Source organism: Ochotona princeps, chromosome 28 (genome assembly GCF_030435755.1).
Source record: "Ochotona princeps isolate mOchPri1 chromosome 28, mOchPri1.hap1, whole genome shotgun sequence".
NCBI classification, from domain to species: Eukaryota; Metazoa; Chordata; class Mammalia; order Lagomorpha; family Ochotonidae; genus Ochotona; species Ochotona princeps.
Window position 1 is genome coordinate 20,496,962 of NC_080859.1, and position 142,998 is coordinate 20,639,959.

The following is a 142,998-nucleotide window of genomic DNA, read 5'->3' on the forward strand; positions in this document are numbered from 1 at the left end:
TATACATTTTATGAGAAACTTACGTTGAATATCACAATTAAGGAAGTAACAGAAGGTTGGTAAGATTCCGCAGATTTCACAACCCATTTTGCAAAACAATGCTCAAGATTTGAACCAAGATTGAGCTTACTGACAATTCCATGAGTGAATGCAGTTCAAAGTTCATAAACAGAGAGTTATCCATATATAACCACTGGGGGCTAACAGTGTAAACTTGTTTCAACAGTCAATGGATTTTCAAGTTTCAACTTTTTTTACACACAGACACGTTACATCCTCGGGTAAGAAAATTTAGGTTGGTAGATCATAAAGGAAGTTAGGTCAGATGGGAAAACCTAACTTTCACATTCAAGAACTTGAGTATAGGATTTATATTTTCCTCAGTAAATTTAATGAGGTACCTGTAGTTTTCTAAGACATTAGAGAACAACCTTCAAATGTGATTTCAACCAGGTAATCTAATTGTTATACAGTTCTTTGTGAACTTGTTTAGAAACCTTTTATGGAGTTCACTTTTTCTGTACATAACATATACTTCCATGTACAATGTAATGCAGATGGCTATTAGGAAAATTTTAGTTCCCCTTTAAAGCTTAAATTATTCAGTTAGTAGACATCACAGAAATTAGTACATTCAAATTTTAATTCAATATCCTCTGCAACTTTTAAAGATGAGAATTTTTTCTTATGAAAAGTCAAACAGCATGACTTAGGATGTCAGTCTCTTGCTTAAACTGTGTTTGTATTTATGGTGTTTCCATTAATTGCAGATGGCAACAATAACATCTAGTCATTAATCTTACTTTTGGCAGATTACCAGAATGTTACCGTTTATAAAAAGGCTTCATGAAGGTCTTTCATTGCAGGAGTCTTGACCTAGTAACGAAATCTGTTCCTTTATCCTTAGGGGTCACCTTCCAAGGTTTGGGCACACCAGCGAACTAAAACACATCTCACTGTAAATAGGAGTTTATACTAACTCTGCACATCTGTAAACAGTACAAATTTCTCCTTGGTCCACTAGTAGCAACGTGGTGTTTCACGTAAGGTCATCGTTCATGGTTGTGATGTTACCGTTGTTAGGCTTACATTTGCATCCTTACGTTATATAAAGCTTTCTATGTACCTCACAGGATTCTCATCTGCTTCATGTTGGGTTCTAAAATAAGCAAATCTCATTTCTTCAGTATCCAGTGATTATCGGAAGTATGTTTCTTTCACCTCCAGAATTTAAGTCATTTGTACTTTTTAAATTAGTGGTAAAACAATGCTTAAAAATCTAACTGTAAAAAGAATTCAGCTTTTGCCATCAAGTGACCATATCACCCTAGGTTATCAAGGAAACTAACCTTTTATGCCTGTGTCATGAAACCTTGTCTATGGAACTTAGAAAAGATGTTACATTATTCAGAATAGCAAATCCTACTACTTTACATTTGTTTTCTTGATACGTTTTTTTAAAGGTTAAAAGTGGTAATTAAACCTATATTTTGTGATTGTTTGTTGGTCTCTTTTTGCAAATACTTTTCCTTCATTTGTCTTCACATTCACTCATGAAGCTGTGCTCTAGCTATATTAATTTTAAATATGGATTTTGTTAAAGGCACAACTATCACAGATAGTTGAACTCTGAAGACAGATTTTTAAAATAATTTAAAACCACGCGGTGATTACAAATTAATAGACATTCTGATACGTAGTTCAGATCACAAAAATGCCTTAAGTTTCAATCCTAAACAACTATATTACATAAATGAGTAAAGCTGAAATCAGATCAATTTAGTATTGGTTAGAAGGCACAGAGGAATTATCCTACATTTAGAATATGTTAAACTGCTAAAGATGTGCAAGCATTTTGTAGTTTTTTCTGCTTTTTCATGTTTCAAGTAGAAAATTTAGTTAACAACTATACTGTATGAAAAAATTTACAATATTCTTACTGTACAAAGACTGAGTTCTGAACCTTCCTTACTGTAGCGTAGTGTAAGTACACTACTTTGCAGTGTAAGTACTTTATGAATGATGAATAATACGGTGGAAGAAACTGAAGGTCTCGGACATCAAAAACATTTCCTAGCTTAGGCCCCCCCTTTGAAGTGTGAGATAACGTTTATCAAATGTCTGCAGCTTTCTCGATGCTTCTCTCCGTGAGGACAGATCTGCACGGCTAAACAGCCAGTCACTCGCACGGTCGACAGCGAGGTAGGACATCTGTCACTTACTTTTTCAATCGTTCACATTTTATGCATTTGTAAACCCTTAGCAGACCCCAAATAAAGACCAATCTGTAGAAGTGGATCTTTTTAATGTTTTTTTACAGATTAATAAATAGCTCTCTTGATGACTGTAGAGTAGGGCTGTTTGGTAGTTTGCAGAAACATCACAGGAATGACGGTGTCCCCATTTAATCTGTAGCCTTCTTTAATGATTAGAAGTTACTTATATGAGACTGCTGTCAAACAAGTAAGACTGCATTGATACATCCATCGTTTTCAGGATTGTTGGTGACCTGGGCATACTTCCCTAAGGAAAACAAATAAGGGGAGGGATATTAGCTAATAAAAATTAATTTTAAAGAATGTAACATTAGCCTTAAATGTTTCTATTAGTCCTTTTAACAGAAGCACAAAGGATGAGATTTCACCAAATTAAATAATTCTAGACCCAGCTTGAGTTCGGAATACAATTTTTTTTTTTTTTTAATATATTTATTATTTAACTTCAGTAATTACATTGTATTATGTGACACAACGGAATACAATTTTTATAATATGAGCTTGTAAACAGTGTCAGGTGTCCCCTATTGGGATATTGTCTTACAGACCTCTGCTTCCTTGCATAATTTTTACTGACAAGTGCAATGGTAATAAGCTGAAAATCAATTTAATAATCTATTTTAAAACTGGGGCCAGGCAACACAAAGCATGGAGCCAGTAATTCAATCAAATTATGGGGCCAGCACAGTGACCTAGTAGTTAAAGTCCTCACTTTGAAAGCACCGGGATCCCTTGGGTGCCGGTTCTAATCCTGGCTGCTCCACTTCCCATCCAGCTCCCCGCCTGTAGCCTGGGAAAGCAGTTGAGGACGGACCAAAGCCTTGGGACCCTGCACCCATGTGGGACACCTGGGAGAGCTCCTGGCTCCTGTGTTTGGATCGGCTGGCTCAGCACTGGCCATTGCAGCCACTTTGGGAGTGAGTCATTGGATGGAAGATCTTCCTCTCTGTCTCTCATTCTTTCTATATATCTGATTTTGCAATTAAAAACAAACAAAAAACACCTAGATAATTTAAGAGCAAAAAATGAGCAATTTGTTTTGTTACTGAAATATTATAGTAAGGTTTTACATATGTCTCCTTCTGTTTGTGGCAAATTTTCTCCCAATTTTTTTAGTTAGGATTTTGATTGTTTTTCAAAAAGCATCAAGATTTAACAACTTACAGGATTAAAACCAATGAACCAAATTTTAGTATATGTGCTGCTGAAGCGAGCATGCAATAAACCAAATTTTAAAAAGGATTATATTCATGGCTTTTGCTAACAAAACAAAGCAAAATAAACCTTCTTGCCACAATTTTACATCTGATTTACATTAAGCATTATTTATTTACTTATGTATCTGAGAGAGAGCTCCTATGTGCTGCCTGGGGCAGGAGCTGGGGGACCTTAATTTGACCAGCTCCCCCATGTCAGGGGCAAGAGCCTAACTCCTGAGCCCTCACCTGCTGCCTCTGAGGGCGTGCATTAGCGGGGAGCTGCATCAGGCACTCGGACATGGAATTTGGCATCTAAACTGCTGTATTGTATCAAATGCCTGCCCCTGACTTACATTAAGTTCTAGCTTAGCTCTTACACATTAGAGAAAGTTTTGCTGCAGATTTTCCTATGAACTTGAAGATAATTGTCAAGACTACAAAACAGCAATGGCCGCATACTGAAATAATTACTTACCCCATATAACTTTGCCTCCTTGTGTCACGAGGCCCAACTCACTCACATTCACTTCAATGACAGTGCCTTTGGTAATTACACCCAAAGTTGTATATAATGGGGACGAAGGATTCTTTTTTACACCAAGTATTGGCAGACAGAAGGTGGCTTTCAGTTCTGGATGTGTTACGTGGGCCTTCTTGAAACGTAAGCCCTAGTAAATCAAATGGAAGAATGAGTATAAAATGTCCATGATGTTAAGTTGTGATATTGTGGGCTTATCTTTTCTAATAACCTCCAGGAAAAAAACAAAACAACATGGGTGAAAAAAATGTCAAGCCTTACATAAAATACCAACAATCCCACACACTAAAAACCTGATAGTTACAGAATAAATATGTATGGGGGCAGGGAGAGGCACATGCTCTGAAATTTTACCATGTTAATAGCTACCTACCAACATACTCAAGTTTCTATTTTACTGGGCTTGCATCATTCCGGGCACAATGGTAGAGGTTTCACTGGGCTCATCAGACCCTGAGAACCCTAAACAGATCCCTGCCCAACTTTTGTTGAATGAGGAAGCAAGCATAATCAGGTTTAGATGAGTTCTTTTCCAGATTAAATGTGTGTGTCACAGAACTTAGCTGTCTTCCATGATAATGGGAGCCTACAGTCAGCTCTCTTTGTGTTGAAGAGTGGTTTTGGTCAAAGACTGGAGATAGCCCAGAGGGGTTTACGTCTCACAAACCAGGTATGGAGCCTCCTAATCATCTAGAAAGGAGGATCAACTATTCAACTGTGAATGGTGGGATGGATGTGATACCATTTACCCATGCGATAAATGGGATATCCCTGTCCAATAAAAACCTTTTTAGGAGCTATTTGCCAACATTTTAATCCATTAAGCTACCCAGGTAACAATGAGATTAACACTACTCAATGTCCCCATTTCTTTTTTCTAAAGAACTGTATTTAGTTGAAAGGGAGAGTGACATGGAGAAAGCAAGCAACAACTGCCAGGTTGGAGTCAGGCTGAAACCAGGAGGCACGTACGGCTGGCAGGGGTTCAAATGCCTGAGCCACCATTGCTGCCTTTTCAGGCACATAGAGCAAGAGGCTGGATTAGAAGCAAAGAAGCAGGAACTTCAACTCATATCCCATATGGAATGCCCTGCCACAATGCTGGCCCCGTCTCCATTTTCTAAGTAGGTTAACCATCTGGCTGGCACAGTAATTCAGTCCACTGAAAGAAATTTTTCAAATACAAATATTCACGTTTTTCTGAGGAAAACTCAGGTTGGGGCATGCCTACCATGTTATTTTGACCCCTTTAAAAAGATTGTACAGGGCCTGGCATGATGGTTCTACTGCCTAATTCTCACAAGTACCAGGATCTCATTTGGACGCTGGTTCATATCCCGGCTGCTCCACTTCCCATCACTTGTTTATGACCTGAGAAAGCAGCAGGGGATGCTCAAAGGCTTGGGACCCTGCACCTGCACAGGAGACCCAGAGGAGGCTTCTGGCTCCTAGCTCCTGATCATCTCAGCTCTGGCCACTTGGGGAGTGAACCAGTGGATGGAACATCTTTCTCTCGGTCTCTCCTCTGTAAATCTGATCTGCTTTTCTGTTACTTTAGACAAAGCACTATTCAAGTGTTTTAAAATCTGAGAGAAGTGTTTGATGCCTGACAGTGTCAGGCATGCAAGTAGACCATTTGCTATATGAGTAAATATGGCTTCGAGTTGAAAATGAAGATTCCTTTTCATTTAAAATCTCACCTGAAGCAGGAAAGAAGATTTTTGACTATGATGGGGAAGGTGCTGTGTAATCACTAGTAACAAGAAAAAGCATAAAAAAAAATCTTTCACTTTGTTTTTCGTATCAGTGTTGGAAATTTCAGGGTTCGAGTGCATTTAATTGAGTCACTGCACGCTTACAGAGGACTTACCATTGGTCTAATGAATCTCTCATATTTGGGTGGTTTTCTTGTAAAGCCATCTCCAACAAAGCAGACTTTGGTGACCATCCTCTTCCATGCCTTCTTTTTTCTTTTTCCTGTTCGAATAACTTTTAATACTTCTGTTTCTCCCTGGGCACGAACTTTAGGCAGAGGGACTTCCCATTTTCCCTAAAAACAGATGATAGTTGTAACTTACATGGTCAGTACAGAAGACTGAGGATGATAAATGTTTTAATCGTACACGATATTAATTTTTTTCCTGACCCACTCACATTCCTGCCTCGAGTGTTATTAAAAGTCTATATTCTCTCCTCTCTGATTAGGAGAGTATATAAATCTGAAGCTTGTTACGGGAAAAAATATATTTCACAGTAATTCTAGAAGCATCTTCTAGTATTTCTAGAAGCAGTACATATGCGTACTACCAGTTAAACAATTGGAAAGCTTGCCTCCCCATCTTGTATTGCTCTCTCACACAGATTCACTAGGGCAAATGCCTGGAATTCAGATTCTGTGATAAAACTAATACAACGTGAAGCAACAGAAAAACTCAACTCATGAAGTCTATCCTCTTATGGGTAGGTGATGAGGAGAGTGATGTGCACCACTCAAGTCTCTCAGTCTCATCTCTAAGACGAGGGGGGGTGAAATGCATGATTTCTAACGTTTTTTTGAGTGGTAACATGCCTTAAAAAGAAGTAAAACTTTTAAAAATGAATTTCGAGGGCCTGTCAGGACGGCTCAATTGCCTAAATTCTCACCTTGCAGGCGCCAGGATCCCATGTGGGCACCAGTTTGTGTTCCAGCTATTCCACTTCCCAGCCAGCTCCCTGCTTGTGGCCTGGGAGGGCAGTAGAGGACGGCCCAAAGCCTTGGGACCCTGCACCTGCGTGGGAGACCCAGGGCCTTGCTCCTGACTTTGGATTGGTTCAGCTCCAGCCACTGCAGCCATTTGGGAGCGAACCAGTGGATGGAGATATTTCTCTGTCTCTCCTTCTCTCCATAAATGTGATCTGCCTTCCCAATAAAAACAAATAAATCTTTAAAAAAAAATACATTTGAGACTGTAAGCTTTTAAAATATGTTATTCTTCTATCCACTTTTCTGTCAGTCAAACTAAAAGTGGTAGAACTGTTATATCATTTAGCAGAATTTACCATATTGATACAAGTACAGAGGCATTTTGAAAAAACCAAACTGCTGAACTTCGAGTTTTCTACTATTCTACTTTTAAACCAATTCTGGCACTTCAAGGCAGCAAATCCAAAATAGTTGTGTTTTTCTCCACAACTGTACTCAAGCCATTTATTTTGAATTTGAAATTCACTATTTACATAGTAACATTGTTCTTAATTTTTTGAAGATGTGTTTGAAAAAGTTAAATTCTTTCTAGTGATGAAAATGTTAAGCTTCTACACAATATACAGCCTTTAGATACATACTGGGAATGTTTAAAGTGAATATGAAGAAAAAAACCCCTCAAACTTGAATGAGTGATTTTTCTTGTTTAGCAACAGCAAACCTCCAAGAGCCAATTGGTTGCTTACCGCTTTCTCTTTACGTTTCTGTTTGATCATATTCGAAAGGACTTTAGCTCGTGACTGTCCCTCTCTGTCCAGCAGATAGGCCGGAACTGCTCCCTGGGGGGTCTTCTCATCATTCTTCTGTTTGGTGTTTCTCTTTTCATGCATCTTGATACTACCATGAAGGGAAAAAAATTCAAAATGATCTGTTTTAGTAGCTGTTACTCATGCGACATGAACTTGCTATTACACAGAAATGGGGTCACGTACGTCTTTTTCATCTGTATTTTCTCAGCGTGGCGCTGCTTGTGGTAGAGCTTAGCCTTCAGCCCAATCATCTTTTTGGCCTTCTTGGAGCGTTCATGAGCCTCCCGGCTTTCCTTTTTTCTCTTTTTCTCATGGTAATCCAAACGATACCCATAGCGTTTACGGTGTAATTCAATATATTCGTTTTGTGGCTATAAAAAAAAAATGTTCATTTTTAAAAGTACCGATAGAATATTCCTTGTACACAGCACAGAAACAAGACCATAAAACATTTACATACTCCCTCTTTTAAAATGACTATCCCCGGCTGTACACAACTTGCTAGGTTGCCTTGTATCTAGGCAAGTGTTACACCACTGGAAGAAGAGCAGCCTAAAGCCGCCTGGCATTCTGGGCTGGGTTAATACCAACTCTTTGTGCCAGCACAGTTGCCTACCTTTTTAAAAACATCTGGGGAGGCAGTGCCAACATGGGCATATGCCAGGGCTACCCCACAGCGATCAGTACTGCCACACGCACATGCCAGGGCATGGGACTGGAGCTGGGTCAGAATGGGGTCCCTCTATCCTAATCAGAGACCTACAGGGGTCTGCAAACCCCTCACTTTTGTAATAGATATTAAAAGAAAATAAATATAGCAATATGAATATTGATAAGCTTATTCACATAATGTAAATGAGTTCAGTAAATTCCGATCTTGGGTGGTATAAAACATCAAACCTTACCTCTGTAATAATCTCACTGGAGTTTGCTGTTCATTGAAGGGAGCTATTTATTTTCTTCAAGAACACCAGGTCATATTTTTTTATTTTAAAAGTCACTGTTACTGATCTTTAATTTGTAAAATTATCCACTTTAGGTGTAGGTGTATAGTCCTAACGTTCTAACTACACAGTTCTGTAACAACCAATCAAGATACAAACTACTTTCATCACCCAAAAAGGCTCCCTTTATATCACTCTGAAGCCAAAACTTCCCTTACCCTGACATCTATTCCTGTGGTATTGCCTTTCCCAGAATGAAGTGAAATCAATGGTATGTGTCTTTCTTATCTGGCTTCTTTAAGTTGCAGGTCTCTGAATGGACTCTGTTTCCTCCCAGACTATTTTCCAAAGTGGTATTATTTCACATTCCACTAGCAACGCATGGGATCTCTTTGCATTTTAAGTGACAGGTCAAAAATGGAGCCTCTGCCACGGGTGCCAATTGTGCCCTGGCTGCTCCACTTCCCACGAAGCTCCTGGCCTGTGGCCTGGGAAAGCAGAAGATGGCCTTAGTGTCTGGGCACCTGCACCCACATGGGAGACCCAGAGGGAGCTGCGTGCTTCCAACAGGCTCAGCTCCAGCTGCTGTAGTCACTTAGGGTGTGAACCAGCAGATGGAAGATCTGTCTCCCCCTAATAAACACATCTTTCAAAAAATGCAGCCTAGTCTATTTGCATTTTAAGACTTGAAAAATACCAACAGGAATTTGGTGATGGTGTTTGCCCACAGCTCGGAGCCTTCCACCGCTCTTGGCCGTGCCTGGCTTCCTCGGCCTTCTACCCCAGCTGCCTGCTAACGACCGCTCTGAGAGGCAACAATGATGGCCGGCCACATGAGACAGTCGAGTGAGTTCAGGGCTCAGTCTAACCCAGCACCGACTGCTGTTGCCATTTCATGAATGAACCAACCAGGGCAAGATCTGTCTCTTTGTGCCTCCTTTTCAAATAAACACTTGAAATTAAGAAAAAAAATTTAAAGATTCCCCAAATAAACTGATGCTACGTCAATTCCAGCACAAAGAAGAGGAACAGAAACAGGTGTTTTCAACAGCTGCCGCATAAACTCTGCAGTAACTAAAGTGCGGGAAGAATGTTCTGTAGCGAAACGTGGAACAGACACGCACCAGGGAGATAAAGTTTCTGGAAGTTAAGGTACGGGCCACCTGGCAACGGCTGTCATCAGAGTTTCCTCCATAGTTAAACCAAGTGGCAAGATCAGAGGGTTATCACAGAGTTCGGGCACCGATGGCCAACAGGTGACGAAGCCAGCACTCCCAGAAGGAAGTTTACTCCTTCCCGTCAGCACCGTCCTACCCCCCCCGCCCACCAAGCCCTGGAGCCCAGGAGGCTCGGACGCCCGGACAGCCTCCTTACCATGGTGACGGCCTCAGACCCGCCGGCCGCTGAGCCCCGGCCGCCAAACTTCCAAAGCTTCTGCCCTCAGAAAGAAGCCCACACCACGGCTTCACGCACCTCGCGACAGGAAACGGCCGGCTTCTCTCAGGGCCGGGGGAAGAGCAGAGGCACTACAGAACAGTTCCGAGCCTCTGCTCTTCCTCCTTGCTTAAAGAGGCGGAAGTTGCCGGCAGGTAACATTTCACTGTTGCGCTGCCGGAAGGGGCGGGGCGCGTTGACATAGATGGTGGAGGAAGTTCTCCAGGCGGACTTGAGGTGGCTGTGCAAGCGGGTGCAGGCGGGTGGAGGCGCGTGGCTGCTGTCGGGCGTGCCGTGTGACCGGCTCCTCGTGCAGGCCGCGTGAATCCGGCGCCGCTCGGTGTCTGAGGCCCTGGAGGGGCGCAGCCGTGGAGCACCGCGCCCTCGTGCCGGGTCGGGGCGTCTCTTCGGCGAGGGTGATTGCAGTGTGTGATGTGTGCACGGTTGAGGGAGATGCCTTGGGTTGGCTTTTTTTACATACGTGAAAGTAAACTTAGAAGAGGACAACATTCTGGGTCTTCTTGGATCCAGAACTCCTTGGAAGAATCTTGAGGGCTTTTGGTGCCGTGGACCCGGCGCCCGTTCATTTGGGCGTTGAGTAGCGGGCCTCTGATGCCGTCAAGCGAGTACCTGACTTCAAGAAATTAAATCAGCAGCATTGTCAGTTACTGCGCAGTATCAGAAGTTGCCTTCGTGCCCCCACAGCGTGGAATCGTTACGTTGTAACGAGGGTAAAAAAAATCCTACGAAAAGGAAGTGTTCAGTTAAAATAATAAACAGGCTTAAAAAAGCAAATAGCAATACTAATGAACAAATAAAATTCATAGGCTAATAAAAATTTTAAAAAGGAAATAACAGAACTAATGAATGAATAAAATTCATAGACTATTCAAAAAATTAGTGGAATACCTCGTCAGATAAAACAAGAAAGATTCATGGGGACTTAGCGACAATCACAAAATTCTTTAATGTGCAAGTAAAAATGTTGAGGATCAGATCATATCAGAAAGAAGAGTTTAAAGCAAGGAATTGAAATAGGCTGTGTTGGGTTGGGATTTGTTACTGTGTGTGGCAACTTTTGTTAGAAAAAATATTTATTTGTTTTTATTGGAAAGGCAGATATACAGAGAGGAGAAAGCTCTTCCATCACTGGTTCACTCCCCAAGTGGCTGCCATGGCCAGAGCTGAGCCAATCTGAAGCCAAAATCTAGGAGCTTCTGAAACTCCCAAACAGGTGCAGCTTCCCAGGAATGTGGGCCATCCTTTATTGCTTTCCCAGGCCATTAGCAGGGAGCTGGACGGGAACTGGAGCAGACAGGACATCAGCCAGCGCCCATATGGGATGCCGGCGCTTGCAGGTGGAGAAAAGCAGGCAGTTAAGCCATCGGATTGGTCCAATATGTGTGATAACTTCCAAATTGGGAACGTCATTTCCCAGTTGTGTTTCAACTAGGTGTTTGGGACCAGCGCTGTGGCGGGTCAAGCCCGTCTCCTGTAAGACTGGTATCCCGTATGGGCACAGGCTGTTATCCCAGCTGCTCCACTTCTAATCCAGTTCGCTGCTAATGCTCTGGAGAAATCAACAGAAGATGCTCTAAGTGCTTGGCTGGAACGTGATCAATCAGCGAACCTATGGGACATTTGCACTTGAAGTTGAAGGATCAGCCTGCTGAGCCATGGTGCCAGCCCCAAGCCAATATATTTTACTGCCTGTAAGAAGTTAATGTGTGAGTGCTAACCTTTTCTAAATGTAATTCTAGGGTTTTTTGTTTTTTTTAAAGACTTACTTGTTTGGAAGAGTTAAAGAGAGGGACAGACAGGAGGGACAGAGAGACTTAAAGATCCCCCGTCAGCTGCTTCACTCTCCAGATCGTTGCAATGGCCAGGCTAGGTCGAGCTCAAGCCAGGAGCTTCTTTGAGGTCTCCCGTGTGGGTGAGGGGCCTAAGGATGTGTGCCATCTGCTGCTGCTCTTCCAGCTAAGTTTGCAGAGCTAGATTTGAAATGGAAAGCCCTTGCCCCTATGGAATTTTGGTGTTTAACAAGATGGCTTAGCTTGTTACATCACAATGCCAGCCCCAAAAGAAGTCTCATTCTACACTATATTTACATGCTTATGAATTAAACCATGTTGAAAAAACAAGGGACAGATTTGATGCTAAGAGCATATTTCTCAAATTTAGTGAAAATTTTCATTTTCTATATGACATTTAATAGAACCATTATGCTAGGGTCCAGCATGGTGGCCTAGCACCTAAAGTCCTTGCCTTGAATGGACCGGGATCCCATATGGTTGCTGGTTCTAATCCCGGCAGCTCCACTTCCCATCCAGCTCCCTGCCTGTGGCCTGGGAAAGCAGTCGAGGACGGCCCAAAGCCTTGTGACCCTGCACCCATGTGGGAGACCTGGAGGAAGTTCCTGGCTCCTGGCTTCGGATCGGTGTAGCTCTGGCCATTGTGGTCACTTGGGGAGTGAATCATCGGATGAAAGATGTTCCTCTCTGTCTCTCCTTCTCTCTGTATATATGACTTTGCAGTAAAAATAAAATAAATCTTAAAAAAAAAAACACTGTTCTTACTTTCTAACAGCAATGTGTTTTTGCCTTATAATTGTATGCCTTACTAACATGTATTATAAACTTGGCTTTATAATTTTATATTTTTATTTTCTTACAGAAAAGCCATTTAGAAGATGAAGATGTTGATGAACTTTAAGATGTATACAGTGATTCATCAGAAAATACCCAGTTTGCACCTAAGCGTAAGATTTTCTTATAAAATGAATTGTACTTAGTGGCTTTCTTCCTAGTAAGGCTGTTAGATGTCACAGGCTTTTGATTCTAAACCCAAGTTACTTGTAACAGTTGCCTAGATTGCAAACTCGGGTGAGAGAAACTATCTAAATTTGTCAAGAAATTAATTAAAAAGTAACAGATAGTGTTCTCTGCTTGTCTCATGTGGTAGAAAAATGAGAGCTGCTTTTGAGGACGGTGGTGTAGACAGGCTTGCTGTCCTCCATAAGTATCCAGCAGGTTGAGAATCCTGTGACATGAAGTTCTTTGTAAATTGATGTCATGGTTTAACTTCTAACTGTTGTCGATTTACTAGAAGTTTTAACTTTCATCCGCAGAGCTGTTAGGAAGCAGTTTCTTTGGCTGTTGTATTTGTGTCTTGTTTCAGTAATGTTTTTTTTTATTTTATTTGTTTATTTTTATTACAAAGTCAGATATACAGAGAGGAGGAGAGACAGAGAGGAAGAACTTCCATCCGATGAATCACTCCCCAAGTGAGCCGCAACAGCCAGAGCTGTGCCGATCCGAAGCTGGGAACCAGGAACCTCTTCCAGGTCTCCCACGCAGATGCAGGGTCCCAAAGCCTTGGGCCGTCCTCGACTGCTTTCCCAGGTCACAAGCAGGGAGCTGGATGGGAAGTGGAGCTGCTGGGATTAGAACCGGCGCCCATATGAGATCCCGGCACCTTCAAGGCGAGCACCTTAGCCGCTAGGCCACGCCGCCGGGCCCTCAGTAATGTTTTCTTTAAGCTCTGGTCTGACAATATCCTTCAACACAACAGATTATTTTGTGAACTAGCGTATCTTCAGTCCACTCTAGAGACATGCCTCCAATGAAACCATGCCCTTTGCCACATACAACGTTAAAGCACAGTGAGAAACGTCTTCAAAGTTTGTCTGGATTATTTCTCTTTTTTTCCACAGTGACTTAGTGGGGAATATTGTGGTCCTGCAAGCAGAAGAACCATGTCTTCTCATTAATCTGTAAATCCGTACCTTTTCTCCTTTAAAATCACCCATGTAGCGTTTTGAAGAATCTATATTTCTGTTACCTTTTGGTGTCATAGTACCTGAGGAATAGTTTTCAAAATTTCAGGTTGCTTGCACTTTTAGACATTGTGGCCCTGAATCTTACCATGGTCAATATGCGGTACACAGTGGAAGTTTATATAGCTTTAAGGCTCTACTTTTCAAATACTTTCTTAACAGAGTAGTATAGTTTTGTCAGAAACTTAAGAATAATGTAAAAATAAGTATCTGTGTACACTGATTGCGTACTAGCATGAAAGGAGATTGTTGGAGCCCAAATCATTACCTACCTAAGTAACAGTACCAAATACAGTGGCAGGCATTGACGTGTCGTGCTGTAAGAATAAAATGGGGTGGAGGATGTTCAGCCCCTGCATGAGAACATTAGTGAAGAAATGTTGGACTAAGGATAAGGTCTCTACCTTAAGCATTCCAACTTTAAATACACCAGCTCTCTACCTGAGTCTCAATTCTAATGCTACTAAAGAGGCACCCGAGGAACTGTTTAAATGCTGCTACCCTATTCTCTCATCTTTGTTTTCTTTTCTCTATCCTGAATTTTTTTTTTAAGATTTGTTTATTTTTTTATTGAAAATTCCGATTTTTACAGAGAGAAGGTGAGACAGAAAGAAAAATCATCCACTGGTTCACTCCATTAGCCACAACAGCTGAAACTGAGCTGATCTGAAGCCAGGAGCCAGGAGCTTCTTCTGGGTCTCGCATGTGGGTGTAGGGTCTCAAGGCTTTGGGCTGCCCTTAACGGCTTTCCCAGGCCACAAGCAGGGAGTTGGAAGGGAAGTGGGGCTGCCAGGATTAGAACCGGCGCCCATATGGAATCCCGGTACATGAAAGGCAAGGATTTTTTTTTTTTAAGATTTATTTTATTTTTATTGAAAAGTCAGGTATACAGAGAGGAGGAGAGATAGAGAGGAAGATCTTCCGTCCGATGATTCACTCCCCACGTGGCCTCAATGACTGGAGCTGAGTTGATCCAGAGCCAGGAGACAGGAGCTTCTTCCGGGTCTCCCACATGGGTGCAGGGTCCCAAGGTTTTGAGCCATCTTCGACTGCTTTCCCAGGCCACAAGCAGGGAGCTGGATGGGAAGCGGGGCTGCTGGGATACGAACCGGCACCCATATGGGATCCTGGCACATTCAAGGCGAGGACTTTAGCCACTATGCTATTGCGCTGTGCCTCGAAGGTGAGGATTTATCCATTAGGCCACCGTGCTGGGCCCTTTTTAAAGAAGCATTCAGATTCTGTTGGGTAACTACTGCAATGAATCCATAGCAGTCCAATGCATATTACATGCTTGTAACAAATACGCAGAACAACTAGGCCAGTGTGTATATAAGCTTTCTGACTCCTTTATTTAATCTTTAGATTGTGGTGCTCACACTCTAGATGTTGAAATCACCTGAAGGACTTACATAGGGTTAGGCTGCTGCCCGGGGCCCCAGCATCCCGTATGGATACCCGTTTGCTTCTGCCATTTCCCATCCAGGTCCCTGCTACTGGCCTGGGCAAAGCAGCCGTGTGTGACGCAGGAGCTTAGGCGTCTGCACCCACGTGAGACCCCCAGAAGAAGCTCCTGGCTCTTGGGCTTTGGCCTGGCTCAGCCCTGGGTCACTGTGACCGTCTGGAGAATGAGCCAGCAGATGGGAAATTCATTTTGGATTTTTTTTTTTTAAGATTTATTGCTTTTTATTGGAAAGACAGGTTAACAGCAAAGACAGAACGGTCTTGCATGTGTTGGTTCACTCCCCAAGTGGCCTCAGTGGCCAGAGCTGAGCCGATCTGAAGCCATGAACCAGGAGCCTCTTCTGGGTCTCCCAAGCAGGTGCAGGGTCCCAAGGCTTTGGAACATTCTCGACTGTTTTCCCAGGCTACAAGCAGGGAACTGGATAGGAAGTGGAGCAGCTGGGACAGGAACTGGCACCATATGAGATACCGGCGCTCTCACTGCCACTAGGATTTTGCCACTAGGTGTTGCGCAGGGCCACTTATTCTCTTTGCCAAATAAAAAAATCTATATATTAAAAAAAAAATAAAAACATGATTGCTGAGTTTACAGGGAGAAATGTGCATTTCTAGCTCCACTGTCCATGCTAATACCCTTAACTCTAGGAGAAATAATTTAAGCTTAGTGCAAACAGCAGGTCAGGGTTACTTTAATCATTATATAGTATAAACTGAGATTTTTAAAGAATGGTGGTGAATGACTTGGGAAAACGTAGGTGTTTATCTTCTCAGAAAACATGTTACATAGTTCAAATTACTCTTGTCATTCATGTAAAGTAAAATTGTCTCCTTTTTATCCTTCCCAGAATATGTGCTGCTGCAAATTAACAGCAAGTTTGAAAAAGTTAAAGCCACACATGCCTGTTGGAAGACATTATAGTTCCCTACCAGGTACAAACGTTGATCTTCCCATGTTAGTCAATCTGCTGCTTCCTCTGCTTTTGCTCTTCCCTGGTTTGCAAGGAGCTCTCACTCGAGGGGTTTGCGGTCCTGTCGTACCTCTCGGCTAGTCCTCCCAGTGATTAGGGCTGAGGCGTCCTCCGTTAGTTCCCAGGAAGCCATAGCGGCAGAGTTGTGCCTCTCGGTGCTGGCTGTGCTGATGAGCTGAGCAAAGGGAAGGTCCGTGGCTTTAGTAGCTGACTCCGAAGTTTAGCATCTGAGTCCTCTCTTACAGTGCTCTTGTGGCAAAATGTGTTACAATTCACTACGGTTTTCATTCAGAAGTGTTTTCTCCCCAGTAGAGGTTTACTACATCAAAGATTCTTAATAGTTTGAAGATTTATCTGGAGTGTTTTGGATTAGAAATGTGGCTATGAAAGAGAGGAAGACTGGAATGAGCTAGTCCGTGATAGACTTGATGAAACCAGATTAGTGATGTTTCTGATCAGTTACCACATGTGTCACGTGAGAATAACAGAATACAAACACCAATTGGCTGTTGACTTAACAAGCGCACATGAAATTTAGGGCCCCATTGTAGAGGGGTTATCTAGTCTCTTTATGTAGCTTATGTGAATTTTAACTATAGCAGTGTAAATTATCTGTCAGTCTTCAAAGCACCATGAGGATTTTAAATTAAAAATTAATATAATACTTACCTGGCAGGGGAGATACCATGATCACGAAGGTGGTTTTCCCAGGGCGAGGCTTATCCATTGCACTCCGGATGTGCTGACCCCTGCGATTTCCCCAAATGTGGGAAACTCGACTGCATAATTTGTTTTTCCTCCCTCCCTGAATGTATGCTTAGTTGTTGAATATATATATTTGGGACCATTAAAACCTTTTTTGATGTAATATAACCTGAAGTTGTGCTGGTACCTGTTTTACCATGTGTAATTTTTGTTCTACATCACAGTTCTTAATTTGTTTAGAGTTTTATGAAAGATGGTATAGTTTTTATTGACAAAAAAGCAAAGTAATCTTACGACTATGTGCATACAAAAGCAATACTATTTTGTGACCAAATATTTTATATTAAAATTTACATCATCAGCTGTCTTGAGAATTCAGGGAAATAGAGTGGAATTTAAAACTTCAGTTTTGTTAAATCTAGAAACATGAAATTAGTATTCCAAAGAGATTCTGAAATTTCATATCTTGGGGAAATGACGGTACATTAAATCAAAATTGAGGATGAATGATTTAAACATAGCATTTGACTTTTTGAAATAATAAAAAGAAAAGTGAAGAGTAAAAAAAAAAAATTAATATAAAACTCTCCGTATAAACTGTGGAAGAATTAGTTTAAGTAGCAATAAGGTAGAGATTAAATTTACATTTATAACTGTATTCCTTAAAATTATGTGTTAATAAAACGTGAGTCATTTTGAATTTTTTTCTTTTAACAGTTAAGAAATCTTGCTATTTGGCTTTTTAGAAGTATTAGAATAGTATAGCTTCTGTTGAGTGATACCTTCCAAGGCCCTTCAACAGCACCGAGGCATTGCTGAGGCAAGGTAGGCTCCAAATTACACAGAAATTTCATTATTTGCCAACACAGGAGTATTCTCAGCTTTTCAAGCCCTCAATGAACAGATTTATAGTGCTGTGCATTTTCCGTTTACATTGTAGGAAGACATTTTAGATAAATTTTACTTAGCTTGGGTTTTATTTTGTTTGGAGTCGCTGTATTTTCTTAGATTATTTTACTTGCCACTTAAGGAAATCTAATCAATTCACCTGTTCAATCTGATTCTCCTATTAGGCTTGATAGGAAATGACGTCAAATCCCTTCATTCCATCATCACTCCTCCCATAGAGAAGTAAGTATTAGCGCTGATTTTTGCCATAAGAATTCAAAGAAACAAGTTTTCTCCGAAAGGCAGAGAAATGATAAATTGTAAGTGCTGCAATTTCTGTGACTGTACACCCTCCCGTTTGGGTATTTAGTTCATTTATTCGCTGTGTTGTCAGAGTAATGTAGTAGGATATATATGTTTTTGTGGTTTTGTAAGAGTAATATAATTGGATATCCTTAAGTATTTTTTTTCTGGTTTTCACAGAATTATATAAATTACTGAAATACTAAACAGATTTGAAATGTACACAGGATTGTTATTTTTCTTTTTACAATACCAATAATATCCACCTTGTGATGCCTTTTTCTTTTAAATAGAATCCGTAATATTGGAATTATGGCTCATATTGACGCTGGCAAAACTACCACTACTGAAAGAATATTGTACTTTTCTGGATATACAAGATCACTGGGAGGTCAGATGGATTCCTAGTTACTCACCCCCAATAGCAAAAGCATCGCTTGAAAATGTTTTAAGAAGTCAACCTAGAGATCATGAATATGCAGAGGCACTGATGTCTAAACCGCAACATGCAGATAAGGTAGTTGGAATTTCTGCCAAAGAGTCTTAGGGTCAGCTAAATATTTAGACTCAAACATTATCATTGACCCATTTCACACTTGTTTACTAAGACTTCACCTCAGACTGGGACCAGCACAGCAGTAGTAGATACTTCCTTCTGTAGGAATCACCCTAGCGTCAAAGACTCATGCCCTAAAGGAAGGATTATCTTTAAAAAAAAAAAAAAACCAAATCCATAGGAATAGCTTTCAGGTTCCAGGGTTGGGACTTTGCATATCCTACTCATTCTTTCCTGTTTTTTTTTTTTACACTGTATGCAGTCTTGAGTTAGCTTTCTCTAATATGTTGCTTAGCAACTTAAAAGGGGTTTTCAGAAAATTCATGGTAAGTACACATTATCAGAAAAACTGCATCGATTTCAAGATTTTTTTAATGTTAAAATTATCTTTTGATTCCACTTTCCCCTGAGCTTTTTGCAGCTCCTTGATTTGCGCACTTATATTTCGCATAGAGTTACTGTGTGTAAATAGGACTATGACAGACAACAAAATAAGGAGCAAATTTAGGCTTCCTTCTTCCCTTGTTCTGCCAGTGTGGTCATAATCTTTGCCTTAAAGCCCGAGTTTGGGTACCTGAAATGAGGGGTCCAAATGAGGCAGCCCAGACAACCTCACAGTTCTCAAAGCTTAATTCCAACATATGTGGCTTGAGAAAACCATCATATATTCTTGAGTCTTAAATGGCAAATATCAACTGTTTTTCATTTCTTATCTCATTTTGTACTGTTTATAGATTGAATCAATAGAATGCAAACTTATAGGATGTAACTGAAGAGTAATTTGAGCAAAGTTTTGGTAGGGTGATGTTTATGCATGACTTTAGGCTGTAGAAATCGTACCAAGACATTATTTGTATTGTTTTTTTTTTGGAATTTTAATAGTGAAAAGGATTTGTAAAGAATAATGTAATTCTGAAAGAAATTTTTCTCTAATGTCTTCCAGACAATTAGCAGTTATCTACTGAACCACTTACTTTATTCATAGCCTAATCTTATCTTTATAACAACAAATTTGGTTAAGTAACTGATTCAAGATCATTGAGAATAAATGGTAAAGTTTTTTTTTTTTTTTTTTTATTCATTGATTACATTGTATTATGTGATACAGTTTCGTTGGATCTGGGAATCACCTCACCCCTTCCCCCGCCCTCCCCCCATGTGGAATATTCCACCTTGTTGCATATCCACTGATCAAGTACAGTTGAGATTCCTTCTTTGCAAGCATAAACTAAACATAGAGTCCAACATCTTATAGTCCAGTCTAGTTCCTCAGCTTCCTGGGGAGACCCTGACCGGAGGGCAGAACCATCAGATTATCAACCCTATCAGTTAAAGGCGCCAATGTACCCTCAGCAACAATTAACTTCGTTGTGTAACTAATAGTTATAGTATTGAGTAACCAGTATGTTAAAAACAATTGCAATTTCTTAACCATCTTCTGTGACCACCTCATTGTCAATTCAGTTTTAGTTTATACACAACATATAACATAATATACATAAAATAACATGTTTTACGTAACATCACATCCTCTTAAATTAACGCAAACATGTGGTATCTGACCTTTTGGGATTGGCTCAATGGTAAAGTTTTAATTTAAAGCAGGTTTTGGCTTTTTCATTCCACTGCTCTGCCTCCTACCAAGGGATCTATAGGGTAAAGAAGGAATAACTGAACTATAGCTAGGAAAAGAATGGAATAGCTATATAGCTGAGTTAAGATATAAATCTTACATTGATTGGTAAAGAAAAATTAGTTCTATGGCAAGATTAATAGTCATTGAAAAAGTTTTTGTAGAATAAAAATCTACTTTAAGGTTATTCAGCCATTTATTTGTTACAAAAGATTTTGCGTAAAGGAAACTACATCAGGTAGACATCACTGTACTAATAGAATATTTATGCTGTTAATTCCAAAATCTCAAACCAAATAGAAAATAAAATGACTGTGACATTTTTTTCCCAATTAGATGTTGATGATGGAGACACAGTGACAGATTTCATGGCCCAAGAGCGAGAAAGAGGCATTACCATCCAGTCAGCTGCTGTCACCTTAGACTGGAAGGGGTACAGAATCAATCTAATTGACACACCAGGTATGGTACAGTTCTAACATTATGAACATTCTGCATGATTCTTTTTTTATTACTTGTTTGTATAGGGAAAAGCACCTCTTAATGTTACAGTTCAGTATACTTCAGTAGTGCTAGGTATATTCACATTTATATGAAAGAAGACTCTAGAACTTTTTCTTCTCTCAGAAAAGAGACTGTACCCATGAGTGGTAACCGCCCCCATCCTCTCTCTCTCTCTGCACCCCTGGTAACCAGGGTGTTGCTTTCTGTAGCTAAGAAATTGGTTACCTTATGAAATGTATGTAAGTGGACAGTACTTGGTTTATTTCACTTAGCATGAAGTTTTCATGTTTGCCCATTCTGTTGTCTTGTGACAGGATGTGGTGCAGCGCCTTCTGTTTATCCGTTCTTGCATGGACGCACACAGATATGATAGTGCTGGCATAAATGTGTGTGCACAAATATCTCTTCAATATTTTGAGATTTAGACTAAGAAGTGGGATTGTCAGATCATATGAATTTTTTAATTATTTAAATATTTTTAAAATTGTTTATGAGCATATTTCTCATCTTTTTCTTAGGTCATGTTGACTTCACTCTGGAGGTTGAGCGCTGCCTTAGAGTTTTGGATGGTGCAGTGGCTGTATTTGATGCCTCTGCTGGTGTAGAGGTAAAAAATACTGCCAAAGTAAAGTGAAAATAAGAACTCTTTAAAAGCTATAATGTATCGCATTTGGTTAGTTGTAACCCTTTATTGCATAAGTTTAAATCAAATTTTTATTGCATAAGTTTAAATCAAATTATGATTAAATAAGGTTGGAATTTAATGTTGACAAATAATAATCCATCTGTGATCTTAGATGCTTCATAGTAATAGGAAACTAGAATTTGCTTTTCTCTAGCAGATACAATAGTTTCCAGAGCTACTTTACCTTCAAGCTAACAAGTTGACCTTCCGTAGTTGTAGTTTCTTGCAGAAAACTCAGGACTTCTGGGTCAAAGATAAGGCACTTGATTAAATAGTGAGGGCTCACGCACCATCGTTTTATTATACTGTTACCCAAATCCCCATATTGTTAGGCTGATAGGAAGGGATTCAGATGACAGCCTCATGGCTGTTGGATTGAGAAGAACCCTGTGTTTACAGAATGGGATATTTTGTACTGTGCAGAAAGCACACCTGCCCTTTGTTCTGGGAGAAAACATCCTTTTCCCAGATTGTAGATGAGTTGGTCTTTTGTTCTACAAAAGATAAGAATTCATGTCATATGTCAGAAAATTGATATAAACTGATTTTGATTTTATGTGACATGTGCTGTTAGAGGAAAAGCCAAACCAAACATTCTTCTGATTAACTCTCAGCTACATCCTGTGTACCTCGATCGTCAGTACCTCAGCCCTATCTAGAACTTTCAATGTGTGTTTTCCATCACAGTCATCAACTCATTAGTGGTGTTTTCCTGATAGCAAAAGAGTAAGACGAGATAGGACAGGATTTCATTTCATGCCAGGAGAAGGCTTATGATGTTATCATAGATTCTTTGTCTGGTAACAGTAATTTTGCCCAATGAGTAGATTTTTCTTCATCTTTACTTTAGGCCCAAACTCTAACAGTATGGAGGCAAGCTGACAAACACAAGATACCTCGAATCTGCTTTTTAAACAAGATGGACAAAACTGGAGCAAGGTAATTAAGATGTATGTCTTTGCTTTTCAAAATAAGAATATAGTTTGAGCAGTTAGTGAGCTATACTTAAATTTAGACATACCTATTCCTCTGTGTTGGGTATAAGGGTTCTGTTCTGTTCTGTTCTGGAGTCCCAGTTCATTTCCATGTCAGAAGATAAATTCCAAGGCACTGATTCATAGGTTAAATAGCTGTTTGGGACACTGGCATTGTGGCACAGTGGATTAAGCCGCCTCTAGAAATCAGGTCATTCCCAGTGGCTCTGCTTTCAGTCCAGCTGCCTGCTTATGTGCCTCAGGAAGCGCTGGAAAATGGCCAACTATGTGGGCTCTTACCAGCCATATGGGGGACCCCAAAAAAATTCTGAGTGCCTGGCTCAACATTGCAGCCATTTGGGGAATGAACCAGAGATCAAAGATTGCTCTCTGCCTCTCTCTCTCTCTCTCTCTCTCTCACATTTCGTTTTTCAAATACATAATTTTTAAAGTAACAATTTGAGGATTAAGAGAGCTGATAGAAAGCAAATCATGCCCAATATCTTTTCTAGGATCTTAACAAAATGGTACCTTTTGATTCTGTTTGTCCTGTTTAGAACTATGTATTGCATTGTCCCCATGAAAATTAAGCCACATTCCTGAAAATAGAATGTCGTATCTTGTAGTTGTCTTAGGGAAAGGTATTCTTGTTTCCTGATTTTCTTTGCTAGGTAATAGGCTCTCAATAAAAGGGAACTGGAAAGGGAGAATATAGAGGTCAGAAAAAAGTTAATTGTGAAGTGCTACAGTCATGCTTAGAGATTTACAATGAATTCATTATTCTAAGAATATAATTTTAGGAATCCAGAATAGATGAAGGATTTGGAAAAAATAAGAACGTATGAAAATGTGACTATAAAGGATTCTGAGGAAACTGTGCTAGGGAGAGATCTGTTTTGTGGTGATTAAGCAGGAAAAACAAAACAAACTAGCCCTCTCCTGAAACTACACAATAGTGTAGTGTTCATGTAACTTTATAATAATTCTAGAATTGCTTTTAAAGAACTCTTATCTTGATTAATATGAGCACATCCCAACCCTTTTCTGTTTGGAGTTCCCACTGCCAGATGGAAGTCTTCGTTTGCTGTCGGTCCATGCTTAAGGGAATGGGGAGGTAAGGTTGGGAAGAGGACAGTGCATGGAAAGATGACTGGATACTAGGCTGATTCTCAGAGACGCTGGGACAAAAATGATTCACGTGTAAGTGTGAACCAGACCATCTGAAAAAGATGTGTGCCATATGGATAGTCACCCTCTGTTGGCATACCACATGACATTAAAATGTCTAATAAGTATAGAAAATCAGGTCTGGTCTGGTGGCCTAGCAGCTAAAGTCCTTGTCTTGCACGTGCTGGGATCCCATATGGGCACCAGTTCTGATCCTGGCGGCCCTGCTTCCCATCCAGTTCCCTGCCTCCCATCCAGTTCCCTGCCTGTGGCCTGGGAAAGCAGTTGTTGAGGGCCCCAAAGCCTTGGGACCCTGCACCCGTGTGGGAGACCTGAAGGAGGCTCCTGGCTCCTGGCTTCGGATCAGCACACTTCTTGAGGCCACTTGAGAAAGATTTTCCCCTCTGCCTTTCCTCCTTTCTGCATATCTGACTTTCCAATAAAAATTAACAAAATCTTTAAAAAAAATAGTACTATAGGGCCCGGCGGCGTGGCCTAGCGGCTAAAGTCCTCGCCTTGAAAGCCCTGGGATCCCATATGGGCGCCGGTTCTAATCCCAGCAGCTCCACTTCGCATCCAGCTCCCTGCTTGTGGCCTGGGAAAGCAGTCGAGGACGGCCCAAAGCCTTGGGACACTGCACCCGCGTGGGAGACCCGGAAGAGGTTCCAGGTTCCCGGCATCAGATCGGTGCGCACCGGCCCGTTGTGGCTCACTTGGGGAGTGAATCATTGGACGGAAGGTCTTCCTCTCTGTCTCTCCTCCTCTGTGTATATCTGGCTGTAATAAAAAATGAATAGATCTTTTAAAAAAAAAAATAGTACTATAGAAACTTTGTTGGACTGGTTCTTGGAAGAAACCTAGTACTTTGGTATGTTAGCATACCTAATTATAGAGGAAAAGAATCAGCGACTTGTAATTGCAAATCCTGCAGTGTAAATCCTATTTTTTTAACTTGAGTGATCTTGATGAATTTGTTTAATCTGAAGTTCAGAGTTTGGTTATCTGAAGCTTAAAATACTAATATTCTGAACTCCTTTGTGACAAGATTATGGTGCATTATCAGTTATAGTTATCTGAAATTGATACTAAATTTGATTAAAATAGTCCTGTGTAAACCTGTTAAGTGATGAACCTTAAAGAAAATGAAAAGATTATTGCAGAAAACATTCTGAAATCTGATTTAAGAGTTTTAACTCTACTATTTTTCTTTCTACAGTTTTAACTTTGCAGTTGAAAGCATCAGAGAGAAGCTGAAGGCAAAGCCGTTGCTTCTCCAGGTAAATTGGTTGAATAGTCTCAACTCCTTTTCAGTTTATCTGCTTGTGACATGCAGACTTCTGATGTTCTCTCAAGCCTCTTTTGTTTTGAAGAAGTTGTGCTATAAATAAAAATAAAGTGATGGTCATGATAATAGACATTGTGGAGAGAGTGGTATAGTACAGTTACAACAGTTTAACCACCAATTGAACTCTGTGTTACAGTTACCAATCGGTGAAGGCAAGACGTTCAAAGGCGTAGTGGATGTAGTAAGTAAAGAAAAGCTAATTTGGAGTCCCGATTCAGATGATGGAAAAGACTTTGAGAGAAAACCCCTCTTGGAAATGAGTGATCCTGAGTTGCTGAAGGAGACAACTGAAGCGAGGAATGCCCTGATTGAACAGGTAAAATAAACACTTTGAGTATAAAATTTCATGGGTACTTAGAAACTTTTAAAAAGTTTTGTTAATTAGAAAGTTTTATTTAAAATTGCATATGGAATATAATCAGTAGTGTATTGAGTGCCAGTATGTGCACTGTTCAGCTTAAGAAGTTGAGTATTAGCAATACCTTTGAATCCGTGTGGGCTACTTCTGTCTGTATCTCTCTCTTCCGTTACTCATTACCTGCTCGTATTTATCATTCATTTCCTTTTCTTTATAGTTTGCTACAGATGTGTATAGCGAGAGAAATTAGTGTTGTATGTTTTCAGCTTCACATAAATGGAATGCCACTGTTTATATTGTTCAACAGTATATTGAATATTTTTCCATGTTACTAATACAGTTATAGTTTATTCATTTTCAGTCTTGTGTTATCTTTGCTGACATTACTGTACCACAGTGCCTTGTCTATTCTCCTGTGATTAAACCTTGAGGGTACCTCTGGTTTGGGCTATTTAGAAACAGTGTTGCTATAAACATGTTTATGTCCTCTTGAACACATGTACAAGAGTTTCTTTAAATTTAGTAGAATTGTTGAACTGGATGATATAGTCATCTTGTGCTTTTCCAGATGTCAAATTACTTATTTTTAAATCAGTAGTTTTATAGTTACTGTACCTCATCCACCCTTAGAATTTTAATGGAAACTGTCACCATGCCTTACACTTACATTTGCGTATATGTAATATCTATCGGATAATAGAAAAAACATACATGACAAAACTCCATGAACCTCATGGTAGAGAAAAACATTTTGAATGTGAGCCCTTTGATTTTTTTCACTTCTTTAAACAAACAAACAAACAAACAAGGCTTTATTTTATTTATTTGAAAGAGTTACAGAGAAAGAGGGAGAGGCAGAGTTCTTCCATGCACTGGTTCACTTTCTGGAAGGCTGCAGTGGCCAGAATTGTGCCCAGCTGAAGCCAGGTGCTTCTTTCGGGTCTCCCACATTGCTGGGAGGGGCACTAGTACGAAGGCCATCTTCTATTGCTTTCCTGGGCACGTTAGCAGGGAGCTGGACCTGCGGTGGAGCAGCTGGACTTGAACCAGAACCCATATGAGGTGGCAGCACTGCAGGCAGTAAGTCAGCCTACTGTACGCTGCATGACAGTGTCAGCCCTGATTTTTCACTCCTAAATTGGATCAGTCTATGGGGGCTATGTTGTATAGTGAATTAAGTCTCCAGCACAGGCATGTCATTCTGAATCATTCCCAACTACTCTATTTTTCTGAAAATTTTTTTAAATTTATAAAATTGAATAAAGTTCATGTATTTCAGATTTAAAAGCATAATACATCCCCCCACTCACTCTCCCACCAGTGCTACCTTCATTCTTTCTTTCTCAATTTTTACAATGACATGGTTTATATTATAATCACAAGCTTAACCTTCCACCAAATAGCAACTAGTAAATAGAAAAAAAAGATCAAATCTCAAAATTTCAATTTTTCTCATAGATGTTATCTTTTTTGTACACTAAATATTATTTACTATAGATCAGAGAGACATATCTCTTGGAATGGGCTGTTTTCACTAAGTATAATTGTGTCCAGTTCCATCCATTCTGTTACACAAGAAAACATTTTTTTTTAGTGCTGAATAGTATTTCATAATATGTAAATATACCATTTTCTTTGTCCAGTAGTCAGTTGAGGAACAAATAGGTTGGTTCCATATCCTAGCTCTTGGGAATTGAACTGCTGGAAACATGGGAATACAATTAAGTCTTTCATTTGCTGATTTCCTTTCCTTTGGGTGCATTCCCAGGAGTGGCATTGCTGGGTTCTATGGCAGATCTATTTTCAGGTTTCTGACAACTCTTCCTACTCTTGCATAATGATTTCACTAGTTTACATTCTCGGTGGCGATGAAACAACTTTGTCTTCTGCAGCTGTGGGATGAAATGTTCTGTAGACATCAGTGAGGTGCATTTTGTTTATAGTATAGATTGGCTTTTTTTCTTTCTTTTTTTTTTTTAAAGATTTGTATATTTTTTATTGGAGAGGCAGATGCATAGAGAGAAGGAAAGAGAAAGATCTTCCATCTGCTGGTTCACTCCCCAAGTGGCTGCAACAGCCAGAGCTGAGCTGATCCAAAGCCAGGAGCCTCTTCCATGTCTCCCACACGGGAGCAGGGTCCCAAGCCTTTGGCCATCTTTGACTGCTTTCCCAGGCCACAGAAAGGGAGCTGGATGCAACCAGGGTATGAGCTGGCACCCGCAGAGGATCCCACATGTACAAGGCGAGGACTTTAGCCACTAGGCTACTGTGCCTTGTATTTTCTTTTTTCTTTTTTGTTTGAAAGGTAAAGTCACAGAGAGAGGGGGGAGAGAGAATCTTCCATCCAGTAGTTCACTCTCCAAATGCCTGTGATGACTCAGGCTGGGCCACATCAAAGCCTAGAGCCAGAGTCTTTTCCAGGTCTACCACATGGGTGCCAGGGCCCAGGCAATTGGGCTGTCTGCCACTGCTTTCCCAGACGTACTAGGAGGAAGCTGGATTCAAAGTAGAGCGACTAGGATTCAAATTGTTACCTATGTAGGTTGTCTGTGTTGCAGGCAATACCTCAACACAGTATGCCATAGTGCTTGCCCCCAAAACAACTCTACTTCTGACCCAGCATCTGCCGGATTGCCTTCCCATCCAGATCCCTGCTTGTGGCCTGGGAAAGCAGTCGAGGACGGCCCAAAGCCTTGGGACTCTGCACCCCTGTGGGAGACCTGGAAGAAGTTTCTGGCTCCTAGCTTTAGATCAGCTCAACTCTGGCCATTGCACTCACTTGGGGAGTGAACCATTAGACAGAAAATCTTCCTCTCTGTCTCTCCTCCTCTCTGTATATCTGACTTTGCAATAAAAATAAATAAATTTAAAAGAAAAAAAAAAAGCAAGGAAGCAGAGGTAGAATGTCAGTGAATGACATAGAAAGTATAATGTTGCAGAACTTTAATCTAAACCCAGATTTTTGTTAGAAGCTAGAGACCTTACCAGGTTGCTGTATTGCTTTAGTTCTTGGAGATAGGAGAGCAGGGACACATTAAAAAGGTACAAGTGACATAATTGGCTGCTTTTTTAAGTTGTTTTTTTTTTTTTTTGCATTGTTTTATAATACAGAAGAACTATAGGAATACACTAAAGCAGCATCTTGTAAATTTAATTCCAAGAGCCAATAAATAGCTGCAGATGTATTTCATATCTTTTCAGGATATGATGTTGTGATGGAAATTAAATCTTGAGGCTCTCAGTAATAATAAGATGTTAATTTTAAGGATTATGAAGGTGTAAAAATTAGAGATTAATACTACATCATGTCCGTGAAGATGTCTACTGTCCAAAACATAGAAAATAAATTTTAGCAAGGGTGTGGAGAAACTATAACCCTGTGTGCGGTTGCTAGGAGTGTAATTGGTGCTGGAGAATTGAAAATACAGACTTATCATGTGACCCAGCAGTTCTACATTTGAATATTATACCCAAAGGAATTGACAATAGTCTGAAGTGCTTTGCACATCCATGTTCCTAACCGCATTGTTCCTGATAGTGAAAAAGTGGAAACAACCAGGTACCCTCTGGAAGAGTAAATAAATAAAATGTGCCGTATACATATGGCATACATATCTTAAATGAAGTGTGTGCACATATGGTATACATATGTCTTAAAAAGGAAAGACATTCAGACATAGGCTACTACATAGGAAAATCTTACGTTAAATGAAATAAGTTAATCAATCACAAAGTCAAATTTTTCTTCATTCAATTTAAATAAAATGGCTATGGCAGTTAATTTCAGGAACAATGTAGAATCCTGGAGGCTGAGGAAGAGAAGAATGAGAAGTTGTTTAATGCATATAGAATATTACAGTTGTGAATACAGTGGAGTTCTGGAGATTGTATAATATTCAGCAGTACTTGCAGATTTTATGCTTTGCCTGTTTTACCACAATTTATTTTCAATTAGAGAAGATAATTGTTATAAACTGTAATCAACTTCCTGTTTTCTAAAGGCAAATGATAATAGCTGCTACTATTGCACACTGAGGTGTTCTGAAAGCGTAATTTGAGTTGTTACAAAGTCAATGCAAACAGACTGATGAGTTAGATCCAGTCTTAGCTCTGTGTGACCAGGCGTCTTTCTTGACAGATTGCAGATCTGGATGATGAATTTGCTGACTTGGTTTTAGAAGAATTTAGTGAAAATTTTGATTTGATTCCAGCTGAAAAGGTAAGTCAAAATAGACAATATTTTATTCATTGGATGTAATTTGTATTTTTTTTTTATAAAGAAACTACATTGTATTAGAAAATGCTGACTTATAAATTAGAACGGTAAGCTAAAATCACTTACTTGTACAGGCGCTTCAGCAGCTGTAGTCGTTTACTGCATTCAGCTGTACTGCACAAAACTAGAAATAATGTCCTTTTCTGCTGACATGGAGTAACTGATCTTTAGTTAATTGCCCATCATCTGCAGCCTTCTCTGATTATTTCATTAAGGACTTTTTTTAAATTCATTTTTTCATTACAAAGTCAGATATACAGAGAGGAGGAGAGATAGAGAGGAAGATCTTCTGTCCGATGATTCACTCCCCAAGTGACCACAACACCCGGTGCTGTGCTGATCCGAAGCCAGGAGCCAGGAACTTCCTCCAGGTCTCCCATGCAGGTGCAGGATCCCAAGGCTTTGGGCTGTCCTCGACTGCTTTCCCAGGCCACAAGCAGGAAGCTAAATGGGAAGCAGGCCTGCTGGGACTAGAACCAGCGCCCATATGGGATACTGGTGTGTTCAAGGCGAGGACTTTAGCCATTAGGCCACGCCGCCGGGCCCTTCATTAAGGATTTTTTAGGTAAATCACATGGAAAAGTTTGTTTTTATAACTTAGTTGTTTTCCAACCTACTATAATCATTTTTTCTAAGAGCTTTTTTTTTTTCCAAGTATGATTTCCAGTGGGTGATTATTAGTGTTTTGTCTTTCTTTTGACATGTACTAAGCCAGAGAAAAGGCAAGTAAAATTCTTATAGTAATTTAATTTTCATGAATTTGAATCTGCCAGGACCCTTCCCCACCAGTTAGGCAAATTTATTGTTTACCTTTCCATTATGAAATGTTAAAAGCTGCAAAGTAAAGTGTTTGCTAGCAGTCATTCTAAAATAGGATTGAAAGTAAGCCCAACACATTGTCTTACCTATTGAAAGAATTTTAAAAAACAAAAACTGAAGCAATTTTTCAAGCCGTGGTAGTTCAAAGGTGGAAAAAAGTAATTATGTTTTAATTTTGAATGAAGTTCTGTCATTTTTAAAACTGATGTTACACAATATGATTAATGCTTTTAAGGTATTCACCATCCAAAAGTGGAGTTGCCCCAACAATATTCTTTCTTACAGCTTCACACACACACACATACACACACACTTTTTATTGATTCTTGGAGTCTGTCTGACTTTTCTAATTTTGGGAGAATTTAGTATCTTCAAGGTAATGCTGACGTGTATTTTACATCCAGTAGACAGTAAACTAATGACTAAGTGTATAGTATTCCAGGCAGTGACTAATGGTGTAAAGAAAGATAAAACCATTCAGAGTGATGTTGTAAATGGGCATTTAGGGGAGGCTTCCAGTTCTGAGATGTTGTGGCAGAGACCAGTGTAATGTGCACAAGGTAACTGCTCATTTCTGTCTCTGCTTGTAGCTGCAGTCTGCCATCCACAGAGTCACACTGGCTCAGGCAGCAGTGCCTGTGCTTTGTGGAAGTGCTCTGAAGAACAAGGGTGTGCAGCCCTTGTTAGATGCTGTCGCCTTGTACCTGCCATCCCCTGAAGAGCGCAACTATGAATTTCTGTAAGTATGCAGTCTCACGGATTACAAGTGCTACAGTAGGGGCAGGTGCTTGACCTAGCAGTCATGATACCTGCATCTCAGTTCATGAATTTGACAGCTGGCTAGAGCTTCTGCTCTTGCGGGCCCTGGGAGGCAGTGGTGCTGGCTCAACTAATTGGGTTCCTGTCACCTCTGTGAAGGAACTGGATGGAATTCCTAGTTCTCAGCTTTGGAGTCTCAGCCCAAGCTGTTATAGGCATTTGGAGAGTGAACGAGTGGATATAAGTTCATGTGTCTGTCTATCTCTGTCTTTCTGTCTCATAGAAAACAACAACTGATAGTCTTCAAGAAAATATGTAGCCCATGTTGCATAAGACGTAATGAGCTCATAATTTTTTCAATAATAAAGGTGAAGAATATCATTATAAGTGACAAAATATAGAACCTTAGTAGTTCTCTCTTGAGGAGAGAGCTTTTTGCAGTGGAATTACTTATAAATTAAGGTAACATTTGGAATTTAATCTCTTGCTTTTAGTTTTGAAAATTAACAGCAAGATTGAATTAAATAGTTTATTCAGTGAAAGAAAAGAGGTACTTATAATGCTGCGTGGTGGGCTTGGGGAGCTTTACTGGAAGGTATGAGAGAGCTTGGGGGGCGTTAGGGTTAAGTCTCTGCGGTGTTTCTGATCAATCTATAGTTAAATGGAATGTATATTCAGTAGGCCTTTCTGGAATATCTTTGTTTTCCAGGCAGTGGTACAAGGATGGCTTATGCGCGCTGGCGTTTAAAGTCCTCCATGACAAGCAGCGAGGACCACTGGTTTTTATGCGCATTTACTCAGGCACAATAAAACCCCAGTTGGCTGTTTATAATATTAATGAAAACTGCACGTAAGTGGAAGCTGAGTCTACAATTATACTCATTTCTGTAAAAAAATACCTTTACTTATATAAATTATCATTTTACAGGGAGAGAATAAGTCGCCTGCTTTTACCCTTTGCTGACCAACATATAGAAATCCCTTCACTGACTGCTGGTAACATTGCTTTGACAGTTGGACTTAAACATGTAAGGAGCCAGATGTTTTCTTCAGGAAATAATAGTTTAAATGTTCAGTTGCAAGTAAGGTGTGTAGAAACAGAAACCCATGAACAATCTGAATGTCAGTGAGTGGTGGAATAGGCAATATTTTGTTGTGTATTCATCAGCATAAATGAATAATGTCATGTATTTGATAGAAAACAGAAATGAATTATAGACAACCACAAAGAATATATAAAGTTCAAGTCCAAGTAAAATGTTTTTTATGGATACATATTATGTATTTTATGTTTATAATATTGTTTTATTCCCATTAGGTTTCTTTTCCTGTTTTGATAATTGCAAACACTACACTCTTATAATTTATTAAGAATTACAGATATTTTCCCAATGAAAGGTTGATGAGCAGAAGGCCTTTTGTCTTTTGTTCACTACTGTATCCCCAGTGGATCTGTGCTTGTATGCGCTGTAGCAGACATCTGTAGGATGAGTGGGTGAAAGCACTTGATGCTGTGTCTACTTTTGTTTGGCTGAATGTAAGCATATTTTGTTTGTATGGATTGATTATAATTTTCTCTTTAAACGTTGGTGCATTTGACATTTAGGATAAAAATGGTTACTTTTAAAGTTTTTAGTCAACTTGTAGTTAATTGCAAGTTGCAAACTCTTTTCTGAACAAAATTCTCAGAGCTTGGATGTTCGTGGACTTCTGGTTTTGAAGCATCCCCTGTGTCTGCCCAAAAGCAGGAGCTCCTTGAACATGTTTGAGGAAGTCTACAGATTCATTAGGATCATTACTTTAGTAGGACTAGCTTTTCAGAGAAGGAAAATGGACAGAATTTCTTGTTGTAAAGTATATAAGTGTAATTTTAGTCTTAACAAGAAGTTTTTGTTTTTAATATACAGAAACTAAATTTTTGCACACTCAAGAATATTCTGGATAATTGTGTATTTTTGTTAAAAGGGAATTTTCCATAACATACTAATAAATTTTTGCTGGTTATTCACACATTATAATGGATTTCTACCTAACCTGTTTTATCATGATTGAGAACTTAGGAAGGTATATCTATTTTACTAAGTAAATTTTGGGCGTATATTGTGTTTATGTGTGTGGTAGAATTTATTACAATATTTTGGATAGAGTTCATATAGAAATTAAGTAAGCTTTGCTTATTTAGTATTGTGAAGAGCTTTATGAATTCATTTCTCATTAAAGTTCTAATGATAAGACAATACATTGAAATGTTTTTCATGTCTCGGTTTGTGGTAGATAAGTGCCCTTTAAGAGCCTGCTCTGATAGAAGTTGCTTTGTTTGCTTGCAGACCGTCACTGGGGACACCATCGTCTCCTCAAAGTCTAGTGCACTAGCAGCGGCTCGGCAGGGCAAGAGGAAGGGGGAAACGGACAGAAAAAACACAGAAGGAGAGACTCTTTTATTAGCTGGCGTGGAAATTCCTGAACCTGTTTTCTTCTGTACCATAGAGCCCCCATCAGTGGCCAAGCAGCCAGGTACAATAGTCTTGGTGTGTCAACTAATGAGTGCTTTGGTAATAGATGTGAAGTAATTGTACCCTGAAAAAAAATTTTTAAGTAATTACGTTAATTTGTATTTGAATTTGTTGGTGAGATTTTCATAAGGTTTACCTAGTTTTTTAATTAAGATGTTTTGATGTTTACAAATTCCTTGTTTTTTTTTTCCTTCTGTATCTGATTGGTTTTTCTCATATCATGGTCTTACGGTGCTAAGTAGTTGCCTTACACCTGCCTTCCTACCATTATTAGACAGTAACTGACTCATAACCTGTTCAGTCTCGTGTGCATAAAATGCTATTAAAAAATTATTTGGAAGTTAGAATGACAGAGAGTAGGAGAGACAGAGAGGGAATATCATCCACTTGCTCGCTCCCCAAATAGCTGCAGTGGCCAGAGCTGAGCCAGGATCCAAAGCCAGGAACCAGGTGCTTCTTCCAGGTCTCCCACATGGGTGTAGGGCCCAAGGATTTGGAGTATCCTCCACTACTTTCCCAGGCCACAAGCAGAGAGCCAGATCAGAAGTGGAGCAGAAATAGAATAGAATTAGAAATCGAATCAGAAGTGGGACTTGAAATAGCACTCAGGTGGGATGTCAGCACTGTAGGCCTAAAGCTTAGCTTGTTACGCCACGGCATCAGTCCCATAATCAAAATACTATTAGATCTTATTTTCTAGCTCAAATGCTAAAATCAGTGAAAATATTTGTATACTATCATTAACGTCCTTTGACCTTTGAGAACTATAAACTTATTTTTTTCTTGACATTTGTTTTTACTTATTTAAAAGAATGACAGAAAGAGAAACAGATACAGGCAATCTTCCTTCTACTGGTTCAGTTGGAGATGAGCTGAGCCAAAACCAACAGCCCGGTTTTCCTGCTTGTTTGCTTGAGACCAGGAACCTTAGCTGCCTCCCACAGTGTCCATTAATAGGAAGCTGGATCAGAAATAGAGGCAACACTCAAAGTCATGCACTCTGATGTCAAGTGTGGGACTCACAGGTGGCAGCTTAACCCACTGTGCCTCAGCACTCACGCTGTGTGCGCTTTGCTTTTTCTTCTCATCAGTTCTCTCCTGCAGTGTAGTAACAGCCCTTGAGTTTTTTGTATCTGGAAAACATTTACTTTTATTTGAGTCTCAGCTCAAGCATGACCTCTTGGTGAAGCCACATTAAATACCTGTATTAGGCTGTATCAGGATGTGGGGACAGCATCACGGCACTGTGAATTAAGGTGTCACCTGTGCCACCAGCACCCCATCCGAGGGCCAGTTCCTGTCCTAACTGCTCTACTTTTCCTGATCTAGCTGCTTCTCTACAAGGTATTTATAGCTATTCAGATTTTTTTTTTTCAGAATTTGCTTGTTAGACTATTTTCCCCATGAGGACTTAACACTAACTAATCTGAAAAATGAAGTTGAAGATAGCAGTGTTGTTTATCTCTTAGATTTGGATCATGCACTGAAATGCCTGCAACGTGAAGATCCCAGTTTGAAAGTAAGGCTAGATCCTGACTCTGGACAAGTAGGTGTATCATCCTAGCCGTAATTCCATGTGTGTCCAGTGTGTGTGTCCAGTGTGTGTGTCCAGTGTGTGTGTCCAGTTGTATGTGTCCAGTTTGTGTGTCCAGTGTGTGTGTCCAGTTGTGTGTGTTCAGTGTGTGTGTCCAGTTGTGTGTGTCCAGTGTGTGCATGCTGTGTCATTGTGTGTGACCGATCTATGATGGATCTATGCCTCCGAACAAAAGCACTTTTTTGGATTTCTCATAATATAAATTTATGATTATTTATGTTGACTCCCAATGTACACACATGAATTTCTGTGAATTCCCTAATGTAATATGCACAACATACATAAACTGCTCCCCAACATTTTCAACCTTCACTGGAGCTTTTTGGAATACTGAGGAGGTCAGGGCTGTGACAGAGAGGGGAAGCCACTGCCTGCAGTACCGGGCACCGATTTGAGCTGCAGATGCTGCACTTGTGACCCAGCTCCCTCCTGAATGCACCTGGGAAAAGCAGCAGAGGATGGGGCAGTGTCTTGGGCCCCTGTGCTCCCGTGGGAGACCTAGATGAAGCTCCTGGCTCTGGCTTCAGACTGGCCCCACTGTAGCCATTGCAGCCATTTAAGGAATGAATCAGTGGTGAAAGATCTCTGTCTTTCTCTGTCTCTCTAACTCTGCCTTTCAAATAAATAAAATTTGAAAAATTTTATAAGCTAGAGTACTGGGATAAGGTTTAACTTACGGCAAAGCTCTTACACGAAGGTTTTTTGAAGAAACGGGAGGATTGAAAGATGCTTCTGATGTCAGTAACATACCTAAAAAGGCAACAAATGGTGGATTGTGGTCTAGTAATGTGAGAGGAAGTAAAAAGTTCTAAAGCAGGTATGACAGGATGCAGCACAGAAGAACAGACATTCTTGATGCCTCAAGAAAAGATTAAATTAGCTGGCACTGTGGTATAGCAGATTGAGTTCTGTTAACTCTAGCATTCCTTGTTGTTATACCAGTTCAAGTCCTGGCTACTCCGCTTCTTATCCTCCTCTCTGTTAATACAGCTGGGAAGGTAGTGGAAGATGGTTCAAGTGCATGCATGTACCCCTGCTGTCCATGTGAGAGACCTGGGTGGAGTTCCTGGCTTCTGGTTTTAATCTGGTTCAGACCTGGCTAAAACCAGCAGATGGAAGATCTCTGTCATCAGAGATATCATCTCTGTCACTCCACCTTTCAGATAAATATATCTTTAAGAATAAAAATTCATTAATTTGTGTTGTACTTCTCTTTTTAGGAGAGTAAATAAAAAGTTTTTGTGTGAAAAATAATAGAAGTGTTAAGGTCCTTGTTTCCCTCCATCCCATTCTACAAGATTTCTATAAAAACTTGGTAAAAAAAAAAAAACCTTTCACACTTGTTCTTTTTCACAAATTTCTTTCTTATAGAGGAAGTGTGTGTGTATGTATGTGTGTGTGTATTTTCTTTGGATAAAGTTAATTTTTCACTAAACAGAAGATATATAAACAAAACAGAGCGAATGTGTCCATGTTACCCCATGTTCCTTCTCATACACAAAGATCTTGTTTAGGCATAATCATTGATGCTAAAAAGAAATTGATATTTCTTTGGTGAAAATGTGGTTCTTTTTTTTTTTTTTTTTTTTTTAAGATTTATTCATTTTTATTACAGCCAGATATACACAGAGGAGGAGAGACAGAGAGGAAGATCTTCCGTCCGATGATTCACTCCCCAAGTGAGCCGCAACGGGCCGATGCGCACCTATCCGAAGCCGGGAACCTGGAACCTCTTCCAGGTCTCCCACACGGGTGCAGTGTCCCAGTGCATTGGGCCGTCCTCGACTGCTTTCCCAGGCCACAAGCAGGGAGCTGGATGGGAAGTGGAGCTGCTGGGATTAGAACCGGCGCCCATATGGGATCCCAGGGCTTTCAGAGCGAGGACTTTAGCCGCTAGGCCATGCCGCCGGGCCCGAAAATGTGGTTCTTTCAAGGATCCAAAACAACATTGGCTCAAAGACAGTCAATGTCAAGGATCTGCCTTCCATGAAGAGACAGGTTAGTCTGAAGATGTAAAGCTGCAAGTGCCAGGATAGTTGGGAGATGTTTGTTGCTGTCCCGTTCACAAGGTGTCACCCTCTACACCTTCTTAAGAAGTTCACCATTCTATTAGGTACAACCCAGAAGTTGTTAACATCAGTTACATTCATGTTCTGTTGGCCAGAAATGTGGTCTTAGCTGCATGCTACTCAATCAGGTAATAATTTTGAACTGTCATGCAAAGAGAAAGTAGTCAAGTAAATTGTCTAATAATTGATTCACTTTTCCAGTCAGAAAAGTAAAAAAAAAAAAAAAAAAAGTAAATTTTCTTCCTCCACCAAAAAAAAAAAAAAACTTCAAAAGAAACTCAATAGTAATTAATAATTATTTTTTTAAAAAAGTAACAACACTGTACTTTTGTATGGTATTTTGTGGCAAATGTAAGTTTTTTCTTTAATCTTAGTTTTATTTTCTTTTAACCAGACTGTCCTGTGTGGAATGGGGGAGTTACATATTGAGATTATTCATGACAGAATCAAGAGAGAGTATGGACTGGAGACCTACCTGGGGCCCCTCCAGGTGGCATACAGAGAGACCATCCTGAGCTCAACTCGAGCCACAGGTAAAAGGGAAAACATTGAGCACTTTCTATTTTTGTTTCTATCTGTTTAAGTACTTAAAGTAGATGTCTTCAGTCAGAAGAGACAGTTTTGACATGATTATTTTGGTGACTATTGGAATTTTTTTTTAGTGGCAGAATGCCCTGTTCCATTCCCACCTGTAACATCTACTGGTTCAGTATAACGTATCAGGTAAATGTGATCCGCAGTGGTTAGGGTGTACGTCACGGAATAGATGTCTTAGCCCAAGCTTTACTACTAGAGCAATTAGAGGAATTTTAACTCAATCTTATTTTTACACCATAAAGTAAGTGAACATCACTTCCAGCACTTGATAAATAAAATCCTATTGTGATAGTACTCAGTTTTATCTTTCTATTTCAAAATGTGCAGACTTTTGCTTTTTTTTTTAAAAAAAAAATATGATTTCAGTTTGGTTCCCTAACAAAATAATGTGGCAACAGACACTCCTCCTTAGTGTCCAAGGAAAAAACATTGGCAAGTTTGTTAAATAGTATAGACAAAATATTGTTAAGGTAATCGGATGTTTACAAGCACCTCATTAATTTGTTAAAAAAAAAAAAAAAGTCAGCAATTTAAACACCTAGAATATAGGGACAAAGAACATGAAGGGTTCTCTTGGATTATGTATCTGGAAAAACTAGTAATTCTAGGAAAATATAAAATATTTCACATTAATGTCTGAGCTGGTGCGAATGTTACACTCATCTTGCTCCCCAGGTAAAGCTGATAGTCATTGCAAAGTTTGTGGAAAAAGCATGCGTGGGACCCTGGAGTATCCCTTCCCTATAGTCTGAAATGTTACCATTTCTTGAGAAAGACCAGGTGTTTGTATTTAGGTTAGCCGTGGACCACCTTTGACTGTGTTACAAAAGTAGTGAAGAAAAGAATGCATAGGTCTCACGGCCATCTGGAAAGGCAGATACACAGAAAGAAGGAGATATATAGAGAAAGATTTTCCATCTGATGGTTCACTGCCCAAGTAGCCGCAATGGCTGGAGCTGGACTGATCCAAAGCCTGGAGCCAGGAGCTTTTTCCAGGTCTCCCACATGGGTGCAGGGTCCCAAGGCTTTGGGCCATCCTCAACTGCTTTTCCAGGCCACAACTGAAAGCTGGATGGGAAGTGGGGCTGCTGGGGTTAGAACCAGCGCCCATATGGGATCCTGATGCATACAAGGCAAGACGACTTTAGCCACTAGACTACTGTGCCAGGCCTAGAAGCATGGTTTTCATATTTGTCTCAAGACATTTTAACACTGAAGTAGTATTAGCAGGTGATTCAGAATGGGTTTTTAACATCTGTAAACATGGAAACAGATGCTTTATTGGTAAAACTGCTTTCTCTGTTCTTACAGTGGTTTTTGATGCCATTGTTAATTTCTCCTCTGCTTTAACTTCTAGGAGATCTTGTGTTATTTGTTGGGATTCTGCCAGACTTTTCCAAAACAAGTCTCTGAGGCACTGTAAGCCTTTTGTTTGTTTTCAGATACCTTAGACAGAACCTTGGGAGACAAGCGGCATCTCGTGACTGTGGAGCTTGAAGTGAGGCCGACGAAAACATCATCTGTCACGCCGGTGATTGAGTATGCTGAGGGTGTTGGAGAAGATGTTTTGAAGACATCCCAGGAGGCCATTGAAAATGGAATTCACACTGCTTGCCTCCAAGGTACAGTCCTCAAGTGAGAGTAAGCATAGTGTCCTGCTCAGGCATTGGTCATTCCTTGCACCACAGAGCTTTTCCTTTGTTAGTGTTTTCTCCCTGTTTCTTTGCATTGCTCAGTTACCGCTCACCATGTATAGAATCATGATACATTTAATACGTTTTTCTTTTCCTCTGCGTAGGCCCATTGCTTGGATCCCCAATTCAGGATGTGACAATTACTCTGCATTCACTGGTTACTCATCCTGGTACTTCCACAACTATGATTTCTGCCTGCATCTCAAGATGTATACAAAAGGTATAGAACTATCCTAATCTCTTTTACTGAAAGTTGACTCTACTGAGTGTCATCCCTGCTACTCACACAGACAGCTGTGCTTACAGAGCCTTTCTTTGTGTCTTTTCCTCCTTAGTCTTTTAGGAGTAAGAGTAAGAGTTCTTACTGTGGAGAATCTAATTTTTGTTTTCCTGAGAGGCAGAGAGAGACTGTTCCCATGTGCTGGTTAATGCCCATAGTGCCCAGGGCTGGGCTGGGGTGAAGCCAAGAGGGAGCACTCAGTCCAGGTCTCCTGCATAGCTGGCAGTAATTCAGTTACTGGAGCCATCATCACTGCGTCTGAGGGCCTCTGTTAGCAGGAAGCTGGAATCAGGAGCTGAAGCTAGGACTCAAGACCAGGTATTCTGATGTGGCACAGAGTAGGTATTTTAACCAGCATCTTAGCTATTAGGCCAAACTCCTGGGCCCCCAGCTATGGACTAGCCCAGCTCTGGCCATTGTACCTGCTTGGGGAATGAACCGTAGAAGGAAAATCAGTCTCTTTCTCCACCCCTCTTCTCTCTCTGTCTCTAACTCTGGCTTTAAAGTAATATTTTAAAAATAAAACATTTTTTCTTAAAAAGAAGAAAAGACCGGACCAGAAAGGCAGTTACAGAGAGATAGACAGGCGGATAAGTAGTTTCTCTGTCAGCTGGTTTTTTCCCCTAGTGGCTGCAGTGGCAGGGGCTGGGCCAGGAACTGTATCCAGGTCTCTTATGCATTTGCAGGGACCCAAGGACTTGGGCCATTTGCTGTTGCTTTCCCAAGTGCATTATCAAGCAGATGCATCAGAAGTGGAACATGCCTGCCTGGGATGCTGGTATTACATGCAGCAGTTTAGTCCACCATGCCAGAGTGCTGCCCCCTTTTGTTTAAGCTCTCCCCATTTAATTGCCTCCTTGTTAGTCCTCCTTAGTATGTTGCATGAACTATAACTTAGATGTTAATAATAGCAGTATCAGGACTGGATGGGGCTCAGCAAGCCAATCTTCCACCTGCAGCATTGGCATCCCCTATGGGTACTGGTTCAAGTCTCAGCTGACCACTCCCAATCCAGCTCCCTGCTTATGGATCTGGAAAGCAGTAGAGGGTGACTCAAGTCCTTGGGCTGCTGCACCCGGGTAGGAGACCCAGAGGAAGTTCCTGGCTCCTGGCTTTGGATCAACTCAGCTCTGGCCATCACCGCCATTTGGGGAGAACCAGTGGGTGGAAGATTCTTTCTCTGTCTCTCTTTCTCTTTGTAAATCTGCCTTTCAAATGCCAAAACAAAACAAAACAAAACAAAAAACCAAACAACCAAACAACAACATGAGAGTTAAAGGTGGACTGTTTATATTACTCTTTCACATGTTCACAGGTATTGTAGTAATCAGGATTGACTAGGTTGACATGCTACTGTTGTCAGCATACAAGCAGATTTTGAAGTTCTTATAAAATGCTGTCTTGAGAAAGAGAGTTAAAGCAAGCCAGCTTGCTAGCTCCTTGGATTCAAGAGTTGGCAGGGAAGGGTGACAAATAAGTTTCTATTAATTGTTTTTAAATAGACATTTTGTTTCCTTTTTTTTTAAAGATTTATTTATTTTTATTACAAAGTCAGATATACAGAGAGGAGGAGAGATAGAGAGGAAGATCTTCCGTCCGATGATTCACTCCCCAAGTGAGCCGCAACGGGCCGATGCACGCTGATCCAAAGCCAGGAGCCAGGAACTTCCTCCAGGTCTCTCACACGGGTGCAGGGTCCCAAAGTCTTGGGCCACAAGCAGGGAGCTGGATGGGAAGCGGGGCTGCCGGGATTAGAACCGGTGCCCATATGGGATCCCAGGGTGTTCAAGGTGAGGACTTTAGCCGCTAGGCCACGCCGCCGGGCCGGACATTTGTTTCTGACTAATGAAAAGCGAGTTAACCTTCTTTAATCTCTTTAGGCTCTGAAGAAAGCAGATAAGCAAGTTTTAGAGCCTCTGATGAACCTCGAGGTGACTGTTCCTAGTGAGCACCTCAGCCCTGTCCTGGCAGACCTGGCGCAGAGAAGAGGAAACATTCAAGAAATCCAGGCTCGCCAGGACAGCAAGGTGGTTCTGGGATCCGTTCCCTTAGCAGAAATGATGGTGAGTACGTGTAACAGAGAGGCCATAAACAGCAAGCCAAACCAGGCCAGCGGAGTTCCTGAAAGAAACATCAGAGCTTTGAGATACACCAGGCATGTCTCATTTCAGGCATGAGGAAGAAAGGAGAATTCTGACTTGAAATTATTGGGAAAATCCAGGAATTATAGCACTTCAAAGATCACAGAGGTTAAGATGTGTTATACCAAATTATGGTGCCGGTCTAACTGACCGATCAGCTGCAGGCATGTATCTTACACTGCCACTGTCAGTCTAAGGCACATGTCATTCTCTTGTCCTTTGCCCCTTCTGTTTTTAGGACAGGCACCTGAGTGCCTTGAAAATAGGTGGGCAGAGCTGTCCTGTCTAATGCCAGTACCAGAGGACATGCCTGTGTCACCTTACACTGTTTGCTGCCCTAAGTAATTTTTTAAGATTTTGAAGATGTATTCATTTGGAAGGCAGAGTTCCAGAGAGAACTTTGGATATTCCATCTGCTCATTCACTCCCCAGATATTTGGCAAGGCTGGTGCTGGGCCAAGCTGCAGCCAGAAGCTTCATCTGGATCCCTCAGCTGAATGCAGGGACCCAAGTACTTGGGCCATCCCCCATGGCGTCCCCAGGTGCAGTAGCTGGGAGCTGAATCACAAGTGGAGCAGCCAGGACTTGAATCGCTACATGGTAGCGGCTTAACTTGCTGTGCTACAACACCAGCACCAAAATGTATTTGTTTGAAAGGCAGAGAGACAAAGTGAGAGAAAGAGATCTTCCAACTGCTGTCTCATTCCTAATCCAGCCCGAGACAGGCTGCAGTCAGGAGTCCAGGCTGCCATTCTAGTCTCTCATGTGAGTACACGGATCATCTTCTGCCTTCCCAGGTGCATTAGCGGGGGGCTGGAGGGGAGGCGGAGCAGCTGGGCCTCCCACTAGGGCTCCTGTATGGGATGCCGGTGTCGCAGGCAATGGCCCTGCTCACTGTACCACGACACTAGCCCATCCCAAGTATCTCCTATTATTTCCTGAAAAACTGAAGACATGATTTTAAATTCTATCACCTGCCCCTGATAGCAGTCAAAAAAAAAAAAAAATTGGTAGGAAGAGAAGCTTGAAGGCCTAAATATAATAACACTTAAATCATTTTAATTAGGGTTACTCAACTGTTCTTCGAACACTAACGTCCGGCTCAGCTACCTTTGCCTTGGAGTTATCGACTTACCAAGCCATGAATCCTCAGGATCAAGAGGCACTGCTCAGCCAGAGAAGTGGTTCAACACCCTAACTGTCTGATAACCCAAGCGATCATTAGAAATTAGCAGAAGATCAAAAGCATCTACCCACTGTCCAGAAACAATGGTTTTTGCTTTGGACAAAACAGTTACTGTTTCAACAGATGTAACCTGAAGATAACGGCCCTGCTGCTCCTTCTGATGTGTGCAGTGACGTAGGCACTTGGATGTTTGCAGGAAGTGTACCTTCATGGAGACGTTCATCCAGGCAGACCAAGCCCTTTGAGATACACTGAGTGGTGGTACTGGTCATCTTTTTGTTTTTTTAAAGTTTGTCTCACAAAAAAAAGACGTCAGTCTTCTATATGAACCTGTATCTCATTTTATATTACAATCAATAAAAAGATACGCTTTATTCAAAAGACAGTCTAGCAAATCTTGATTTATATGATTTTAAATCAGTTGATTGTAGTGGATTGCTGCAGCCTTTTCTGTCCATTTTCATATCTTCTCATGCTCACAGTATCCGGTAAAAAGGGGTTGTGCAGCAATTCCACGTCTGTTGGCAGAGAACACGAAGAGAAGCTTTAAACTGATACAATTCCTCTACTTTAAAACTTATACCTTAAAAGTTAGAAATATTTAAATAATGGAATTAGTATTTTTTTTTTAAAGGCAAATCATTTAGCCATGTTAAAGCGATTTAGGGTGGGATTACACCAAATTTCACATATCTGTAAAACACTGGTAAGTGCAAATAGGTATCTTCTTAAAGGTGTTATTCTCTTAAGTACAAGAAAAAATTTCCAGTTTTCCCTACTAATTTGGTAGCAGAGACTTCTATTTATAGTAAAAAACAAAATAAGGAGTTAACTAACACTGAACAGGAAAGTATCATAAGCTTTAAAAAAAAAAAAGTGTTTGCCATACCTGACCATTCTGCAGCGATGTCCTGTTAGTCTGTTGTAGGCATCTCCTGTGTCTTTGACCTCGGCTGGACTCCAGAGTCTTTCAGCCACAGCACTTGCTCGGGGCCTAAAATACAATCCATACATTCACATAAGCAGTTTAAATTCATGGTTTACTCCTTTTTTTTTTTTTTTTTTTTTCTGTTTTAATTTGAAAGGCAGAGTTACAGAGAGGAGATCTTCCTTCTGCTGGTTTACTTCCCAAAGAACGACCACAACTACAATGGCCATTGCTGGGCCAGGCCAAAGCTAGGAGCCTCGAACTCTTATGTAGGTCTCCCACCTGGGTGGCAAGGGGTCCAAACACCTCTGCCATTTTTTCCTGCCCTTCTAGGTACATTAGCAGGGAGCTGAATCTCGGGCAGAGCAGCTGGGACTCAAACCAGTGCTCATGGGATGACAGTAACACAGGCGATGGCTTAACCCACGCTGTCACAATACTTGCCCCTAAATTCATATTTCTCCAATAAATATATAAAACTTGATGCTGGAGGAAATCCCTAGTGCTTTCCTACTTGGATGGAGAAGGAAAGCCGGGGCATTTTAGTTCCTAATTCAAACGGTAACAATGAAATTGCCTACCATAATCTTGGAGTAAGGTTAGTTGCATCCACATACTCTCCCCATAGGCAAGCTTCTCCACCAATTACCAGGTCTTTCTGTTTCTTAGTACCTACATTCAAATCATTAAGTTGGAATAAGTTAAGCGGTTCAGGGCTTGAATACAAACACAATGCTGACTACTTTTATCTTAATTCTGTGACAACATTTTTTTCTTCAGTCAACAGTTGTGAAGCAAAATTATTGGTACATTTTATTCCCACTTCTCACTGCAGCTCACAGGACTTCTATAACATGTATAGGCTAATGTGGTTTAAAGAAAGGATACTGTTTCATTCAAAAATATTTGAACACTAGAAAACATTTTTTTCCCTCCTGGTTCCCTACTAGCAATATGCCAAGGAATACAAGTTGAAATTCTAGTTTATTTTTTATTATTTTTTCTTATGGGGTACGACCACCACACATTCTTTCAATTTGTTGCTTTAGATAGGAATGAAAAGCATTGAGTTCCTACTGCTTATTTTAATGGTAATTATAACTCTTATTACTCATAAAGCTTTTTAAACAGTTAATTCTTAATAGGCCTGTAGTTCTGAAAAAAAAGTTTTTTTACAGCAAAATCCTTTCTCAGAGTAAATTTTTTAAAATTTATTCTGAGAATAAATTTTATACTACAGCGTGGTATACAAAACTAAACAACTTAATGAAGGGGTCCAAAGTTTGAAGTTCCTTATACTTCATGTGTGATACGAAACTAGACAGCTGTGAATGAAGGGGTCCAACACTAGGCCATCTTAAAGACTGCTTGCTGTTCAGAGCCCCAGCACACACACACTGAGGTCGACCTCCACTTTGGTTAGGTATCTCTCATTGGAGAGACTGTTCAGAGATTACATGAGTAGTCCGACATCTCAAATGTAGAGAGTAGGAGGTTAGATTCTTCCAGCAAAATGGAGATAAAAAAATACAAGGGGATAAAACAAAACCTGAAAAGTACTTAGGCAAGTTTAGGCTATATCTTGACAATAAGATGCTGGACTGTCTGCCATTGTCTGTCCCTGCAATGTCAGGGGACACTTAAATAGCAGAATGATGAACTTACGACTGCTTCTGAAAGACTGCATTATTGTAATAATATGGGGGAAATCAGTGTGGGGGAGGGATTAAAGGAAATCCTAGAACCTATGGAACTGTATCATAAAATAGAAGAAAAAAATGACAAGTTTTTTCTGTTTTAAAATAATTAGGATAAAGCATAAAAGGAAGTGAATCAGGTCATCGAGTTAATTACCAGAAAATTCTAGAGGTTCCACTTGATAGTAATTTTTCCAGTCTTGTCCATAACTAATCAAATCCAAGTACCAAGGAGCAGAAAGGATTACAGGCAAACCAGAATCTGTGACTTGAGATAATTCGAGTTTGTAAAGTTCTCCTTTCCACACTTCAACTACTGTGTCTGGTGGAAGCTATTAAAATCACAAAATACATATTTTTAATTCCAGTACATACAGTAAGTGGATGGATGTCTAAGGCATTATGGGTAGGAACATCACTAAGATCCTTGAAACAAACACCCATTTTCATCTTTCCCCTTTTGTTAGGCTTAGTACTACACACAATCCATCTTGGGGGCTTAGAAGTTTCATCAACCTTCAGGTTGCATAGGTAACTCTGGTGTTTATGTGATATCATGTAGGTGTAATAAGATAGAAATTTGCATTTTAGACCCATGTCTAACACACTGGTATTTTACTTACTTTGAAACTGTGAGAATCTAAGAGAACATCAACAGTTTTACTTACTACTAAGCTACCTCAAAAGTGTTAAAGTTTCATTTGTTCATTCTGTTAATTGTGCCCTTCTGGAAAAAAACAAACTCAATTCAAACTGCTTCAATTTGTGACTAAGACTGGATGGTAAGGGATGAAGGGCAGAGATAGGGAAAAGGATTTAAGTTTCATGCTATCAGAATCACGTAGTCTTCACAGTTCTCACCTGTGCTCCATCATCGTAAACTTCTTGCCAAACAATCGATTTCTTCCTTATGCTTGAAACAATATTCAAAAGGCTAGTATTGAAATAGAATTACAAAGTTATTTCAGCTTATGATTAAACAAAATTGTCTACCACGCATTACCTGCAACACGGAGCCAGCTCAAGTCCAGTAGCGAAATAAGCAGTTTCATTAGCATATGGCAAGGCACCTAACACAGCATAGGTTAGCAGTAATTTGCCAAATTAATGAACAATGCCCCTAAGTGGAACAAGGAGATCTGAGTGTAAACTGGTAGACAACACATTGCAGTTTTCTGTCTCATAATTCTACGGGTATTTTGGAACGAAGGAAATATAATCTAGCTTGCCCAATCACCTACATAACAATGTAATGGTTGCTCACAATCAATCCACAAATAACTGGAACTGTTTAGATAATCTATTTTTTGAGGGTAATAAAGTTAGAATGTATCACCAAAAAGAAAAAAAAAAAGGCTGGCACATAGGCTTGTCAGATGGTATAGAGCAAGGGTTGGCAGACTATACGTGCAGCCTGTTTCCTTAAGACTCATAAACTAAAGAATTGTGTTTATAGGACATGTAACTGATCCATCAAGGCTATAAGATTTTTTTTAATGATTTGCTTATTGATGGGAAAAGAAGAAAAGACCAGGGGAGAGAAACAGCACAATCTTCTGTCTGCTGGTTCACTCCCCAAACGCCTGCAACAGCCAGGAGCCAGGAGCTTTTTTTGGATCTCCCACATTGTATGCAAAGGCTCAAGAGCTTGGGCCATCATTTGCTGCTTTCCCAGGCGTATTAGCAGGGAGCTGGACCTGAAATGGAGCATCAGCATCCCATGTGGGTACCTGTTGCAAGTGGCGGTTTAAGTACGCTACACCACAATTCCAGCCAGAGAGAACATGCAAAATAAAACATGACGTTGAAGAATAGCTTGAGCTTTAAAAATCATTTGTAAAAACATATAAGTAGACTTTCCAGTAACTTACTTTTGCATATAGAAAGATTCTAGTTTTGAATAATCAGTATCAAACCCCTTCTGCTTCATAAACTTTCGGATACTTGGATTTGATGCCCTGAAACAAAAATGGTAATTAATGCTCTATCTTATTTAAAGCAACTCATGTCCCTGACATCATTTCTACATACTTCAAACAGTTTGTAGGAAATAAAAGCCTAAAATCTCAATTATAAATTATCTTAATTTTCCATTATAAATCATTGTCTTCTAGTATCCGAATTCCCATTTTAAAAAAATGGTTTTCCGTATCCCTATGCCTCTCTCCTCTATTTATGGCTATTTGAAAAGAGAATTTCTATTTGAAAATTCTCTTGTTTAATCACTGTTCTCATTCACTAAAGGTGAAAATTAGTTTGTGTTTTTGACACCCCACTGCTGCATCTTGGTTCTCCTTAGGGAAGGTACATTCCAAGCACCGTTCATCTCAGGAATTATGGTGACTGCTGTAAGCCTTTTCAGAGATGTTACCCTAAGTCCCCTTTCATGCTGAGCCCTGTACATCTATTGCAAACACAGCAGTTCAGTGAGAGATTGAAAGAATCACATACCAACAGCCATGATCCACTTCATCTCCTCCCAAATGAATGAACTGGTCTGGAAACACCGTACTAATTTCTTTGAAAAATGTAGTAAGGAAGCTGTAAGTTGTATTCAGAGTAGGATTTATAGGCCCAAAAGAATTAGGCTGCCTATGGTTGCCGAAACATGGAGTCAGGAGGTTGTTCTGACCTAGATGAAAACACAGTGCTTGTCTCTCAGAGAAATATATTAATCACAACTTTGCTTGTAGCTCTACTGCCAGTATGTAACTTACAATGGGATTACATCCTAATAAAACCCATCACCAGCTGAAAATATCATAGGACAATATATCTCAGGTCAAAATATCTTAGGTCAGAATATCTTAGGTCATTTAATGCAGTGCACCTAACCTACTGAATACAAAAGTACCTCAAAAAACTTGCACTTGAATTAAAAGGTAAGGTTGGAGAGGGTATTGAGCAGTAAGACGACACTTGGATCCACATGGCACACTGGAGTACCTACTCTGCTTCTGATCCAGCTTCTTCCTAACGCCAACCTGGGGGGCAGCCGGGGATGGCTCAGACACTTGGGTCCTGCCACCATGTGGCAGGTCCACATGCAGTTCTGACTCTGGGTGTCAGCCTGATCCACGCTCTGCTGTTAGATGTATTTGGGGAATCAGATGATAGAAGATCCCCTCTCTCTTCTTAAAATAACTTACAATAGATAAATAAGTCTATTAGCATAGACAATTCTGAAATCTGTGCAAATGCAGGGTCTTCAAAAAGTGAAAGTACCATGAATAAAATGCATGGATTTTAAAACTCTTTACACTAAAATAAACTAACTTTTACACTCCATTTTTCCTCTCAAAATGTTGCAGTGCCCTTTCCTCGTCACTCAGCCACATGGCATCTTGCCAGTATCACTTGCTTCCTTTTGTATTGGGCACTGCCTGTGAGTTGCTGCTGCTACTGCCACACTCCGAAGAATTTCAAGAAAGCATCATATCACCTATCATTAGCCTGAGAAAGACGAAAATTCAAAATACATTTTCCACCTATTGTGTATTCCTTCATCCAACCATAAAGTTGAAAAATTGTAAGTCAAATTGTCCTAAGAACCATCTATATATTGTACTAACTTAAAAAAATATATTGTAAACAAAAAATAAAAAAACAAACAAAAAATATATATATTGTACTAACTTAAAAATATATACATATATATATTTTTTTTCTTTGAAAGGCTGAGAGAGATCTTCCATGTGCAGGTTCATTGCCCACAGGCTACATTATGGCTGAGCCAAGCCAATTCCAAAAGCCAAGGCCTCATGCCCCAGTCTCCTGTGTCAGTGACAGAGGGTCATGCTCTTGGGCCGCCTTCTGCTGTCTTCCCAGGCAGCCGGATCAGAAGTGGAACAGAAAACTCAAACCGGCACTCCAATTTGGGATGCTCATGTCACCAGTTGTGACTTATTGTGCACCATACAGTTGGTCCTAAAACAGATTTATTTATTTGAAAGAAATAAAGAGGTATAGACTAAGAGGTCTTCCCTCTGTTGGTTCATCTCCCACATGACTACAACATCCAGCACCGGCAAGCCCCAAAACAGTGGCCAGGAGCTTCATCTGGGTCACCCCTATTGGGGACAGGAGCTCACACACTTGGGCCATCTTCTGGGTCATTGGCAGGAGGCGGGATCAGAAGTCAAGCAGTTGGGACATGATATTGTTCTCATGTATGATGTCACTGTTACAGCAACAGCTTCATCAGCTACGCCAAAACGAAGATGATACACAAAACATTTACTTCTGGCATTCCCCAACCTATCCTAATATTTATTGAACAATTATGAGTGCCAGGTTCTAAGCTCTGTGTTTTTACACTTGGTATGTAATCCTCAACAAATTATACAGTAGCTACTTTTAATATCTCCATTTCTCCAAAACTATGTAACTAAGTATGAATCACACTTTTTTTTTTTTATGGGAGAGAGAAGAGAGACAGGGAGTGCCCAGCCACTGGTTCCCTCCTCAAGTGCCTAGAGTGTCCAGGGCTTGGTCAGGCCAAAGCTGGAGGCCAAGATCTCAGACCAGGTCTCCTACATGTGTGGCAGAGACCCAACTGCCTGAGTGATCACCTGCCACTTCCTAGAGTCTGCAGGAAGAATCAGAAGCAGAACCAGGACTTTTGGCATTTTTCAAAATATTGGTTTTCATTTCACCTGGAAGGCACAGAGACTTAGATCTTCCATTTCTTGGTACGTTTCTCAAATGCCTAAAACAGGTCTGAACCAAGAGCCCGGAACTCAATCTGGTTCTCCCCTTTGGAGAGCTGACTCTCAAGTACAGGAGTCATAACCTGCTACCTCTCGTGGTGCGCAGTAGCAGGAAGCTGCAACCAAAATGGAACAGGTGCTCGGATATGGCATGATGGCATGGCAAGCAGAGGCCTGAGCACCCCACCTAAAACCTGCCCCTAGAGCCAGAATTCCAACCCAGGCTCTCCAATACTATGTACAGACATTGTAACCAGTATCTTCGCCACTTATGTCAAACACTGGCCCCATTAACTAAGAAAATGTTTAATGGTCTGGGAGATGGAAATGCTTGACTCTGGTCTCACTAAAATCTTATCAAACATACCTTACACTTTTTGGTATTGCCTTTCCTTGTGCCATTTTTTTTGACCAGAAACATGAATATAGTCTTTGAACTCTCAAAAGTCTTTTTAAGTATTTCCTCATTCATGAAACTTTTTTTATTGATTGATCTACTTATTTGAAAGGCAAAGCTCCAAAGAGAGAAATCTTCCAGCTGCTGAATCACTCCCCAAATGGCTGCAACAGCCAGAGCTGAACCAAACCAAAGCCAGGAGACACATCCCTGTCATGCTTGTGGGATACCTCAGCTACTTTCCATTGCACTCCCCAGGCCAGTAACAGGAAGTTGCATTAGCAGTGAGGCATCCAAGACATGAACCAGTGCCCATGTGGGATGCCCGTGTCACGGGCGGTGACTTTATACCGCAACACTGACCCTTAATGGAACTTTTTCTTGAATTAACTTACTATGCTTTTTTTTTTTCTTTTCTAAGATCTGTTTACATTTATTAGAAAGGCAGATCAGATTTATGGAGAGAAGGAAAGAAAGATACTCCTCCCACACTGGTTCACTCTCCAAATGCTATAATGGTTGGACACGAGACAATCCAAAGCCAGGAGCCAGGAGCATCCTTGCACCCACGCGGGTGCAAGGTCCCAAGGCTTTGGGCCATCCTTGACTGCTTTCCCAGGCCACAGGCAGAGAGCTGGATGGGAAGCGGGGCTGCCGGGATTAGAACTGGCACCCATATGGGATCCCGTTACGTTCAAGGCGAGGGCTGTAACCACTACGCTATCGCGCTGGGCCCTAGAATTTTTTTTAGTGTTTTTATTGCTGAGTTTTGTGCGTAGGAAATAGCTAGAAATAATGACATGGTTATAGTACACACACAATAATCAAATCTCTAAATAGTAAAATCAGAAGAACAAAATGAGCAAAAACAGAGATGCAGATGTCAAACACCTTACCTTTGCCCCAGGACAGCGTGTGTCCAGGGGTATCAAATTCTGGTATGACTCGAATCCCCCGTAATCGCGCATATTCAATCACCATCCGCACATCGTTCGGGGTATAGACATGAGAAAAAGAATAGCTTCCCTGAAACAGCCACGTTTATTGAAGTTAAAATGAACAAAGGGATTGGTTCTTAAAGTCATCAACAAATTTGTTTGCACTTCCACATCTGGTCTGTTTTTCATAATTATAGTATATTCAATTGTCCCGTGTGATGTTGAATGACACGTTTAAAAACAACGTGCTACCATAGCTTCTGCAAGTGCAGACGTGCTCAGAAGCTCTCTGGGTTTCACTTAGTGTTCCAGAGAACTGAGGGCTCCTCCCAGCTCCCCTGGGCTACAGCACAGTCAGCCTGAGCAACTCCTAGGGAGACCACCACTCTTTTCCAGCAAAGAACCCATCCCTTTAAAATTCCCTAGCTAGCATCGTTTTTCAGAGAGAAAAAGAAATGCAAATTTCCAAACAATTCTGTTTAGAACAAATATACATTAGACTTCTTGATTAATATAGCTTTACTGTGGGTTATTTATGAATTATTCAGGTCTTTTAAATTGTTTTTTAAGTTTGCCTTATGCTGCTCCTAGAAATATTTACATTAATACTGTCATGACATTGATAATAACAGTTACAGTAGCACTTATAACCAAAGCAAGTTATTAGATTTAAAAAGCTAAGTCACGGACTAAAAATACAAATCAGCCATGAACACGTAACTTTTACATCTTGATTCTGTTCAGAACATATTTTCACTACAAACCGTTAGTGAAACTATTCCAAACATTCTTGGAGACAGACAACAGTAACATAGATTACTCACTTTCTCACTTAGCTGAGGAAAGGCGACACTCTGATAAGGGAAAGACTGGTCATCCACGATGTGCCAGTGGAGAACATTAAACTTATTAAAAGCCATGGCATCCTGCAGGCAAATGTGGCAAAAATTATACACTGCGTAGAAAATGTGCAATTCCTACCACAGAGGTACACATGGGATTATTGCCATGAAAAGTATGATACCTTTTAAAATGTATTTTTCTCCAATGTGAAAATGTAGAATCAATCCATGTGTATTCTCTACACAGCACATCACTACAAAAGGCTTATACAAACTTCGATTTTATTCTGGATAATGTGGAACTGCTTTGTTCTATGGAAGCAGAGCAAGCATGTAAATTCCCAAGGTTTAGGGAGCTTCTAAGATTGGAAAATAGCACCTGCTACCACTGCAACTGTGTTTAGGAATGGAGAAAAATATAGTGCATTCATTTAAGTACCACGGCTTATAAATGTCATGGTTCTGTTGGTTTTGATATTTGAGCACCAACTTCTAGCAATTCAATAAATTCACCACAAATTCAAGACAGTTCCCATCCTTTTTATTAAGTTGGTTTACTTGAAAGACGGAGTGACAGAGACAGGGAGACAGCAAAAGACCTTCCAGCTGTTGCTGACCCCCCACAGATGTCCACAACAGCTGGAATAGACCAAGCTGAAGCAAGGAGCCAGGAATTCCTTCCATGTCTCCCAGACGGGTGGAAGCTGCTGCCTCCCAGGTGCATTCGCAGGGAGCTGGATAGGAAGAGAAACAGCTGAGACTCCAGCCAGCACTCTGATGTGGGACACGGGAACCCGAAACAATGGCTTAACCCTCCGTGACAATTGCCTCCCCATCCCATCAAAGTTTGCAGAGAAATGTCTGGGCTAACAGACATACACATTTTATGCCTTCTATGGAAGAATAATGTATTATTTATATAAAATAGAGGATTTTTTTTTTTTGGTAAAAATATTTCTTTAAAAAACTAATGGTGGGAGGAGTGGTATTTGCCCTGGGAAATAATCAAGGCTTGAAGCTTCTCTTTAGGGTGCGGAAGGGATCTGTCTGAGGAAATGGGAAAACTGCTTCCAAGCAAGAGATTATGCAAGCAGACGAGTGTACTGAGGCTAACAGAACACTGTCAGGGACAGGAGTTACACGTATGCAACTGTTGGAACTGTCCAACTCAGTTAACATAATTGGAATTGAGTGGATTAGTACAAACCCATGGTTTTTTATAGGGGCCGGTGTTGCTGAAAATTTACATAAAGGGCCACTAGGAGATAGTTTGGTTTTTAGGGTCATACAGTATGAGTTTCAACTACTCTACAAGTGTAGAGAGGGACACTATGTGAACAGAAGTGTGTAGCTGTATTATAATAAAGCTATTTGCAAAAACAGGTGCAGAATGGAATCTGGCCTTTGGACTGTAGGTCGACAACCTCTGATATTAAACACCCTTAAGAGTAGGAAATGGTGGGTGTGTTCTGTGTGTTGGCAAGGCCCTACCAGCAACTGTCACTTGTGCTAATCCACCCAGTTCCTGTTAACGCCCATTTGTGTAGTTTCCTTCTCTGACAATGAAAACTGTTCTATTATCCTCAGTTGACTTACTTGCACAGTGCCCTTTTTTGTAAGCGATTTCCCAGATGTGTCAGCCTAATCTGTCTTCCTGGGGTGCTGAGCCTGGCAGCCGGAGCCCACCCACCCTGGCAGCCCGAGCCTGCCCACCCCGGCACTCGCTGCTGCCTCTCCACCTCCCTTCAATAGGAATCAACAATTCCTGGCTGCTTATGTCTCAGCGGTGATTGCAATGGCTATCCTTACAACAGAAGCAAGGATTCAATTCAATTCACTTGTGAAGGAAATCCATCTTGAAAAGCATGAATGTGGACTGCCTTCTATTCCACTCCATTAACATACTACAAACTACCCAACTACTGAATGACTTCAAATCGCTGCAAATGTGTAACATGTTTAAGTTCCCTCCAATTTTATTTGAACGGCCTCCTCACATGTTATTACGGCGAAGATGCTTCTGAGTGATACCAGGGAAATTATCTGAAGAAATTATTTTTAAGATCTCTACCTATTGTTCAGAAGACTTTAATGGAGACACCTGCTATTTTCTCATTGGTCTTCTAATTTGCTTTATTTATTAAGAGTCACATTTCCTTCAAAGTACAAGGCCTGAAAGAACAAACTGAATAAAGACTCCAGAGCTTCTAAGAAACTGCCTTCAACTCATTTTGGGGATAGAACTGGTCAACTTGCAATAGAGCCAGCAGCCCATATGAATGATGATTCTGTTCCACTTCCCATCCAGCTCCCTGCTCATGACCTGGGAAAGCAACGGAGGACAGCCCAAAGCCTTGGGACCCTACACCCATGAGGGAGACCTGGAAGAAGCTCCTGGCTGCAGATCAGCTCGACTCTGGCCACTGCAACCATTTGGGGAGTGAACCAGCAGATGGAGGATCTTTGTCTCTCATTCTCTCTGTAAATCTGTCTTTCAAATAAAAAAAAATAAATTTTAAATTAAAAAGAAGTGGTCTAATTTTGAGAGGCATTGCTTAGTTGGTTCACTCCAGCCTTTTCTCTCAGTAACACTGTTTTATTAAATGACTGTCTTTTTCCCTCATCCCCTGGCCCTCCTGCCTGAGTGGCCCAGCCTGGGATTTTCAGATACCAAGGATGTATATAGAGATGATTTTTCACCATTAAACTCTAAGTCAGGTATGGGGAAGCACTGATACCTATGTCTAATTTATACCAATCCCTGAAGCATTTTTTAAATTTTTGTTAAAATTTTTACCACATCTAAGCATAACTCTTTATATCCCTTTATAGCCTCTTCCAACCCCTATTTACATAAATGATCTTTTGTTTTGCCATTTTTAGTGCATAATGCACTTTTAGTCTCTTAAAAATTGTCTCATAAAATTAAAGGATACAAACCAGAAATATGGCGAGTCTTTGTCTTGCCTTAACAATGGGAGAAGCACAAAGAGCCACTGGTTAATATTAAAACTGGTTTTGTCTTAAGCCTAAATAATTTTGAATGTGGGAGAGAGGGAAGAAAGCCAAATCCCCCTGTCCCAACCCACACAGCAGTGTCAGGAACCAACTTACAAGAGCAACACCAAGAAGGCACAGCTTCAGAACAGATAATGAACGCAGGGGAAGTAATTACTTACCAAAGTTTTTAAAATAATTTTAACTGGCAGATAGTGTCTGGATGAATCAATTAAAATTCCTCTATACTGAAATCTTGGGGCATCAGTAATGATGGATTCATTGACGGTGAACTACAACACAAAATTCAGTCTCATTTTAGAATTTTCTCTTCATTTGAACTCAAGACTATCTCTATCTAAACAAGTGTTAGGTAAAAATGACGACAACAATAAGTGAAATTATATTTATCAGCTAAATAAATATTTGGTGAAAAGAAACCTTCAGAGAGCTCATAAACAGGCATCATTTTCATGGTAGTCATGTGTTCAATAGTTTTAAATAACAACAATCATACTTACAGTCCCATAAGAGTCTTGATAAACTAACTGGCTAAAGGTCTCTAAACCTGAGAAAAGTAAAATTTATTGCATTAAATTATAAAACAGCTAAAACTGAGACAACAAACGTTGTATTATCCATAGATTTACATTCAGATAAGGCAAGTAAACATGTCAATCAAACTCTCCCTAACACACTTTCTTAAATCAAAGCTGAATTTTTTAAAACTAAATCTCTACTACATTCTGTATTCATCTAATACATGTGCTTTACTTCATGGTATCTATTCCATGGGTTTTTATTTGCATTTTAAGCACACAAAAAGGATAATAGTTTAATAAAATACCAGTTTCCTAATAATTATATAAATTATGAGTTCTGTAACTAAATATTATAGTTACTTTAGAAGTGATTTAAATTTATCAAAAGGGGGAAAGGCTCAAAAAGCTACTTTGAAACTATAAAGACCCAATTTCTAACTTACAGTGCTTTACTATAGCTCCAAAGACTATCCCCTGGACATTTTTTATTCAAGTGGATATCATTCCTTTCATACACTAAAATACAGGCTAATTAACTAGCCTTGACTTAGTCAAAGTTCATTATCTAGACGACAGGTGTGTATCCTGGGAAATAAGAACAGCACACAGTCATTTCTGCTAAGCTTTCCTCTGTTCCTACTGTCCTCAAACATTAAAAAAGAAAATCGTGGGGAGTTTCTGTTTAGGGGACAAGAATCCTGCCCCTGCATATTGTCTGAACATCGTCATTTTAACACGGTCGGGACAAAGAACCAGTCAGGTTTGATTCAAACAGATGCCAACAGCACAAGTCTATCAAACTCATGAAAACCACTACATAAAAATGGTCCAACTGATGCTGGTTACATTTGTAACAAAGCTCTATAAATATTTTTAGATTCTATTTATAAATGGGATTACGATGAGACCATTTCATGTATAATCATTAAACATGTCTTAATTCAAGCGCTAAGTGTATTTCCTGTCAATCATTTTGAAACTGCTCAACAAAGCATTCTGTAAAGACTTCCAGCAGCAAAGTTCTGCTGTGTTGCCTTTAACGAAGCACCAGCTACAGACAGAAACAAACAGCGACACTGTGCAACTTGCCTCGTAATGCTCCCCAAATTTGGTGTGCCTTCAGTACAGCCACTGGTCCTTTCACAATTAAGGAATCTGTATTGAGTCAGAGAAAACACACTTTCATTACTCCCTTACATACACACCATATATTCGCAAACGCTATCAGGTATCCCTAGGTCACGCTTTTATCTTGAGCTGCCTCTGATTTCCGTCCTGTAGGCTCCTTAAACGCCACAGTCCCCACATAGCATTTTGTTCCTTCTTCCCCCGAGTCTACAATCTGTGTTTCTCATTTCAATGACTTTCAGAATCCCTGCCCACTCAGCTGAACTGCTCAAGTCAGGAACCTAAGCGTCATCTTCAGTTATTCTCTCCAACTTTCCCTCCGGAGAGTGACACCCGAGTTAAAGCTTTAAGTGAAATCAAACTTTCTTCAGCGCCCACAATTATCAGTCAGCTGTGAAGTGTCACTCAAATCTCCATCCCTAAGGCCAAAGCTTTTTTTCAGGGTTCCCCCCCACCACTTTCTCTGCATCCACTCTCCCTCAATGTAACCTGAAAATTGCCTTAATTCCCTGACCCCCCCTTTTCTTAGTTCAGTGCTGTCCCAATTAAATATATACATCCATCCAGAATATAGTCCTCGTTGGCTGCTTCTAGACCAGCGGGGACTAGTCATCCGAGGGTACTCTCACTCTGCCTGGGCTTGGCCCAAAAGTCACGTTAGTGTTTCTAGTGTGTTCTGGGCCAACTCAACCCCAGGGACTGGAAGCTACGGAGACTTAGCATTGGTGAAGACACCCGAGGACTGAAGGTTAGTGACTTAATACTGCAACCAGACGCTCCACTGCCACCAGCCGGGCTGTGACAGGCTGGTGCTTACCTATAGGGAAAATGAAGCTCTATCAATCAAGTGACTGTCTCATGTGACAATCTTCTGACCAGACGGCTTTTTTTTGTTGTTGTTGTTTAGAAAACCGCTGATGAGCTAAATACTTCCCTAAGGAATCATTTAAAGCCTTGTTATCTTTCAATCAGAAAATTGTGCAATCATCTTCTCTCAAGAGGTTTCCTTTTGAGAATAAAGAGGGTTACAGAATGGGTTGGAAAGTAAAATATGATTCTTTAGGTTCAACCTTGAATTCACAACATAGATTTCTTAAACTGAGAGCAAAGGTTTCCTGGCAATTAAGGCCATTTCTATCTCTACCAGGATTGCAAAACCTACTTTATGCAGTGTCTGAGTAGCCCTGAAATAACATGCTAAGTTATCCTATTTCTCCTCTGAGACCAGCTATAGAACTGAAGAGAAATGAACCTATTTTCCAAAAGGATGTATTATTACAAAAATGTCACTGCACATCAGGGGGATGAAAGCCCGGTGACAGTCTGAGGACAAGGCGGTCACTCTTTTCTATAAAATATGCTAAAATTCCATTCTCCAATCTGCTTTCCCTTGCGCGAATCATCTATTACACATGTCCTGATATAGCCTTTTTCATTCCTTGATGCAGTTTTGCTTTGTTTCCAATAGAAATAGAATAGACCCAAAAGAAAAGACTTAATTTGAGAAAAGCCAACCAAAACTTTGTATAATTAAATGCCTATTATATTATTGAAGGAAGCATCTCAACTCATCCACAACTTCCAATTTGGCATTATCATTGTTTAAAGTTAGAGTATAAGATTAGCTAACCAAGTTCATCCAGAGAGTAATGAAACATTTTTCAGTTATTAAACATGTCATAGGGGACCAGCATGAGAACAAGTGAGTGGGTACCATTCCTTTAGCTAAATGGATATCATTGGTAGGAGAATGGCTGAGTAGACAGCTTGTGAATGAGAACACTTGGTGCGATAACCAAATTGAAAGGGTTCCAAACAAAAGTATAGAAACAGTTGATGGGTTTTGTTGATAAGCTCAATACCTCCTCCCTAATCCCATATGACCCTAATAAACTTTTGACCATCAGTCAGAGTCCACGCGTGTTATTATAGGCTCCATGCACCAAGTCCATTGCTGCGAGATCAGCTAACACACTACTGGCCAGGAAGTCACCCTGGTTCCTGGCATGGACCCTAAAGCTGGCATTGAAGTCTGTTCCTGAAGAGCTCTGACCACAATGCACTCACATCCCCAGCCACTTACAAGACTCATCAGATGCCAAGGTGGGGTAGCTATCACACGCTGAGTTCGAGACAATAGTAACCTGAAGTTGCTGTAATTGCGTTCCAGCCATTAGTTTAACAGGGCGATGGTGCCACTTGTAGACACCAAAAATGTAGTCATAATATCTGTGTGAGAAACAAGTTCAAACAAATGTAAAGGCACATTAGTCAAATCTTAAACACGCGTGTTAATGGAAAGTGTCATTGACTCCTCAAATTCAAGCCACCCACTCTTAGTCCAACTACAAGCTCAAGCCCAACCACACATCTCACCACAAGTTCTATGCTGGAATCACCTGGGACCTTTATGAAAGTGTTTAGACTTTCAAAAACCAGAATCTCTTGAGACCGGGATCCAGATACGGAGATTGTAGCAGCTGCCTCCAAACAGCCAAGTGTCTTGCATGCAACCCCTGGGGAGAGCCAGGAATCCAGCTCGTCACACGTGAGGGTGAAAACCAGTTCTGAACACAAGAAAATTCTCATGAAACGGTTTCTCTGTAGGTGATTCTCAGCTCAGTGGCAGCATCCCCAGGGCTACTGTTGAGTCTCTTAACCAACAAGCTCTAGATTATGTTTCTACTTTTGGACTTCTTAATGAATCAGATCATAAATTTCCTTGTTGCTTAAACCAAACTGAGCTGGGATGGCTGCTTCCTTCCAACCAAAGTATACCAGCTGATACATAAACCTCAAAAAGATTTCTGACCCATAAAATTCTCATGAGACACTCTAAAATGAACCTACTTTGGGGTATCAGATATCAAGAAAAGGAGTACTAAATAAGATTCAAAGGTGCTACAAAATGAAAATATAACACAGGCTTCAAAGCAATTGTCTACATAATATTTTAGGGATTCTGATAAGCCCCAGGTCATATGTTCTACTTATGTATAGGAACATCTTGTGCTTTTCCGGGGAAGTAAGAAGAGGTAGGAAACTCCTATGAGTTAAGAAGTATATGGAAGTGAACCGGTGAGAGAATGGAATATATTGAAGTGCCAAGGGCCTTTTCTCACAGAAAAAATACTGGGTAGAAAACTAAAACGTGATTAGAACTACTGAAATGGACACTCAAAAAATTGATTATGATGAAAACTTCAGAAATATTGTCAGTAAAAACAATAAAGTAATAAGAAGACAAATATTTAAAACGCTAGAAACCTTGAGCTGTGAATAAGGTCCTAGTTTGTCCCAAATAAGGAAAGCCTTGGCCGCCTGTGATAGTAAAGTTTTATTGGAGAACCCAAAGGTTCCTGACACAGTGCTGCCTAAAAGGTGTTGCGTTACTTTAGCCTCCCAGGAACTGAAGGAGTGAAGCTGTTTATTCACTAACAAAGGATTGGCCAGCACAGAACGGACTACGCTCAGGAAGCCGAGGAGGCAGCCATCCATCTAACAGCTGAACACTCGCCTGTGAAAAGAATACTATTTCCAAGCATGGTTACAGAGCAGGCCAGAAGTCATGTGATTCTCAACACCCTGGAGCCTGGGTATTCCCCACCCAGAGCGTTCTGAACACCCCAGGTCTCCAAGTCTTTCCAACCCACCGTGCTTGTATTCTAAGACACACGCTACCCCTTGTGAATTCCTAGAATGCTTACCCGCATGCGTTCAAATTAGCCATAAGAGCTGATAAGTTTTATAGCTTGTTTCCTAACAATGTCAGGTATAATTACTAGCTGCTTCCCACGCAGGCCTTGTTTTCAAACCAACTCACAGCTGACTCAAGTCCTGGTTATCCATACATTATTAACCTATATCACCCACGCTTTCCTGCCCTAGTCACATCACACAAGCATATCACCAGGCCCCTACCTCCTTCTGCATGAAGCAAAAGGAAAACTGAATGTTACAATCTGAGTAACAAGGTTAACATAGTAAAAGTAGCTTTTTGTACCCCCCTAAAGATTTCGAACCCATAGTCATGAACCTGAGATGACCTTCAAGTGACCACACAATCCTTCTATTTCCAAAACAGTCAAGAGCTTTCGTTTTACATCTTCATTCCACTCCAACCATAGCACTCCCACCTTCAGCAGGTGGCAGAGGATGCCCTATCTGTACCATCAGCATCCTGGGGCTCTTCAGTCCAAGCTTAACTCCCAGGCTTCTAGGATCAGAACCCGTTAGGTTAGCCTTTATGCTTCCAGCACCAGGACACAAAATTATATCCAGCAGAGAGAAAGACAGTGTGTAGGGCTAAAAGCACATATTACACTGAGAAGCAAGTTAAAATCTTACAGGACTGCACACCTCCAGGGCAGTTCTACTTACACAGGGAGGGGACAGCCTGTGGCAAGCTCAGATCACAGAGTAACCTGGCCTGTCCACACTCCGAGTGGGTACTCCCACTCACACTGTGGGCAGAAGGGCTGGAGAGATGAGGTTGCTGCAGAAGTGTGTGATACTAAATAAATGACTCAAAGCTTTTAGGGAACTGAAAAAGAGGAAGCAGAGACAGTAGGCCTATGGCTGGTGTTGAGAAACAAACCAAAAAACACATTCTGCCCGAGGACTCGCCACCAAACAGATGCCATCTTGCTGTACATGGAACAGAGATTTGGGGAGGGAAATGGGGGCGTTCCCCGCCCCCTCAGGATTCCTGCCACCCAACCTATGATCACGAGGCTTCAGTAGCAAGAAGTGAGTTGGACTGGCCCATAAATAACTGACTTGGGGGAACATATGGTTCCTTAAGAGGAGCTGGTCTGGTCGAATGCTCCTGTGTCTTAGAACCCCTTTCATGCACGAAGCTGTCACCACTCTCCAGCAAAACGTTCTATCTTATTTCTTCTGAGATGAACAACCATCATCAACCTCCTACTTCCACTCCAGATCCTACACCCAAAAGAGGGTGCAGGCGCACCCAAGGCGTCCCTTTGAATGCAGAAGGGGGTGGGGTGGGGAAGGAAAGCCGTTTTGAATTAGCCCCGCCATGTCCAGACCCATGCCTTAGGTCGAGTCACTAGGCTGCTCAGAGTCCGCCCAGGCCCCCGGGATCCGCCTGAAGGAGCCTCGGTCCCTCCCCACCAATGGGGTGGCCAGAGCGCTCACCGTCGAAAGGCCTCCTGCAGTAGGGAGCAGGAGGAATTCGCTGTGGAGTTGGGGCCGTGTCCAATGTAGAAGTTCCCGGAGTCCAAGTACAACACGCTCGAGGATATCTGAGAGGTCTTCGGCTGGGGCCACAGGATAGGGTTGGCCCTGAAAGCCTGGGCACCCAGAGCCAGCAGCAACAGCAGCAGCAGCAGCAGCAGCGGCGGCGCGGACTGCGGATGCCCCATGGCCACTCCCCTGCTGTCTGCCGGGTCTAAGGAACCTCAGCCTCCGGGCCCAAATGACCCTGCTGTCTGCCGGGTCTAGGGAGCCTCAGCCTCCGGGCCCAAATGACGGCCAGGTCGGTGCAAGAGGAAACGCTGCGCCAGAGAACCACAGAAGTCAGCTGACTCTGCGCCCCGCCCAGGACTCCGCCTCCGACTCCGGGTGGAACAGCCCTGGGGACCGCTTCTGCGCCCCCGCCACACCCGGGGACGGCCTCGTGGGTGCTCCTGGTGGAAGCGGAGCCCAAGCAGCAGCCTGCAACACGGGATAGTATAAGCCAGAAAAGGGCCTGTTCTGCAAAGACTGTTCGGTGCGCACCTGCGTCACCAGTCTCGCTTGTGGAGTCCGGGCCCATGCGCACCTGTCGAATTCACTCACGCCCTCGGATCATCTGGATTCTCTCCCAGATCAAGCGCCAGACAACTCCCCACTCCCTCCTTGAGGTGGCCGCTTGGTTTATTTGCTCCTAAGTGAACACACCCCTCCCATCAGTCTCGCCGAAGCAGAGATGTAAAGAATTGGGAAACAATTATGGGGAAAAAGCTTGTGACAATTAATATCTTGGTGGACGACCGATAGAGGGCGTCTTAAAATGACAAAGGGACTCTGGACCAGGCTAATAAGAGTGTTAACAAAGACAGCAAAATTTGTAATAACGGATTAATACTACCAAAGTACAGTTTTCAAAAAAGTTGTAGAAATGAATGTTATGAAATAGACTGAGAATACATCACACCTTTATTTAAAATGTTTATTAATATAATTATACATGTTTATGGGGGTATAGTGGGACTTTTTTTTTTGTGCTTCTAGAAGCACATTAAAAGTTTTTTTTTAAGATTTACAAATTTCCCCCCAGCAGTAGGTAACTGCTAGGTTGTATCTAGGCAAGTGTTACACTGCTGGGAGAAAAGCAGTCGGTGGTTGGCAGGCATCCTGGACCCGATTAATGCCAAATTTGTGTTTTTATTTTTAAAAAATACGTGGGGAAGGCAGGGAACACTGGGCCAGGACATGGCAACCCAGTCCCCAGGCCGGGGAGCTGCAGACTGCCCAGGGGAGGAGGTCTGGGGACTAATTGGCGTGGGAAAGGCTGAGAGCATGTCTGATGGGAGAGAAATTTCTTCTCGGGTCTTCCACTGAACAGGGCACGGCACTCATATATAGGTGAGGGAGCTGAGATGGAGTGGTTTCAAAGGGAGGAACTGGAGGGTATGTCTGAGTCAGGCCAAGGAACCGCCCCCCCTCCCCAGGAAACCTGGGCTGGGCTAAACAGCACCCCCCCGCCCCATCTGCTGGCACATGCAAACCTGGAGCTGGGGGCATGTCTGGCTGGGCTGGGCCATGGTCCTCACCCTTGATTGTCGGATCAGGAGGTGGGCCATGTCAAGCTGGGCCACAGCACCCGCCAGTCTGAGGGCAGAATCTGTAGGGGACTTGTGGGCTTCTGTGGGACTGCAGCACCTGCCAGTGTGTTCAGAGAGGTGGGGATGGTGTCAGGCTGGGCCAGGATGGATCACGGAACTCATGTAACAGGAACCCACCTGACCTTGACGGGAGCTGGGACTAGGAGGAGGCCTGGCAAAGGTTGAGACTGGGGACAGATCATGCCTAACAGGGCTGCTGTTACCCACTGGCACAGGTAGGATCTGCGTGTGGGAGCAGGCCTGATAGAGTGACTTCGGGAACTCTCCTACTAGGCTGCAGCTAATGCTGGGGAGCACAAGAGATGGGGCTGGGGGCAGGCCAGGCAAGTTTGAAGCACTTGTGTGACTTGAGTCTGGGGATAGGCCAGGCTGGGCCAGGAATTAGCACCCACTGGCACACAGGAGAGCCACGACAGGATGTTGGTTGTGCCTGACTGGGACAGGCTGCAATGTCCAGTAAAAGCCAGGGCTGGGCATATGCCAAGCTGGGTTAGGCTGCAGTACTCACTGGTAAGTGCCAGGACTGGAGGCCAACCTTGGTGATCTGGGTAATGGACAGTATGACCAGATGCACAGGGGGGACATGACAGTCAACTCATCTAGGCCAGCAGAGACATCGATTGCCTCATTAGAGAATAGAAAGCAAAATGGGCTGCACAACTCTCCTGGCCAAGCTTTGCAGCATGTTCCGGGGGTCTGTGGATGCACTAAAGTGAACTTGGTCCACCAACAGACTTTAGAAAAATTTTCTCAACCCTGGAACAATGAAACCAAGAGTTCCTCAGAACTATCAAAGCCACTCAAGTAACACTCTCAAAACACTCTTCCCTGCGTTAGGTGTCCGATACATCATCCAAGGTCCTTCCCCCATCCCCAGGTGCTAATATAGTTGGACAGCAAGGAGCAATTCTCTCCTGTTCCTCCCCGGTGGACACAGAGGGAAAAAACACCCTGAAACATCTGTCCCACCTTCTTCCCCACCCTGATCGGAGGCCCACATGGGCATGCATTCCTCTCAATTATATTAACAATATTGAAGAGAAAATTTTAAATTTTTTAAGTGTTAGCCATTTTCAACATTTGGCCATATTCACTTCATAGGTAGACACTACAGACATACACATATATGCTATTTTTTTCTAAGACAGGGTATCACATCACATGATGTGGGATTTTTGACAAAGATCATGACATGAGTGAGGAAGGACTGTATATTGTCACATAGGTGGTGTAATTCAATAAAGATCATTTAAAACTATTTACCAAAAAAATGACAATCATGAAAGTTTTTATATTAACTTCCACATATAACAGAAATTATATATATTGTTCTATAACTGGCTTATTTCTCTTAAATTTATGATCTGCAGTTTAATCCATTGCAAGTATCAGGATTTGCAATGTTTCCCCTACGTTCACCTCTCGTAGTTTGAGAGTTTTGAATGTTAAGTTCAGGTCCATGGTCCATTTTGAGTTGACTGTATGACAGGGCATAAAGCAGGGTTATGTTCCAAACTTCAACATGTTGAAGTCTCGTTTCTTCTATAACATTTGTTGAGGAGACTGTCTGTTTTCCAGGGAATGGTTTTGACATGATTATCAAAAATTAGTTTATTGCGGACATATGAATTTATTTCTGTGGTTTCTGTTCTGTCCCATTGGTTTACATATGGATTTACAAACCAATCCATGCTGACTTACACTATAATCCTGTGGTATGTCTTGAAATGTGGTATTGTGATATCACATTTTTATTATTTTTTTGCTCCATATTTTAGCAATATGTTAGGTATTTATAACAACAAATAAGAAGTAGAAAATAATAGTAATAATAATAAAGATCAGAATAAAAATGGGAAGTCAAGTCAGTCACCATCGGTTTCCCTTATGGCTTAATGGAACTTCTAAGCCGTGTGTCCTATGGACGGCCAGGATCGGCTTCTCTCTCTTTCCCACTGTTATGCCAGAATTCCTGCAACCAGCATCAGCTGCCACTGGAGGCAGAATCTGCTCTTCCTGCAACTGTCCACACTGCACATGAAAAACAAGTGGTTTGGGCCCAGCGGCGTGGCCTAGCAGCTAAAGTCCTTGCCTTGAAAGTCCCGGGATCCCATATGGGCGCCAGTTCTAATCCCGGCAGCTCCGCTTCCCATCCAGCTCCCTGCTTGTGGCCTGGGAAAGCAGTCGAGGACGGCCCAATGCATTGGGACCCTGCACCCGCATGGGAGACCCGGAAGAGGTTCCTGGTTCCTGGCTTCGGATCGGCGTGCACTGGCCCGTTGCAACTCACTTGGGGAGTGAATCATTGGACAGAAGATCTTCCTCTCTGTCTCTCCTCCTCTCTGTTTCTCCTCCTCTGTGTATATCTGGCTGTAATAAAATGAATAAATCTTTAAAAAAAAAAAAAAGCAAAACAAGTGGTTTGAATTTGCAAATGGCATCCCCATTCGCCTTCTTTAGAGATACATTCACGTCATCTTTAACACAAGCTTTATGTGTAAGCAGTAGCCAGCAACACTTTCTCAACTTCAGAGTCAGTCATGCCCTTATCTATGATCTCTTCATGCAGATTCTTTATGCTTTTTCTTTTGTTATCCTCATGTAGGCTGCTCCGAATCCTTCCCCGGCCAGGAGCAGGAGCGCCAGGAGCTGCTCTTGTGAGTTCAGGAGCAGGATCACCTCTGTATTTCAGAGAAAAAAAGTTTATGAACACGGATGGCTTAAGTTTTTAAAACATTCAAAAACTGTACATAGTTATAGGGTACCATGAAATGAATGCCAAGTCAGGCTAAAGATACATCTCTCCTCAAGCATTTAACGTTATTTTAAAAACATTCAAAATTCTGTCTAAAGTGTTTTTGTTAATAATATTTAACTGTTATAGCACATTAACATTTGTAGTCACCTTACTGTGCAACGGAATCCCAGAACATGTTTCCCGTATCAAGCATAGCTTAGTACTCATTGATGAACCCAGCTCTCTTTCATCCCATCCCCAATGGCCACAGCAGTCTGGACTGAGCCAAGCCGAACTCATCAGCCACTCCATATATGTGTCCCAGATGGGTGGGGAAAGCCCTGGTCCTTGGGTTATCATCCCGTGCCTTCCCAGCTGGGTTAGAAGTATAATCGCCATGTCTCAATCCAGGATTCCCATATGAAATGCAGGCACCATTGCAAATGATGACTTAACCCGATATACAACATCTACCCCCCACCATTGTATTTTCTTTTAAGATTTATTTACTTTTTTTTTATTGGAAAGTCACATATACAGAAAGGAGGAGAGACAAAGAAGAAGATCTTCGGTCAGCTGATTCACTCCCCAAGTGAGCATCATGGCCGGCGCTGCGCCGATCCGATGCCGGGAACCAGGAACCTCTTCCAGGTCTCCCACGCGGGTGCAGGGTCACAATGCATTGGGCCGTCCTCCACTGCTTTCCCAGGCCACAAGCAGGGAGTTGAACTGGAATTCAGGCACGTTCAAGACGAGGACTTTAGTTGCCAGGCCATTGTGCCAGGCCGGTGAACAGCCTTTTAATTAGCACCAGGGACTGTGCTTCCCAGGGCCAGCTAATGCTTGACAGTTGCTGCTCTGCAGTGCAGAGCCCTTTAAGGCCTTCATCGCAGGGCGACCCAGCAGGGGAGGAGTTAGGCATGGAGGAAGCAGCACCTGCTGCTGTTGAACGCGGTCCTATGGTCCAAGTGAGAATTTCGCTGTCTTGTTAGACAATGAGAACCAGGCCTCCAATCACAGCCAACCTGAGCCAATTTCAATGTCACTGCCAGTTCGACCCACTATTATGAAAATTGCTCCAATTACAGTACACACACATTTGCATATGAAATGATGACTAAGTGCTTGCCTAAGAGGCAATTTCTGTAAATGAAGCTAGGAGTTACTAAAATAGAGTGTATTGCCCTTTGTCGGAATTATCTGTGGCCCAGTGAGGTGACAGCCCCACTCCAGCATTACCTGAGGTCTGTTGTAAATTAGTCGTCTTCCAAATACACCCTATGGTTTGCAGAGGAGCCCCTTGAAATAAAGGGGCTTCAATCTCCTGGTTCAACGATTCTCCTGTTTCCGAGTAGTAAAACATCTGGGAAATTGGACTAAATGGATAAAACAGTTGTCTGTAATAAGGAATTGGCATTTGCTCAACTCCGTATGATGCATTTTTTTAAAAGAACACATGTGGTATTTTTGTGTTATGAAGAACAGAGGCCTGTTCAGTCATGCTTTTTATTGCATTTAAAATGTAAGGTATGCTTTCGTAGCCCCCTGGAGAAATGCTATCGCATTGATTGAGAATTGTGGATGTGCTATTTTACAAACTTGAAAAGCAAGCAAACCATTCAGAAAATTGCAGATATAATTTCAGCAGTCATTAAAGTGGACACTCACAAGGAACTGTCTTCAGAGAAAGAACTGAGCCTATAAAATTGTCCTTCTCTCCTGGCGAGTGGGTCCATGGAGAGTCTTTGATCTTGCCCGGCTTTATGTTCTTATCTGTCTTCTATAATGTTGACATCTTTATGAACAAATGATTTCATCAAACTTGCCATTTGCTTCTTCCCTAGTTCTCATTAAGAAAGCTTAGCTGGTAACCCACCTGTACAGTCTCCATTTTTATAGGCCCTTGTAGGGTTCCAACATGATGTGTTTAACGTGTGTGTACTGGGAGAGGGTAGCAGGAGATGTGTAGAACACTGTCCACTGGTTAAATTTCACAATAATAAATGTGTATGTATATACACACACACACAAATTTATTTAGAAAGTAAGGAAAACAGAAAATAAAGAAGAATCATTTGTAATTCTATCCAGTTACAACCACTGTTGCATATAAACTTTCCACTTTATACGTTGGAATAAAATTATAATGATTTCCTGTTTTAATTACTTAGCTTATTTGAAATACAGAGGAGAGAGATACCAGGAAACCAGAACCCCATTTAAGTGTCACCGGGTGAATGTCAGGGACACACCTGTGGGAGCTGTCACCTGCCATCTCCCAGGACGTGTATTAACAGGAAGTGGATAGGAGGTGACTTGGTTGGAACTTGAACCAGGCATTCTGACACAAGATGTCAAAAGGTCGTGCCAACTACCTTCCCTTATCACTGGCTTTTACCACTTCAAGTATCATGAACATATTTCTTTTCTAAAAAAAAGGTTTATTTATTTTTATTGCAAAGTCAGATATATATAGAGGTGTGTGGAGCCATGCGGTTGGGTTGGATGGCATGGGTGTGTGATGAGCACTGCCCCTCGGTTAGCAAGGCTACGAGGAGTTTCTGGCTGCGTGGCAAGGCCCGGCAGAATGTCTCTGGTCACCTCATTGCTGCCTCACCCCATTGCATGGACACTCAGTCACCGCTCTGATGTTTCATAGAATTCTCCTGAGGGGGGTGTTGTTGTTTTTCTGCAAATGTGAAATGATTCCTGTAACTGGTATAACATCTCAAACTGGTCAATCATGTTATTGATAAAAACATCTTTAGTGAAGTAAGGCTATGACAGACAGCTAAAAGCACACAATAGTACAACTGAGCCCACAGTGTCTCCAAACATCCTGTTATGTGCCCATTTTTGTCCTGAAGCTTGCTCTACCATAAGTAATATTTTCCTTAAGAAATGGCTTGATAATATCTTGGAACACATGGCAATCATGGAGGTACACAGAGTTTGTTTACCATGCGCCTTGAACTGTTACAACACATGACGTGACGCGTTTTAAATTCCTACCACGGAAAGCAGAAAGAATATGGGGCATCTTCTAAAGGGAGACAAATGTGAAGTCTCCCCCCAAAAATGGCTTAAAATTTCTACCTTATATTGGCACTTATATTTAGGGAAAGATAACAGTTCATAAAAACTTCTACCTTACATTGGCACTCATATTTAGGGAAAGAAAACAGTTTATAAAGATAACAAACAAGTTTCTTGTAAAACCCTCTGTCTGTAGCATGGCTGAGTTGCCTTGATCCCTTTCACTGCCCTTTAACAAAAGAACAAAAAACAATGAAATTAGCAGTGAGAACAAAAAGCAATTGAAACAGCACTAGGTGAAGGTGATGGTAATTAATGTATGATTGATTATAAGATTGAATAAGCAATCTATGTTATATGCTTTTATAAATTCCTTTCATTTATGATCTTTCTTTTTAATTCTGTACTCTTGATATTTTAAGCAATATTAGTTAATGTTTAGCAAAAATTGATTTTGGATGTAAATAAATCACTAGTCGCTATGTAACCGCATGTGCTGCCAACCGTGGAGTTCCTGGCTTCAGCCAGGTCACTACAGGTTTGAATGAATAATAGCTGGCTGAAAATATTTTCTCTGAAGTCAAATAACAATAATGCTTTTTAGGATTGATTTTGTAATCATTCTTTTATAATGAAGTAAAAATGATACAACTGGATGTTGTGCATAAGTTTATGATGATTTGTGTATAAATAAAGAAGATAACTTTTCTGAGTTGTCCATTATGAGCATCATGTCATAGTGGTCCATGCCTCCTCTGCCTCTTCTTATTGTCTCACCAATGCACACATCCTTTGCAAGCTCTCAAGTCAGCCAGAGCAGGTCTCTGGCATGGAAGAGAGACAGAGAGGAAGATCTACTATCCAATGATTCACTCCCCAAGCGGCTGCAACAGTCGGAGCTGTGCTTATCCAAAGCCAGGAGTCTTGAGCCTCTTTCATGCAGGGTCCCAAGGCTTTGGGCCGTCCTCGACTGCTTTCCCAGGCCACAAGCATGGAGCTGGATGGGAAGCGGAGCCACTGGGATCAGAACCAAAGTTCATATGGGATCCCAAAGTTCATATGGGATCTCTTGTTTTTATCCCAAGGTGAGGACATTGAGCGCTAGGCTACCATGCCAGGCCCCATGAACATATTTCTTTATATGAAATGTTTTTCTAAAATATGAGTCTAGATGGAGTGATTTTTACTAAAATCCTTTCTTACCTGAAGAAGTTTTAAATTCTCAGAAATGCTTACTGGCAAATAAATCTATGATAAATATAAGGCATTTTACTGATTCAAACAAACAAAAAAACAAGGGTTTTGAACTCCTCTTTACAACAAAATAAATTTATCTTTGACTTTCACTCTTCCACAAACTTTTGAAAATCTCTGTATCTTTATGGAGCCGTCTTTTTGTGGATGACTGATTCTTTCCTGCAGGCAGAATAATTGCAGAGTCTGAACTCCTATTTTTGTTCCAGGTACTCTTCACACTGGGTATAACGATGTGTGCTAGTACTCTCTGGGGCAAGCACGTGCCCACCCTACCTCCCTGCAGGTGGGCCTCCCATTAATAACAGAACCGCCTCTAAGATGTTAGTCCTCTCCCTGCCCTATCCCTTACCAGTGTTTCCTTAGCAAGACACTTGTCTTTTAATTTGATGATGAACTGGAAAATTTTCTTTTCCCGAGTTTTTCTCCTACCCTCTCCCCACTGCTGCTTAGGTGTTTAAACACCTTTTAATCTTTGCCTTTTATGGATTTATTTTCTGCTTTTCAAGTTTATGTTTGGTAACAGATGATCAATTTACATCTTTTTTTATTTTTTTAAGGGTTTGAAAGGCAGAGAGAGAGAGAGATTTTCTATCCACTGGTTCACACCCACAATGCTGCCACAGGGCGAGTTGAGCCAGGTCAAAGCCAGCAGCTAGGAGCTTAATCTAGGTCTCCCACGTGGTTGCAGGGGCACAAGGACTTGGGTCATCGTTTACAGCGTTCACAGCCTTGTTAGCAGAGAGCTGGATGGGAAGTGGAGAAGCTGGTCTCAAAGCAGCATCCTTATGGAATGCTTGCATGGCAGGTGGCTGTTTAACCTGTTGTGGCATAAAACTGGCGCTCAAATGAGTGTTTTTCTAGTTCATATCGGGCACACTGATTTTGTGTGCGAGCTGAATTATGTGTTTTGGATGAAGCGGGAGCAATGATTTTATTCATTTTCGAGTGGCGAACATTTTGCAACATGCAATTCTAAAATTGGCTTAAAAGTTACAAGCAGAGCTTAGGTTACTTCCCTGTCTTTCTTAAATATGTTCATTCTGAGAGACAAATCGCTGATCAGCTGATTTCCTTGGGCAACTTCTTTCGCCTGAAATTGACATTTATGCATTTTCAAGAATGGATACCACAACTCTGCCTGACTTTGGAACTACTGATTCCCCACCCTTCTCTGTAGAGACCAGTTCTTGGGTCTGCATTAGCTCGCCAGTCATATGTCAGCGCAGCCTGAATCTCCACTGTAAACGTCTGAGGTTGAAGCCTAACAGACGTCACGATAGCCCACGTGGAGAAGCTCGTACATGACCAGGAGACAGTTGACCGCAAGTCTATAACAGATGCGCAGGTGAATCTGTGAGTGCTGGTTCGCTCAGCTGGCAGGGAGGCTGTGAGCTTTTAGTATGTGTTTTAAAAAGTATTTGTTTTTTGTGAATATTGTAGATAGGTTTGAGCAGTTAAGATAAATGTGACGGCCAATAAGAGGAATTACTTAGGTTTCTAAAGCCTGACCTAATTGCATCATTTAGCCATTCAAAAAAAAAAAAAAAAGGATTTATTTATTTTTATTGGAAAGGCAAATCAGATTTATAGAGAGAAGGAGAGACAGAAAGAAAGATCTTCTGTCCGATGATTCACTCCCCAAATGGCTGCAAATGTTGGAGTTGAACTGATCTGAAGCCAGGAGCCAGGAGCCTCTTCCAGGTCTCCCACACAGATGCAGGGTCCCAAAGCTTTGGACCATCCTCTACTGCTTTCCCAGGCCACAAGCAGGGAGCTGGATGGAAAGTGGAGCAGCCAGGATACAAACTGGCACCCATATAGGAGCCTGGTGTTTGCAAGTTGAGGATTTAGCCATTGAGCTATGGCACTGGGCCCAATTTAACCGTTTTAACAATTGGATAATGTTGGGGAACTGCTTCAACTATATCAGCTTTCATTTCCTCAACAGCAAACGGAGGTTAGTTTCTGTTCTAGGATCAAATCCTTTCCCAAAAATGAGGAACAGCTAATTAATGAACTTCCGAAAAAAATGTTTAACTCCAGTGATCACCAAAACCCCATGTTCTAATATAATAAAATGATTTTACCCTATAAATAACCAAGCTTCAAAACATGCTGATCCCTGCTGGTGGGGTTGTAGCCAGATGGATGCTTTGGCAGCACAAATTGGCACAGCCCTTTTGGGAAACACTTTTGCAATCAGGCACCTTAAAATATTTAGCCTTTTTGGGGAGTCCTGTGCCTTTTTGGGGAGTCCTGTGCCGTAGTCTAGTGGTCAAAGTTCCTGCCTTCCACGCGCCGGGATCTCATATGAGTACCAGTTCTAATCCCAGCAGCCCTGCTTCCCATCCAACTCCCTGCTTGTGGCCTGGGAAAGCAGTCAAGGACGGCTCAAAGCCTTGGGACCCTGCACCCATGTGGGAGACCTAGAAGAGGCTCCAGGCTCCTGGCTTCAGATTGGCTCAGCTCCAGTCATTGCAGCCACTTGGGCAGTGAATCATCGGATAGAAGATCTTCCTCTCTGTCTCTCCTCTTTCTATACCTGACTTTGCAATAAAAATGAATAAATCTTTAAAAAAAATTATCTGGGTAGGATGGAATTGAAGCATCCTATTCCTGAGGTGTGGATGCCTGCAGAGCTGGCTGGGTTGTGAGGCTTGGGACTGAATACCCAAGACTGCACTCACACCTACTGCAAAGTTTGGTGGAGTTTACCAAAACCACCCTCAGTTTCTATCGTTTTCTAGAAGGATTTGCAGCATAACATCCAAGAGTTTGAAGAAATTAATCAGCACTCAAGACTTTAAGGAAGAAAGCGCATTCATTTATGCACATGGACTTGACTGGGCTTGCAGTCCAAGAGTCAAGCCTTGGATATTTGGTCTTTCTTTACTTTCACACCTTCAATCTGCAAGTCACAGATACGCAGCAGTCACGGCCAGTGAGTAGCAAATGTGTGTGTGTTTGTGTGTGTGTGTGTGTGTGTGTGTGTATGTGTGTCCCTAAAGCCAGCAGCAGCCTGTCCAAGCTGAGCTGGTCACCCTAGTTAAGGGGAGAATCTTTTTGAGTTTTGGGGTCTGTAACAGCACTGAAAGCTGATTGAGAAGGCTCTGATGATGAAGTTGTTGTTATCCTGCTGTGGTCCAGATTTGGGTCTTAATGCGGCCTAAGAAAACGGTAAGGTTATGCAGAGGCTGAGGAATATAGACATATGTGGGCCGTGTTCAGGGAGAGTGGGCCAGAAAGCAAAAGGGTAAGGGAAGAGAGATGGCCACCTCACATCCCCAGAGTCCTAGCAGGCATGCAAGAGAGATGAAGAGCAACAAGGAGAGCTCCAAGGGTGAGCCCTTCCTCAACATGGTTCTACAGCACTGCTCCCTTTAAGTCCCAAGCAATGATGGGTAAGCATTTGACTTACTCGCAGGTGGACAGAAAGGATTACACAGGTGGGCAGCTGTGGGTTCCAAATTTATGACCCTGAACTAGCTGTCTGCCCAGGATCGTATCAATCCTCAGTCCACATCCTTTGGCAGCGTTACGTGACACTGCATACGGAAGAGACCTCAGTGTTCCAAAGTTTTCTCGGAGTGCTTCATGCATGATTGAGTGCCCATGGACCAGCACTGATTGACCTCAGGCTGGAGGTCGGCAGTCCCCTCCCTAAGACATGTGCTTAGTCATTCTGGTATGCCCCTGCTCTAAGGGCTGGTGGGTCCCAGTGCCATCCTAAACAAAGAAGCTGAAGGCCAAAGCCAGACCTTTTGGGACCAGGAAAAATTCTTTATCATACTCTTCACTTGCTATTGCCATCTAGATGGCGCCTATGGGAGACACAAACAAAGGTATCTGGAGCATTTGAAAGAAACTAATTAGATTCAAATAGTTTTTCAGAGCTTGTTTTTCCTCCAGATTCTTAGTGGCACATGTGCTAAAGCTCCTAGCCTGTATTCAGGGCGGTCACAGACATCAGCAATGCTGCCAAGGAGAACCGAGCCTGCAGCACTCGATGATACCACCTTCTGGGGGAGGCTCTCGGATTGTTGACATTTCCAGAAGTAGTTGATCCACCACCAAACAGCTGTGAACATACAAGTGTCTACACTAGAGATTTTGCGGCTCAAAGGCTCAGGGGACTCTGAGATCAAGTGGCTTGAGTTGGAAAATGGAGAGGAAACGCTGAGCTCAGACAGCAGGTTGGGAGCAAGACAAGGTGATGTGACACTTGAAGCGCAAGTTGACAAGGCCACACAGAACTCAGAGTTTTGCCGTTAGACAAGTGACCACTGTCCCCTTTGAGAAGGAAAACACAACCTGAATCAAGAGAAGAATTAATTAGCCTTTGAAAATACTTTGCTGGGTAACCACTCTTCATCCATTTGTCTAACAAGTATTTATTATTTGATTTGTTACCATGCGAGAGTCCAAGTGCTGAGGCCGCAGGTGATCTCATGGGGTGCCGTCATTGTAACACACCACTGGTCCCAGGGACCAATCCCATGGCTTTCCCAAGGGGGCAGATCACGCCTCCCTCTCTGCAGGGACTGACCACCACCCTGTGCGTGGCATCGAGGAGCATTGTGCAGATCAGCCTCCGACGCCTGGGGCTGGTGCCTGGGCATTCCCCCACGCAGCGTCGGGGTGCTGGGCTCTGTCCCTCCCTGTTCCCCCAGCCGTTCCGGGCCACTTGCAGCTCTTGTGCACCCGGCGACTCTGAGCTCGCTCAGCCTCTGCTCTTCATCCCAAGCTGGCTCCTGGCCCTGGCCTGGTTCCCTTTCAGTCTGTTCCGGCACAGCCGTGCTACACACTGCTCTGGCCCGCACCTGCTCCCCACCCACTGTACTAGCAGGCTTCTCTGGTCTCCCAGGAGAGCCTGACATTCTGTTACGTTGTATGCGATCTCTTCATCGATATGTCAGACTTCTTAAGATCCAAGAAGCATATACTCCCAGAGAATCGAACAGCTATAGCACTCACGGAAATTTCTTTCTCTCTCAGATCTGCCATCTGCCAATCAATTCTCCAAATACCTGCAACAGTCATGGCTGGGCCAAGCCGACCTCCATCACAGGTGGCGGGTCCCCATGTATTTGACCCAGCCCGTATTGTACATTAGGAAGAAGCAGGAAGAATGGGGGGAGGGTAGCGTCGGAACCCAGGCCCTGGGGCTGTGATAGCCAATACAAATATTCCAAGCAGCCTGCTCACCCCTGCGTCTATATGAGGACGCCCCCCGCCAGCCCCCACAGCCCCACAGCTCGGGGAGTCTGTGGTTGCAGCTGGCTTCTGTGGTGCCGCATCTGATAAGACCTCCACGTTCAAGTGTTACCTGCAGACTGCCTGGCAGTAACTAGCAGCTTAGTAGAAACACAGACTGTGCTTCGCTGGCCTGGAGTGCCTGCATCAGGATCTGTGGTTGAATGATTCCCCCCCCCCGCCCCCGGTGATTTATTCTGGTGTAAAGAAATATCTGCCTGCTCTCCGGGAACGTATGTTTTCAATGAGCCACAGTGCAGGGAGCTGATAGCTTCTCAAGCCAGTTCTGGGCACTTCCTGTGAGCTGGCTAGGGTTGGATCCCCAAGCATGTGCTGGGGTGAGACAAAGCAAGAGAGAGCTGGGGGACCCAGTGTTTACCCCGGCTGGTGCCCAAAGAATCAGAATGGAGGTGTGTTTTGCTGCACAGAATCCCTTAGGCTAGAGTGTGTCTCTGCAGGTCTCCGAGTACTGTGGGTCTCGGTGATGAGGTGCATAGTAGCCGATCAGCACGCATTGACTGTTGCATGCTGTCTGGTGATGATTTCCTACCTTTAAGAGCAGCAACATGAATAATTCCGCCTATTTTAACAGAAACGGCTTAATTGTAGTAGAAGCATAATTCCAGTAACTTCATCAGGGCTTAAAGGTAGCGCTTGCAGCCAAGATTCAGCCACATCAATATTCCAGCTGCTGTGGGAGCTTCACTTCGTAAACGCTGAGTGTATAACTGTGCTTTCAAGCAAAGATCAATGCGCACGGTGTTTCAGAACTGCGGTCCTGCGGGGATGGACAAAAATTCTAAAAGCTTGCCTCTACTTACCTGATGAGCCCATTGTTGAATAGATGAGGTTTTAGTTCTTTCAGGTGGGAGGGTAAATCTGCCCTCTGTGACTTCATTTTGGCCAGAAGGAAAGTTGCCTGATCTACTTCTACATTTTACATGATATTTTAAAAAACGATTTCCTTATTTTCATTAGAAAAGCAGATTTACAGAAAGAAAGACGTATCTTCCATCTACTGGTTCACTCCCTAAATGAGCACGAAGACCAGAGCTGAGCTGATCTGAAGCCAGGAGCCAGGAGCCTCCTCTGGGTCTCCCACACGGGTGCAGGGTCCCAAGGCTTTGGGCCGTCCTCGACTGCTTTCCCAGGCCACCAGCAGGGAGCTGGATGGGAAATGGAGCAGGCAGGACATGCAAAACAAGGACTTTAGCCACTGGGTTACTATGCCGGGCGCAGGAATTGAGTTTTTACAGTCATATATGATAGATCATGCTAGCTCTTATAAGAAATGTAGCATGAAAGGGGCATTACAAGTCACTACTATAAAGCTGGTGTTGTGGCATGGTGGGTAAACCCCCCGCCCTCTGTGCCAACATCCCAAATAAGCATCACTCGAGTCCTGGATGCTTCCCTTCCTGCTAGTGTGCATGGGAAAGCAGCAAAAGTTGGTCCAAGTGCTTGGCCCCCCTGCCGCTCCCGTGGGAGACCAGGATGGAGCTGGTGCCTCCTGCCTTTGGCCTAACCTAGCCCCAGTCATTGCAGACGTTTAGGGAGTAAATCAGCAGGCAGAAGATCCTCTTGTTCTGTGTGTCCTGCCATTGTAATTCTCTTTCAAATTAGTAAAATAAAAATCTTTTAAAAAATAATGACTGCTGTGGGAAAGGACATTGTCTCACGACAGGAGACGTGGACAGTTCTCGAAGAAGGAGAGCCTGCTGCCTTGTTCCTTCTGGGATGGGCCTGGGCCTGGGGCAGCTCCCAGAGGGAGAAGCCCAGGTGAAGTGCTGCCCCAGGAAGGGCTTAGACAAGAGCTCCCGACACAAGGCCTGGCGCAGTGGCCTACTGCCTAAGGTCCTCGCCTTGCACACCCGGGTTCCCATATGGGCTCCGGTTCTAATCCTGGCAGCTCCACTTCCCATCTAGGTCCTTATTTGTGGCCTGGGAAAGCAGTAGAGGACGGCCCAAAGCCTTGGGACCCTGAACCTGCGTGGGAGATCAGGAAAAAGCTCCTGGCTTCTGGCTTCGGATTGGCTCAGTTTAGGCTGTTGTGGCTACTTGGGGAGTGAACCAAAGGATGGAAGATCTTTCTCTCTGTTTCTCTGAGTTTCCAATGAAAAAATAAATCTTTAAAAGAAAGTTCCCAACAGAGCATATAGCAGAAATGATAAAACGATACTTGCGAGAGAGCCCAGCAGGTGGCATGCCCAAGTGACCAGTTTTGGAGACGCGAAGGATGCTGGTTAGTTGGTGCTGCTGAGGGAAAGACCACATGGGTTTCCATTCTTGATATTTGATCTTCAGAAGCAGTTTGGACAGATGATGTGGCACAGCAAGTTAAATTGCCACTTACCACACCTGTGTGTGAAGTTGGAGTTCTGGCTCAAGTTTGAGGACCTTTGATTTTCATTCAGTTCCAAGCTTCATTTCATAGCTACGGTGTCAGAATTACATTCAAAAGAGCAATTTGAACAAGTGTTCCTTTGCTTGGGGGCTGATGTGCCAATCTCAGTGGGCACAGAGTACTCCAATGAAATGAAACTGGAAGGCATTTAAACAACTATGGGGAAAGAATCAGGTGGGTTTATAAAAACTATATAATTTTCATCTATTGCGTCCAGCTTCTCATTTGTCACACCGTTATCAGATCTGTCGACACGAAGCAAAGTAAATCAAACAACTGATTTTTTTCTCCCTTAATGTCAGTCCACTGTGTGTGTGTGTGTGCACCAGGATCCCAGAATTGGCATTCAAGGGCACAAAAAGCAGAATCCTTAGTTAATCTGGAACATCGAGGAGGCAATGTGATTCAGGGGGTAAGAACACAGAGCTGGGCTTTGATTTAATACAATGTGATTTTCTTAGTCTTTTTCAATTTTAAGGTATTTTCTGCATTCCTATTGTATTTGTTATATGTATATTTTTTAATTTAAAAAATATATCTTCATCTTCGCTTTTATTTATTTTTAAAGCAAAGAGATAGAGACAGGTGATAGATTTGCCTTCCTCTGGTTTACTCCCCAAAGGCCCGCAACGATCAAAGCCAGGAAGTATCATAATCCAATCAGATTTCCGGTTTAGGGGGGCAGGTCTTCAAGGGGCTGAGGCATCAACAGTTGCCTCCAGGATGCACATCCTCAGGAAGCTGGGATCAGGAGAGCAGCAGGGACTGGAACCCAACCTCTGTCCCAAGCTGCTTCTTCCCTTGACACCAAACGCCCACCTCTTCTCAATGAGTTACCATACCCGCAAACGAGTTGGGCATCCCAAGTGCCTAAGCGCACTGACAACATCACGTTGCATGCTAAAAATTCTAGTCATTGTTAAGAATCCCCAGCCCATCTCAGCGGACAAACGGGTCTGGATCCAGCAGCTTCGGCATAGCTCACATTCATTGTCCACGAAAGGGGCAGTGGCACTGATTTGCCCGACTGGGCTTGCTGGTTAAGAAGACAAAGGATCAACAGCGCCCTCTGCTGGTCAGTCTATAAAGCACAGGAATGCCATCGCGTTGTCACACACGGTCTAAGTCCCGGGTTACACTTGGAACGGCTTGTTTGGACGCAGAAAATTTACAGTAAGGAAGGCAAAAACAGATACTAAAAAGAATTCGCAGGAGCTTGCAGGTCACGCTGACTTAGCAGGGACTTTGGGTTTGAACGCTGCCAGACCCGTCTGTTCTTAGTTCTTCGTTGCCGCCAGCAGAGGGCACTGTGGCTTCACCTAAAATCTGCATCTGCATTGCCAGCCAAGCTCTGTCCCTGGCTTTTGTCGCCAGAGGCAGTTTCACTTTTTTTTAGGCGACTAGCAGGGAAACAAAACCAAACTAACTCTTGTTTGTGATGGGACAGATGCAAAACGAGGCAGTGACGAATTGCTTTTATTTTCAAATGAGGTTTGGACTTTTATAAAGATAAATGCCACAGAGAAAATCGGTTCTGATGAAACTTATCAAGGTTTTGTTTGCAAAATCACGGAGAAATTCAAGTGTATCCTGGTGTTCCTGCGCCTCTGTGAAGCTGTGAGAGTTCCAGAAGAAACTGGTGGAGTTTGGGGGCAACTGCGAGGCCTGCCTTTTCCTTTCTTAGAAATGTGATTGCCAGGCATGCGACCAATAGTTACAGGCCAGGATTTTACAAAACTTTTATTTGACAGGTAATGTGGAAACTGTGTTTCCACGCTCCGGTTCACTCTAAATGCCTTCCTAATAAAAATAAGTAAATTTTTAAAAACCAGATTTATTTGAAAGAATGATCTAGAGAAGGAAAAACACATACATACAGATCTTTTACTTACTGGTTCACTCCTCAAACGGCTGCAAAAGACAAGGCTGTCCAGGCCTAGTCCTGGGATTGCGAACTCCGTCGGGGTCTTGCACGTGTGCCCCTTCCACTGCTTTCCTAGGCTCCTCAGCAGAGAGCCGAGTCAGAAGTGGAGCAGCCTGGACTCCGCTGTGGGATGCTGGTGCTGCAAACAGTAGCTTAGCGCACTGTGCCACAACAGCAGCAGGCGTTTTCAGTGACGCAGCAATGGGTATATTTATTTTGCTCAGGTGGAGGCAGACCATGTCCTTGCCAGGCCTTCTGCATTCTTTGGAGTGACTAGTCCAGGCTCTGAAGCTGAGCCTCTTGTTTGTCTCTGTCTCTGTCTTTTTCCTTTCATTTTCTCTATATAACTTCTTCCCATGGTATCAGAGTAGGAAGGAGACACGCACTCGAAACACAAATACATGTGTTTTCTGCTCTGTAAAACCACAGTGGGAGACCGGGACAAGCAAAGTGACTCTGTGGAAGAGCCCCAGAACCAAGTACTCACATGACCGCTCCAGATAAACATGTGTTGGATAGAAGACCGATCGTGGGGTGGACAATTAGCACAGCTGGTAGGTTGCTGCTTGGGACAGCCCATCCTATCCTGGGATGCCTCGGCTGGCATCCTAGCGCAGCGCTTCTTTTCAGCTTCCTGGTAATTCACCTTCCAGGAGGCTGTAGTGATGCTCAAACAGCTGGATCCCTGCCTCCCACGTGGGAGACCTGGATTGAATTCTAAACTCCTGGCCCAAGCATGGCCGGGCTGTGGCTGTCAGCTGGACCAGCAGGCAGGAGGAGGGGGCATCTCTCACTGTCTCTCTCTGCCTAACAGATAATGAACATATTACATAAATTTTTCCCAAGGACTGCTTTGCTGAATGACACTGGAACTTCTCGGATAATCGCGGAGAGGCAAACACAGAACTGTTTAAACTCTCACCTTTTCTCCTGGTATTTTAGTATTCCAAATAATCGATCACTCACGGAAATAGCAAATCTTGCAACTGTATTAGCACTTTTACAGAAAGTTCTAACATCGTAAGACAAAGGGAAAGTTGCGAGTGCTTGCAGATGTGAGTTCACACCCTTGCTAAGGTGGCACTTGCAACCCCGGAGAACATTCATGGGACCTTAAGACGGCGCACCTTCCTCTGTCTCCTTCTTCCTCATTCTGCTCATGTTCATCGCAGCTTCCTGGCTTCACTGGGGTCTCAGCGGAGCTGCATGAGAACGCCGCCGTGCTCTCTCAGGCTGCTGTAAGACCCCTTTAATATTCATTTGAAGGTGCAAGCTCTCAGACCACAAAGGTCCCTTCTTCATGCCCAGACCTGCGCAGAGTCTTGGCATCTTGCCCTGGAAGCAGAGCACACAGGCCAAACAAAACCTTCATTTGCATTGCTTCGAACAACGGTCAATTCTTGTACGTAATTACTTAGTACAAATTAAGAGTTTAGGTCCAGGAGCCTGGGGCACCCAGAAGATGACGGAAATTGGGAAGGGCCTCGGCGAAGCTGTAGCCCAGAGAGAACCAGTGTGATTCTCACAGACGGGAGAGAGCTTTTACCAATCCTTACCCACTGGACCTCCAGGGCAGGAAAAAGTCAGTTCCTCTATTCCACTGTGTGTGTTTGGGCCGGGCTGCCTGCTTCTAAATATAGCCAGCTGCTTCTCCTTGGAGTGTGTGATTTTTAAACTATTTTTTCCCCTTTGCATCAGTTTAGTTTTTGAAAGCAATGGGGAATGAAGGATTGTCTCTCCATCAATCGGAGACAATACAAAACAGAAGCTGGCATCCCGCAGGGCAGGAGAGTGGCAAAGGCCGGCCCATGGACCGGAGCTGCTATTGCACAAGCCATCAGCTTCCTGGGTGTGCAGGAGCAGAGCTCAGATAACTGCTCTGAGAGCGAGGTGGGCTCATTCAAAACACAAGAGTGTCCCTAAGCCCAGAGTGATGGAGCAGGTGTGGAAAGGGGAGCTTTGATAAGGACTCAGGTCACTTGCATGTCGGAGAGCATGCCGTTTTTCTTACAGTGCTTCCTAAAGATTCATTGGAGAAGCCTTTGCTGTTCTGCACTTGCCCATGTGCTACCATATATTTGTTTTGTAATTAGAGAAAATCAGGCCTGCTGGTTTCAAATGCTAGCCTGGGTGCTGGGCGTTGAGGGACAGCCAGCTGAGCTGCAGCCTCCAAAGCCAACATCCCATTTCAAGGGCGGGTTCGGTCCCTGCTGCTCAGCTTCTGACCGGGCTTGCTGCTCCTTGGCCCCAGGAAGATGGCCCAAGTCCTTGGGTGCCTGCCACCCACGTGGGAGAGCTGGCTGCACCTGCAGAGTCCAGACTTCCGCCTGCAGCAGCCCTGTCATGGCTGCCCCTGGAGCAGTGTGCATCAGCAGGTGGAAGACTGCCCAGCCCTCTCTCTCCCCGCATCTGTCACTCAACTTTTCAAATAAATACAGATGAGTAAATAAAATCCTAGTTAAAAAAAACAGACCCACAATCAACATTACACTGTGACGGTCACTGCGTTCAAGGCCCAGGAGTAGAAATCACAGCCTCAATCATTTGATTTACTAATGACGCAACTTCCCAAGTTCAGTTCTAGGGAGAAGGGATTCAAGTGCGTCCCCTTGCAGTCTTGAGGGCAGGCGCTAAACTGTCCACCCCTGTCACTCATGGCTCTCCAAGGTAAGGGAGTCTCACAGGAAGAGTCAAGTTCCCAGGCAGAACAACCTTGAACAGAGAAGGTCACTGCAAATAGTGGAGCTTAGTACTCAAAGGACAGAGTTTCACACAGCATTTTCCATGAAAAATCATAATATAAAAGTCATCTATATTCATCAGCAATGCACAATTAGAATTTTAAATGAAAAAAATCACATAAAAAAGCACACATAAGATGGTGGGACATCTCATGGCCACAGGAAGCAAATTAAATCTTAAAACATGATCAAACTTGGGTGGATGCAATCCTGAGGCCTCTCGAAGCTCAGCAGAACAGAAACTTAATATAATATAATGTAATATAATATAATATAATATAGGCATTTAAACACAAAGATCAAAACCTCCTAAATGCAGATGACAAAGCCATATAGGACATAATCAATTTAGACCTCTTGCTTTTTTTCAGCAAGAGAACCAATACAACTGACATGCTGGTAACTTCCTGTACTGAAAACCTTCTTCCTTGTGCTTGTTTTTTCAGGAATAATCAGCTTTTTCTTCTTCATTTTGAAAATAAGAGGGTCGCAGAGAGGAGCAAAGATCTACTTGCCTAGGTATGACGTCTGTTCCAGGTGCCAGGTGCAAGTTGGCATGACACACTGCACCCCTAAGTCCTCCTTAGGAAGTGAGCGACTGACTGTGCCAGCTGCTGGGGGTGTGGGTACAGGAGGCTCTCAGCTGGGCCACTGGCCCTCTTGCCAACTGCCTCTATCCAAGGCTGTGTCCCCTCGGGGTGGTCTGCTCACAGCAGCTGCCTGACCTGGCCTTCTGGCCCCCTTGCACTCACCATGGACAGTTCTCCAGGGACATCCCTGAGACGACATGCCGACTCAGCTTCCCCGCCTGCCCATCTTGCTCCCCTCTGCTGTTTCCATAGGAGCTGATCCCAGTAAATGCCTCTCCCCCGCCCCGGGCATCCACTCCTCAACCTCCACTAGATCCTCCGGAAGGAAGAACCTGAATATGTGGCAAGCAGTAGGAAGGGAAGCTGTGCCACCTCACTCAGAGAACAAAGCGGCTGCTTTTGGAAGACCAGTAGGGGACCTGCCTGGAATTCGGGTGGAGCTTCAGGAGGCCGCAGGAGGCAGGGTGGCAGCTGCTGGGCCTACAGTTCAACCTAATCCCCGGAGCTGTCCGGTCCCTGGTACCATGATCATACCATGTTAATTAAATCATTCTCATTAATTCAGCCCGAGTGTAAATTAGGAAGGAATGAAGATAAATGAGGTTGGAAGGCAGCTAACACATTTAACCCCATGCTGCTTATTTTGCAGCCCAACAAAATAACATTGTTCAGAGAGATAACAAGGCCAAAGCCTTGGGCACAGCTTCTTTTTTTTTTTTTTAAAGATTTATTTATTTTATTACAAAGTCAGATATACAGAGAGGAGAGACAGAGAGGAAGATCTTCCGTCCGATGATTCACTCCCCAAGTGAGCCGCAACGGGCCGGTGCTGTGCCAGTCCGAAGCCGGGAACCTGGAACCTCTTCCGGGTCTCCCACACGGGTGCAGGGTCCCAAAGCTTTGGGCTGTCCTGAACTGCTTTCCCAGGCCACAAGCAGGGAGCTGGATGGGAAGTGGAGCTGCCGGGATTAGAACCGGAGCCCATATGGGATCCCAGGGCGTTCAAGGTGAGGACTCTAGCCGCTAGGCCACGCCTCCAGTCCCCTGGGCACAGCTTCTTAATAACAATAATAGTAATAAAAAGAGATCTTGGTTTGTTGTCCCAAGGCAGAGCAAAGACTGGTTCTCGGGGGGCCTCTGGGACTGGCCTCATATCTTGCTGGGGAACGGGCAGTGTCTGTCCATTGTTTCTGACTTAGATATCGGCTGTCTATTGTCATCCTGTCTGATCGCAGCCTTATTAAGAGCTCTCTTCTTGTAATGCTGCAAGACTTGCCCATCTTTTCTTTGACTGCTAACACTGGTTGAGAGAGGCTGCGGGAGTGGACACAGCGAGGCTTGCTACCGTCATAAATAGGCTAACTGGCCAATAACGTTCGGCTAAGGAAGCAGAAGCTGCCCAACAGCCTGAAAACCTTTCACGGCGCTTCAAACCAACCTGCACACACTTTGGAGGAGGTCACTGGTGACCCACACCTGTGTCTTTCAGCAGGAAAACGTTTTCCGGTTTTTTTTCCCCCTAACTTGCATAAACGCACTTGTTTATGCATGAACTCCTTGTGGCCCTACCTACTGAAGCAGATGGATCAAGCATCAATGCAAGGTGATGTGTTTCAAGATTTTTCCCGACTAGAACCTTTCTTTTCTTGCAGCATAGGGAGTAGGCAATGAGACAGAAAAGACACATTAAAATGGCATCATTAGAGGCGGACGTAGCCAGAGGACGTTCGTCTTTTCACAGCCATGCCTGCCCAAAAGGGAACTGCGCGGTTCCCTGGGTCCAGGACCCTTCTCTGCAGATCCCGGGGGGGTTGGGAGACACAATAGAGACGGGGGGGGGGGCTGTCCCCAGCCTGGTGGCTGCTTTGTGGCACCCCCTCCCCCGCCGAGCGCCTCTTGTACCTCTTCCGTTTCCATGCAAACTCTCTCCCCCAAGTGGAAGACACTAACAGTTGTTCTTCAAAATCACATACTTGCTTTTGACCCACAGCCCAGACAAAGCAAGTCGAGGGGGGGGTACTCTGGAGTCGGCCTTCATCCGATTCTTCGACATCTTGCCACAGGCTCCAGAAACGTGTCTGAAAAGTTAGACGCATGTGCGATAGCTACGCGTCCTCCCCAGCCATCTCTTCGCCCCCTGTCTCCGGCCTCGGCATTTCCGTGTTTGCCCTGGGCGCCAGCTTCTGCCTGCCTGGCTGCTCTCCGCGCCTCTGCACCGCGGCTGCTCCCAAACTCCCTGCACGCGGTTCTCCAGGCGGACCATCCGGCCAGCTCCGGCTTCGTGCAGCCCTCTCTCAGAGGCTCTGCTTAACAAATGGAAACATGAAGTAGATTTTTAAAGGCTTGCGGCGAGGTTGACCAGTTAATGCTAACAAAGGACTTCAGAGGGCACTGTCTTTCTTTGCAAGGGGCCAGAACGCTGCTGAAGGCAAGTGGGATTGTTCTAAAACACGTAGCCGTGGTTTTCAGAGGCGTCGGGATGCTTGGGAGCGCCAGGTGGACCCTCCTTGGCCATCCGAGGATACTTTTGTAACTGGTATTTTACGGAAGGCCGGAACGGGGGGGGGGGAGGCAAGGCGGGTTGGGTGGGGTGGGGGACTTCACCTTGGAGCTGGGACCAAGCGATTCACATCTTCCTTCCCTGGCCTGTTTTCTAACCTGTGAAACAAGGAGTTTGGCGCAGAACTCTATACAGTCCATTCACACACCTTACTCCAATACCTTATTCCGCAGTGGCAAGATCCGCGCTAGGCGCGTAGAGAAAACCAGGATTCAGCAGTGGTTGCCACTGGATGCTACTTCCCGACCACCCTCCAGTCTTCTGGCAGGAGGGGCATTAGATGTGTGTGTGTGTGTGTGTCCCAAGCCACTTTGCTGAATTCCATCCAAACATCAGCAACCCCCCCACACACAAAAAAGAACGGCAGTGTCGGAGCGGTCCCGCCGCGCAGCAGAGCCGGCGTGGTGGCTCCCTGGAGAACCTGGCTTTGAATGAAGCGGCCGCGGCTACGGGCTGTGGTGCGCGCCCCGCGAGACGCGGCCGGGACTGCCGAGGCCCCCCAGCCGGACCCGGCGCAGCATCCCGGGGCGAGGAAGGGAGAAAAGAGGAAACGCCGGGGGCTCCAGGCTGTGTGGCCGCGTGCCCACGTTCCTGCTTGCCCGACCCTCCATGTGCCCAGGGTGTGCAGACTGAGTCCCCTGCGAGTGTCCTCCCCAGCGTGCTGGCAGGGCTTCCCCGGGGGCGCGTGTCGCGGACACCCACTCGCCCCTGGCCCGCCTTGGCTGAGCATCCCGCCAGACTCGGACAAGCCCGGGACGCGCTCCCCTCCCGAGGGGTCGCTCAGTTCCCGGGCGATCCGTTCAAGCAGGCTGATCCAAAGAGGCACAGACACTGCAACCCCGAAAAATTTGTTTCACTTGCCCTATCTCTGAGGGTTGCAGCTGCCAGTGGCTGAGAGCGCGTCCGCTTTGTCTCCCTGCACTGCCCGCAGCCCCCTCTCTTGCTTCCTCTCCGGGTTAACTCCCCCGGCAGGCTCTTCCCCAGCGCTTCTCCTCCCCTCCTCCTCCTCCTCCCCTCCTCCTCTTCCCCTCCTCCTCCTCCTCCCCTCCTCCGCGCGCCACGCTAAGGCGCTTCCTCCCTCTCCGGTGTCAGTCTCGGCGCTGGCACTCCGTCTTCCTCCTCCCCACCCCTCCCCGCCGGCCGTTTATAGCCCGGCGCGCGGTGGCCGGGTGCAGACTCTCGGCCTGTGTGTGAGAGAGAGAGCGAGAGAGAGAGAGAAAGAGAGGAGGCGGCTCGGCGGTGGCGCTGTGGAGACCGAGTCTAGACGCCAGGCGGCCGCCGGCGCGCAAGGCGCTTGCCGACTCCCTGCCCCGGTGCCCAGCCCGCCTCCTTCGCAGGCTCGCTCTGCCCTCCCGAGACTCGTCCGGGAGACTGCCCGCGAGGCCCCGGGCACAGGGTCCGTGGCGTGAGACCCCGAGGCCGAGGCGGAACCGCCAGCGATCGGCCGCTCCCCAAGCGCGGTCGCCTTCCCCGCTCGGCGCCCCATGCGCGCTCCCTTCTCCCGGGCAGTTGCCGCCGCTGCTTCCCGAGCCTGAGACTCCCGCTTCGTCGGCTCCCCGCCCGTGACCGAGGCCAGCACTCAGCCACTCGAGCTCCAGGCCAGTCGCCACTACTGTGAGTTTCCTCCACTGCTTGGGGACCTGTTGCCCGCGCCGCAGGCTGCCCGGGCTGCCCGGCCTGCGGGGGGTGTGTTCGAGAGGGGTGGACGCGCGCCGGGCCGGCGGGAGCCCCGACTCCTCTGGCTGCCCGGCTGCCCGGCTGGCTAGCTGGCAGGGCGGGAGGCGGAAGCTCTTTCCCCCCGGGGCCGAGACCTCTGTGCACGCCGCAGCTTTCCGCATTGCAAGCGGGAGGAGAGGATCCGTGGAGGGGCTGGCCCGCCTCCTCTCCACGGCGAGGGAAGCCTCTCCACGGCGAGGGAGGCCTCTCTGCCTACAACCTCCAGGGCTCTGTACGCGGACGGGTTTGCCCACGTTGCGCCCGCCTCGGCGTGGGGGAATCCTGGAGCCACATGCAGACTCGGTGGTTGCGGGCACATTGGCTGGGGAGAGGTGTCTGGGAATGAATGAACACTGGTTTCTGCAAAACTGGTTTTCCTCCCCTGCAAGCATTCGCCTTCTAGTGTACCATTATTAGGTTCAAAGGGTAGGAATTGGTGGACAAGGTGCAGAGGAAACATCGAACTTGTTCGACTTGGAATCTGGTGTTGGCCTTATTGGCTTGGCCAGCGAGTCAAGTCGCATTTCGACTGATCATGGAGGATTACATGGCGAAAAGTGTGTGTGTGAGCAAGGTTTTTGGAATGTTGGCCCATTGTTAGCAACAGCATAGATCTCTGAGGAGATCTGCTGGGGTTCTGCTGGGCCTGGAGTCAGATCAGGTGGAAAATCCGGAGGACCTGTGTACCGAGTATTGCAGGCAGTCTGAGGAAGGAGCGTTAGAACTGAAGCTGCTGAGGCTAGAGCCCTTCTGATGTTCACGGTCATAGCAACCTGTGGTGTGTTCTTTGCAGACGCAGGTTAAGTGTATGTGTGTGCTTCGCGGCCACTTGGCATGCAAATAGTATGTCTCTGGGGGGTTGGTTCCTCTTATGACCAAGGCACATTTCATGACTTCATTGGCTTCTCCTGATATTTTGCTGTCTGCACAGTTCAGAAGTAGAAACCAAGTCACCTGCCTTGAGCCTTGGAGGTTACATTTTCAGTCACACACTCCTGCCGGAATGTTAGGTGTAGCTTTTCCAACCAGTTAGTATCCAGGATGACAGGCAGAGTCTTACCTCTGGCTCCCAAGGCCAACCTGGAAAAGACGGGCGCATGCCCAGACATGCAGGTGCTGTGTCTAAGGTCTTCCCGACGAACTGTTGAGCTCAGTGTACGTTGAGCTATGGATGTTGTTATACACCACCCAGAGTCTGATGTTCAGGAAAACCTGCTGTGTCCCGGTGTGCAAGCACGGGGCAGTGTGTGCCCCTCCATCCTGGGAGCTTCATTCTCCAGCTAGCTTCCCTGGAGCCTCCTGACCATCTTTTGAAGTTGAAGCTCACGGTTTTCCTCACAATACTTGAAATTGAAAGCAGTAATTCAAGTGACAGCCACAGGAGGGACGGATCAGCAGGGATCCTTTTATGACTCTGGGTATTTTCTGTGTTCACAGAGGTTCCTAGGCACTCGTCCCATGTGAACTCACATGGGGAAGGCAGTAGGGTTTAGTGCAAAGTAGGAGAGATGCGGGGCTGCTCCTGGGTTTCCTAAGCCGCCTCACTGGGAGGCTTTGGGATGCTTTGTAAGGTCTTCCCACCCTGCAGCGGTAGGACTTGGTTACATACTTTCTTCCACTAGGCCTGTTTATTCACTATGAGGTGACATGCCATGCTCAGAATGAAGCGAAGCAAGTTGCATCATCTGATGGTATGTGGTCTGTCTGTCAAAGGCACTGGCAGGCACCTGCCTTTATTGGGTTCTGGGCTGTTCCATGCGGCATCACAGCTGGCCAGGGAAGTACAGTTTAGTGTTCTAGCCTCTGACTCTACAGCAAACCATTCCTTCTGCATTTATTACTCATTCCTGAGATGTACATTTAAAATGACTGAGTGACTGTTGGCACAGGTACTGTAACCAGGCACCCAGTCTTTACCCTCCGGTTAAACGGCTTCCTTAGGACTGCTTTGACAGGCAGGTTCTTGAAGGCTTGGTTCCTTTGAAGTAACAGAGGAAGTGTTAGAAAGGCAGTGGGGCTGCCATGCAGTTTGGGAAGATGACGGATAGGTACTTCCTGCAGCATTTTATGTCACTGTGCTGGAGAAAGCAGAGGAGAGCTTTGGGGTCGGATGTAATTTCAGTTAACTTCATTCAGCAAATAAATTATAGGGTGGGCCTAAATTAACGATGGCTCTTAGTATACACACACACACGTGTGTGTGTGTGTGTGTGTGTGTGTGTGTGTGTGTGTTGATTTGAATAAAGCAGTGTTTGCATTTTGAACTGCCTGTGTGCAGGTACACAGGAACAGTCCTGCTCATGTACTCTTTCATCAGAAGAGAAGGGTGGGGAAATCTTTTGTTCTTGCAACTGGTTTTCCAAGAACTGGAATAAGGGAAAAAGAACAGAAAAAAAAAAAAGACTTAGGAGCGTGCTACTCAAAATATTCTTCCCTTTGTGGGTCAAATCCTCGTCTTGGAAGCTGTCCAGATGAAGTGAGGTGGTTATAGGACCAGAGCCCATTGTGACATCCACTAAAGCTTACTGACCAGTATAGGGTAATGTTTTTTTTGAGATGCTTTCATCCTATAGTAGTATAGCTGACTAATTCGAAATGATCTGGAACACTTAAATATAAGTCTTGACTGTTGAAGAAGTTGGCCTTCTTCCTGGACATGCAGGCAGATTGGATGCTACCAAAGGAATTCTTCATGGAATTTAACTGGCAGGTGTTTATTCTACCCATGGCTATAAAGCTGCATGGGACATGAAAGCCGGTGCCCAGGCCGGCGTTATGAGAGCAGGAAGGCTCCTATTTTAAGTGGCCTGCAGTAAAACAGTTGGGCGAAGACAGGGAGTGGTGAGGAGGCCTTCTTCCTTTGGCTTCTTCTGACTGACACCGTCAAGGATTTTAATATCCATCAAGTTGGCAATCAGGTTTTCCAAGAGGAACCTGCTCTTATGCGGGAATTTTTTTTTTTTTCGCCAGTGTGTGATTTATGGACCAGCTGTGCTTCCATGGAAGTCTTCCCTTCCACTCATTGCCTGAATGGCCGGCAGCAAGTTGTTTTCTTTGTTGGAAATGATTGTTGTCTTTATTCTGCTATTGGGAGCCTCACTTTCAAAGGTTTGGCTTTGCGCTTATATTTTGCAGGAGTCGAAACAAAATGTCCGTCAGCGTGCATGAGAACCGCAAGTCGAGGGCCAGCAGCGGCTCCATCAACATCTACCTGTTTCACAAGTCGTCCTATGCCGACAGCGTGCTCACCCACCTGAACCTTCTACGCCAGCAGCGGCTCTTCACCGATGTCCTTCTCCATGCCGGGAATCGGACCTTCCCCTGCCACCGGGCGGTGCTGGCCGCGTGCAGCCGCTACTTCGAGGCCATGTTCAGTGGCGGCCTGAAAGAGAGCCAGGACAGTGAGGTCAACTTTGACAATTCCATCCACCCCGAAGTCCTGGAGCTGCTGCTTGACTATGCCTACTCCTCGCGGGTCATCATCAACGAGGAGAATGCCGAGTCGCTGCTGGAGGCGGGGGACATGCTGGAGTTTCAAGACATCCGGGATGCCTGTGCCGAGTTCCTGGAGAAGAACCTGCACCCCACCAACTGCCTGGGCATGCTGCTGCTCTCCGATGCACACCAGTGCACCAAGCTCTACGAGCTCTCCTGGAGGATGTGTCTCAGCAACTTCCAGACCATCCGCAAGAATGAAGATTTCCTCCAGCTGCCCCAGGACATGGTCGTGCAGCTCTTGTCCAGTGAAGAGCTGGAGACGGAAGATGAAAGGCTGGTATATGAGTCTGCCATTAACTGGATCAGCTACGACCTGAACAAGCGTTACTGCTACCTCCCCGAGCTGCTGCAGACAGTGCGGCTGGCGCTGCTGCCGGCCATCTATCTCATGGAGAACGTGGCCATGGAGGAGCTCATCACCAAGCAGAGAAAAAGCAAGGAGATTGTCGAAGAGGCCATCCGCTGCAAACTGAAAATCCTGCAGAACGATGGCGTGGTCACCAGTCTCTGTGCCCGGCCTCGGAAAACCGGCCATGCGCTCTTCCTCCTGGGAGGACAGACTTTCATGTGTGACAAGCTGTACCTGGTTGACCAGAAGGCCAAAGAAATCATTCCCAAGGCTGACATCCCCAGCCCGAGGAAAGAGTTCAGTGCGTGTGCAATTGGCTGCAAAGTGTACATTACTGGGGGGCGGGGTTCCGAAAACGGGGTCTCAAAAGATGTGTGGGTTTATGACACCCTCCATGAGGAGTGGTCCAAGGCTGCGCCCATGCTCGTGGCTAGGTTTGGCCATGGCTCCGCTGAACTGAAGCACCGCCTCTATGTAGTCGGGGGGCACACGGCTGCCACGGGCTGTCTCCCGGCTTCCCCTTCAGTGTCCCTAAAGCAAGTAGAACACTATGACCCCACCACCAACAAATGGACCATGGTAGCCCCGCTTCGAGAGGGCGTTAGCAACGCCGCAGTTGTGAGCGCCAAACTCAAGCTGTTTGCCTTCGGGGGTACCAGCGTCAGTCACGACAAGTTGCCCAAGGTTCAGTGTTACGATCAATGTGAAAACAGGTGGACGGTGCCAGCCACCTGCCCACAGCCCTGGCGTTACACAGCTGCAGCCGTGCTGGGGAACCAGATTTTCATCATGGGAGGAGACACAGAATTCTCTGCCTGCTCTGCTTACAAATTCAACAGTGAGACTTACCAGTGGACAAAGGTAGGCGATGTGACAGCCAAGCGCATGAGCTGCCACGCCGTGGCCTCTGGAAACAAACTGTATGTGGTCGGAGGGTACTTTGGCATTCAGCGATGCAAGACGTTGGACTGCTACGATCCGACTTTAGACGTGTGGAACAGCATCACCACGGTCCCGTACTCACTGATCCCGACGGCGTTTGTCAGCACTTGGAAGCATCTGCCTTCTTAAGGGAGCCGCGTCCTGAAGGAAGTGAGCTTGAGGTAAGAAGCAGAGTAGCTGCAGACACAAGGGTGCAGTGAGCCCTGACCCACAGCTGGTTCTGCACGAGTCCCACAACAGCTGTACAAAGAAAGAGCTTGTATCCTCAGAATAGACAGAGATCTTTGTGTTGACCATGCAAGGGTTCTCAGGCCTCCCGGAGGCTCCGAGTCTTCCCAAGAGGTTTGTAAAACCACAGAGGCTTTTTCATTTGGTAGAAGGTGAGGCCCCAGAACCAGCATTTTTAAGTTTTCCCTGAGAGTCTAGTATTTGAGGCCAGTGAGTGTTATGGAACCCACACTGTGTGCCAGAGCCATACTGTGTGTCGCACACGGATCATCTCAGTTAAGGATGCTACTGACTTCATGTTACAGATGAATACATGCATCTCCATAAAGGCTAGGTAGTCGCCCAGGGGCACAGAGGTAAATAAATCCAAGTGAGAGTCGGCTCTGGCCTAGAGGGGGAGACGCCTACATCTGGCCTCTGGGCCGCTGCATCCACATCCTGGCTTCAGCTGCTCTGGGAGACTGTACTGTCTCACGGATTTAAGAGTGTGGCCCTGTTTGCCTCCAGTAATTTCTGAGCACAACTCGCTGTTCACAGACCTCAAGGCCAGTTTGCTAGACTGTGAACCTTAGGGTGGGTCCAGGAGCCCCTGGTGCGGGAGTGTAGCACACAGCACATGCACCAGCTTCGTTTGTTGGGGTGATGCATGGGCTTATTACTAAGAAAATAAGTGGGTTTTTTTTGGAGGAAGTGCAGTGAAAACTGCCCCATTGTTGGTACAGTTTCCAGTAATGTATTTCACACCTTTAAAGGAGACTTCAAAGGGGGAAAGGCAGAAATCTTAGGGGTAATTACAAGGTAAATAACGAGATTTCATCTCACTTGTTTCTTCTCTCTGTCTCCTACAGTTGTTTACAAACATCATTAAGCTTGGCTTCGCTTTCTCGTCTCACTTATTTTTTTTACATTTGTTTGCTCACCTCCTCCGGCCTCTGACAGTTAGCAGCTCTTAGTAATGCAGTGTTGCTTCAGAACACATGCCTTTAAAGGAGCTGGGACAGTCAAACCTCTGGGCAACCACTGGGCTTACAGCATCCCATGCCAAACTGGTTTTTGCAGCCTTGCTGGCATCTTCGTAATGCTAAATAAACAAATGCTCCGAAATGGGCTAGTTTATTTGCGATATGAATGTGTGACTCAATGCCAAAGCAGTTTCAAAGAACCTCGTTGGTAAAAGCATCAGTTAATAGCTACTAGTTGGGTGTTCGTCCGGAACAGACTATATTTGCACTGAAGAACTGTAACATCTCCAGTGGCAGCAACAGTACGTCAGAAATAGTGGTGTCATCGGAGCAAGGGAAAGAAGTTGAGACATAAAGAGTAGAGTGGCCATATGAGTGCTGTGGTTCTAGACCCTTCTAAGCTTAAGATTTTTTCTGTCAAGTGAATGGTTTAAACCATACTTGCTCTAATATCTATCCCAGTTCAAACATGGGTGATGAACTGATGAGGAGGCAGTTGGAATTGCCTTGCTCAGTGCTTGGCATGTATTGTGTTCAATACGCATGGTTTTCTTTCCCGCACTAAACTCAGAGCATCCTCTGAGATGCAGCAGTGGAACTGGCTTTTCGTGTGGCGGGAGATTGTTCCTTTCACTTTTATCTACTCATCTTTTTCCTGCATTTTTGGTTCCTCCTTTGTCACCCCACAGAGAGCATGTTTAGCAAACGCTTGAGTCCACCCAAGCCTTGTGATCCCTGGGAACTAGAGCCATTGACATATTGGGTCATCTGTGGAACAGTATCCTCTACGTCCCAGGCCCACTAGGCGCAGGCTTGCGGCTGCAGAAGGGCAGCCTGAGCCCCTGATCAAAGCCACGCTTTCAGGTTCCCATAGAAAGAGTGTCAGTTTAAATTTCTGAAATTCACTACACATGAGACAGTGTGCAAACCTCCAAGCTGGATGGTGCTTTTAAGAAGTTCTGGGTAGTTAGCAGCCCTGGCGTCCCCAGACCCTTGCCCTGGCTCTCCGGATGGAGGTACTAATGAATGGAAGTCTATTTGCAGGAGCTCCTCCAGCCACGGAGATTGTCCCTGGCCCCTGCTGCTCTGGCCGTGGGTGGCAGGGATAGAAAGGAAATTACTTTGATGACCTGTATTTTTTTTGATACTGTGCGACCCCAACCTGGCAGCCCTTTTACCTCTATTCCTCCTTTCTGCTTTTTTAAGATTTGTGTGTGCCATTTTTTTCTTCTTGTTTGCATATGTAATGTCTTGAAATGTTTTATTATTACAGGATGCATTCTTTGGGCCTAAAGTTAATAGGTTACAAGGAGGTAGGGGAAGGGGATGACGATTGTCCAAGGAATGCCTTGAAGGCTTGAATCACTGTTACTGCTCAGCCAAAGGAAACAGTGAATGAAATGAATCAGACTTCCGAACTCACAAAAGCGAGGCAAGAATTCAATGCAAGTACTTAGCAGGAACCCTCCCGAATTCCCTTTGTCTATACTTAAAGCTAGAGCAGTAAGGGTGTAGATTCCCTACACTGGGGCTGGAAACCTGGGTTCAAGTTTTAAAGACCTAACGTGTGCAGACATCCACACTGCAATTGCTAGTCAGCAGCTGGTGTGAGGCATAGCCAGTTCCTGGTCGGTGTGCACACTTCCTGTCCATGCTGCTCCTCTGATTTTCTGTGTAGGGCTGATGGCAGTGGGCTCTGTAGATAGCAGTGCCAGCACCGCCTAGCTGTGAGCTCCTGATGAACTTTGAGAACGAACTCCCGCCTTGGGCTGTGGAGCCTTGATGCGTTGTTTCTGCCGTAATGAATAGCAGAGATGCGTTTCAGTAAGAGGATTAATACAGCTGCCTTAATATGGTGAATAAATTTAATTTGGAATCCTCTATGGTGGTCAAAGGGTTTTTTTGCACCAGGGTCTCCTCCTGTTGAGCCCCTCCTCTCCTCCCCGTTATCACTCTGCAGTTCCTCTGGTTAACCACAGACATGAATTTTTGTGAACGGGAGCAGAAAATAAACTACACAATGACACCTAGATGTATAGGCTTGAATTTGAATATACTTCCAAAAGCTCCTGGAAAATGAAAGGAAGGCTGTTTACCTCGGCACTGAAGAAGTTTTGAGATCAGTTAAGACATGTTTTCCATGAACTTTTTGAAGACGCCTCCCGTGGTTAGGAAGGAATTGGAAATCCTTTGTCAGGCAGCCGTCTGCATACGTGTGCATGCCATATGTGTGCTCAGTGAAGACAACTGCCTAAAACATATTTCCTACTGAACAGTAATTAAGACCTTTAGAAGCAATGTTGCCCAGCTGCGTCTTGAGTTTTTTTTTTTTTTTTTCAGGGTTCTGTCTACTAACAAATACAAACCCAAACCCTTCATGCTCTTTTTTTTTTTTTCTATTTTAGCTCACTCTACAAGTCAGCATGAGGTTTCTGCTTTGGAGAGGAGGACAAGTTTAACGAAGAGGAAGTAAACCTAAAAGTTGCTACAAGACTTGAGTAAAATCCGCTGCACCTTGTAAATGTTGAACTGGACATGAAGGAAGAGGGGGCGGGAGGGGGGCGGGATTTTCCGTGCACGTAGCACATGGTTTAAATATGAATGAATGAACCTGTGATCTAGTCCTTGTCTTGTAATTGTGGATTAATGTCAGCGTTAATCAGCCCCTTAAAGGGAGAGAAAAGCTGGATCTTTTCCCTGGCTGTACCATATTCAGCCTTTGATTTCCATGGGCTCCACCATTTATGTGTAAAATTTGAAATGGTTGTCACCTCTCTCTGAGGAGCGAGCTTGAAGGCTTCCCCACCAGCTGCTGTGGGAGATTGAGAGTGGGGGTCTGTGGGTCAGGAGGGATGCTGGCGGGCTGGCTCAAGCATGAGAGCCATCCACCGCCGCCCCTCATCTCAAGGGGCTGCGCGCCCCAGGAGGCTTTCTGAACAATGGGGCTGTCGTTGAGAGCCGTTGGGTAGATGTTCTTGTCTATTTATAAATGACTTTAAACTTCCCCTTAGCTGTTAAGAATGTGTTCTAGATCTAGCTATTTATTGTCTGACGCCTGCATGCTGACACAGTGCTCCCCCGTTGTCTTCATATGTGTGGATCAGTGTGAATGGTTGTGTGTTTTTTGCACATTTTGTGGCTGTTAAGATGTGCTTTGCTGCACACAAGTGAAAACTTAAATTTTGAGTTAACAGTTTGGGACATAACTGGAGGGTGGGGGGTGGGCTGGCAGGGGAGGAGGGTGGGAATGAATGCTGAGACAGGGAAGGATTAGGAGGCGGGAACTTAGATCCCAGAGGGGGAACTGTGTGTGGGGGGGTCACTTTTTTAGGCGTACCAACTTCTAATGGAATTTTCTGAGGCTTGTGGCTGATGGGGTAGAGAGAGGCCCCTTCTCTCCACCCTGCTTTCACATCTGATGCACCAAACGTCAGTCTCAGCTGCTGAAATGTGGAGAGGACCAAATTGCTTTCCAGTTTGTTTCTTTGTATACTATCCTGAAGTCCTGGAAAGTTCTGTGGGATGGTTCTGTATATAGGGCACAGGTAAAGTCAGTGTGCAAAATTTATTTATTTATCTATTTATTGCCCCGTGAGAAGACTTTGCCATATCCATAGTTAACAGGGAAAGACAGAACTCACCACTGTAGATGAATGCACAGCCTCTGTGCTCTGTGGTATTAATTCGCCAAGATGACCTTCACCTTGGTACTGCATGTACTCTCGGGGGCTCACCCTTAGGTGACTCTCCAAACAACCTCTTTGGTGCCCCCACATGAGACATATTTGGCCACAAAACACCAAAGAATTACGGGCCGTGGCCCCTGTTGAGGGATCTCCCGGTCTAGCTGGGACTCGGTTGTCAATACATTCTTTGCTAGTTTGAGTGCTTGTTAATTGTAACATGTGCTGTGGTAGGTATTAGTGCTAGGCTTCCTCTAAGGTGTCTGGGGAAGACCAAGGTTTGCAACTTGAATTGTTTTCGCCGGTGTTTCTCACATTGCTGTATTTTAGAAAATAAGATTTAAGACTGATAACCTGTCACATCATGAGTGCTTCTATTGTCTAACGACACAAATCCTTACTGTTTCCACCTTATTACGTTAGGCTAGTTGTATGCATCTGGGTGTGCCGTAAATATAAGTGGGACCAAAATAAATACGCCATTGGCTTCTAAGCATCCCAGTATTTAGCTGCAGTCCCTGGATTTGTTCCCTGGCTGGTCCCTGGACGTGTCCTAAGCAGTGCGATTGTCTAAGCCAGTCCCGGTGGGAGTGGTTATAGTGAGGCAGTTAGGGCCCTGTAGTTTGTGATGCAAATCTGCTGGGGCTGGCTTCTGGGAGCTGGATGCATTTTCTGCAGCTGTTTCAAAGTTGAGGCCTGTCCCTGAATCCTCTGTTAATTACTGTGTGAGAGCCAGAGGGAGCCGCTGATAAGGGTGCCCCCCTCCCCGCCCCCAGCCTGCAGGGAACTTTCTGGACTCCCACTCTTTGAATTGATGTAGGCATTTGGGCTCACTGCTTGACCATTCACACCCTGTGAAACGTCCCACACTTTGAAGCAAATGCAATTCACAGCACAGTACACACAAAAAAACTTGGCATAAGACGGGGAAGGTTCTTATTTTGTGAATTGGTTGCTGTAGCAACGGGTAACAAAAGGCAGCCTTCCACTTCTGGTATAATTGTGTAGCCCCTTTTCTCTGGGTTTGACACCTGTCTGAATAAGAGTGATTAGAGCCGCGTAATATCCCTCTCTTGGTTATGGAGTATGTGGTTCACGCACAAAACTATATAAGTTGAAGTAAAATGTTCATGTTCATATGTACTTGTTTGTTACGATTACATTTTTGAGGTTTTGTAAAAGTTTTTGTTTTTCACAATGTGAAACTGGAGGTCAATAAATTATTAGAGATTTTCTCTTCATTATGTGTGGGAGTCTTTATTTGAACACGACATACGTTAGACATTGGGAGCTTGTTCCTCTGTATCGAAAGGTGCTTCCTTTCAAATATTTTCAAATGTTTTATTGACTGTTTTGTTCTACATATGTATCTCAATGATTTTGCTTGTTGAATGAAATTTTGACCTTGAGAATATCTCTACACAAAGCACAGTGCCTCTTTGATGGGTCATTCATGGCTTGGAATATAAAAGTCACGTACCATGCAGAAGTAAGAGTTTAGTTTTTGTATTCCACAGGCAGGTTGCATTTTTATAGAAAGGACTAGAGTTCAAACCTTCTTTCATCTATTGAGATTTGCTTTAGGAGTCATTTAAAGTAAGTGGAAATCCATGCATGCTTCCTAAACTTCTAATGTAACCCCTCAGCTTTTTCCAAGGAAGCAGCTCAATGCTGGGCTGGGTGAGGCCTCCCACCCCCACCTCCTGATGGCTTCAGGTCACACCCGTTCTCACATGGGCCAAACCCCTTACTGTTTAGGGTGCAAAATAATGCTGCATAGTTTCTTTTCTGGCTAGAAGGTAGAGGAGAGCTCACAAGTAGACATAATGCTGTCACAGTCTTTGGACTTGGACCCAGCTGCCCGAGAACAGATGTCTTCTTGGGTTTGACAAAGGGATCACTGGTTTCTGGGCTGGGTGGGACTGGTCTACAGCCAAGTCTTGAAGAACAAGTGTGTCAGTCCTCAGATTCCACCTGGTGTTGGTGACCCACAGACACCCCGTGACTGACACCAGGTGACCCGAAGAAAGCGGTTGGGCATTCATGGGTGGGACCTGAATACTGGGGAAGAAAGTCTTAATGCTAATCCTTAGAAAGGTTGAAGACAATTCCTGTAGAGAGATTGAACAGAACTTTTGTTCGCAGGAAGTCTTAGTTATCTCATTTGCATATGCAGACAGGTTTAGAAAACACTTTAAATTGTTAATTATCGTTTGGAAATGACTTCACTCGTACATCAGGATCACTCCCACACAGTGGTGCTAGGTGGAGTACCTTTGGCCACGCATCACGGAAAACTGACCCTGATCGAGAGACCGTTTGGAGTTGGCAGTCCAGGTTGATGTAGCATTCCCATTGAGGTCCTTGGGGATGTGAGTCTGGGTCCAGGGCTTTGGTCCCCCGGCAGACTGACAGCTGCACCTCGCATCATTTCCAATGCTTACCAGGCATAAGGCGGGCACCGACAAGAGAGGGAGGCTGCCTTTCTCTTGGACTACTAAGAGTGTACCCAAGCAGCTTACTGAAGGAGATAGACTTACATCTCATTGGCCAGCACTTGGTCACGTGAACCTGCCAAGATTGTAGGGAGGTTAGGACAAGGGCACGCTTAAATCTGGCTGCTTTGCCACTCAAAGCAATAATGTGAATTTTGTTAGAAAGGGGGAAGGGAGACCAGACGCTGGGAGTGTAAGCGCACAAAGAAGAGCCCTGGTGACGGAAGGTGCACACTGGCCATTGTGCTTGACTATTACTTCAGTTCGGCTTCACAACATTAACATAGTTGGTTAAATATGGAGAAATGTCTGGATATCGCTGAGCCTCGGTACCTTATCTGGAAAATAATCTTGACTAAAGAGACGTGAGATTCTGAAATAGATTTAATAACTATTGTTATTTATAATTATTTGAATAGCTTGATAATAAAAAAGTTTAATAATTCAGTTTAATCATTGATAGAGTTTAACATAACAGAGTGCTAGGGCCTCATGCCATCACAAGAAATAAACAGCTATAAATCCGAACAATTTTTTTCCCTGCTCCAGGAACTGTATTTAAGGGGTTCTGCGCCCCTTGCCTTTCCTTTCCTTGATGGTAGCCATGCAGCAGCCCTATAAGAGCAGGTACTGCCATTAGCCCCATTTTGTGGAGGGAGAAACTGGTTTGGCCTAAGGGAGTGGTGGAGCTGGATGTCCAGGCACGCTCTGAGCTGCTGCTCTAGGTCCAGGAATGTGGAGGCAGGTGACTCATGGGGCCGAGCCTGGCTGTGGGAAGCCAGGGCTGCCTGGGTCCATCATGACACAACTTGGTGCCCTGGTCTGAGGAGGCTGGTATGGCAGCTGGTGAACCTACTGCAGACAGAAGGCCTGATCAAGCAAGCAGGAGGTGCAAGACTCTGTTTCTTGACAGCTAGTTTCTGAGGATAAGATCATAGGGCATTTCAAAATAAATAGGGCTGCTTCATTGTTGATAATGTATGAGGCTGCCCACTGCTGCTGCTTGCTGTTTTGTAAGATGTTGATTGACCATGCGGTTGAACACGCAAATAGTCATGGCCAGACCGATCCCCAAACACAACTGTGACTCACCATGGGCAGTAGCGAGTCCAGCAAATCAGTCCTTTACCTGTAGTGTGCAGCCCACAAAGCTAGCCTCCCATCTGTCAGCTGAACTTGGAGGAAGTCAGACTCATATCTCTAGCAACTAGTCAAGAACGCCAATGACCCCTTTCAAAAATCAGCCCCAAGCAGTCAAGACTTGATTAATAACAAGAACTTAATTAATTGATTTTTAAGAAATTAGTAACAAGAGATTCAAGTCACAACGTCTAACCAATCACTGCAGGAAACCCCACTTCTAGTTGGCACACCTGCACTCTCCCATAAGAACAGCTCGAATCAGACCTGAAGTTTGCTTGCTTCTTTTTTTTTTTATTATTCTTATTTTCAAATGATGTTTCCCTGCTTCTTTGTCTTTTGTTGAGTCTCTGCCAAAATACAGTGACAGTGGCCAACTCCCTTGCTAGAGTAAGCTTTTAATAAATACCGGTTGCTTGTCTTTGTTGGGTCACTCTTTGTATATCTCCACAGACAAATGTTTGATCAATAAAATAATTAAACATTTTAATAAAAAGATTCACAAGAGTGAAGTGAACAACGTGGTTTCCGGGCAAGCTGCGTTTTCAGAAGTTTGCTGTTTTCATACTGAATGTCTGAGTGAATAAAATGTACACAATACATACAGCATGAGCAAAATGGTTTTTGAGTTAGTGGGGTTGAGAAGAGGGCATCTGGTTTGCCAAAAGGAGAGCATTGTTTGGGAGTATTTTGAATAAAATGAGGACCCTTAAGTAAGTTTTACAGCCATATTCACGGCGCACAGAAAAGTATGAATAAATGCAAAAACTTAGCAGTTAATTCTTGGTCTTGCCTGTCGCAAATCTTAAGTGCTTTGCCTGTCTGACACATACTCAGACTAAGCCATCTGTCCTGCATTTGAATTTAATCACAGACAATGCATTTTAAAGCTCTGTTATTTGTCAGACATTGGACAACTAAGGTATAAGATCTCACTTTCAGAGAAAAACAAAATGTACATTGAGACATGACTATGCGTTAAAAGTAATTTGACTAAGTAAATTATTATTCTACCATTGTCTTAGCCTGCTGTCCTATGGATGTTTATTATGTGAGTGCTGGGGGAACCAAATGAGACAAAGTTTCTCTCTGTCCCTGGTCTTGTTTCCTTGGCAACCATAATCTTGATCGCCACAAAGATGGTGGGGGGGCGCTGCAGGAGGAGGGGCAGTTGGGATTTCAGGAAGTTTCTCGGGCATCCTTTATGTTATCAGATGATTTGTGCTGTTACACAGAGTTCTTTTTATATCCCCTTTTCAGGTGGGAGTATTTATTGGCTGTTCTAGAAAGGCTGGAAGGATGTTTTCCCACAAGCTACACCATTATAACTGCAGAGAAGTGAAACAGGCCTCTTGGTTGACACAGGGTAGGTATGTGCAAAACGAGGACCAGACGCCCACCCCGCTTGCAACTCCCCTTCTGTCACATGTAAGCACGCTCTACATTACACACTGCGCCCCGCTCTACCACCCACACACACCAGTGGAGGTCCTGCTGCCAGGAGAACTTTTTTATGAGAATGAATCTTGGGGTTTTGCTTATATACTCTGAAGGATAGGAAGGGGAAGGGAAGAAGGAAGATACCCTTTGGAAGCCAGGTCCTGGGGTGCAGGCCCCTCGGATACTGCCTGGGAGCCCACCTATTGCAAAGAGAGAGAGAGAGAGGAATTCACCAACACCCATTTCCAGAAGGCAACACCCATTTCCAAGAAGCTGCATTTTGAGTCTTCAGTAATTCACACATTCATAGGGATCAGGTTGCGAGATGGGAGAATGGGGTGTAGGCACTAAAAGCAGAGCAGGGGGAGTCTCTGGGGTTCGGAGGTCTGTATGCTTGGGTGAAGGATGGAGAAGCAAAATTCTGCTTCCAAATGTTCTGGCTGAGGAGGAGGCAAATAGGCAAGGCATGGAGGTTTTCCAGGGCGATGGGACTGTCCTGTATGATGCTATTACAGTGGATACAGGTCCTTCTATGCTTGACAAAATCCATGAAAGCTTTAACACCAAGATATGAGGTACGCCAAGGTGTTAATGATGTTCAGCGCAGGTTCTTAGCACTCTTGGTTGTTACAGGCTTACCGCTTCTGGTGAGACTGTGATAGGGAGGGTGTGTGGTTCAGGGGTTCTACAGGATTCGGGGACTTCTCAGTTTTGTGGTGAGCCTAAAACAAATCCCTCAAACACATTTGAACCAGAAGAAGTCTTTAAGGGATGTCAGGTCAATCACTCTTTTAGGGGCTGGCATTGTGGGCAGTGGGTCAAGACGCCCGTTGTGGCTCCAGCATCCGATGTAAGAGTGCAGGTTTAACTCCTGGCAGCTCTGCTTCCAATTCAGTTCCTTGCTAACGCACCTGGGAAAGCAGTTTTATATAATTTATTAATATATTCATATATAGTGTCATGTAATTGGGTTCCTGCCACCAATAGGGAGACTTGGCAGGATGGAGTTCCTGGCTTCTGGATGTTGTAGCCATTTGGGAGTCAATCATAGCATGGAAAATCTTACTCTCTCTGACTCTATCTTGCAAATAAATCTTTCAGAAAACTGTTATTCTACTAAAGCAAAACATATGTCAAGTGTTGCCTGGAGTATGCTCCATTTATAGGAAAAAGAGAAAGCACTTCCTTCCCATGATTTTATAAAATACGTGTTTGGGCTTCTTTGATTGCTGAACATATGGTTCCTAAAACCCTTGACCCCTCTGGAATGATAAGTGTATACTTTATATACTGAAGATTCCCGGAGGTCATCTGTAAGTGGCTTTATAGTAGGCCCAGAAAAGCCAATGCAGGAGTAGAGGGTTGTTGGAGGGTTGGCATGTCCATCTGGCAGGGCTGGACATAAGGGAAGCAGAGAAAGGATGATAACTGATTACCAAAGACCACGTGATGCAGCCAATCCTGCCTACATGAGGGAGCTTCCATTGAAACTCAGCTAGTAGGGAAGAGCTTCCAGATCCCTGAACCCAGAGGTTCCCAGGGGTGGTGTGGCTGGAGAGAGGGCATGCTCTGTGTATCACTTCCATCCATGTTCATCTGTGGCCTCTGTAACATCCTTTGTAATGAGCCAGTACATGTAAGTGAAATGTTTGACTTCCAGGAATGGGGTTGTAGGAACCCCCATTTATAGTCAGAGTATAGTTCATATAGTACACCACCTGGGCTTACACTTGGCATCTGAGAAGGGGGCCGTGTTGTGGGACTAAGCCCTCTCCTACAGGATTGGATAGTGTTTGGACTAGAATGGAATGAGAGGGTCCTTAAGGAATCTGCAAGATTGCTTGGTTCATGTCACAAGTGTTGGGTCAATGAGAGTTGGAAGCAGTGTTTCTGTTTTTTTTCCTCTCTGGAACACTCTCATTGTTACTGCATTCCTTGTCCCAGGACTCTGGAGCAAGCTGGCACAGTAGAGTCTCAGGACATGAAGCCATGATAGCTACTCACCCCCTGTTGGGAAGGTACGTGTCCCGCATTCCAAAAGGAACCAACCTTCCCATCCCCACCCAGTCAGTCACTACTCAGAACTCTCTCTTAGGTTAATGCCACTATGTGTTTGGACAAATATCTCTCTGTGAATATCTGTCCTCCTCGTGTAATTGTTGGTTCAGAAAATCTGATTTCTGCACAGTTTCATTCCTCCGTAATCCTGAGTGAAGCAAATTTAGTTAGATCAGTATGTTTTTGTCTTCCTCCTTGGGGCAGAAAGCTGGTGGCCATGAGTATACGAATGTCCACATGTGACAAGACATTCGCTTCTTCCTGCGTTTATTTTCTAGAAAAAGAAAAAAAGGCAGTCAGAGAGGAAGACTACTCCCAGGCAGGAGCCTTCATAGAGATAAACCAAGCCATCTGAGAAGAGCAAAGGCGCTGACGGAGGGCCCCGCTGGAGCTGATGAAAGATAAACAGAGAGAAGACGAGGATTCCTTAGGATGGTGGCAGGCTGGCCATACTGGCCTGTGCAGGGCAAGCTGTACTTGTTGAACTTTCTACCTAAGCACCTTTCAGCCTAGAGTTGCTGAGCTAGAAAAGGAGTAGCATGGGGTTGGTACCCAGAGGCACAGTGAGGGGTTAATATTTGCACTGTGGGTTCTTTGCATTGGGGCAGGAGGGTAGGATCAGGCTGGGTCCAGAGAGGCAAATCCCTCTCTAGCCTCTGAAGCAGCACCTGCAGCATCTCCTGCCCTCCAGAAGCATGAGCAAAGGCGGAGAACTTTGGAGTCCTGAAGACGCTGTTTTGGCTCTGCCTGTACCCAGCCATGTGGTGTTTGGTGAGACTCAAGTCTGGTGGTGAACTATCAACAGTGTATCTTTTCCCACTGTTAAACTCCAGGGATGGTCATCATCACCCTCTTGGCCTCTCTGAGGATCCTTGTAGGGGCTGTTTCAGACCCAAAGAGGAGAAATGCCACCCTCCAGGTGGGAAGGGGATGCAGTATTTGCGCCTGGAGACCAGGGCTCAGACACTCATTTCAGTGGCAAGCCAAGGGAAGAGGGAGCAAGGTCTGTCTATCTCTCCTCTCAGTCATCAGTGAGGGACATATAGGCTCTATAGGCCCTGCAAAATCATGTGTTTTGAGCTTGCCCAAAGCAACCGTAAGCAATAAATCCAGAACAGGTTAATATTTATAAAATGATGTACTTATTCTTTTTAAAGCAAAGTTAGAGACAGAGGAGAAAGAGGAGCAGAATGGTTAATTTTTAAGTTGATAAATTTGTATTGTTTACAAAAGGATGCTATAAATATCCAAATGCCCCTAGCGGGGGGAAGGTTCCTCATGCCTGCTAGATTTGATGATATGTGTGTCTTGTCCACAGACGAGGCTAGAAAGGCATTGGAGAGGCTCTGCCAGGCTCAGCACTGGTCACTGTGGACACACAAGGACGGTCAGTGAAGACAGGTGCAGGGTGGGGCAGCTTGTGCCCAGCACAGAGGCCCACCACCAGGCAGGTGGTGTCAGGGTTTAGAAAAGCGTGTACATCCCTCCCTGTCCTCCACAGGTCCGGAACTCGCCCTTCCTTTCCTGACCCTTCCTTCTCCCTGTAAATCTCCTGCTCAGCCCATCCTATGTTGGCATTTGCCTCTTAGATGCGCCAAAGTGACTCCAGAGGTTCATGATGGAAGCCAGCCCCTTCCTCCCCTCCCTTTGGGGGTCCAAGGATTTCCTTTGTGGGCAAGGCTGGGGGAGGGGGCAGGTGAGGAAAGATTTTAGAGGGCATGAGATGGCCCCTGGGACCCAGCTCTGAGCATTTCACAGATGGGTTATTGCTCTACTTTCTCTTTGATTTTTCTTTTTTCACAGAAGTTTTTTTCTTTCTTTTCTTTTTGTTTTTTAAGGCACAATCTTCCAGCACATTGTGACATAACTGGTCTGCTCACAACCATTTTAGGCAGAGTTTTTCAAAGTATCTCAGCATCTAAGAAGGCATCAAAGCTTAGCAACAATTTCGAGACACGTAACATCTGCTTACTTCACTCTGTTACAAGTCACCAGGGTAAAACCACTTCCTCGGTCTGGCCCATGGATGAGCCGGTATCCAATTAGAACACTCCGGTTAACAGCAGTAACGATCGTCCAGCGGGACTCTATCAAAGTCTTAAAGGTAATGGGACTTCCCCATGCTGACAAAACCAAACCATTATTTCTCTTTGTAGCTCAGATGGGCTATTTGCTAATACCTTAGAGCACTAACAGCTTATTCTTTGAGAAGCAAGTAATCTTGCTTTCTTTGAGAGGAAACTACTTCTTTTATCTAGGGGTTTAAGTAAAAGAATTCGGGAACCATTTAATGTGTGTTTTAAAATTCGTGGTTCTGGAACAGCCTCACGGGCCAGCGCTCTCTGACAGTTTTAAAAGACATGACTATTGCATGTGTAGCCAAGATTTTCCAAAGGAGACCTTTGAGCACTGTAATGCAAGAGATACCAAGTCTGCTGACTTCCTGTTTTTTCTCCTTCCATTCCTCCCTCAAACTGCTATAAAGTTATTCAGGAAAAAAAGATGTTGATTGAACGCATCTGCCAGATCTGTCCTGCCCTAGAGGCAGCCCAAGTGCATGATGGTCATCTTCAATTTATTGCAGCTCCTCAACCCTGGCGGACATCTTTTCCAAGGCCAATTTTCCATTTCTTGCCCAGAATTTTGGAAAATGCCCCAAGGGCAATGCCCTGGAAAAGACCACAAGTTGGTACCACCATCTTGATGCCATTCACCAGCTCCCGGAAAGACTGTGAGCTAAGGCTGGCATGGGCATTATTGTCTTGCCTTAGGGTCCCCTGACTACATTCAAAGACAGAAAATGACTGGAAAATATTCAGAGTACAGCACCATCAGCCAAAGGTACAGGAAGCTTTGAAAAAGTGCCCCAAGGGGCAGCCATTTGACCTGCTGGTCCAAGACAAGGTTTGGAGGACACTTGTTCACTGTGAGAAGGCCTGGCCCATAACTGCCAATTTCAGCTTCACGCCAGAGGTAGAAGTGATGGTTTAAGTCCTTGGATCCGATCACCCATGTGGTACAGTGAGGCAGGCAGCTAGTTCAGGGTCACGAGCTTGGAAGACACCCCTTTCTCCCCCACCACCTAGGTGTTCCCTCTTGTGAAGCTCACCTATCCCCAAAGGAAACCTGAGAGGGGGCGGTATTGCATAGTTGTGTAACCACTCCCCTCACAAGCCCCTATAAAGGTTCACTCATGACTCTTGGCCTCCCCTGTACCTGCTTGCTCTCTGGCTTCCCGCAGATAGACTCTGTGGACAGGTATCCCCTGAGCATGGCCCCTGTGTGTCTGTAGTCCTCACACTAAGTTCACTGCTCGGGAAGGACAGTGAAGATGTTAATGCTAAGATACTTTAAATGTGTGTACTTTCAAGCATTCCAGTAGAGGTGAGGCCTTGGTTAATAAAGACTCCTTAATAAACCTTAGACATGTCTGGCATGATCTCGCTTGCACCACACAACAGTGGGAGACCTGAATCAAGTTTTAGGCTTTTGACTTCTGTCTGGCACAGCCCAGAGCATTCAGAGAGCGAACCAGCACATGGGAGTTCTATTACCCTTTCTCTCTCTCTCTCTCTTTTAATATTTATGTATTTTCACTGGAAAGGCAGATATACAGAGAGGAGAAGACAGAGAGGAAGATCTTCCATCCAATGATTCACTCCCCAAACAACCTCAATGGCTGGAGCTGAGCCAATTCGAAGCCAGGAGCTAGAAGCTCCTTTAAACTTCCTTTAAGTTTCCCACGCGGGTGCAGGGTCTCAAGGCTTTGGGTCATCCTCAACTGCTTTCCCAGGCCACAAGCAGGGAGCTGGATGGGAAGCGGGGCTGCCGGGATTAGAACCAACGGCCCTATGGGATCCTGGCGCATTTAAGGCGCTGATTTTAACTGTTAGGCTATCGCACCGGGCCCTATTTCCCTTTTTCTAGCATAAAAAAACACTCATGGAAAATGTATATTAAGGAAAAAATGTACCTGGATTTCAAAGATTTTTGGTACCCAAGTAAATATCTTTTTATTTTCCATTAACTTTCTGAAGTCTCCCTGTATAACCCCAGTGCTAGCCAAGTCACCTTTCTGTGTTCCAAGTAGGTTTTCTCTAAACCCCCAAAACAAAGCTCTCTGCAATGGCATTCTGCAATCAGAGCTGATTACCCATCTGAGGTTTGCCGTTGACCTTGAATCATCCCAACTCTCAGCATATGCTGAATTTTCTGCGGTGACAATTAGAGCTCATTAAAAAGCTGACACATTGTTTCCAGCCTTTAGCTTGTCTCTGATTCACCTCGGATCTTAAGGGAGGAGGATAAGAAATCATGTTAGTCACAGAAGTGTTAAGGGCCTCCCTTTTTATCTCATAAAGTAATTTGCAAAATGAGAGTTGTTATCGACTTCCATTAGGAGCCACTTCTATTGAAATGTTGCAAGATGAAGTTAGAGCTGGTCCACCAGTGGAAACAGTATGGAAGAGTTAAATAGAATGACTGACAACCACATGTCTTTTTGCAAATTCATACTTAGAAATGACAGATGAGGGCCCGGCAGAGTCGGCTAGTGGCTAAAGTCCTCGCCTTGCATGTGCAGGGATCCCATGTGCGCACCACTTCATGTCCTGGTGGCCCTGCTTCTTATCCAGCAGTAGAGGGTGGCCCAAAGCCTCGAGACCCTGCACCCATGAGGGAGGCCCAAGGGAAGCTCCCGGCTCCTGGCTTCAGATCGGCTCAGCTGCGGCCATTGCAGCTGCTTGGGGAGTAAATCAGTGGACGGAAGATCTTCCTGTCTGTCTCTTCGCTTCTCTGTACATCTGACCTTCCAACAAAAACAAATCTTAAAAGAGAGAGAGATGACAGATAACAAGTTTTTACAAATTCAAATTCAGAAAAAAGTTTAGTGGAGTTTTCCATGTTTTAGCCTGATCCAAACATAATTTCAATCTTTACCAGAATTGAAATATATAAGTAACATGAGCTGTTCTCCTTATAGTGTGGTGCATAAAATCATACTGGTTTAAATAGTAATTACTATTCAACTTGCTGTCGTAGCAGATAATCATTGTCCCAGATGGAAATATCATCCAGGGAATTTGAAAAAAAAAATATTTTGGAGATGAGATTTGTGTTTCATATGATGCCTCTGGTGGAAGGTGTGAGAATAGTTTAAATGAACAGAGACCAAGTTAGCCTGCTGCTTGGGTAATTTGTTAAAGCATTCAGTTTTCAGAAAGCAGCAATTAGGGTAGATTCTTGGCTATGCCTTTACAGCTAACAAATTTCTGCAAGACTGTGCATTCCTGAAAAGTAATTCTTCAACTGGTTAAAAGATTAATTAACCCATTGCCATAGGAAATAAACTGCTACATTTTATAACCATGAAGGCTATGTGTCAGCAACCAATAGCATGTTAATGTGACTTCAACACCAAGGTATCTTTTTATTATTATTATTATTTTTTATTTTATTACAAAGTCAGATATACAGAGAAGAGAGACAGAGAGGAAGATCTTCCATCCGATGATTCACTCCCCAAGTGAGCGCAACGGCCGGTGCTGTGCCAATAACCAGGAACCTCTTCTGGGTCTCCCACGCGGGTGCAGGGTCCCAAAGCCTTGGGCTGTCCCCGACTGCCTTCCCAGGCCACAAGCAGGGAGCTGGATGGGAAGTGGAGCTGCTGGGATAAGAACCGGCGCTCATATCGGATCCCGGGGCATTCAAGGCGAGGACCTTACCCGTTAGGCCACGCTGCCGGGCCCAACACCAAGGTATCTTTTAAAAAAAATATTTATTTGTTTATATTGGAAATGCAGATTTACAGAGAAAAAGAGGGACAGAGAGAAAGATCTTCCATTGCTGGTTCACTCCTCAAGTGGCTGTAAGAGCGAGAGCTGAGCCGATCTGAAGCCAAGAGGTTCTTCCAGGTCTCCCACATGCTACAGGGTCCAAAGTTTTTGGGCTGTCATTCACTGCCTTCCCAGGCCACAAGCAGGGAGCCAGATAGGAAGCAGAAAGGCTGGGTCAGAAGCCAGCTTCCATATGTGATCCATGCGTGTGCAAGGTGAGAATTTAGCCACAGAGCCATCGTGCCAGGCCTAAGAAAATTTCTTAAGATGTATTTTTTAATTTGAAAAGGTAGAGTTACAAAAACAGAGAGAGAGAGAACAGAAGAGCTAGAGAATCTTCCATCCACCAATTCATTCCCCAGTGGGCTTTACCATTTGAAGCTGGGCTGGGACAAAATTGGGAGCCAGGAGCTTCTTCCTGGTTTCCTATTTGAATACAGGGCCCCAAGCACTTGGATCTTCCTCCACTGCTTTCCCAGGAACATTAGCAGGAAGCAGGATCTGAAGTGGAGCAACTGGGACACAAAGCTGCATCCATGGGGTCACTGAAGTCACACAGCTAGTAGCTTAATCACAATGCTGGCTCTAAGACTTTCAAAAGTTCCTAATGCCCAGCAATATTCTCAGGCTGTTCTGCCCTCAGCTCTGTTCCCTTGGTCTGGTGTCAGGTGCCTCTGTAGGTTTTTGAAGCTTTATGGAGAACTCTAAAGGTTTTCCCCCAAGCCACTCAAGCAAATGATGCCAGGGGCACAAAAAGGACTGAAGAAAACCAGTTTCTCTGACTTGAATTTACCTCCAGCAAACGCAGTGCCCATGCCTCTATTTATATGTAAACAGCCCGGATGTGTGTGCAGTGCCCATGCTGCGTTTCAGATGCATAGCAGGGCGGTAGGCATTGCTTGTAGCATTTAGACCTTTCACTTGGATAGTTGGAGTTAGGAGACATCCCGCTTCTGTGCTCCTCTCCAAGCCACAGCACTCCAGGAATGGCTGTTGAGGCTAAATGTCCATCGTTCAGAGGCTCAGGAGTCCCACTTTCTGTGAAATTCTTTGGAAGAATATTTTAGGACTGGCGTGATAGCTTAGTGGCTAAAGTCCTTGCCTTGCATCCAATATGAGCGCTGGTTCATATCCTGGATGCTCCACTTCCCTCCCAGCTCCCTGTTCGTGGCCTGGGAAAGCAGTGGGAGATCGCCCAAAGCCTCAGGACCCTGCACTTGCATGTGGGAGATCTGGACGAGGCTCCTGGCTTAAGACTGGCTTAGCTCTGGCTGTTGTGGCCACTTGGGGACTGATCAGCGGATGGAGGATCTTTTTCTCTGTTATCTCCTTCTCTCTGTGTATCTGCCTTTCCAACAAAAATAAATAAATAAATAAATAAAATCTTTGAAGAAAACAAAAAGGACAAAAAGTATTTCAGAAATGATATTTCATCTCCCCATTTTTCCGTAGTTTGGTTAAACACAGAATTAGAAGTAACTTTTTAGTTTTCACTAGTTTTTTTTGAAAAAGTCTAATTTTACTCTAGGGACAGAAAATTTAGTTCTTCTTACTGGGAGATAAATCATTTCAGAGGGGTTGGCTCTGCAGTCAGGGTGTATATTCATTGTAGTAGCAGATGGTGCCTTACAAATGGAGTTGGTGCCACAGTTAAGGCTATCTTAGGTTCAGCAGCTGACAGACAACAATGGTTTAAAGTCAGAGTGCCTCTTTCACAGGAAAGGCGTTACCCCTGGTGAACCCTCCAAAATCTTCTCAATCATTGACCCAGGAGATCATACCTGTTTGGTCACAGGTGAATTTGGCCATGGCTGAAACAAGGAAAACTCAGTCATAGAACTACTATTTAGTGGCAGCTTGGGTTCTTTCCCTGTGAACACTTTTTTAATTTTGTTCTCCTTTCCTCTGCAAGGGGTTTAGCCAGCTAGCTAGATATTAGGAATAAAATAGGCATGTTGTCTGTGTCCGCATTTCACTCAATCACCAGATACATCCAAATAATTGCTATCTGTGGTTTTTTTGTATCTCATATTCTGCTGGACTCTTGAGTCCGAGCTGCCTAATGAACACTGACACTTCACCTCTCACTGCCTCCTTCGTTGCCCTTCCCGGTTTAGAATTAGAGGACCAGAGCTGATGTATTGAGCAGCAGGGCAGGTGTCTGACAGCATGGGATGCCAATTACGTATAGGAGAGGAGATGACGTATCTACCTCAGTAAGAAAACGAACAGGCGAAGCATTTATTCAGGTCAGTTGTCGTACCTTACATAGCCTTCCTATTTTAAAAGCAACATTACTACTTTTATAAAAACCCTACGAAATACAAAAGACTAGATGTGAATGTGCCACGTGAATGTGCCACGTACTATTAACTATTTTTAGGTTTGAATTAACTGAGGGATAGCATTATACGCAATTGCTTATTGTAGAAATGAAAGCTGGGGGAGTAAATCCATTTCTCTCTTGCCCTGCTATTTTATCTCTTGGGCTTCTTTTTATATTGAAGCAGACTGGCAATCATGGGAGGAGTCATGAAAATGGGATTATTGCTACACTAGGGACAGTTTGCATTTCCATAAACCTCTGTCACTGTGTTCAAGTGTGTGGTGCCTTTAATCTAGGATGCCTCTGTAATTGAGAACATTATCACTTCAGCCATCACCACACCCCTGGGAAAAAACAGAGAGCGAAACTGCTGGTAGCATCCCAGTATTCCAGTTGAAGGAATTAAGGAGGAGACACTGTGTGACTCAAGCCTCTTCGAGTACTCAGATCACCCGGAGGCGGTCAGGTCCACACTGAGGAATTCAGGCAAACCTTGACTCTGATCTGTGTTTTGAATGTCTAGTGATCAAGGCAGTAGATGACCTTGTGACACAAGGAAACATTATGTAAACAATCATTACAAATGAGTCACAGAGCCAGGTAAATAACTCCCATTCCAGCTTTGTTGAGTATGACAAGGTCCTATCTTGGCATGAGGTGAAATGAAGTACCTTCAAAGAGTTTTGAGACATTGGTCCAAGGGTGGGGTGGTCAGAAGTCTAGAACTTACAACTCATTGGTCTTGCTTTTAGATTCTCCTCCTCTATAATAAAGCCAGCAGTCCTGGCGTGATGGCTCTGTGGTTAAATCCTCACCTTGGAAGCACAAGGATCCCATATGGGAGCCGGTTTGTTTCCCAGCGGTTCCACTTCCCATCCAGCTCCCTGCTTGTGGCCTGGGAAATCAGTTGAAGATGCTCTAAAGACTTTGGACCCTGCACCTGTGTGGGAGACCTGGAAGAAGCAGCTGGCTCTTGGCTTCAGATAGGCTCAGCTCTGGCTGTTGCGGCCACTCCTCTCTGTACATCTGCCTTTCCAATAAAAATAATTAAATCTTTAAAAAAGATAACTAAGCCAGCAAGTACTCATACAAAAAACATATACATAATCATAAACACCACATACACAAACACCTGCTCACACAGGGCTGTGTAAATCTGTTTTACTTACGAGTTCAAAGAAGAATACAATATCATGACATAAAGAGTAAAAACTATGCCTCACTTACAGAATATCAAAAAGGAAAGCACCTTGTGTTACAAAGCCAGTGTATTATTCTCCATAGGCACCTAGCGTCCCTCAGAGAGAGATGCTGGCGTTTTGGTGAGGGGCCTCAGTGCTGTGGCCCACTGCTCGCCTGCAGCGGTTGGTGCTGCCTGCGACATTGCTGCAGTGAAACACCCCAGGCAACTGACATCATCACAGACACAAGTTTATTTTGGTTGACATCTCTGGAGGTTCAAGGTCCAAGATTAGGCAGGCCTCATGGACTTGGCCTTGGGTAGTGGTGTTGACAGCAAGGTCTTGAAGTGGCAGCAGGCACTGAGTGGCAAGGGACAGGGAGCTCATACATCTTTATCTTTGTCAATGTGGTCTCTCCCGAAGCCACCAGGATCCAATTACCAGGGCTGCATCCTAATTAGCTAAATCAAACCAATCACTTCCCAATGTGTCTAGCTCTAAACACGATAGTTGGATTACACATCCACCTTCTTAGTACCAGACTTAGCACCAGTACTTGGACAATACATCGCATACGGATGGATCATCTCAGCAGTGTGCTAATGTGCAACTTTTAAAAAATATTATTTATTTGAAAAGAGTTAGAGAGATTCCATCTGCTTGTTCATTCACCAGATGGTCACAACAACCTGAGCTGAAGCCAGGAGCCCAGGAGCCCAGGAACTTCATGTGGGTCTCTCACATTGGTGGAAGGGGCCCAAATACTTCTGCCATCATTCACTGCTTTTTCCTAGGCCATTCGTAGGGAGCTGTATTGGAGCTGTCAGGACACATGTCATGGCCAATGTGAGCTACCAGCTTTACCTGGCACACAGTAACACGGGCCCCTCATGTGCAGTGCTGCAATGCAATGTGTAAAGACCACTTATTTTATTCAAATATACAGGAAACAGTAACATAAGGTGTTATCTTGAGGCTTAGTTTATGTAAGAAAAGCCTTGTTCCTGTCCTAGGAGAGAAGATCTTCAGAGAGTAAGCCCTTGAAATGTTTATCGAGTTTAGTATTTCACAGCTATGGAATGCCCTTTAACAATTGTAAATATTTATAATTTTCCTCTTTTCTGTCCTAATTTTAAGTTGCTGGGAAATACAACACTAAGGGTTACATTTGGTGTGGCAGGTAAAGCTCTCCTTAGGACACTAGCATCCTATATCTTAGTGCTTGGACTCAAGTCTCCAGTCAGTTCCCATTTGCATTTGCTGCTAATGTGCAATATGGAATACAGTAAGTGACAGCTCAAGTACTTGGGTCCGTATCTCCCATGAGGGAGATAGATTGAGTTACCAGCTCCAGTCTGGCCCAGCCCCAGTCATTGAGGTCACTGAAGAAGCAAACAAAAAGTCTCTCATTGTGTTTCTGCCTGTCTCTTGATGTCTCCTTATTTCAAATAATTCTGTGTATACACTCAATGTGTAAAATCATTCTAATGCTTCCACTGTGCTACGGTGCATTTCTCTAAGAAGCACAACCTATGAAGGCTTTAGGGGGCGTGCTATTAGGGCATCGCCTGCAGAAGGAGCAAGCTGGAGGGGGAAGGGCAAAGCTGTGCTGTGCTGCCACACAGCTGCGCAAACCACTTCACAGATCCCACGGTGACCTTTCCAACGCGAAGGGCTTGGAGAATCATGTCTAATTGGAACCTTATTATTCCCCAGTGAGAAGTCAGTGGGCAAAGGCTGCTCCTAGTGGGGATAGTAGGGGCAGGACCTTGGGGGAGGCAATCCCTTTAAGAGTAGGCTGTCGGGAAGGGGTGGTGGCCACAGCTGCAGGCCGTCTGCTGTCAGCACTCCCAGGGATCTGGGTGGGGCACATAGGGTGGGGCACAAATTGTAGTAGAAAGTAATTTCTAATAAAAGCGGATGTATTTTTGGTCTGACTAAACTAATAGATATGAAGTACTCTCATACTTGTAAGTATAATGAATTAGTGTGAGCTTAAGTCAGTTCTTTCTCCTTGTATTTGGCATTTTGAAATACTTGGCAAAGTAGATTGGCATTTATCCTTTGATGTGACAGTCACATACACAGATCGATACATTGTCAGGGGAGATTATTATCAGGAGGAGCTTATTGTCAGGGGAGATTGGCCTAAAGTGAAATCAGTTCTTGATAAAATTCCAAATTAAAAAAAAAAAGTGTTTACACGCAGTAGATGTGTTCTCGGCCAAGTCCTTGTTTATAGAAGCTGTGAAAATCTTTTGTGTTTATACATTTAATGGAGTTACTAGGCGCAGATCATTTTATCAAGTTTTTGACTCACATAAATGGATACTTAAAATGTGGGTGAAGTATGCAGGAGGGGCAACACAATGGCTCAACAGGTTAATCTTCCACCTGCAGTGCTGTGGCAACCCAGGCAATAGAAAATAATGACAGTCAAGCTAGACCGCCTAAAATATTCTGACATATCCATAACTTGACCCTTGCCGTGATCTCAAGTTCTAGGGGAGAGCCTTACAAGAATGAAAGTGTATATTTCAAAAAAAAAATAACTCATTCCAGGATGTGATGTTGCTTTTCTTGGTCTGGCAGGGCCTCTGGGAGGAGAGGAATTACAGACTTAATAACATAATTATCAGTCTCATTGTTTCTCCTGATGGTACCTGGCAGTTGGGTTGCAGGTGGTCAACCTCCTAATCCCAATCACCATGCAGCTACAAAGTTTCTCCTGACAGCCCAGGCCAAAACACAGGTCTTTGGTGTGTTTATCACATCCTTTGCCAACCAGTTGGCCAGTTCAGAGTTGGGCCTTCTTATGCATCTGATAAGACTCCAAGAGCAACCGTGGGAGGGAAGAGTGCTCAGCCTTGAGAAGACAAAGAATTCCTGACAGTTCCCCTTTGCCACACTGCACCAGTGTTAGCCTAGTTGATTGGATAGTCTTTTGTGCCTACACCAGTGTCAACTTAGTTGATCGGATAGTTTTACATGCCAATGTGACCTTGAAACCCCTTAGAGTGACTATTCAGGGCTGGTCCCCTCTTCTACTAGCAGTGGTATGGGACATTCTGAAGGCCAGTGAATAAAGACAGCCCGAGCTTCTAAGAGTCTGTCTCCAATTCATTTTCAGGATAGAATCAGTCAACTCACAACAGTTCCAGCAGCCACTGTATGTGCCGGTTCATGTCCTGGCTACTCCACTTCCCATCCAGCTCCCTGCCTGTGGCCTGGGAAAGCAATGGAGGATGGCCCAAAACCTTAGGACCCTGTACTCACATGGGAGACCTATAAGAAAATCCTGGATCCTGACTCTTGGCCTCAGATCAGCTCAGCTCCAGCCACTGCAGCCACTTGGGGAGTGAACCAGTGCATGGAAGATATGTCTCTTTTGTCTGTAAATCTGCCTTTCAAATAAAAATAAATATAACTTAAAAAAAGAAATGTAGGGGAATCTTATGGGTACTCCATCCTGCCCTTTGCAGGATGTTTCCTGCTTTTGGGTCCATTCAACAATGGTATGACAATGGCAATTATGCCCACAAACTTCCAGACTTCTACATAACTTCTCAGGATACTCCTCTTTTTGTGAACTGAGTTAGTCTTAACTTGAAACCTAAGTCATATTCTAAACAAAATTATTTGTTTGCTTGTGTTGTTGCCAAATAATCACCTGTAAGCAGTGGTTGCTCAGAGAAATGATGTATTTACTTGTGACAAATGAAGGAAATAGTAGGTAGATCCCTACAGAAAAGCCTCCATCAGCAGCAGTCTGCAATGTTCCTGATGTAGAAAAAGCGGAATTAGAGGGCCCTCCCTGGCTGCACAGTTCATACTGGCCTCAGATGGTTGTCCTTGGGTTTTCCTTGTTTGTAGTCGTCTGAGCCCCCTGAGTACAATGTTACAATAGAAGCTTCCCTGGAACACCTCCTGAAAAACAAGCTCAAGCAAGTAAAGTGTTTCAAATTCTCTTCCTGTGTACCTATTATTAGGCGAAGCAGAAGCAACTCCTGAAGGAGCTGAGTGTATGCAAGGACAAGGAAACTTGGCACAAGCAGGACCACCTGGTAACCTTGAAACACCAAGCGGAGGAGTCCCATGCTCTCTCCTTCCTGCCTCCCTCTGGCCCCCAGCCACAGAAGAGAGCTTCACTAGCCTCAATGTTATCTTTGCTGAGGTCAAACACACTCTTATCCAGCAATGTTTCAAATGCCACGTCTGTGCAGATCAACACATCAGGGTCACGAGCATGCGCTAACTGATGTTCTGCCACCTTTTCCCAAGCCCCCAACCTAAAATGTTTAAAAGGCCAGTGCTGTACACCCTGGGCAGCTGTCTCCCACCAGGGAGCAATCTGTCAGGCTCTCTCTCTGCTCCCCGTTCTTGCTTCCCCACAGCTACTTCCCCTGCCAAATTAAAGACTTCTCTTGTGGCTTGCTTATTTGTGCCTGGCATCTTGGGTTTGTGGCAATAAAAGCTAACACCTATGCCTGGGTCATTCCTAAATCCTACACTCTTGATCCATCTCCTTACCATTACCACATGGTTATGATCAATGTGACACCGGACTCCCCCACTCTTGGACACTGGCTTTCCTAAATCTCCTATCAGGTCTAGGATCTAGATCTCAAACCCACAATCTGATTTTTAAAAGATGTATTTGTTTACTTGGAAGGCAAAGCAACAGACGGGGAAGGGGAGAGACAGAGGAAGACAGGTTCTATCCCCTAGCCTCACTACCCTAATGGCTGTAATGGCCAGTTGAGCCAAGTCAAAGCCAGGAGCCAGAAGCTCCATTCTGACTGTCCTAGTGGGCCTGGGGTCCCACATATTTAAGCCATCTTCTGTTGCCTGGCTACACTTGTTAACACCGAGCTGGGGAGGAAATGGCGTGGTCTGGACTGGAACTGGCACTCTGATGTGGAATGCTGAGTCACAACAATGGGCCTCCCAACATATGAGTTATTATTGGTGACTCACTGAACAGCATCTGTGAAGGTCTGTGTTCATCTTGAGCTCTTCTTGATGCTCTGTTAGACAGGGTCTTCAAGGATCTCCAGAAAGGGCTCGGCGGCGTGGCCTAGCGGCTAAAGTCCTCGCCTTGAATGCCCTGGGATCCCATATGGGCGCCGGTTCTAATCCCGGCGGCTCCACTTCCCATCCAGCTCCCTGCTTGTGGCCTGGGAAGGCAGTTGAGGACGGCCCAAAGCCTTGGGACGCTGCACCTGCGTGGGAGACCTGGAAGAGGTTCCTGGTTCCCGGCTTCGGATCGGCGCGTATCGGCCCGTTGCGGCTCACTTGGGGAGTGAAACATCGGATGGAGGATCTTCCTCTCTGTCTCTCCTCCTCTCTGTATATCCGGCTTTCCAATAAAAATAATAAATCTTAAAAAAACAAAAAAGGATCTCCAGAAAGAAAAAAAAAACACATGAAAGAAAAATACATACATGATGTAACTTTCCAGGAATCCTAAGGGAGAGAGATAAACGTACACAATGTAATCTTCAGATCTCCCCAACAGGTCTGATTAAGTACGGCAGACTTCTGTGCAAAGCGGACAGCTTCATCGTCAGACCCCTGATTGGTCCATGTGGGACACCTCATTAGCATACATGTCAACCAATCAGGAAGACTTTTCTGCTTCAGGGGATGCAACCCCTTTGACTCAGACTGAGGCAGGCTCTATCAGTCACGAGAGAGCAGTCCCTACCTCCTTTAATAAAGGTCTTTTGCTTGCTCTGCTCACTCCTTCCTTGTCCATGTACTTCATTCATCATGGTCGTGAGACAAAGAACCTCGCAGGGAAAAGAAGCTGTGACCCAGAAAGCAACAGCACAAACCCAGCAGAGAGAGAGTCTATGACCTGGGATTGCAGAGTACTGCAATACGAAGAGATGTGACTAGGGGGCTGTGCTGTTCCCGGGGAGTGGAGAAGAGCGCCTCAGGGACCGGTCCCAGACCTGGGCAACTGGAGCTGCAGGTTCCTCCTGCTACTGCTCCTGTGACACGCTCACCTTATCTTTGTGTTTAAGCTGGGTCTTAGTTGTTGCTGCTATTCTAAAGATCCTTGGGATAGGTATTAATAAGAAAGCGAAGACAGTGTTATTCCCAGGTAACTGTGGCATGTGAGTGCACTTCAAAAAATGGATTAAAGGCTAACTATTTGGGGATACAAATTTTCACATCCATGCATGTGTGGAATCTTCAGAATATTTATGGGAAGTGTGTATTCTGAAAAAAAATTGTGTGGGTTTAAGTTGGTTTTACCTCAAAATTTTAACTTCATTTTTTCAATGCATTTTGCTAAGCTCCCTTGCCATGCCTCCCTGTATTCTCTTCTGCTTCCTTCTCTTTGAGTCACTTTGCTACGCTTTCCTTCTGAGGGCTGTGTGTTTTTTCTCCTCTGTATGTGTCTGGGCCATGGCTTCTGGAGTCTTATAGTTTGCTGTTCCAAGGACTCTGGTCCGTTTCTACAACCAGCACTTGGCTTTGGCTGTTCTGTCCTTCTCTGCGATGGCCCCTGCTGCTCCCCTCATTGCGTTAGGAGTTCTGTTCTCTGGGCTGTGATCATGGCGTCTAACTTTTCCTCAAAGTCAGAACGACTCCATTTGCTGTTCTTTCTTGAACTCTCCTGTTTTGAAAACCTAGGCTTCTCCTTTCCATTTTCCCTATTATTGTGACTGCCAGAAAATTCTTCATGAAGTTTTCTTTTTATGAGGCAGGCATTATGGCACAGTAGGTTAAGGTGCTGTGTGCAATCCCAGCATCCCACATCAGAGCACTGGTTCAGGGACTGGCTGTTCTGTTCCAATTCAACTCCCTGCTGATGTTTTTGGGAAAGCAGAAGAAGACAGTGTAGGTTCCCAAGTCTCTACTTGCATGTGGGAACCTGGATGGAATTCTAGGCTGGCCCTGTTTTGGATGTGGAAGATTTCTCCCTATTGCTCTGCCTTTCTTTTTTCTAATATGCATTTATTTTTTATTTATTTACTTATATTTTAATTTAATTTTAAATTTCAAAATCACTTATTTTTATTAGAGAGGCAGATTTACAGAGAGAAGAAGAAACAGAGAGAAAGATCTTCCATCCTCTGGGTCACTTACAGCCAAAGATGAGCTGATCCAAAGCTAGGATCCAGGAGCTTCTTCCAGGTCTCCTGAGCAGGAACAGGGGTCCAAGGACTTGAGCCATCCTCTGCTGTGTTCCTAGGCCATAAATAGAGAGCTGGGTTGGAAGTGGAATAGTTGGGACTAGAACCAGAACCCATATTGGATGCTGGCACTAACAGGTGGAAGATTAGCCAGTTGAGCCATCATGCCAATGCCTTTTATTTTTAATATTTATCACAAAGATAAGGAAAATGCAAATTCATGTGGACCTCCAATTAAGATGGGGAGGGTTGGGTCGAGGGAAGGTGGGTGAGATCAATGTTTCAGGTTTTCCTCCTGTGACCCCAGGAGCAGTGCAGGGGTGGTGGGCAGAGTAGGGAGACAGTGTGGTCTCCTCCTGTCCTACTCATCAGCACCTGGGGACAGAGACAGTTGTTTAATGTCACCTTGAGGCCCCAGTGTAGGGAAGACTATTCCGATGGTATTATTTGAGCAATCTTGCTAGTTCTGAGAAGTGGTCATCTTCGTTACATGAGAGGTAAGAAATTCTTGCTAAGGCCTGAGGGCTCTCCATGTCTACCTCAGTGTGTCCACAGACCTAGGTGCTTGTTGTAGAGCCTGGCCTGGAGTGTTGCTCAGCCTGTCCTCCTTTCCATCTTTTGATGAGCTACTTGAAGTCTTCTGCTGGCTTAGATGAGCTGGTCTTCTTGTCTTTTGTGTTCACTTGGGTGTGGTCTCCATTGTTGCATGAAGGTCAGCATCTGAGGTGCCCTAGTCCTGCAACACATGCTCTGGGGTCAGACCATATATCTGTGTGATTTTCCACGAAGTTGGTGATGGAGAGAAGTGGCCTAGCTGGGGGATCCCCCTCAGAAACCTCATCTGGGAAGTCCTCAGACCTTGTTCTCATGTGTACCAGCTGATTGGAATTGGGCTCTGTCTGTCCCTTGCATTAGCTAATGCACGTACCAGTGGGTGAGGCTGCCTGATCAGTCCTGCCCCTAACCCTGGCTCTCATATGAATGGGAGGGTGCTGCAGCCTAGCTAGGCCCAGCGCAGCCCAGTTCACCTTCAGGTCTGGCTCTCACGTGAATGGGAGGGTGCAGCAGCCCAGCACAGCCCAGTTTATCCCCAGGCCCAACTCTCCTGTGCACCAATGGGTGCCATTGCCTAGCTGGGTGATCCAAAGAACGCCTAGCAGACCCGCTCGCGAATGTGGCTCTTGCAAGCCCTGGTAGGTGCTGCAATCCAGCCTGGCCCTTTCTATCCCTGTGGAGGATCTTGTTCATGCCGGAATGTGCTTTGCCTGACCCAGGGAGGGCCTCCAGATTCCCCCTTTGTTCTCAGCTTCCTCTGTTACTGTAGATACAACGGCCTAGTCTGTGAAAACCCCAAGTAATAATCTTGCCGTTGTCAAACAAGCCCTCCGTGGCCCACGTTTTGATCTATCCTCAGTCCCCTGTCCCCTAGTAGTGCATGCCCCTGCCATGGTAGCAGTGGTGATGGTGGTGGGGTGGCCCTGGACGGTGTGTGCCCGCAGTGGCACATCGGATACTCTTCTACACACATCTTTAAAAAAACAGTAGAACAGGCAGCTCTCCTGGCACACTGGTGTAGTTAACACAGAGTTGGAGTTAACCACATCCAGAAAGCCAGCCTTTCTACTCACTTTTCCACCAGCAATGTAACACTTTCTTAAATACAAGGCAGCCTAGGCAGTATTTCTTTATTTGAAAGTCAGAGAGTTACAGAGAAGGAGAGACAGAGAGAAAGATCTTTTATCTATTGGTTTATTCCTCAAATGGCTTCTATTGCAGTAGCTGGGCTGGTCCAAAGTCAGGAGCTGAGGGCTTCTTCCAAGTCTCGCATGTGGGTTAATAGTGCCCAAGGACTTGGGCTAATTTCTGCAATCTCTTTTTTCTTTCTTTTTTTCAATAAAGGAGCCAGAAGGGCAGCGGGCCCAGCCAGTTGGCCCTGGGGTATATTGAAATTAGAAGGAGAAGAAAGTGCTGCAGGACAGCCCAGAGAAGGCAGGATTCCAGGAACACTGTCTGGTAGCTGAGCTGCTTGTGCCTGTAAAGCAGCACGAGCCACAGCTGGGCGTACACGGAGAACAGCAAGGCATACAGGGTGGTGTAGGCAGCTGTCAGTGCCAGGGTCACGGCCAGGGGCAGCGCGGGCACCAGGTCAGTGGCAGCGCGGGCACCAGGCTAGTCAGGTAGCTCTCCATGACGGCCAGTCGGCCTGGCCAGGAGCTTGCGCACTGCCTGCCAGACACACAGCCCTGTGGAGCCCTGGGGTCCAGCCTCACAGGTCCCCCACCCCCGTCCCTTCTCCCGTGCCTGGCCACTCATCTTGCTAGGGAGGAGGTGCCCTGTCTTATCTCGAGTGATCCGGAGAAGACCCGAGGTGGTGTCTTTCAGGCAGGCAGCTCGAGGCTTCCACGCAGGAGAGGGGAAGACTGACGTGGTGTTGGAGGAGAAGGACTAATTTCTGTAATTTCTAACATGCTTTAGCAGGAAGCTGGATCAGACGTGGAGCAACCTGGATCTGAACTGGTGCCCATATGGGATGCTGGTGCCACAGATAGTGGCTTTATCCACTATGCCACAACACCAGCCCCTGCTTTGGCTTTTATATATGTGAAAATAAACACTTTTAAGAATGATGCTTTCTGGCCTGGCGAGGTGGTCCAGTGGCAAAAGTCCTCAGATTGAACACGTTGGGATCCCATATGGGCGCCGGTTCTAATCCCAGTAGCCTCGCTTCCCATCCAGCTCCCTGCTTGTAGCCTGGGAGAACAGTTGAGGACAGCCCAAAGCCTTGGGTTCCTGAATCCATGCAGGAGACCTGGAAGAAGTTCCTGGCTCCTGGCTTCGGATTGACGCAGCACCGGCTGTTGCAGTCACTTGGGGAGCGAATCAGCAGATGGAAGATCTTCTCTGCTTCTCCTCTCTGTATATCTGACTTTGCAATAAAAATAATAATAATAAATCTTTAAAAAGCCTTCCAGGCTTCTACTCTAAAAAAAAAATGATGCGTTCTCTTACAGTTATTCTCTGCAGCCTACTGTTGTTATTCCTTCATCCACTTGTTTTCAAACTTCTTCAGTGTAGCTTTCATTTGTTGGCACTTTCACACTGCTGCCTCCTGAAGTCTCAGTCCAAGAGGAAGAGGATGAAGAGTTGCTTTCATGCCTTGTGTGTTTACTTCTGCTCTTCTGAAGCTTCTGCTTTTTTCTGTTTTTGCTGTTTCTCTCTTTTTCCCCCTGTCTCAAGTAGATCTGATTCTCTATGTTGTTTCTGCTTTGGTTGGGTTGTTAGTAACTTCAAAAATTCATCCTGTGGTTCCTCTTCACCGTTACTAGCGACACACTCCTGTGATGGGTGCTTTACTATCAAGTTTGTTTCCCACATATTTCATTCCTGAGCAAACCTACTGATTCCCTTCTCCACTCTTAGCTCTAGGATGGGTGCCTCAGCAAGTCTGAGCCTCAGTGGAAACTAACTTGCAATGAATCCACAAGGGATGTGCTTGATTGCTGTGAACACGGCCCCCATCACGGGAGTTACTGCGTCTCATACTTTCAACCTGAATACCAAGGGGTGGATCTCCCACCGTCATCTTCAGCATGATTTCTCTTGCGGATCTGTTCGGCCGTTCAGGCTTGGGTTCGCCCTCTTCTGTTATTTCTTCCCCTTTGTTTTCTATCTCAGCTGCTGGTGGGGCCTCACACAGGGAGATATGGCCTTTCTTCACGTATTTACATTCCAGGAGCCACCCATTACCGCACGATTCTTTTTTTGATGTAATATACATGACTTCTCATTTCTTTTTATTACATGATATTTTTTTCTGTTCTGCCTTTCATGTGCTTTGGTTTTGGAATCTGAGGAAGGCAGACGTTTTTGTTAAAGGATTTCCCTGTCTTGAAGTTAGGAATGGCCCTTTCCGTCGGTTCATTATTGTCCATTGTGTCTGCTCTCCTCTTCCTTATTGAAAGAGCTTTCCTTTGCCCAGTAGTTTGTATTCAGAAGTCAATGCCAGAAACATGGAGGTATTTTACTCTGCACACCTGAACACAGGCAAATCAGTCACACATGGCCAGATTTCATTAGAAGATGGAGCAGTCCTGGGGAAAATCAACTCATCTTACATTCTTAATAGTAAGAGGGGAGATAGTTGGATTATTGAGCTTGGTTTGATCCATAGTTCTGGACTAGAGCTGTGTAATATTTTTGCCCTACCCCCAACAAGTGCAACAGAAGTCACTTACCCAACAGAACAGTGAGCAATGCTAGACCAAGAACCTAGCACAGGGCAAGAGTTTGGAACTGATCTGAAATATAAGACGACAGCAACGCCATTTCAAAAACTGACAAAGGCTATACTGTGAATTATTCTTTACAGGATGTTCTAAGCCAATTCAGGGGTTAGATTTAAATCTTACAGTGCTTATGCAGGCAAGATTACTGACACAAATCATTGTTCCGTCTGCATAAGGCATTAAAGGATGCTGGAAAGACTGCCTGACCCTTAGCATAATCTGCCCACAGAGGGGTCCTTGAGAAGGGGATGGATGTCCTTTAGCTGTCACCTGAATGATGAGTCCCTGGGGCTTGGCTTTGCTTCAGAAGATTTTCTGTCACTACTCATTTTCCAATCAACAGCAAACATTTCTTGGGGCTCTGCTCTGGTGCCTCTTCAGAGGTTGCCAGAAACAGCTAGTGTCAACATATCTTTTAATGATTTAGTTTGTGATTTTCCTGATGTACTGAGTTTCTTTTCTTTTTCTTTTTCTTTTTTTTTTAGTTATAAACTTAGATATACACAGAGGAGGAGAGACAGAGAGGAAGATCTTCCATCTGATGATTCACTCCCCAAGTGGCTGCAACATCCAGTGCTGCATCAATCTGAAGCCAGGAGCCAGGAGCCTCTTCCAGGTCTCCCACGCGGGTGCAGGGTCCCAAGGCTTTGGGCCGTCCTCGACTGCTTTCCCAGGCCACAGGCAGGGAGCTGCATGGGAAGCAGGGCTGCCGGGATTAGAACCGGCGCCCATATGAGATCCCGGTGTGTTCAAGGCTAGGACTTTAACTGCTAGGCCACGGTGCCGGGCCCCTGTACTGAATTTCTTAGAAGTAGAACTAAAAATTATTGATCTGCCAAAAAACAATAGTTTATTGTTGTTGCAATGCCCAAGCATACTTTTTAAATGGATGAGCATGCCATTACAGAAAATGAGCATCTTAAGGAATTCTGAACAAATATTAATTGACATATATATCAACTTATATCTGTCATTCTGCACCCAGAGGATCACGGGGCAACGTTCTAAATTGTGATATATCTTTGTGGACTTCACTGAGCTGTGTTTCATCAGAAAAAGTGGCCATCAAAATGACGTGCAGACAAATCCTTTAAAGACGGCTGGAAGATTTTCTCTCTTTTTTTTTTTCTGTCTCTTCCTGTTTCTCTTTGGAGCTCTGATTTTCAAATAAATAAATGAATGATAAAATAAGGAATATATTATTATTTTCTATTTTCTTTAATCAAGTATCCGTTTTCTATTCTATAAACAGGAATATTTGACATCTCTCTATATATAACAGATACCTATAATTTACCTAAATATTTTATTAACTTGCGGCTGAAACGGGGTAAATTCAACTGTGTCTCCTTTTGTTGCCCCCCTCTCTCTTTTTGTCTCTCTTTACCAAGCAAATAGAAACGATGAATGAATGAATAAATAATTAAAATGAAAAGGAACGCGGGCAGGCACTGCCAATGTGCCACAAGACTGGTGAGAGAAGCAATGGCATATTTATCTGATTGGGAATTGTACAATCACACAGTGTCATGCTATAAAGGCTCTGCTGCAGTGGGAAAAATGTTGAAGATAGAATGTTAAATAAAAGTAAAACAGCCATCAGGATTGGATGTGGAGTGTTAGATTAGTTGTATTTTTTTAAAAAAGAAAAAAAAAAACCCAATATTCAACAGTGATGTGTAGTAAGAGTGGTTAAAAAGGAATATAGCCAGACATACTGTGGCTGTATTTGGATAATGACAGAGTTGCAGGTCATGCATTTTCTTTTTTTTTCAACTTTTACATTTTCTTTAAAATGCAAAATATATTTTCAAAATTATAATTGGTATTTGTAATTATGAGCTTTTAAATGTGTAAGTCGAGAGCCATTAGTAATAACAAAAGCAAAGGTAAGTGAATGACGAGGCTTCAATCTGCTTTCAGCTGCAAAATCCTACCACTGAAGGAAGTGGGCCAAGTTTCCAAAAATTCTAGACATTGAGTCTATTTAGATGGAGTCTTCACAAATCAAATACGAGGTACGTAATTGATGGTTATCTAGTTGTGTATTTCACGTGGCATTCTTCTGGGTTGCCTGAAGTGGTTGTTTACCTGAAGCAATAAGGGAAGCCCAGCAGCCAGGGCACCTGCTCCGCTAGAGCTGTTCCTCCTGGTGGGAGTGTTCATTCCTGCTCACTCATTACTGTTTACAGAGAAGCTCAGTTTTATTAACTTTGAGATTTCCTCTTCTCTTAAAATTACACCTATACCTATCAGTAACATCAGAAATTACACCTAGAAAAAATAAATGAGCTGTGGTAGGAAAACAGAGCTGAGAGTCTTTGAGGTTTGAAGGGAAGAGGCAATAGGTTTGGAAACTTCTTTAGTATTTCTTCCCTCTGTCTCTTGTAATAATGCCTACTCAACCTCAAAAGGCCCAAATCAAGCATCACGTCCTCATTGATGCTTTCCTTGGCCACTAAAATAGAAAAATCCTCTCATACTCTGATACCCAGTCCTCTCTCCTCCCTAGGGCTCTAACCAGTGCATGTTTTAAAACCCTCCCCCTTCTCCCCAGACCCTGAGTTCCATGAGAGCAGAGATTTTTATCTATCTTATCATCATGTTCCTAAAACCGGAAAACAGAAGCTGGTATGCACCGGGTGCTGAATAAATATTTGTTTAGTGGATGAATTTTCCGGTGTGATTACTACAGTCGAGCAAGAACTGTTGGCACAAAACCAAATAGTGGTAAAGTTGCAAATATAACAGCTCTATTATCTTCCTTTCTTCTTTAAACATTTTATTGTTTTTATTCTACAAACACACACAGGTGTGTAATCTGGTGTCGTTTTTCTAGCACTAAGTTCAAGAAGGTTAGACCCGGCTTTTTGGATTTGAGAGTGACAAAAACATGCTTTGGTAGGTTTGTTTGCTGTGGGAAAAGGAGACATTTGGGGTCTTTTGGAACCAGAATCTTAATAGTCCTTAAATGACTTTCTCCACTGAAACAGTGGAGTTTAGTGCACCTAAGAAGTGCTCAGAGGCACTGGGTGAATTGGCCCATTCAGAGAGACCCTGAAGTCCCTCTTTCTTGAGGTTCCCAATAAACGACCACACTTAGCACCTCTACTGCTCTGCCACCTCCACTTCCTTGCCTTTCCTGAGAGTGAAATTCTTGGAATTTATCTTACAGGCACGAATCACCTTGTAATTCTTTGCACTTAGTAGCTATTGAACATGTAACTACAGAGCTTAACAATTACCATCTACTGTAATCACGCAAAGATTTTAATCTTTCAAATTAGGTCTCACCTCTACACTGGGGCAGAAAAAGAAATTTACAGGATAATTAACTCAGGAGCTAGTTGCCACTTCCATTGTCAGGAAGTCCCCTGCATGAATAATCCTAAAGTAACTTTTTTTTTTTTAATTAAGTGCCTTTCATTAAAATTACCCTGCATTCTTTGAATGAAAGAAATTGCAGGAAATGCTTTCTGCAGGCTGAGGCAGCCCTCCTGGAATGAACCTTGGGCAGAGGGAGTAAATAGTGGATTCTCTGTAACAAAGGAGCCAAATGGAATTTTTAAAGTGAGATGGGAAGAGACACAGGAAGAAGAGGAACCCAATTTGGATTTATTCTTCATGGAATGCTATTACTGAAACTTTGGAGAAAGAGAGCTCCAAATTTCAGAGCTACACACACCCCCCTTTTTTTTCTTCAAATGCTTATTATTTATTTATTTGCATTTTATTGAAAGAGTAGAAGCAGAGGAACAGAGACAAAGGGGAATATTCTGTCTACTGCTTCACTTTCCAAATGCTTACAGAAGCAGAGCTGGGCCAGGCCCAAACCAGGAACTCTTTCAGGTGTCCCATGTGGGTGGTGGGGAACCAGGCGCTTACACCATGGCTTGGTGCCTCGCAGACTGTGCAGTAGTAGGAATCTGGAATCCAAAGCAGGGCCACGACTCCTATTTTTCTTGTTTTAAGATTTGTTTTTATCTAATTGGAAAATCAGATTTTGAAGCAACAAAGAGAGACAGAAAGATCTTCCATTCACTGGTTCACTCCTCAAGTGGTCACAATGGCCAGAGCTGAGTCAATCCAAAGCCAGGAGACAGGAGCTTCTTCTGGGTCTCTTATGTGGTTGCAGGGGTCCAAGGCTTTGGGCCATCCTCTACTGCTCTCCCAGGGTGCTGAATGAGAAGTGGAGCAGCCAGGATTATAACCAGCACTCATATAGGATTCTGGCAGACACAAGGCAAGGATTTTAGCCACTAGGCTATGACGCTGGGCCCACCATCACTCCTATTTGGAATTTAGGCATTCCAAGTACTGTCTCTCAACAGGTGTGCCAAATGACCATTTGCATGGGGAGCTACCTAAGCAGGGTCGGCCTCACTGTGCTCACTGGTGCTAATTATACCATGAAAATCTGGCAGAAGATTCCCTCCATTCTTCAGACCTCGTTCTATCAAAGGGAACATTGGAAAGGGAGGAAGGAAAGAAAAGAGGGAGAGATTTGGAAGCATCAAGCACACATACATAAAATTCCTGCCACTGACAAGTGCCTGACCAGCATGAGCTTCTTCCCTTTAGCATCAGAGAATAGAGAAAGAAGGATGGTAAAGTGAGCACAGCAGTATGTGTATGTGTGTGTGTGGGGGGGGGGCGTGTCCTCATGTCTGTTGAGTGACTTATCTCTAATAAATATGGAATTTTCAGGGTTTGACCTACAAAAGTGAGGAAGGTGTGGAAGAGGACTGTGCCCAGAAAAGGTGGGTGAGTTGCAAAGAGGCACGCACCTGCTGTCCATCAGCTCCTGAGAGAACCAGAATATGGAAATGTGCTGGGAAGCTCAGCTGTTAAATGCAGAGGCTCTGTGCACAGCTGCTGCTGCTGTGGCCTTGGGAGGGCTTGGAGTAGTGTCTTTTGTTAAGTTTTTAAATATTTCTTTTATTTATGGGAAAGGCAGAGAGAGAATCTTCCATTTGTTGGTTTACTTTCTTGGATGGCTAGAATGGCCAGCGCTGGAGCGGGGTAATACGGGAGCCAGAACTCCATCTGGATGGCATACATAGGTACAGGGGGCCAAGCACGTAGACAAACTCCCACTGCTTTCCCAAGCACATTAACAGGAAGCTAGATCGGAAGCATATCAACCAAGACTTCATCTATTGCCCTGCTAGGGGTTGCCAGCATTGCGGGCAATGGCTTAACCTACTGTGCCACAGTGCTGGCACCTTGGAGCAATTTCTTTCTTGGACTTGAAAAGGCTTTGAGGGGTTGCTGTTGTGTAGCAGGCAAAGCCACTGCCTGTGGAAACTGGCATCCCAAATGGGTGTTGATTTGTGCCCCAGCGACTCACTTCCGATACGCCTACGTGCTTCGACCCTTTCACCCCTATGGGAGACCCAAAAGAAGCTCCTGGTTCCTGTTTTTGGCCAGGTGCAGCCTTGGCCATTAGGGCCATCTGCAGAGTGAGCCAATAGATGGAGGAGCTCTCTTCCATCCCTCCTTCCCTCTGTAACTATGACTTTCAAATAAACAAATAAATCTCTTTTTAAAAAGTTATAAGCCACCTTTTATTTACCACAATAAGAATTGCTAGGATGCGGCCCAGGGCAGTAGCTAATGTCCTTGCCTTGCACATCCAGGATCCCATATGGAAACCAGTTTGTGTCCTGACTGCTCCACTTCCCATTCAGCTCCCTGCTTGTGGCCTGGGAAAGCAGTCAAGAACGGCCCAAAGCCTTGGGATCCTGCACCTACACAGGAGACCCAAAAGAAACTCCTGGCTCCTAGCTTTGGATAGGCTCAGCTCTGGCTGTTGTGGCTGCTTGGGAGTGAATCATCAGATGGAAGATCTTCCTCTCTGTTTCTCCTCTGTAAAATCTGACTTTCCAACAAAAATGAACAAATCTTAAAAAAAAAAATAAAATAAAAGAGTTGCTAGGATGAAGCTCTATCCCCAGTCAGAGAGTATTCTTACAGACTTATCTGTGTGCTGTCCGCAGGTGCAACTACAGCTCTGTAGGAGCAAGGGAATCATGGATTCTGTATTCACGGGTACTATAAAGGCAAGGCTGGCCCATGGAAAACGCTCAGAACAATTCATTGCTGAGAACTTTGATACTGTGAGAGATCCAGTAGGGTTTGGAGAATGGAGGAGATACTGGACAGATAGTTGTTCAAGGCTGAGGATATTCTTTCTGAACTTCTGTTAATGTATTTCAGTATATTAATATGAGCCTGGGGCCCGGCGCGATGGAGTAGCAGCTGAAGTCCTCGCCTTGAATGCACTGGGATCCCATATGGGTGCCGGTTCTAATACCGGTGGCCCCACTTCCCATCCAGCTCCCTGTCTGTGGCCTGAGAATGCAGTTGAGGATAGCCCAAAGCTTTGGGACCTTGCACGCATGTGGGAAACCTGGAAGAGGCTCCTAGCTTCAGACTGGCTCAGCTCCAGCTGTTGAGGCTACTTGGGGAGTGAACCATCAGATGGAAGATCTTCCTCTCTGTCTCTCCTCTCTGTATATCCGCCTTTCCAATAAAAGTAAATAAATCTTTAAAAAAAAATGAGCCTCATTACCATCATCAGGAAAATTATAGTACTGCTCAAATAGTTCCATAATAATAAATTCTTTACTATGGCTATAGACTCATTTATCCTTAGAGCTACACACTCCAAAGAGGAATGTATGCCAACAATTTCAAGTCCCTATTTTAAACTCACTGAGACAAGTTAAATATTCTTACTCTAGTAGCAGAGCCAGAGGAAAAACAAAATAGAAAGTCTGTGTGTGTGATCACTGGCTCATGTGAAATACCTTAGAGAGCCGACTTGAGGTTGACCAGTAGCCTAGACAGGTCCCCTGATGCCAAAGAAAAGGAGAACAACCCAGGAGGTGATATTCTTACTTCTTAGCCATGGAACAGATGCAGGATCTTCATCTACAGATCGTCAGGTGGTAGCAAGGCGTGTGGGTCGTACATGGACAGTTGGAAGCCCAGACACGCTGAGATGAGGGTGTTCACAGAATTCCACATCAGCAAGAGCAATTTCCGGAATGTTTTAGAGCTAGTGATAGGTGGAACCACTGAGGAGGCGACTGACATCAAGGACAGCCTTTGGAACAAATTACAGAAAAGAAATGGAAGAAACAGAAAAACGCTTTTTCACTCCCCACCGCCCCCCAAATTAATTAGAACAATAGTCAAACAGTAAAGATAGAAGGTGCTGATGTGTGTCTTGAAAGTAGAGCCTGGTGACTAAATCCTTGTCTTGCATCCACCAGGATCCCATATGGGCACTGGCTGCTCCACTTCTCATCCAGCACCCTGGGAGAGCAGTCGAGGATGGCCCAAAGCCTTGGGACCCTGCGTCCATGTGAGAGACTCAGAAGAAGCTCCTGGCTCCTGACTTTGGATTGGCTCAGCTCTGGCCGTTGTGACCACTTGAGGAGTGAACCAGCAAATGGAAGATTATTCTCTCTGTCTTTCCTTCTCTCTGTGCATCTGCCTTTCCAATGATAAAATAAATTAAATCTTAATTTAGGAAAGTAGATGAGAAGATATGTAGGAGAGGAATGTAAATTTAGGGGTAGTCAATTAGTGCTAAATTGTTTAGTATCTGGAAAACACAATTAAACATCAAAGTGTGACAAGTATATCAACGTATATATTTTAGTGAGCTGATTTAAAGAAGATAGAGCAGAGTGAATTTCCAAGATTTGGGAACATCAGTTACTGGCTGTCATGCTGTTTGTACAAACAGTTCATCGTAACAGTTTGCACAAAAGATACTCTTAGAATGGCACTTAGACCTTCCGATTACTCTGTGCAGGAAAAGACAGAAATTCAAATTTTTAATTCATTCATTCCATTCTTCATTCATTCATTTAACAAAGATTTTTTTTGAGTGCCTACTTTGTACTGGCTGTCGGGGAGATGAAGATAATATACACAAAATTCTAATCTTTGAAGAGCTCTCAGTCAAGACAAAACATGACTCATAATGGACAAAATTATAAAGTAATGTAATCATGTATTATAATAAAAGAAAGTGCATAGGCAATTGCATTGCTTTGTGCAAAAGGGCTCCCATCGGATTTCTGAAATTGCATGTTCCCTACCACGCGTAAGAGAATTACCCGTGCTCCTCACATTGCTCTGGGGGGATGCTGAGGGCATTGGGAGGTTATGTCAGAATCACTCATCATTGTGCAGAGAAAGCACGGGTGTGACAGGGAGATAGGAAGCTTGCCTCTGAAGGACATTTTTGTTGGAGGAGCTTTCATTTTACAGCATTCAGCATAGCTCAGTATTGAGCCCTAGTGCTCTAAGAATACCAGCATTCTTCCTTATCTCATTGAGCAGTGCTTGCCAGATGGCCTTGTCATTTTGCACAATGACATAGGTCACCGGCAGACACAAAAGCCAAATACGCAATTGAAAAGTCAGAGAGCTAATCAGTCAATAGGTTATCTTGTTAGATTGAACCAAATAGGAAAAATCTTATTAATTTTGGAACAAAAAGATGTATTTTCTTTCCCAGAAAATAAGTAATTTGAAAGTGTTTGGAATTATATGGGCAACTAAATATACTTTGAGAATCTTCTAGAAGGACCAAGACAATACTTGTGAGCATTCTGGATCGTTGTGGAAAACACACCCTGTGAAGGACACACGGGGTGGGAATTCTGTCTGTAGTGTGAACTGATGAATCAGGAAGAAGTTTTTTGGTGAGGAAGTTGTCCCAACTTTGGGCCCATTCTTCTAGTGAACTGGCATCCTTTGCCACTTTGTGGGTCCAAGACTAGCCCACTGATAGCAAGGCCTGAGTCAGGAGAAACTGAAGCGCTCTCTGAATACTGACTGTGTATTCATACAAGATGATTTGTGTTTTCTGAGGATTTGGCAGAAATACTATCTATTTTGGAGTATATTAAGGCAAAGATGGTGCTTCGGTTGCTATTTTTGCTGCATCGCACAGGTGTGGTCTGGTTTCACAGCGGCTACTACTCCGGCACGTTTTCTTGGAAGGCATTTTGGTTCTGGTTGTTCCCGCACTGTGCAGGCTTTGGCACACCACTGATGTATGATGCTGTGTCCACTCAGTTTCTGGTTTATGGAAGGTGGCTGGAGGATGTTGTGCAATGGATATTATTGAGGAGAGCTGTATTTTTTTTTAAAATATTTATTTTAGGGGCCCGGTGGGGTGGCCTAGCCGTGAAAGTCCTCGCCTTGAATGCGCCAGGATCCCATATGGGTGCCAGTCCTAATCCTGGCAGCCTCGCTTCCCATCCAGCTTCCTGCTTGTGGCCTGGGAAAGTAGTTGAGGTCAGCCCAAAGCTTTGGGACTCTGCACCTGCGTGGTCCTTCTGTGTAGTAGTTGGCTCTTCTCCACCTCCCAGGCTCCCTCGCTCTGAGCCCTTCCACTCCAGGGGCCACAGACTCTTAAATGTACATTGTGTCACTGTGCCTTTGTTCTCTCCTTTGGGAATACTCTTCTGTGAACATCTGCTTTCCCCACCTGCGAGGGGACAGTTGGAGCCATCCCTAGTGAGGGCTCTTCGTTCAGAATCTATCTGTGCCTTGCTCCTCTGTCCTTTGTATCTTCAGTGTATCATGCATGTCCCTGTGCCTTGTATTAACACCACTGCATTTGTATTTGTCTTTATCAGGTTCAAGTTCTGAGCAGCCCATCCTTCCAGCTCCTGACATAGGACTGGTTAAATGTTGGTTGGCTGATGAGCTTACCTAGTTAAAACCCATTTGCATTTGAGAGGGAAATGTTGCCGTCTGTATTTGGGGAGCCTCTACCCAGGAAGGGTGACATCTTAGCATGAGAAATTGAAGGATGAAGACACCTCTGCTTCTGACCTAGGCTAACTGAGATGACTGTGGTAGTGGGTGACTGGCTTCTGCTTGTGAAATAGCTCTAAATTTGCAAACCTGCTTTTAGCAAAACAAAGGCAAACAATTACCTCCTTTTGTTAAGAGAAGGAAGAAAACCCCATATGCCTGAAGTATTTTAGGTCAAGGAAGACCCCAACTCAGGATATAACAAAGAACTCCAGTCAGTGCTGTCTGTATGACAGGTCCCTAATCTTTTTCACATTTCTTTCAAAGGATGATTCAGGTAACTATTTAGTTAACTATTTTTTTTAATTTTATTTTTTTTATAATGATTACATGGTTGATCAGGGTGGGAGGACAGAGGTTTAGAGAAAATTGGGTGAACTCACTGCTCCCAAATTTGCTATTTCTTCTTGCTGTTTCTGGGGGAAGGGGAGAGACAAAGGGGGAAGCCACACACCCCAGTACCCAGGGATGAGGAACCGCCACCTAAAACAAGTGCTCTGAAATGGAGGACAAGATTCAGACAATCCCTTTAACCACGGGAACCCAATTTTCTCCTGATTTGTAAACAAATGATAGCTTATTTCCCAACCAAATTTGGCTTTAATTAAACTTCGGGCAGTGGGTGAGGGGACCCACTAGGAAGTGCCTGCGCTTTCCTCAACCTCAGTGTTGCTCAGTTGGTTTAGCACAAGGATGAGAGGCTCCTAGAGTTCATTGTTTTATTGGACAAATCAAGCAAAATGGGATTTGTTTCCATATACAGGAACTCGTGGAAATTAGACATACCTTTGTCACTTCAGATTTATTCAAATGTTGTTGCTAAAGGATTAGCCCTAGGTCCCTCAGCGGAATGAGTTTAGAAAGCACCCATGCTTTTTTAACAAATTATCATGCTCTTTAGAAGTACAACAAAGCTTATAGTTCTAATGACAAGGAAGAAAAAAACAGAGTTTACCCCACCCCTCTCTCTAGTGGATGTTTAATGGCAACATATTAGTATACAGTTTGTTGGGAAAATAAGGTATATGTTTTGTCATCCTCTTCTAGATTTTAGTCAACACATGGAGGTGTTTGAAATGATCTGTTAATCCACTTTCCGTTCCTTGAACCATCTGGTTCAAATTCTGTCTACCTGCTCAGAGTACACCAGTCTTGTCTGCATGTACATATAAGGAAGTCACAACTCATTAACAGTTTAGGAAAAATCCTTGTGGAAATATACAACTTTACTCTTGTGGTAAGTTTCCTCTTGGGAGCAAATTAGATAGGACCTTGATGTAAACCAAAGAAGCTTGAGGGTTTTGGGGAAGACATGAATGATACTGAAAAAAATTGAACTAATTTGAAAGATTTGATTTAAAGGAGAACAAAGTTATTGCATACCATTGGCTCAGCACGACTCAGGGGTAAGTCCCAGTCCGGCAATGAGGGGGATGCGGCCTTCTTCTCTGGCTTTATTATTTCCTTTTAGGAATGATCTGTCAGGTGCTTCCCACTGGCTAAGCCAACAGGGCTGCTGGGCCTCCTTGTTGCTTCCGTTCTAGAGGTTTGCAAAGGTCGGGGCCCTTTTTTTCAGCTTCCCTGGAAACCAGGCAATGTCCATGTCATGGTTTTGGTGAGCGCTCTGAGGCAGAGCTTGCTGGGAGCTTCAGGGAAGCATGTCTTCATCATTAGAGCTACTGCCTTCCTCTTTTCTAGACCCAGGAAGAAAGGCAGAGCGTAGGTGTGCTGTCTCGAGCTGGGGTGCTCACATTAGGATCATAAAGAGAGGCTGCAAGAACGACAAATGCAATCCGGCCGAGTCGAGGAACTGAACTAAAACAACTAGGATCTGCCACCCTATAGATCATTATTATTACTTTAAGATTTATTGATTCATTCATTTATTATTATTTTTTTTTTGGGGGGGGGAGTCAGATATACTGACAGGAGCAGAAACAGAGAGGAAGATCTTCTACCCATTGATTCACTCCCCAAGTGGCCACAATGGATGGAGCTGAGCCAATCTGAAGTCAGGAGCCAGGAGCTTCTGGGTCTCCCACCCAGGTGCAGGGTCCCAAAGCTTTGGGCGTTCCTCAATTGCTTTCCCAGGTCACAGGCAGGGAGTTGGATGGGCACAAGGCTGCCGGGATTAGAACTGGCGCCCATATGGGATCCTAGCACATGTGAGGCGAGGACCCTAGCTGCTAGGCTACCACACTGGGCCCACCCTAATTCTTTCTTTTCTTTCTTTCCCTCCCTCCCTCCCTTCATTCCTTCTTTCTTCCTTTCCTTTTTTTTTAACCAGCAGTCTGCGATGCTGGCCTCCGCCTCCACTCCTGGCTCAGTGCTGACACAGGTGATCTGCTTCGCACTCTCGGAAGTACTGTGCAGGTCCACGAGCCGCTTGAGGATCCTCATGTGGAAGCGGCCCCAGGTCTTGGACCCTTCCCCACAGGGCGTTTTTCTGGCAGTGACTTGCAAAGTCTTGGTAGGCATCCGAACTGGTCCTTTCAGTTTCAGATTCTTCTCCTTTGCTCCTCTGATCAAGTCGGCACACACACGTTCTGCAGGGACTTGATGTTGCGGCTGGTCAGCGTGATCCTGATGGCCACCTCGGGCTCCACGGGCGTCTTGCCGGTCTCCTTGAAAGCCATGGCTGCGGCGCGGCTTCCTGACCGACTTGTTCCTCGGCGAGAGCGAACAGCGGAGAGCCAGGAGCCTGAGCCACCGAGACAGCCCTCCCGGCGACAGCAACAGCGTCTTCCCGAAAATGGATTTTTTTTTTTTTTTTAAAGATTTATTTATTTTATTACAAAGTCAGATATACAGAGAGGAGGAGAGACAGAGAGGAAGATCTTCCGTCCGATGTTTCACTCCCCAAGTGAGCCGCAACGGACCAGTATGCGCCAATCCGAAGCCGGGAACCAGGAACCTCCTCCGGGTCTCCCACGCGGGTGCAGGGTCCCAATGCATTGGGCCGTCCTCGACTGCTTTCCCAGGCCACAAGCAGGGAGCTGGATGGGAAGTGGAGCTACCGGGATTAGAACCGGCGCCCATATGGGATCCCGGGGCTTTCAAGGCGAGGACTTTAGCCACTAGGCCACGTCACCGGGCCCGAAAATGGATTTCTTAAGCTATGGATTTGTTTAAGCTACTTCACTGGTTACTTACAGCTGAGAGAAATCCTAACAAATATAAATCCGATGGCCTTGAACGTGCTTTGAGAATGGTCTTTCAGAGTGTAGTAACTGAAAGTAAAAGTAAAAAGTAAAAGTAAAAAAAGCAAAAGAAAGTAACCTTTCTCCTTCCACTGCAATACCTGGAAGGCAGCAGTTGCATCAGGATACGTGGTAGATGATGTAGTATTAGTGGAAGGATCAAGCGAAAGGCTCAAAAAGATTGAAAATTATTCCCTGCCTCCTCTGGACATATGGGAGAGGTGATGCAACCAACATGGGTCATTGTAACTATTCTACATGTTGTGAGTGAAGATGGAATGTCAGGGGCCAACTTTTGCTGAAGCAGTTGGTTGAGATGCCCTGAGCCAGATGAGAGTGTCTGGGTTCCGGTTCTCACTGCTCTTAATTCCAACTTCCTGCTAAAGCACATTCTGCACCCAGTTCTTGGCTCCTGGCTTCAACTTGATCCAGACTGCTGTTGTCATTTGGGGAGTGAACTAACTGATAGACGCTCTTTTTCCCTCTGATTCACAAATATTTTTTTTTCCCCAAAACAATAGGTCTAGTGTGATGTCTCAATTGGATAATCCTCATCTTGCCAAGTGCCAGGATGTTCCACTTCCCATCCAGCTCTCTGCCTGTGGCTTGGGAAAGCAGGGAAGATGGCTCAAAGCCTTGGGACCCTGCACGCATGTGGGAGACTTGGGAGAAGCTCCTGGCCCCAGCTTCAGATCGGCTCAGCTCTGACTGTTGTGGCAATTTGGAGAGTGAACCAGCAGAAGGAAAATCTTTCTCTCTGTCTCTCCTCTCTATAAATCAGCTTTTCCAATAAAAATAGATAAATCTTAAAAAAAAAAAAAAAACAAATGAAAACATAAAACATTCACCTTTCCTATATGATACATGTATCTCCCACCACAGACTCATTCTCTGATTTCACTAAGACACCCTCTTCTTCTCTTAATTGTTTCTTTTTCCATTTATCCAGCTTTGAAGAATTTCATAAGGAAGTCAATTCAATCATTGATTTGCTAATTTATTTGTCATGGCTGAAGTCTGATGTCAATTTATTACACCCTAATATGCTTTCCTCCACCTTCTCATTTGATTTTAAACCTCAGCATCACAGGTTACCTCTCACACAAAGGTACTTCCAAGGTACTATGTGTGTATTCATGGCAAGTATAGGAGGCTCTAGACTTAGCGTGCTTGACATTGTAGCCTAAGGAAGAAAATCTTTGGTGACAAGGAAATAGTTAAGGGCAGATGAGCTGTTGCAGTTTTTGATTTAAAACAGGATATAATAAAAACACAGTCACGAACTATGTTACTTTATTTTGTTTTCTTTTAAGTTTTATTTTTATTGCAAAGTCAGATATATACAGAGACAGAGAGAAACATCCTCCATCCGATGATTCACTCTCCAAGTGACTGCAATGGCCAGAGCTGCGCCGATCCGAAGCCAGGAGCCAGGATCCTCTTCCGGGTCTCCCACACAGGTGCAGAGTCCCAAGGCTTTGGGCTGTCCTTGACTGCTTTCCCAGGCCACAAGCAGGGAGCTGGATGGGAAGCGGGGCTGCCGGGATTAGAACCAGCGCCCATATGGGATCCTGGCATGTTCAAGGCAAGGACTTTAGCCACTAGGCCACGCCGCCAGGCCCGAACCATGTTACTTTACCTGAACTGATTTCAATAGAGGAAAAAACAAACAAACAAAATCGCAAAGTGCTTTTTATTGACCTGACTTGCAGAATAGAAGAGAAAGTATAACTGCAAAACTCAGCTGTATTCTTTTTTCTGGGGGTTGGGGGGTTTCCCTAGAGGTGTATTGCATAAAGCCAAAGAATCCTGAGTTCCTCCACCCTGGACAAATCCAACAACAGACACCCTCATTCGCAGGGTCAGGGGCACACTTCAGCCAGAAAGCTGCTTTGGCAGGAAATGGTAGATTTCCTCCTCAATAGGAATTCCTCTTTTGCAGAGCATCTCTGGGGGAGGGGAGGAAGCTGTTTTGACCACTAACAACTCAGAGTTTAAATTGACAGAGGTCACCGGGAGCTGAGATCCTCACCCTGGCTCTGTGGGACTGGGGAGTATTCAGGTCTCTTTTTTTACAAATTCCTAGTTGGCCCAGGTGGTTGGGAGTTGTATGGGCACTCTGTGGGGTTAGTTCTCCAGTACACACCATGGTATTTCCTAGGTCCTCACTGAGAGCTCTGTGACGTTTGCTAGGGCCAAATAGATCCCACATTAGCATTCTCTAGCGAAGGCAATCCAGTGTTTATTTTTATTTATTTATTTTTTTGATGGAGTAGCAAAATGTCCTTTTTGCAGTAGCGAACAGTTCTGGCAAGGAGTGGAAAGATACATGGGGGAATGTGTTACTGTGGTCCCTCTTTCTGCCCTTCCCCAGTCTTCATCCCTACTGGCCTAGAAGAACTGGCAGTCACGACCTTGGTGTACATGTGAACATGTTGTCCACAGCACAGGCACCAGCAAGTGATCAGGCCCAGTCCCAATGCATGTACTCCAGACTGGCTCTTACCAATGGGTGCTACAACCTAGCCCATCCTGGCCCATCCCCAGATCTGACTCTCATGTGAACTGCTGAATACTACAGCCTAGCCTGGCCTGTCCCCACCCTTTCTGACCCTTCTTAGCCTAGTTTAGCCCACTCCCAAACCCAGCCCACATGTATACTGGTGGGTGCTGCAGCCTTGCCCAGCCGGATTCGCTCATAGCCCTGATTCTCACACTCATCAGTGGGAACTATAGCCCAATAGGGGAGTCCCCAGAGTCCCCCTACCAAGCCTGTGCCTAGCCCTAGGTCTTGTGTATGCTGGCAGGTACTGCAGCCCAGCTTGGCATGGCACCTTGCAATTTCAGTTCTTGCTGGTGGGTGTTGCATCCTAACCCAACCAGGTGCAGCTCACACCCTGTCCTGACTCTTAGCATCCGGTGGGTGCTAAGGCCTTGCCCATCACATCCTGTTCCCCAGACCTGGCCCACACAGACACTGACAGAGTGCTGCAGCCTTTCCTGGCCTGGCCCACCCCATCCCTGACTCTTGCTCTCCACAGAGAGAGCTGTGGATTAGTAGGAGAGTTTGTCAATTTTTCTACCAGACCTGCTGCCAGGCCCAGGTCCCACACATGCTGGCAGATGCAGAGGCCCTGCTTGGCATTGTTTGTCCTCAGTCCTGGCCCTTGCATGAGCCAACAGGAGTTGGCCTTCACTTGGCCTTCTCCCAGCCCCAGTCTCTGCAAGTTCAGGTGAGCTCCATTGTCCAGTCTGTCTAGGCCTGTCACCACTCCAGCTCTCCTCATAAATTGGCTGATGCTGCAGTCCCACAGAGGCAAGCCCACAAGTCCCCTACAGAACCTGCCACCAGATCTGGTTCTCTTGTGTTTTGGTAAGTGCTGCAGTCTAGCCTGACATGGCCCACCCTCTGTTCCGATACTTTGGGACAGGTATGGTGGCCCAGCTTCAGAGAAGCCCCTATTGTTTATATATGCACAGGAAATTATTGGCAAAACTACAGCTGTATTTGTCAGTGCATCATGAATTACCCATGTAGAAAGTCTATTGTTTCCCTTTTTGTTTGTTCTTGAAACAAAGCCTTGGCTAATTCCTTTGATGGTTGGGAGAGAAGAGAATTGGAAAATGATTGTTCATTTTCAACGAGAAATGATTTCTTTTTTTGTTTTCCAGCTGGGATGATTCGTGATTAGGATCTCTATTTTTTTATATCCTTAAAACATTACATATGCTGACAGCTTGCAAATTAACTTCCAGATCACCCACTGAATCGCCCTTCCAGAATATTCTGGAGCCCCCACAAAGTCACCATTGCTGGGACTCAGGAGGCCAGATCCCCCAGCACAGCGCCTTGAAGTGCTGGATACTTTAACTGAAGGAAAGGGCCCAGATATCAGAGCTTCCTGACTTTCTTCTGCCTTTGCCTCTCTTGTTCTG

General features: G+C 44.2%; 4 protein-coding genes and 2 pseudogenes across 5 annotated transcripts; 3 read left to right on the plus strand and 3 right to left on the minus strand.

Moving 5' to 3' along the window:
- Positions 1-2,307: 2,307 nt before the first annotated feature.
- On the minus strand, positions 2,308-9,961 carry NSA2 (NSA2 ribosome biogenesis factor). Its single transcript, XM_012927297.2, has 6 exons — positions 9,824-9,961; positions 7,689-7,876; positions 7,443-7,593; positions 5,884-6,063; positions 3,951-4,143; positions 2,308-2,523 (listed from the first exon to the last, which is right to left on the minus strand). The coding sequence occupies exons 1-6, from the start codon at positions 9,824-9,826 to the stop codon at positions 2,456-2,458; spliced, it is 783 nt and encodes a 260-aa protein (XP_012782751.1). The 5' UTR covers positions 9,827-9,961; the 3' UTR covers positions 2,308-2,455.
- Positions 9,920-43,414, plus strand: GFM2 (GTP dependent ribosome recycling factor mitochondrial 2). Of its 2 annotated transcripts, none has more exons than XM_058656416.1 (21): positions 9,920-10,038; positions 12,557-12,641; positions 16,028-16,112; positions 17,929-17,986; positions 18,340-18,437; positions 20,572-20,697; positions 21,258-21,346; positions 22,275-22,363; positions 24,782-24,842; positions 25,047-25,226; positions 29,407-29,487; positions 30,954-31,102; positions 31,832-31,972; positions 32,051-32,150; positions 33,450-33,636; positions 35,105-35,181; positions 37,693-37,831; positions 39,338-39,517; positions 39,694-39,809; positions 41,750-41,932; positions 43,077-43,414. In XM_058656416.1, the coding sequence occupies exons 2-21, from the start codon at positions 12,573-12,575 to the stop codon at positions 43,206-43,208; spliced, it is 2,340 nt and encodes a 779-aa protein (XP_058512399.1). In that variant the 5' UTR covers positions 9,920-10,038; positions 12,557-12,572; the 3' UTR covers positions 43,209-43,414. The 2 variants fall into 2 exon arrangements, with proteins under 2 accessions (XP_058512399.1, XP_058512397.1); XM_058656414.1 differs by lacking the exon at positions 9,920-10,038 and adding an exon at positions 10,141-10,204.
- On the plus strand, positions 16,812-16,947 carry LOC118760362 (U1 spliceosomal RNA; annotated as a pseudogene).
- A 100-nt stretch (positions 43,415-43,514) lies between the features above and the next one.
- On the minus strand, positions 43,515-62,811 carry HEXB (hexosaminidase subunit beta). The gene is made up of 14 exons (XM_012927286.3): positions 62,535-62,811; positions 59,458-59,603; positions 57,336-57,401; positions 56,226-56,272; positions 55,887-55,997; positions 52,690-52,791; positions 51,824-51,953; positions 48,273-48,453; positions 47,693-47,779; positions 46,683-46,755; positions 45,979-46,153; positions 44,706-44,796; positions 44,086-44,190; positions 43,515-43,714 (listed from the first exon to the last, which is right to left on the minus strand). Exons 1-14 carry the CDS (start codon positions 62,759-62,761, stop codon positions 43,657-43,659), a joined length of 1,599 nt encoding a protein of 532 aa, XP_012782740.2. The 5' UTR covers positions 62,762-62,811; the 3' UTR covers positions 43,515-43,656.
- Positions 62,812-87,781: 24,970 nt separating this feature from the next.
- On the plus strand, positions 87,782-97,633 carry ENC1 (ectodermal-neural cortex 1). The gene is made up of 3 exons (XM_058656350.1): positions 87,782-88,341; positions 91,579-93,393; positions 96,828-97,633. Exon 2 carries the CDS (start codon positions 91,592-91,594, stop codon positions 93,359-93,361), a length of 1,770 nt encoding a protein of 589 aa, XP_058512333.1. The 5' UTR covers positions 87,782-88,341; positions 91,579-91,591; the 3' UTR covers positions 93,362-93,393; positions 96,828-97,633.
- A 35,316-nt stretch (positions 97,634-132,949) lies between these two features.
- LOC101530451 (small ribosomal subunit protein uS10-like) lies at positions 132,950-138,584 on the minus strand (annotated as a pseudogene).
- Positions 138,585-142,998: the final 4,414 nt, after the last annotated feature.

Excerpts from the sequence above, each read along its gene's own strand:
- HEXB (XM_012927286.3), bottom strand. The coding sequence starts at position 62,761 with ATGGGGCATCCGCAGTCCGCGCCGCCGCTGCTGCTGCTGCTGCTGCTG. Across the intron at positions 55,998-56,225 it reads ATCAAGACTCTTATGGGACT|TTCACCGTCAATGAATCCAT; the intron begins GTAAGTATGATT and ends TTTGTGTTGTAG. Across the intron at positions 52,792-55,886 it reads AAATTATTTTAAAAACTTTG|GATGCCATGGCTTTTAATAA; the intron begins GTAAGTAATTAC and ends ATTTGCCTGCAG.
- GFM2 (XM_058656416.1), top strand. The coding sequence starts at position 12,573 with ATGAAGATGTTGATGAACTTTAAGATGTATACAGTGATTCATCAGAAA. Across the intron at positions 20,698-21,257 it reads CAATCTAATTGACACACCAG|GTCATGTTGACTTCACTCTG; the intron begins GTATGGTACAGT and ends TCTTTTTCTTAG. Across the intron at positions 37,832-39,337 it reads GAGCTCAACTCGAGCCACAG|ATACCTTAGACAGAACCTTG; the intron begins GTAAAAGGGAAA and ends GTTTGTTTTCAG.
- NSA2 (XM_012927297.2), bottom strand. Across the intron at positions 6,064-7,442 it reads AGAAACGTAAAGAGAAAGCG|GGAAAATGGGAAGTCCCTCT; the intron begins GTAAGCAACCAA and ends ATCTGTTTTTAG. Across the intron at positions 4,144-5,883 it reads AGAGATTCATTAGACCAATG|GGCTTACGTTTCAAGAAGGC; the intron begins GTAAGTCCTCTG and ends TTGATTTACTAG.
- ENC1 (XM_058656350.1), top strand. The coding sequence starts at position 91,592 with ATGTCCGTCAGCGTGCATGAGAACCGCAAGTCGAGGGCCAGCAGCGGC.